Here is a 144,179-nt window from a genome sequence, read left to right as displayed (position 1 = left end):
ACTCGTATTTACACACATAAAAAAAATTTGCATCACTGAACTCCTGAAGATGGACGTTGACTGTGAATATTGTATCACAGACACAGTTCCTCTAACTGTTCAGAGATGTCACTAAACCCCCCCCCCCCCCCCCCAAAGATCTAAACAACCGTGCATGAGCAGCGCCTATTAGACGGAAGGGGTCTAACAGCCAATCACCCAGTCATTCGACAAGGAAGGAGGTACACGGCTCGTGTTGTCCGTCGTTCAACCATGCCCAGACAGTCAATACCGTGGTTCGATCGCGTCCGCATTGTTACTTCGTGCAGGAAGGGCTATCAACAAGGGAAGTGACCAGGCGTCTTGGAGTGAACCAAAGCGAGCGATATGAAGCCATATGAAGAGGGACAAACATGTAATGGCAGTTGTGGGGAAGGCGGATAGTCGTCTTCGGTTCATTGGTAGAATTTTGGGAAGATGTGGTTCATCTGTAAAGGAGACCGCTTATAAAACACTAATAAGACCTATTCTTCAGTACTGCTCGAGCGTTTCGGATCCCTATCAGGTCGTATTCAAGGAGAACATAGAAGCAATTCGAAGGCGGGCTGCTACATTTGTTATTGGTAGGTTTGATCATCACGCGAGTGTTACGGGAATGCTTCAGGAACTCGGGTGGGAGTCTGTAGAGGAAAGGAGGCGTTCTTTTCGTGAATCGCTACTGAGGAAATTTAGAGAACCAGCATTTGAGGCTGACTGCAGTACAGTTTTACTGCCGCCAACTTACATTTCGCGGAAAGATCACAAAGATAAGATAAGAGAGATTAGGGCTCGTGCAAAAGCATATAGGCATTCACTTTTCCCTCGTTCTGTTTGGGAGTGGAACAGGGAGAGAAGATGCTAGTTGTGGTACGAGGTACCCTCCGCCACGCACCGTATGTTGGATTGCAGAGTATGTATGTAGATGTAGATGAAAGCGATGTTGTTCGGACATGGAGGAGATACAGAGAGACAAGGTCGATGACATGCCTCGCTCAGGTGGCCCAAGGGCTACTACTGCAGTGGATGACCGCTACCTACGGATTATGGCTCGGAGAAAACCTGACAGCAACGCCAACATGTCGAATAATCCTTTTCGTGCAGCCACAGGACGTCGTGTTACGACTCAAACTGTGCGCAGTAGGCTGCATGATGCGCAACTTCACTCCCGACGTCCATGGCAAGGTCCATCTTTGCAACCACGACACTATGCAGCGCGGTACAGATGGGCCCAACAACATGCCAAATGGACCGCGCAGGACTGGCATCACGTTCTCTTAACCGATGAGTGTCGCATATGCCTTCAAACAGACAGTCGTCGGAGTCGTGTTTGGAGGCAATCCGGTCAGGTGAACGCCTTAGACACACTGTCCAGCGAGTGCAGCAAGGTAGAGGTTCCCTGCCATTTTTGGGTGGCATTATGAGGGGAAGACGTGCGCCGCTGGTGGTCATGGAAGGCGCCTTAATGGCTGTACGATACGTGAGTGCCATCCTCCGACCGACAGTACAATCATACCGGCAGCATATTGGCGAGGCATACATCTTCGTGGACGACAATTCGCGCCCCCATCGTGCACATCTTGTGAATCACTTCCTTCAGGACAACGACATCGTTTGACTAGAGTCGCCAGCATGTTCTCCAGACATGAACACTACCGAACATTCCTGGGATATATTATGGACGACGTGACCCACCAACCATTCTGGCGGATCTACGCCGAATCGCCGTTGAGGATTGGGACAATCTGGACCAATAGAGCCTTGGTGAACTTGTGGATAGTATGCCAGGATGAACACAGGCATTAATCAATGTAAGAGGACGTGCTACTGGGTATTAGAGTTACCGGCGTGTACAGCAGTCTGGACCACCACCTCTGAACGTCTCGCTGTTGATGGTACAACATGCAATGTGTGGTTTTCATGAGCAATAGGAAGGGCGGGAATGATGTTTATGTTGATATCTACTGCAATTTTCTGTATAAGTTCGGGTACTCTCGGAATCGAGGTGATGCAAAACATTTTTTGATGTGTGTACATCCACTGTCCACTCATATTCATATGGACATCTGTCAAAAGCCTGTATAACCACTTTTTGTAGCGCAGACCGTTGCGAGACATGCAGGAAGAGACAGTGAGGTTCTGGTAGGTGCTGAAGCGAATGTGTAGCCACGCTCACTCCAGTGCCGTAGGCAGCTCCGCTAGATTTCTCGGTTGAGAATTCATGTGGCTCGTACCGCCCGATCGAGGTGGTCGAAAAGATTCTGAACAGGGTTGAAATCTGAGGCGTATGGTGGTCATAGGAGTACGGTAAACTCATCCTGTTGCTCTCCGAACCACGCATATACACTGCGAGCTTTGTGACACATTGCACTGTCCTGCTCGTAGATGCCATTGTGCATGTAGGAGGTACATGGTCTCCAAAGATAGGTGCACACTTGTGCTGATCCTCTATCTCTTCCAGAACGACGACATCACCCAGGAAATGCCACTGAAACATTCTCCAGGTCGCAACGTTCCCTCCTCCGGTCTGGACCTTCCGATGATTGTTGCAGTTTTTAGACATTCGAGCCGTAGACGCCAACGGCCATTTGTCCTATGGAAAATAAAGCGTCGTTCATATGAAAAAGCCTCTCATCAAGATTCAGCGCTGTCGTACAAATTCCTGGCCGGCCGGAGTGGCCGTGCGGTTCTAGGCGCTACATTCTGGAGCCGAGCGACCGCTACGGTCGCAGGTTCGAATCCTGCCTCGGGCATGGATGTATCTGATGTCCTTAGGTTTGTTAGGTTTGATTAGTTCTAAGTTCTAGGCGACTGATGACCTTAGAAGATAAGTCGCATAGTGCTCAGAGGCATACAAATTCCTGCTTTAGTCGCGGATGAACAGCAGTCAGCAAGGATGCATAAACCACACGCCTGCTGCAAAGGCCCATACGCTGCAACGTTCGTTGAGCGGTCGCTGAGGAGACACTGTCGGTAAACTCTTGATTAATATGGACGGTCTGTAGCACAACAGTTATACGTCTGTTTCTCCGTACATATCGGCGCAGTCATCCTTCGCCCGTCATGTATTGCCCGTGGAGCACCAAAGTTTGGGAGTCAGTGTTGGATGGAGCCATTTTGCCTTGCACCGCATACTTTAAGCACAGCAGCACGCGAAGAGCCTACGAACGTAGCCGTTTCGGTAACATTTCCACCCTGGTCTGAAAACTAATCATCACACCCTTCTGGACGTCTGATGAATCGTTCTGTTTCCACATTAAGACAATGAATGTACTGTTATCCGCGTCCTCAAGAAACGCTTTATACACACCCGACTGCTGCTGCTGCTACCAGCTGCGGTCTTTGTGTGGTAATTGCACGTTGGCGTCGAACGTATTGCTTCCCCCTACTTATACCTCCCGAGGAGATCACAAATGTAAAATTGGAGAGATTAGAGCGCGCAAGGAGGCTTTCAGACAGTCGTTCTTCCCGCGAACCATACGCGACTGGAACAGGAAAGGGAGTGACAGTGGCACGTAAAGTGCCCTCTGCCACACACCGTTGGGTGGCTTGCGGAGTATAAATGTAGATGTAGATGTAGGTGGTGGTCTCATTAATGTGACTACACTATGTTTAGAGAGGGGTGCAGAAAAATGTAGACACTCTTTCATTGTTAATATACGAGGGCTATTCCGAAAGTAAGGTCCGATCGGTCACGAAATGGAAACGACTATGAAAATCCGATAAAGCTTTGCACAGATGTGTTGGGTAGTGTCTCTAGTATAACCCCAGTTAGCATCACGTCGCTCTTCTCATTTCTGAGCTCGCAGTGAGTGCGTAAAGATGTCTAGAAAATATTGTCTGCCGCCAAGTACGGGGGCCTGGTGAGAAATTTCCCCTGAAGCTATGCAGCTAACATTACATAACTGTCGTGCTGTTTCGTCTTCAAGACAATTCTCAGCCGCATTCTGCAGGGGCAATGAAGATGCTCTTGCATCGTTTTCAAATGGAAATGTGAGAGTACCCACAATACAGCCCGTAATTGTCTCCCTCTGAGTTTCAGCTCTGGTCACATGAACCGCTGGTTATGAAGACAACATTTCGGCACAAGACAACGAGCCGTAGGCCAGCGTAGAGAATTGGCGGAGAGCACTGGCGGCTGCCTTCTATAGCGAGGGTATGGGAAAGTTGGTACAACGCTACGATACACGTCTAAGTCGGGTCGGCGACTATGGAGATAAGTAGCTGCAAGGTGTATCTAACTGTTGCAAATAAAACATTTTTGATTTTTACCGTGGTTTCCATTTCGCGACCTATCGGACCTTACTTTCGGAATAGCCCTCGTATTTGGAACAAAATTATATATCGTTGCCGTTTTGAGCGGTAGCATGATCCACTGTCTTGCCAACACATCTTGATGTTCGTTTTCCAGCAGATTATAATGCGGCAATGAATGAACTAAGATTGTCGTTTGAGCAGCGCGAACCCTTACTGTAGAGGTACTGGAAGTACGAAAACAGTTGGAGGTGCAACGGCAATGGCTCAATGTGTACCGAACTCAGCCATTAACATGACAATTTATCGTATTCGGCAAATATTTGAAATCGACGGTACTGTTCAGGATGTGGATAATGAATGGTTGAGTCAACCAAAAACATTAAAAAGTCCAGCTGCCAGCGCTGCTGTGTTGAAACATTTTACTAGGTCACCTCAGAGATAATTGAAGCAGGGTGCACGTGAAAGCCGGGTAAGCCGAGCACGCGTACGGCGAATTCTGACGGCTGCGAAGTGGAAAGTGTAGATTCCAAGGTCGTTGCACGTTATGAGCGAATACGACCCTTATCGAAGGATGGAGTACTGCGAGTGGTTTGAAGACACGCTTCGCAAGAATGAAGCCCGCATCTCGTGGTCGTGCGGTAGCGTTCTCGCTTCCCACACCCGGGTTCCCGGGTTCGATTCCCGGCGGGGTCAGGGATTTTCTCTGCCTCGTGATGGCTGGGTGTTGTGTGATGTCCTTAGGTTAGTTAGGTTTAAGTAGTTCTAAGTTCTAGGGGACTGATGACCATAGATGTTAAGTCCCATAGTGCTCAGAGCCATCTGAACCATTTTTTTCGCGAGAATGAAAGCCTTGCAGGAATGGTTTTTTGAGTCCTCAGTCTACCGACTGGTTTGATGCAGCCCGCCACGAATTCTTGTAGTGTGCCATCTGAGAGTAGCACTTCAACCTACGTCGTCAGTTATTTGCTGGATGTATTCCAATCTCTGTCTTCGTCTACACTGTTTACTCTCTGCAACTCCCTCTAGTTCCATGAATGCTACTCCCTGATGCTTTAACAGACGACCTACCAACCTGTCCCTTCTTCTTGTCAGTGTTTTCCATATGTATAGATTCAACAGTAGTAGTTGAAAGAATATGTCCCTGTCTTGCACCCTTTTCAATCCGAGCACTTCGTTCTTGGTCATCCATTCATATTAATCCCTCTTGGCTCTTGTACATATTGTATATTACACGTCTTTCCCTATAGCTTACCTACTGTTTTATCTTACAATTTCGAACATCTTGCTACATTTTACATTTTCGAACGCTCTTCCCAGGTTGACAAATCCTATAAAAGTATTTTGATTTTTTAAGTCCGGCTTCCATTGTCAAACGTAACATCAGAGCAGCCTCTCTGCTGCCTTTCCCTTTCATAAAGGCAAAAAGATTGTCGTTTAACAGATCTTCAGTTTTCTTTTCCGAACTTCTGTACATTATTCTGGACAGTACCTTGGGTGCGTAAGATTTTAAGTTGATTGTGCGCTAATTCTCGCACTTGTCGGCTCTTGCAGTCTACTGAATTGCATATATGGTATTACTCCGAATGTCAGATGGTATATCGCGACTCATACATTCTCCACATCAACGCCTATAGTCATTTTCTTGCCATTTCCCCTAATAATGTTAGAAGTTTTGATGGAATGTCATCTATCTCTGCTACCTTATTTGATTTTAAGCCTTCCAAAGCTTTAATTCTGGATCCGCTATCTTTTCTGCATCGACTCTTGTCTCTTCTTCTAGCTCTTCGTCAGGCAAGTATTCCCCCTCATACAGGCCCTCATTGTACCCTTTCCACCTGTCCGCCCTCTCATTTGCATTTAACAGTGGAATGCTCATTGCACTCTTCATGTTAACACCGTTGCATTTAATTTCACAGATGACTGTTTCGACTTGTCTGTAAGCTGAGTCAGTCATTCCGACAATCATTTAGTTTTCGATTCAGCTATTTCTCCTGAGCTTCCCTAGGCTTCCTATTTATTTAGTACCTAAGTGACTTGTATTTCTGTCTTCCTGAATTTCCGGGAATACTTTTGTACTTCCTTATTTCACCGATCAACTGTTATCTATGGTTGCTTCACATGCTTTTCATCCCAAATTCTGTGATTTCCCTTTTTAGAGATGTCCGTTCCTCTTGAACTGAACTTCCTACTCAGATACTAATTATCACGGTAGCTGTAGCCTTAGACAGCTTCAAGCGTGTCTCTTCGTTTCTCAGTAAATCCGTATCCCACTTCCTTGCGCGTTGATTCTCACTTGAACTTCAGCCTATTCTTAATCACTACTAAACTGTGATCTGACAGAATATCTGCTCCTGGGTAAATCTTACAATCTAATATCAGATTTCGGAATTTCTGCATGACCATGATGTAATCTAAATGAAATCATTCTTTATCTCCCGGCCTTTTCCAAATATGCCTCTTGTGATTCTTGTGCAACATTTTCCCTGTTACTATCCGAAATTTCTTACAGAACTCTGCCTTTCTCCTCACACATTCTTAGTACCAAGCCCATATTCTCCTGTAACGCTTTCCTCTACTCCTTTCCCATAACCACATGACTATTACCCCATGACTATTACATTTTCATCTCCCTGTACGTACCGAACTAGTCATTCAATATCCTCGTATAATTCCTCTTTCTGATCATCTTCGGCTTGCGATTTCCGTATGTGTACCTGAGATATCGTTGTCGGTTTTGGTTTTGCTATTGATTCCGATGAGAGCAAACCCTTTCACTGAAATATTCAAAATCGCTCACTCTCTGCCCTGTCTTCCTGTTCATAAACAATCCTAATCCCATTATACCATTTTATGCTGCTGCTGATACAACTTTATACTCACCGGACCAGAAATCCTTGTCTTCTTTCCATTTCACTTCATTGACAACTATCATACGTAGATTGAACCTTAGTATTACCTTTTTCAGATTTTCTGGCTTCCCTACCACATTAAAATTTCTGACGTTCTACGCCTCAACTCGTAGAACACGATCTTTTCTAGGTTACCTGAATCTTTTTGTCATGACCGCCTCTCCCTGACAGTCCCCTCCCGGAGAAATGGAAGACTAGTCCGGAATCTTTTGCCAATGGAGAGATCATCACGATACTTTTTTCAATTGCAGGCCAAATGTCCTCTGGATACAAATTATGTGTCTTTAATGCAACTGTTTCTATTACCTTCTGCATCCTCATGACGTTGACCATTGTTGATCCTTGCGCCTTTTAGTGGCAGTTTCCCACCCCAGAGGTAAGAGACGGTCCTGAACCTCCATCCGCTTCTTCTTCCTCCTTGAGAGGGCCGTTGGCTGAATGAGATGGCTTGTTTGCCAGAAGTCTTCGGCAGCTATTGCCGATGATTTTTATTCAAAATTTAAGCGGTGACGGGGTTAGTACCTGGGACGGTGGGTGTTTCATTTGTAATCAAAGTGGCTACCCCTAGACCTAATACTACCTCTACCCTTATTAGTTTGCAGTTTGTGTTACTAAAAAAGTCTTTTTAGCCTCGATATCAAAGAACCATCTCATACCTCAAATGTCACTACGTTAACGGAAATTCTAAAGCAGTTTTGAAATAGGTGTCTGTTGACATTTTGTTGTTTAAGATCACTTAAGACGTTTAGAAGGTATCTTCTACCATGCGTGTCGAAAGTACCATCGTCACTACACAGTGAGTGTTTAGAAGTGCTTCCTCAAACCGTTTCTCGCTTACATGTGTTGCCATTGCCTAATCTGTTTATATATTAGCATGGAATTTACTTATGAGGCAGCTGTGAAATAATTTGCGGCCTCTGAGTTTTCCCCGCGGTGGCATCCTCACAGAGCATGTGGAACTGCAACAGCATTCTCCTGGAGGAAACGACTCGCAGTAAACCTTCAGACTACCTGCTGCCCATCTTAGAGCCGGCTTACTTTATGGGCCGTATATTTCGCCTGTACTGGAGGCCGAGGTGTCGCCTGCTGTTCAAATAGACAGCTCCCCAAGCTATCTCCCCGTGAGCTATACTCGCACGTGTAACGAGTCGCTGTGTGCCTCCTGCCAAACCAGCACAAGTCTACCCGCATCTATCTGCAATTTCACAATCGACCATGACCTTATGTAACTAGTTTTTATAAATTCCAAACGTGTGTCATCAGAGATTTTGTATCCTACCTTGCATCAGTATTGTGTAAAATGCCTCACCACTGCATAAAGTCACTCGATCGCAGCCTACAATTTTCCTATCTGATGAAGTTAAACAGTAATAAATGATTCGACAAGAGAACGATCTATTCAGCGAAAAAATTTATGTAATTATTGACATCCCTGATACGATGAACATTTTGTATATTTTCGAAGGAAACTACTTTCAGCTTTGTGGTTCAGTTAAGTCTATGCTATGTTTGCAGTGTGTTTTATAGCATAATGAAACTGACTTACGAGCAGTACAGCTAGAAATCAAGCACAGAGTTTTTCTTCAAAACGTTTTCTCATCACACACTACCAACTATAGCCCAAGATAATGTAACGATTAAACTAAATGCCTCGGCAATACAAACAACAATTTCGTAGCCCAGAGAAGGTAATTCGGTACGATCTAATACGTCGCACCGCTAACCACCAACCCATAGGATAATAGTATTGTTCCCAATCACAGCAGAGATCTTTTCTGTGGAAGCGAAAGACTATGCGAATTTCGAGTCCTTTCATGTTACATCCTTGCAAGGAGTACAGAAGGACGGACAGAGACACAAAGCACCATCTCGGCATCAGAGTTCACGGAATGTACAGCAATAGAAGGTGATTAGGCAGTAACTCTTTTGTCGCGGCGTCATCGAGTTCTTTTAAAGCATAATCGCTGCTTGATGTCAAGTCTGTGACGCGAAAGTCTTACGATTCTGTGCAGTGCGAAGAGAAAAAGTTAAGGCATTATTTTCAAATATTAAATAATAAATCAGAGTGTTCCAAAAAGAACCACCCGATTTCAAAATATTAGATTAATGATGGCAGAAACTTGAGGTGAATTTTAACTTACAAGTTAAAATTAAAAGTTACCAGTTTTAAGCTACTGTTCATGTAATTCCCAATTGGGATCTCTCGTAAAGTCGTTCATCTAACTTATTCCACAACATCGAGATCACGCCGAATATTCCATTTTTCAACAGGACGAAGAGCTATTTCACTGGTACCTGCATGGAAAAGCATTTCTTCACAATGGCCTGGCTGAAGGATGCATTGGTGGTAATGAACGTATGGATCTCGCATTGCACAAGTTACCTAAAAAGTTCCTTCATTTCACGATATGTGACTTTTGTAAGGTTTTTTGAAACACTCTTCGTATGTATGTGGGTATATGAAACACTCTCTGCATAAACTGTGCCGTCGCTTAGCAACCACAGTGTATGCAACTACTCTAGACACGCTAGCTAAAGCATGGGATGACTTTGGATACCTTCTGCGTGGTTGTCGGGCTCCTGGTGGAGGGTGCACTGAACAACTGTGAAGGTTAAATGAGGAATTTCGTCCTGTCAGTGATGTCCTGCCATTTTACACTTCGTATGGGCTCTTAGTTTCTGTCAAGGATCTTGTTACGGGAATAGGACGCCTTCGCGCCCTGTATCCGTTGCTAAACCCGCAGTCATCATTGCCACCGCAACACGGCATCACGCTTTACCTAACGTTGGTTCGCCCACTGTTAGAGTATGCGGTCGTGGTCTGGGGGAAAGCCCCAGATGCTCACATTGTGACTCTGCAGCGGATACAGAACCGCGTCCTGAAGACTACTATGCATCTTCCAAGGCGCTTCCCGACGCGCCAACTCCACGAGGACACCGGGATCCTGCCTCTCCGAGACAGGTTTCGCGTCATCGCCAGGAAGTTCTACGCGAAGACGGGACGCTCCCGCAACCGGCTCATCCGTGGACTGGGTCAACAACCTCATCACAGGCTAACCACGCGTTGGCCTCACCTGCTGAGGGATTAAGTTTTACTAATCCCTCACCAGAGTGTGTCTTTCTCTTTTTCAGATTACACCAGCTAGGACCAATCAACAAGAGTGGTAATATATCTTTCTCTCTTTTACAGGAACCGCAGGAATGACAAATTTTATCTAAACTGCACCACCGAGAGTCAAGGATAGGTCCGTCTTTTCAGCGTCAGAGTCAGCTTCTTACGGGGGATTACACTACAAGAGGCCCCCGTGGTATGGTAATGTGGGAAGTACCTGTCATGAATTTGTGCACCGGAATGACCCTTCACACAGAACCATACTTTAGATACGCTACGGAAATCTATGTGCAACGGACTATCTGAATAGGCAATATATTATGTGGCCCTAACGGTAAACCCCGAGTTGACTGCTAGTGTTGTTGTTGTTGTGGTGCCAGCCGCGGTGGTCTCGCGGTTTTAGGCGCTCAGTCCGGAACCGCGCGACTGCTACGGTCGCAGGTTCGAATCCTGCCTCGGGCATGGATGTGTGTGATGTCCTTAGGTTAGTTAGGTTTAAGTAGTTTTAAGTTCTAGGGGACTGATGACCACAGATGTTAAGTCCCATAGTGCTCAAAGCCATTTGAACCATTTTTGTTGTTGTGGTCTTAGTCCTGAGACTGGTTTGATGCAGCTCTCCATCCTGCTCTCTCCTGTGCAAGCTTCTTCATCTCCCAGTACCTACTGCAACCTACATCCTTCTGAATCTGCTTAGTGCATTCATCTCTTGGTCTCCCTCTACGATTTTTACCCTCCACGCTGCCCTCCAATACTAAATTGGTGATCCCTCGATGTCTCAGAACATGTCCTCCCAACCGATCCCTTCTTCTAGTCAAGTTGTGCCACAAGCTCCTCTTCTCCCCAGTTCTATTCAATACCTCCTCATTAGTTATGTGATCAACCCATCTAATCTTCAGAATTTTTCTGTAGCACGACATTTCGAAAGCTTCTCTTCTCTTCTTGTCTAAGCTATTTATCGTCCACGTTTCACTTCCATACATGGCTGCACTCCGTACAAATACTTTGAGAAACGACTTACTCACACTTAAATGAATACTCGATGTTAACAAATTTCTCTTCTTAAGAAACGCTTTCCTTGCCATAGCCAATCTACATTTTATATCCTCTCTACTTCGACCATCATCAGTTATTTTGCTCCCCAAATAGCAAAACTCCTTTACTACTTTAAGTGTCTCATTTCCTAATCTAATTCCCTCAGCATCACCAGACTTAATTCCACTACATTCCATTATCCTCGTTTTGCTTTTGTTGATGTTCATCTTATACCCTCCTTTCAACACACTGTCCATTCCATTCAACTGCTCTTCCAAGTCCTTTGCTGTCTCTGAGAGAATGACAATGTCATCGGCGAACCTCAACGTTTTTATTTTTTCTCCATGGATTTTAATACCTACTCCGAACTTTTCTTTTGTTTCCTTTATTGCTTGCTCAATATACAGATTGAATAACATCGGGGATAGGCTACAACCCTGTCTCACTCCCTTCCCAACCACTGCTTCCCTTTCATACCCCTCGACTCTTATAACTGCCATCTGGTTTCTGTACAAATTGTAAATAGCCTTTCGCTCCCTGTGTTTTACCCCTGCCACCTTCAGAATTTGAAAGAGAGTATTCCAATCAACATTGACAAAAGCTTTCTCTAAGTCTACAAATGCTAGAAACGTAGGTTTGCCTTTCCTTAATCTTTCTTCTAAGATAAGTCGTAGGGTCAGTATTGCCTCACGTGTTCCAACATTTCTACGGAATCCAAACTGATCTTCCCCGAGGTCCGCTTCTATCAGTTTTTCCATTCGTCTGTAAAGAATTCGCGTTAGTATTTTGCAGCTGTGACTTATTAAACTGATAGTTTGGTAATTTTCACATGTGTCCACACTTGCTTTCTTTGGGATTGGGATTATTATATTCTTCTTGAAGTCTGAGGGTATTTTGTCTGTCTCATACATCTTGCTCACCAGATGGTACAGTTTTGTCAGTACTGGCTCTCCCAAGGTTGTCAGTAGTTCTAATGGAATGTTGTCTGCTCCGGGGGCCTTGTTTCGGCTCAGGTCTTTCAGTGCTTTGTCAAACTCTTCACGCAATATCATATCTCCCATTTCATCTTCATCTACATCCTCTTCCATTTCCATAATATTGGCCTCAAGTACATCGCCCTTGTATAGGCCCTCTATATACTCCTCCCACCTTTCTGCTTTCCCTTCTTTGCTTAGAGCTGGGTATCCATTCGAGCTCCTGATATTCATGCAAGTGGTTCTCCTTTCTCCAAAGGTCTCTTTAATTTTCCTGTAGGCAGTATCAGTCTTACCCCTAGTGATATAAGCCTCTACATCCTTACATTTGTTCTCTAGCCATCCTTGCTTAGCCATTTTGCACTTCCTGTTGATCTCATTTTTGAGACGTTTGTATTCCTTTTTGCCTGCTTCATTTACTGCATTTTTATATTTTCTCCTTTCATCAATTAAATTCAATATTTCTACTGTTACCCAAGGGTTTCTACTAGCCCTCGTCTTTGTACTTATTTGATCCTCTGCTGCCTTCACTATTTCATCCCTCAAAGTTACCCATTCTTTTTCTACTGTATTTCTTTCCCCCATTCCTGTCAATTGTTCCCTTTTGCTCTCCCTGAAACTCTGTACAAAATCTGGTTCTTTCAGTTTATCCAGGTCCCATCTCCTTAAATTCCCACCTTTTTGCAGTTTCTTCAGTTTTCATCTACAGTTCATAACTAATGGATTGTGGTCAGAGTCCACATCTGCCCCTGGAAATGTCTTACAAATTAAAACATGGTTACTAAATCTCTGTCTTACCATTATATAATCTATTTCATACCTTTTAGTATCTCCAGGATTAGTGATAAACCAATAAATAGAAACAGACGCAGAATTATTAAATGAGTAAGGAACCTTCTCTATTGAAATGAAAAAGATTATTTATTGAAACAACGGATACACTGCAATATACACGGATCATGATGTTCCAGTATAACGGAACAAAATAAACTCTGATCAAATAAAATACCTAAGAAGCACACATACAAATAGTAATGATTGGCTGGCAATGCTGGCATGAAGGATTGGAATTCTCTATGTGACGCCTCTCACTGTGAGTGTGAACATAAACGAAATCTAACGTTCATGACAGTGATTGTGAACCACAATACTATAAGGTTAAGCTATACGCATCTAGTGAACAACTGCTGCAACAAGTCGAAAGAACACGCCACTAAGTGCGTTAAGCATCTCCGAAAATCCCGTTCGTATTGAAGCTACAAATATGCTCACCACAGACAGGCGTCATCGTAGTGGACCCCGTGCTCGGCGCTGCAAAATTTTGTAAGTCCGAGGCCATGGTGCCCTCAGACTCTGACGTTGGATTCCACCTAGATATCCACCTAGATATCCACCCCCCCCCCCCCCCCCCCCCCCCAGAGAACCCTGTGAGGCGTACAGCACGCCGTACCCGAATGAACTCCATTAGCTTAGCGCCCACACATGCACTAATCGTGAAATACTTCAAAAAACTGAAATTACTGATTCCACAGTGCAGGATTTTCTCTTCGTCAGTTGCATAATCAAAAATCCGTACAGTGTCCCTCCAAAAGCCGAGTAAAAGTCCTTCCCCAAATGGATGCCTTGCTCCCAAAAGTCGGTAAGTTTCATGACGCAACCCTCCGATTTGCAGTCATGATATTTATTTTCAGCACTCACGGGAAATCACCTGGGGTGGAATCCAAAAATATCTCAAAAAATACACCGGCTTCGATCGCGACAAACTGTCAGGCATCCAGCAGGGTGGAACTATCACTGGCTCTGAGGACAAAAACTTTGCAGTTCCAGCGGATATGGTTCTCTCAAAAACGTTTTCCGCCATCCAAATGCCTGCAGGTTACGAAAAAGTTTATCTCTCAACAGGGAACAATTTCAAGGGCGCCAGCGTGTTGTGCGAGAGGGCCTGAAAGTTTTAAAAAGCACTCCGGCTAGCATTAGGAACAATACGCCATCGTGCGTTATCAGCGGGACACCCTTGGTCACTTGGCGACTCCCCGTCGTCTCAGCTTTTGTGCATGCCTCGACCTGTGCGTGATACTGCCCACCAGCTTCCACACGGCACCTGCCATTCTACCTGCTGTTCTCCTCTTTATCCTTGCCAAAATTCCGGCCCATTAAGGTGATCATCTGGTAACACTCCGAGCAGCATGTGTTTCATTATACAGCCGTAGCACAAACGGATCACACAATCTTAGTCAGAAAAAGAAGACCAGTCACCTGTAATTATCCTGTCCAACTAAATGCTCAAGTACACAGTAAGCAAATATTGTGAACCACTTTGACGAAATGTCATAACAGCAATAAAAATTAAAGGGAGGCTAGTGCTCAGGACTATCCATCTTTCGACGCGTTCTAGAGACCAAGCGTTTGCCACTAATGCCATATGATGACACTATTCTATTATTTACTTTGTTGAAGTGCATTGTATGTACAGTCATGCTCAAAAGTATCCGAACGACCTGAATTGTATTTCGCCTGATTCGCATTCAACCCGCATAACACAGCTGTCTAGCATGTCCTCTAATCGCTCATCGGTACAGTCGTTTGACTATTGAAAATGGCTCCAACAAGTCACCACTAGAAAACACTGCTCTGTATCGCAATAACTCAAGACGTAAAGTAATACCACACTACTACAAATATCAGGGGACACCTTATCACAGATAAGACTGTCCTTAAGGCTTGTAAGCTCACATTTATTACAATAAATGGCATACCAGGAATGTTACCACTCTCATTATTACGTCAGATAGGTAATGCGCGTAATAAGTTCTTCGTATTCATGATTTCCTCTTCAAAGTAACATTATTATTTAACATAAAATGACATTAAAAATTTAAGTTATTGACGAGCCACTTGTTGAGAATATGTATGAAATTCGAATGACACGACGGACCGTCTCGTTCTGCATATGGGTTCAAACCCAGGTCATGCAGACTAAGCAAAGATTCTGTGGCTGACGGAAACTAACAGTCATTCCTGACTAGGCATACAGAGAGTGACATGGCTCGATTTTAGACAGTATCAGTTAGCAAATATCAACTTTGAATTACATTTTGAACGGATGCGAATTCCTACCCAGCATCTATTGTCCCTGTTAACGAACTACGAGAGATGCTAAATATTGCTTCTTCACAAGTAACTTACTTGAAATACCGTGATGTAAAGCTTCGTGTTGGACAAGGATTCGAACCCAAAAACCTAATCGAATTGTTATCGAAGCACAATCAACTGAGACATATCGGATTTTCTCGGCAGTAGCTAGATGTTTTAACTGAAATGACGAGACGGAACATTAATTTTTTCCTTTCCAGGACTCCAAACTCGCACCTATCGCTGTTATATTCCAGAGAAAAGGAAGGTAAAATAAGGGTTTGTTACAGCTGCAGCAACATGTGAGCAAAATTGAACTAGAAATAATGTGACGAAGAGGTCAGTGCTGATTGGGAATCGAACTCCACACCTATCGTTGTTGACTACACACAAAGAGACAGCAGCTACCGACTTTTTTTCTCCACCAGCAGCTCAGAATAACAGCCTTGAACTTACTGTGATCTCGCAGATAGTTCTGTGTCTCACTGCTTAAGTAGTGTGTATGCTTAGGGACTGATGACCTTAGCAGTTAAGTCCCATAAGATTTCACATTCATTTGAAAATTGTTTGTAGTCGAGCTGTATTCTCACGAAGGGATCAAATTCCGCGTTAAGGGCGGTCTGAGTTGCATACCCAGTTCAGAACCAATTTTATCGACATACAGAAGTTCAAATAAACGACGGAGTAAGTGTCCTGTGACCCTACATAGGGTTTGTTTCGTTACTAGAAATAAATAACTAGTATAAGAAAGGTTACTATTGATAGAGTTTCTGTATGTCGCCACTCCTGACTTCATTGTGGTTCAACCTAATGTCTACTTGGTAGAGATGGAATATCATGTTTAATGTGAATTTCAGACCACAATACCATTACACCTTCTTCACTTGGCGTAGCCAGAAGAGAATAGAATCTGTCACTCCCTATCAAAACTCATTGGCAGAAGTTGGAATCGAACCCACACCATAGGTATATTTACCTACCATCAATCCAACAGACCACCAGATCCCTTTCTCTGAGACTCATTTTTCTATCATAACGCCGTTGTGCTACACTGGATGAGAATTCTGACACCTAGGCTCCCTGTAGTGGTTTGCAGTATGTTCAGTACATTCATTTACTTGATTTACCAATTCGCCATGAACTAGCTGCCTCGGCTACCCAGTGCATACATACGACTCTATATGTCAAAATAAAATCACGTAATAGCCACCTACACAGAAGTGCTAACAGTACTGGATGTAGGAATTGAAATAGGAAGTGTTCCTTTCCACTTGAGCTACTTTATTGCGCTCTCTGTTTGTTGAAAACGTCGTGCAGTGCAGAAGAAAAGCTGTAACTGTCTGTCTCTCAAAAGTCTGGACCCGGCCATATGCATTATATCACAGCACTGTGAATGTGGAAGTTCTGGATAAATTATTGTTGATTTCTGGAGATGCAATAGTTATGTGTCAGCTAGATGCGTAAGGGTAAGCGTCGCGCATTGTAGATAAGACGTCGGGATTTCGAGTAAATTCACACCCACATTTTTTTAAATGCAATTCTGCTGTCTGCTGAAGTTATCAATCTAATGGAACTTTGAAAATAATTCCCTTCACTTCTCAATCCCAAATAGTCGCATGTGGAAAAAGGGTTAACTTCTGCGACATTTTGTTCTTTTCAGATTTAATAGACGGCCAGGCAGCAGATGCATCTCGAAACTCTTTTATTACGTATGGGGAGAGCACATCGTGCCAAAATACGGCACAAAAGTATTTTCTTCATTAGCTGTCGTGTAGTAATGGCATTTTATTCTTCTTCAAACCTTGCTTGAAAGCTTTAACTCCAAACAAGTTTTCTACATGCATGTAATCAATAAACTGCATGTGCATTGTCACACTGTTATAGATAACATCAGAGAATTCGCATATATCGTTGATGATTAATTTTTTTTTTTAACAACACTAAAAGGCAACCTTACGAAAATTGTGCACTGTATTATAAGAAATGTTATAAAACTACTCACAATAACCTTATGACGAAAGTGTGTTTTAATAAAACTATGTACAAAATGGTTCAAATGGCTCTGAGCACTATGGGACTTAGCTTCTGAGGTCATCAGTCCCATAGAACGTAGAACTACTTAAACCTAACTAACCTAAGGACATCACACATCCATGCCCGAGGCAGGATTCGAACCTGCGACCGTAGCGGTCGCGCGGTTCCAGACTGTAGCGCCTAGAAACGCTCGGCCATCACGGCCAGTATATCTGTACACAAGCGTGTCTCTATCGGCACGAATTAGTAAAATATTACTCACTTAGATTTCGATTGGGTATGTGTTTAATTGGTATGGTGTGTCATACTCAAATGTGGCATTTCATAAATAAAGTTATGTATTCCTAGAAACCAAAATTTGCTTTCCAGCAGCGGAAAGAGGCGTTACCTGTTGTGCATCATTGTACGTTTTTCACCATTGCACTATGAGCCAATAGTATTTTCTTATGATTTCCTTATCGATGTTTGATCTGACTGCTTGTAGCTCTTTGACAGAACGGATAAAAACATTACAGTCAGCGATACCTTTTTTTAGATCTCAGTTTGTTCTAATTTGTTCCTTGAGTTAGTTCGTGGTGGACAGCCGATGACACCAATTCAGGTTCTTTGTTGATCCGTTCACTCAGTTTTTTATTACAGAGGATAGCTGACCCTCTCACCGAGCACACTGAGCTACCGACCGGCAATGGTTTTTTTTTTTTTTTGTTTGGTGTTGTTCGTTGCATTTCTTCTGGGCAGACGTCACATGACATCCATTCAAGTTGATCGTTGATTCCTTTACTCACTTTCTTTTTATTACAGAGGGCTACCGCCACTTTGACCGAAAACGCTGAGCTACTATACCCGCGAACCATAATAGACGCTTTTTCACAGCTCAGCACGTTACCACAAGGGCTAGCGAAGAGGTATGTGTCCTGGCTTCCTCTTACGAGGCCAGTAGTGGGTAGATTAGTTGCGATTTCCACGTGCCACGACTTTGCTGGGCTTAAAACCATATATTTACACTCTTTTGTTACACCTCAAGCGAGAATAACACAGATTATTCAATGTAAATGACAGGAAAAATCAATTGAACTTTGAGGCTTCATTCTGTGCACAACCAGGAAGTAACTCGTCGATCACAGTGTTCACAAACACACCTTGCCTTGTTGCCAAATCTCAGTTAGAGTACCAGCAAGAAGAAGACGAACCGATGTGTTCCTACAGTGGTCTGGGAAGTGACCATAGCTGGCGTCTCAAAGACACTGCTTCCACGGCCTGGAATACGTACTGCCTCTGATTCGCATTTCTGACTAGGTTTAGGGACTGGAGTGTAGTCACTAATAATATTTAGAACTGACAGCGAACTAAGCATCATAAATCAGTAGCTCTCAACGTTATTTTTATATTTCTTTCATAAGTGTACACAAAACTAAGAAACCCCGTCCCCCACCCAGATCCTCTACGATCTCATTCCTTTCCCCCGTCTGCTACTATTCCTCGAACATATCCGCATCCTCTACACCTCCCGCCGTCTTGAACCCCCTCACCCCCTGGTTGCTCCTCTCCTCTCCGATCCCCGCCCCCTGCCACGTCTTCACCGTTGTGTCCCCCCTACCCTCAATCTCTACACCCTACATCTCCTTTCCCAAGGTGGCTTCCATCAACTCCCACTCCCAGATGATGCCCTCTCTCCCTCCATTTATCCCTCCTATCAACTCTGATCCTCACTCCCCCTCCTTTCCTCTGTCCTTTTCCCGGGCTCCCTCTCCCCCCCTTCTATCCTCTTTCTTCCACACCTCCCCTCTCTTTGCCCCCTTCTCTCCCCTGAGTCCTTTTACATTTCCCTCCTCTGCCACCTCTCATTCCGTCTCGCGTCTGCCCTTCTCCCCCTTTATTAGTCCTCTCCCTCCTTGGTTCCCCCCCTCCTTTTCGTTTTTTCCTCTCCTCCCTCCTTGTTTTTCCCCCTACTCCAGGTCCCCCCCCCCCCATCTGCCTTGGATCGGGAGTGCCATCTTTGTGCCACCTTTTTCGTGCAGTGTTTTACAGTGTGTTTTTCCAGTGCATGCTCCGTGTTGTGTCTTTTTGGAAGTGTAGCGAACAGCCATCATACTGACGCTGGGTGTGCTTTTTTTTATCACTTGCGAACAGAAACCAGACTGTCGCCATGTTTTTTAATTGTGTGTCTACTATTTTCCTTGTCTGATTCCTGTGTATTTTATCATCATTGCCAACCCCTTTTGCTTTCTGTTTTAACTTTCTGCATTTTTACGCCATTTTACACTTTAAACCACCATTTTATCGCCTGTTTCCTGTTTTTCCTTGTTTCTTTCTTCTTCCTTTTTTAAACAAAAGTCTGTAGGCTGTAGAGCAGCGTAGTAAGCTGCTGCCAGCCCGCCCCCTTCAGGGGGAATTGAAAATCGATAAAGAAAAAAAAGTGTGTGTTTGTGTGTGTTTGTGTGGGAAATATAAGAAATAATGAGACAGTAAAATATTGTTGTAAAGAAATTGAAAAACCGATACGTAAAATTTTATTTTACTTAGTTAACAATAAGATTATGTGTTGGGTTCGTATCTCCATCGCAGAACGTCACATCATGCGCATCATCTTTAAATCGATGCACACTTTGTTACTTTTGAATGGAGGTATATCAAACATCTTTGGTGGGTAGTAAACAGGGACGAAAGGGTATTGATAGGAGTCCCAGTTTATTACAAAATTTGTCGTCTTTTATTTTCAAGTTTAGATTCGGTTACTGATATTGGCAAAAATTTCGGTAATTGATAACTCTTTACCGAGTGAGGTGGCGCAGTGGTTAGCACACTGGACTCGCATTCGGGAGGACGACGGTTCAATCCCGTCTCCGGCCATCCTGATTTAGGTTTTCCGTGATTTCCCTAAATCGTTTCAGGCAAATGCCGGGATGGTCCTTTGAAAGGGCACGGCCGATTTCCTTCCCAATCCTTCCCTAACCCGAGCTTGCGCTCCGTCTCTAATGACCTCGTTGTCGACGGGACGTTAAACACTAACCACCACCACCACTGATAACTCTTCATGGCTAGTCAGCAATATGATTAGACTAGATTATATTAGATTTCATTAGATTAATACTTGTTCCGTAGATCATGAATATGACATTTCGTAATGATGTGGAACATGTCATTTAAATTGTTCAAATGGCTCTGAGCACTATGGGACTGTGGTCATCAGTCCCCTAGAACTTAGAACTACTTAAACCTAACTAACCTAAGGACATCACACACATCCATGCTCGAGGCAGGATTCGAACCTGCGACCGTAGCAGTCGCGCGGTTCCGGACTGCAGCGCCTAGAACCACTAGCATGTCATTTAAATGAAAGATATTTTTACATACCATTATTCAATTTCTTTACAACAATCTTTTTCTCTCTCTCTCATTCTTTTTTATATTTATCTCCCTCTCTCTTCTCTCTCTCTCTCTCTCTCTCTCACACACACACACACACACACACACACACACACACACACACACATCTATATTCTTTTTCCATTTTTATTTGTTTGTTGTGCTCGACTATCGGCCCGGTACGAATACGTCCGTGAACGAGTTTTTAGTTTTGAGTACACTTACGAAATAAGTATAAAAACAACTATGAGAGTTACTGATTTATGATGCTTAGTTTGCAGTCAGTTCCGAGTGTTATTAGTAACTACGCTCCAGTCCCTATAGCTAGTTACAAAAAATTCGAATAAGGCGCATTACGTATTCCAGGCCGTGGCAGCCGCATCTTTGAGACGACAGCTATGGTCACTTCCCAGCCCGCTGTAGGAACACATCAGTTCGTTTCCTTCATGCTGGTACTGTCACTGAGATTTGGCAACAAGGCAAGGTATGTTTGGAAACTTTGTGATCGAAGAGTTACTTCCTGCTCTGCACGGAATTAAGCCTCAAAGTTCATTTGATTTTTTCTGTCATTTCCATTGAATAATCTGAGTTATTGTGGCTCGAGGTGTAACAAAAGATTGTAAATTTACTGTTTTCAGCCAAGGAAAGTCGTTGCATGTGGAAATCACAACTAATTTCGTACTTTAAATGGCGGTTTACGAGTTCTAACTACTATTAACCTCGAAACAGAAAGCCAGGACGCATGCCTCTTCCCTAGGTCTGTGGTAACGTGTTGACCTCTGAAAAAGCGTCTGTTATGGTTCGTGGATACAGTGGCGCTGCCTGTAACGTTTTTCTCCCTTCTGTGAAAGAGCTACAAGCAGTCAGATCAAACAACGACAAGGAAATCACAAGAAAATATTTTCGGCTCATAGCGCAATGGTGAAAAACTTACAATGCTGCACTACAGGTAACGTCTCTTTCCGCTGCTGACGAGAAAATTTTGGGTTTTTAGGAATAGATAACTTTATTTATGAAATGCCACATTTGCATACCTCTTGAGTATGACACAGCATACCAATCGAAATCTAAGTGATTAGTAATTTACTTATCGTGCCGATAGAGGCACGCTTGTGTACAGATACTCAGTTTTGTTAAAACACACTATCGTCGTAAGTTTATTGTGGGTAGTTTTATTTCATTTCTTATCTGGCAATGAAAATTGTGAAGTGCTGCTCCTACACGACGAGAATGCGTTATGCAGGTCAAATAACGGTAGCAGTCTCCTTTACAATATGAGGTGTCTGGACTTTCATTGCTAAATTGAATACGTGACACAACAGTAATTTTTTATCATTTGGAGAGAGAAGTTTGATAGCGGGTCGCGCTTAAAGGCCGGCTGAAGCAGGCAGCAGGCGAGAGCGGGGGCTAAGATGGCGGGGGGCGAATGGTCAGTGGCAGAATGCTCCACGCGGACCTGTCAGTTACAAGCGACAGGCGGTTACATTCCAGCTCAAGGTTTTAAGACAATGCTTTATCCACGTTTGTGTTGATTGCACACAGACATTAGTTTGACAAAGTACGATACGGGAAATGAAAGAGCAGTTCAGACAAATCAGCCACGATGCTGGTACGATTTATACGAATTTTACACCAAAATATATTAAATTGACAAATCTGCAACACGTGCAAGTTACTGGAAATTTATAACTTGTGAACCCGCGCAGGTACAGAGCAGAGTGAGTTCTCATTTTAAAGGTCTCTGTCACGAAATCCACTATTAAGGGATCGAATGCGGCATTAAATTCAAAGCTGTAAGCTAGTGGCCTTGTGAAGACGACGGAGGTGTTGCCGCAATCGCGTATTCAAACAGCGACAGACTGGCGACGGTCGGTACACAGGCTAAGTACACATGGAAACAGCGTCTGGTCAGCCAGCGCGTGACAGAGGTCCCGCATAGCAGCTCGTGACAGTGACACGAATACCTCGTGAGTTTCCCATATATGGTAATGCACACTCTCGTTGGCGATGTGCTTCAGAGGGAATGTTCTAGAAACTCGACGAGCGTTGCGATAAGGAGACCCGCTCCAACCCAAAAGAGAGCACAGTTGGTCGTCGTTTGGGACGCTACCCATGTGGCGGGCATCGCCGCGCTGAGGCCTTAGAATAGTGTTAGTGTCACGTCTGGATCGAGATAATACTTTTAAGATAGTCTCAGAACCGCGAGATGGAAGTCAGCTGACAGAGCTACGTGAAGCCGTATATCGTAACATGTTGTTGTTGTGGTCTTCAGTCCTGAGACTGGTTTGATGCAGCTCTCCATGCTACTCTATCCTGTGCAAGCTTCTTCATCTCCCAGTACCTACTGCAACCTACATCCTTCTGAATCTGCTTAGTGTATTGATCTCTTGGTCTCCCTCTACGATTTTTACCCTCCACGCTGCCCTCCAATGCTAAATTTGTGATCCCTTGATGCCTCAAAACATGTCCTACCAACCGATCCCTTCTTCTAGTCAAGTTGTGCCACAAACTTCTCTTCTCCCCAATCCTATTCAATACCTCCTCATTAGTTACGTGATCTACCCACCTTATCTTCAGCATTCTTCTGTAGCACCACATTTCGAAAGCTTCTATTCTCTTCTTGTCCAAACTAGTTATCGTCCATGTTTCACTTCCATACATGGCTACACTCCATACAAATACTTTCAGAAACGACTTCCTGACACCTAAATCTATACTCGATGTTAACAAATTTCTCTTCTTGAGAAACGCTTTCCTTGCCATTGCCAGTCTACATTTTATATCCTCTCTACTTCGACCATCATCGGTTATTTTACTCCCTAAATAGCAAAACTCCTTTACTACTTTAAGTGTCTCATTTCCTAATCTAATTCCCTCAGCATCACCCGACTTAATTTGACTACATTCCATTATCCTCGTTTTGCTTTTGCTGATGTTCATCTTATATCCTCCTTTCAAGACACTGTCCATTCCGTTCAACTGCTCTTCCAAGTCCTTTGCTGTCTCTGACAGAATTACAATGTCATCGGCGAACCTCAAAGTTTTTACTTCTTCTCCATGAATTTTAATACCTACTCCGAATTTTTCTTTTGTTTCCTTTACTGCTTGCTCAATATACAGATTGAATAACATCGGGGAGAGGCTACAACCCTGTCTCACTCCTTTCCCAACCACTGCTTCCATTTCATGCCCCTCGACTCTTACAACTGCCATCTGGTTTCTGTACAAATTGTAAATAGCCTTTCGCTCCCTGTATTTTACCCCTGCCACCTTCAGAATTTGAAAGACAGTATTCCAGTCAACATTGTCAAAAGCTTTCTCTAAGTCTACAAATGCTAGAAACGTAGGTTTGCCTTTTCTTAATCTTTCTTCTAAGATAAGTCGTAAGGTTAGTATTGCCTCACGTGTTCCAACATTTCTACGGAATCCAAACTGATCTTCCCCGAGGTCCGCTTCTACCAGTTTTTCCATTCGTCTGTAAAGAATTCGCGTTAGTATTTTCCAGCTATGACTTATTAAACTGACAGTTCGGTAATTTTCACATCTGTCAACACCTGTTTTCTTTGGGATTGGAATTATTATATTCTTCTTGAAGTCTGAGGGTATTTCGCCTGTCTCATACATCGTGCTCACCAGATGGTAGAGTTTTGTCATGACTGGCTCTCCCGAGGCCATCAGTAGTTCTAGTGGAATGTTGTCTACTCCCGGGGCCTTGTTTCGACTCAGGTCTTTCAGTGCTCTGTCAAACTCTTCACGCAGTATCTTATCTCCCATTTCGTCTTCATCTACATCCTCTTCCATTTCCATAATATTGTCCTCAAGTACATCTCCCTTGTATAAACCCTCTATATACTCCTTCCACCTTTCTGCCTTCCCTTCTTTGCTTAGAACTGGGTTTCCATCTGAGCTCTTGATATTCATACAAGTGGTTCTCTTCTCTCCAAAGGTCTCTTTAATTTTCCTGTAGGCAGTATCTATCTTACCCCTAGTGAGACAAGCCTCTACATCCTTACATTTGTCCTCTAGCCATCCCTGCTTAGCCATTTTGCACTTCCTGACGATTTCATTTTTGAGACGTTTGTATTCCTTTTTGCCTGCTTCATTTACTGCATTTTTATATTTTCTCCTTTCATCAATTAAATTCAATATTTCTTCTGTTACCCGAGGATTTCTATTAGCCCTCGTCTTTTTACCTACTTGATCGTCTGCTGCCTTCACCACTTCATCCCTCAGAGCTACCCATTCTTCTTCTACTGTATTTCTTTCCCCCATTCCTGTCAATTGTTCCCTTATGCTCTCCCTGAAACTCTCTACAACCTCTGGTTCTTTCAGTTTATCCAGGTCCCATCTCCTTAAATTCCCACCTTTTTGCAGTTTCTTCAGTTTCAATCTGCAGTTCATAACCAATAGATTGTGGTCAGAATCCACATCTGCCCCAGGAAATGTCTTACAATTTAAAACCTGGTTCCTAAATCTCTGTCTTACCATTATATAATCTATCTGAAACCTGTCAGTATCTCCTGGCTTCTTCCATGTATACAGCCTCCTTTCATGATTCTTGAACCAAGTGTTAGCTATGATTAAGTTATGCTCTGTGCAAAATTCTACAAGGCGGCTTCCTCTTTCATTCCTTCCCCCCAATCCATATTCACCTACTATGTTTCCTTCTCTCCCTTTTCCTACTGACGAATTCCAGTCACCCATGACTATTAAATTTTCGTCTCCCTTCACTACCTTAATAATTTCTTTTATCTCGTCATACATTTCATCTATTTCTTCATCATCTGCAGAGCTAGTTGGCATATAAACTTGTACTACTGTAGTAGGCATGTGCTTTGTGTCTATCTTGGCCACAATAATGCGTTCACTATGCTGTTTGTAGTAGCTAACCCGCACTCCTATTTTTTTATTCATTATTAAACCTACTCCTGCATTACCCCTATTTGATTTTGTATTTATAACCCTGTAATCACCTGACCAAAAGTCTTGTTCCTCCTGCCACCGAACTTCACTAATTCCCACTATATCTAACTTTAACCTATCCATTTCCCTTTTCAAGTTTTCTAACCTACCTGCCCGATTAAGTGATCTGACATTCCACGCTCCGATCCGTAGAACGCCAGTTTTCTTTCTCCTGATAACGACGTCCTCTTGAGTAGTCCCCGCCCGGAGATCCGAATGGGGGACTATTTTACCTCCGGAATATTTTACCCAAGACGACGCCATCATCATTTAATCATACAGTAGAGCTGCATGTCCTCGGGAAAAATTACGGCTGTAGTTTCCCCTTGCTTTCAGCCGTTCGCAGTACCAGCACAGCAAGGCCGTTTTGGTTAGTGTTACAGGGCCAGATCAGTCAATCATCCAGACTGTTGCCCCTGCAACTACTGAAAAGGCTGCTGCCCCTCTTCAGGAACCACATGTTTGTCTGGCCTCTCAACAGATACCCCTCCGTTGTGGTTGCACCTACGGTACGGCCATCTGTATCGCTGAGGCACGCAAGCCTCCCCACCAACGGCAAGGTCCATGGTTCATGGGGGGGATCGTAACATTGTGCACTGAATAAAGAAACTAAAGCCAGTAGTGCCAGAAGTGAACTTCCAATGAAATTTATTTGTCTGAGTTTGATTAGACCTGAGTTTCCTTGTGCTATACACTAAGTTCTGTGTCCCTCAACACCCTCTTCAGCTTGTACAGTCTTTACAGGGTGAAGTTCTGCAAGCTACCTACGCGAAAATTCACCCATCGATTTCATCGATCGAGGTAAGCTCTTGTAATTACAATGTGTTCTTTTTACTCCCTCTCTGGACACGACATGTCGCTGAAGCACAACGACTGACATACTTGTATAATTTTCAGCATTAATATTTCACTGATAAAACACCAATTTTATTAATTTGTTCCTAATAATTAATTAAAGAAGTAATACCAGAAGCATACATGACCAGCAAGGCAGTGTATAACAGCGGGTGTTCTCACACACATTTCAACATGCTTAGTTTGTGATATTTGCAGCTTTTATGATATGTTGTGTTTGTTCATTAATAATTTTTGCATGATTTTTCCCACATTTGTTTAACTTATGCATATACATAAATTATAATCAGCACATCAGAAAGAGCACTTCAAATCCGTATAGAAAGTGGTGCCTAATAAGAACTGTAATGTTATTTAGTGGCACACATGGACAAAAACTATTTTCGCACTCTACAAAGATAATCGCAAAAGACAAAAACATTAATTCTGGGCACACTATTGCAGCTATAAATCTGTGTGAGGTACGTTTTTTACGAGTATTTGAGCGCGCATATAATGGTGCAAATAGAATTAAGATTTCTCTTTTGTGTAAAAAGTTATACAAATAATGGTGATCAATAGGAAGCCGTTACGTGACGCGGCTTGGGGAATTTCGGATCGAGGGTATTTAAGAACAACTGACATAAAGCCCCACGTCAAACTTCAGCTCGTCTTTGCCGACGCCAGATCTACGTTGTTCGACGCGACACTTTGGTGATAGTTTTGCGGTCCCAGAAGTGTTGAACTTAGCCGAATTATGCGCGCAAACGGAAGATAGAATTTTTCGCGAAGAATCCGGAATTGCGATATTTTCGGTGTGGAACACAGTAGCGACTAGTGTTTTTTCACGCATTGTGTTATTTTCTTCGTGATTGTTTTTGTAGGCAAACGGTACTTTGTGGCAAAATCGCAGCTGTGGGACTCTTTCTTTCCATTCGAGTGCCGTCACACTTCACCGCAGAAGCGCTACTGCGGGACTCTATTTATTTTTGAGCGTTCCTAACTGTATTTTCGGATACCAACGGGGCTTAGTTTCTGATATGGTAAGGTTGGACTCTAATTGTTTTCACCGCATTTAGGTGCGGTTGTGAAACAGTGCCACTGCACTTTAACTGTGTTTAAACCAGTCGGACTTCGTATTTTTGTGGTATCAGACACTTAGGAATTCGCGCTAGTCTCGAGTGAACTTCAGATCATCCTCATTAGACCGTGGTTTAGCGAACTGATCGATTTGCTTAATATTAATCGATGTTCTTCAGTATTCAGCAATTTTCATTAAAATTTATAGCGTGTTCAATATGGATATTGGGGACTCGAGCAATAGTTAAAACCACACGTAACTGGTTGGAAAATACGACCAGTGAACTGTGTTTAATTATGAATAAAACCTTGTGAAATTTGGTGAACTTAACACACGCATTCGATTAGTCATTTAATATTAGCCTTCTAGACTGCACCCTGGTTAACATTTGCACTTGTCGGTCAGCAGTATGGAGAGTATTTTTCTTATGCAGTTTAACGGGTCTTAAGCGCACGTGTCTGGTGGCAGAAAGGGTCAGCTAGAAGGTATGATCCAGTGAGACTGTCGCCTACGCTGCCGCCCAGATATTCGCAGAAAAACGTACTTGATGTTGTGACTCTACTAGACCGTGAGGGTTTTCCTCGTCCTCCTAGTTTCCTTGCAGTAAATAAAGAATGTACATGTAAATAAATAGCACAGTATGTGTAAACTTGTACGCGTGTTAGTTGTAAATAAGCTGGGGAACAGTAATGGTAGACTGTTTTATTTCCATGTCTCGTTAAGATGGCTTCTCCGGCCCCAGGTTCCCTACCTCACATTGTTCAATGGAGCGTTCTCTACTTCCTGTTACATTTTGCACGTTATTACTGAAGCACCGTGTATATATACCCCGCAGGTTGCGGTGTTATATTACCAGCCACTCAGCTTGCCAGCAGCGATAACTCATTGACCAGGCACGTTATTAAATTCTTTCACGACAGTTATTTCTTGTTGAATGTCAGTCAGTCTTTAATAAATATCTGATAAATCTTTTGTTATAGATGATCACTAGTCCTATATAAACTATAGTTATACGAATCTTTTCTCAGACAAAATTAAAGGTAACAAATTTTGCTATTCTCTATTGCAACAAACGGTAAGATTTCAGTACATTCCCTCATAAACCTACCAGAGAAACTTAGTTGTAGCAGAGATCGTAGAAATCCGTTACACTTTCCTTATAGTCACTTAATCTGCCAGTAAAATCCCGTAGTGGATAGAGTTTAAAGACGGTACTGATTTTTCTCGAGTAGTGGCATATTTTGCAGTTACTATCTCTTAATTATTTAGACATGATTTAAGCGTTTTATATTTAAAGAGCCTCTAACATTTGACAGTAGACATATCTACTGAAATAACTACTTTGTTAAGTTTCATAAAGGTAGCTCTGAACGTCAACACCAACAACACTAAAATAATGTTTTATAGACACGTCAACAACAGAATAAAATCCTTTTGGGTAATCAATCGCATCATTATGAAACACTAAAACAACTAAACACTCCAAAGATGATCGAATCGTCGGCATCTTATGTCCTTTGCAGTTTCGTATTAACACGACCAAGAATCCTAAATGATTTTATTCATGATGACACTGGCCGCACTAGCTGTGGAAGTCTACGAAATTACACAACGACAGCAGAATTGTACAAACTGGGAGTGAAATCGTGGGATATATTTATGGTTTTTTTGTGTAAAGAGCACTTCAGGACTACGAAGGGGATCTGGCATGTAAACAGTATTAATTTGTGGAAGTGTTGCAAAGACTTTAGTGATGAAAGTCACACAAAAACAGAGTGCTTCTATGCGAAAAATGTGATTACATTAAGAATTAGTACTAGAGACGGGAGAACTACTTCTTTCATTCCAGTCTCTTTCTTGTTTTAATTATGATCTTAATGGAAATGAAATTTAGGTGGCCTCGCTAATAGGTGCTAGATGGACCTAGAAGTACTTTGCTGGATTCCGTGAGAGAAGAAAAGACAAAAATAACGACCTACAACAAATATTTTATTTTCTAATTTGTGCTCTGTGCTTTTAGTGTTACATTGCTACGAACTTAAGCTATGGAGGGACCTGATTCCCAACATTTTGCAGTAGAAGTTTGAGATAAATAAGAAAATGCAGCACGTCGAGAAACGTGCATCACCAATATGGGTGTGAACAACATAGGACCGAAATATATGAAGACGTTAATGTGGATGAGAGCTTTAGCCTGCAGTCTAACTTAGAAAACAGGCTACAGGTTTTATTAGTTTATTGTGTGCAAATGTTTCCATTTGTTCATAGCTGCTACGTTCTGTATCCATCTAAACTGCCGCTATCTGTATTGAAGCCTTGTTATTACTCTGTAATTTTTACTTCTCACATTTCCAGTCAATATCAATTAATAATTCATTTGTGCCTCAGACAGTGTCCTATCACCCTACCCCTTCTTTCAGTCAAGTTGCACCGTAAAGTTCTTTTCTCGAAAATTCCACTGATGTATAAACAAAAAATGAACGATATTAGAGCATAATAGACTGTTTTCGTCAGGAGTCTCGTTGGTAGCAGTACTGGTAAAATTTTGTCTCTAGTATAATTGGGCAGGAAAGGGGTTGACATGTAAAAATAACCGAAAATAGCCAATGTTGTGCTTTATTCATCTGTATTCCAATATTACGAATGAAACTCGTTGGATTCGTTAGAAAATTTTCAGTATCGAATAATTTCATGGAGGGGATTTAAAAATGTTGCTCACGAAGATTTGTCTCACACTGATTTCGTAAAATATTTTATTTTCTAATTTGTGCTCTGTGCTTTCAGTGTTACATTGCTACGAACTTAAGCTATGGAGGGACCTGATTCCCAACATTTTGCAGTAGAAGTTTGAGATAAATAAGAAAATGCAGCACTTATGAACTGTAAAATGAAATGAAATTTTAATAAACATATGATATTCTGAAATGTGGTTATAGTTTTTTGCAAAACAAAGGTAGTGGCAAATATACATATCTTATATGTATCATATACCTTGTAACTTTGGTAATTGAAAAAAATATGCAGCTTGAAGTGTATCACATGATTTCATACTAGACGACACCTGGTCGTCATTGATATTTGTGTTCTATTTAGTGTTGAACAGAGAATAACTACATAGAGAGAAAAATATGAAACTTTCGATTATGACGCTATTTTGTCATTCGAAAACGGGTAAACCATTTACCTTACATTATAATTGACGAAGAAAACTTGAAATAATCAAATATGTAGATTTGTATGAATTACACAAAACGAAACGACACCGTTAAGTCTTCCACTCTTGCAGTTTGAAACTGCTTAGAGCATCAGTAAATCCTTTGCTGTAAACTTCTGACATTCAGCTCAATCTAACTTCCTGAGGTAGTTACACATCGATTTCATTGGACCCAGGAAGGAATCTCAAACAACGTTGTAAGACGTGTGTATTTCTATTGTCTATTGTCAAACCATAATTTATGAAAGATGTTTATATTTTATTAATAGGATTAAGTAGGAATAATTAATATTTGTCATGTTGGAAATGATTGTGGTAGCAGGGAATGTCTCCACCAAAGTATTGTTGATATAATTTTAAAAAGGACGGGAGAAACCGCGTACGGATACATTTTAAGAAAAGAGCGGGAAAGACCGCGCATTGATACATTTTGTAATGGTAGCAGGGATTGTCTGCACCAGAAAGCATTGTTAGCAGGAGAGACCGCACTTTAGCGTTCGTAGGATGTCAGTAGTAAGCGAGATGTGAAGCGAGTCGGTAGCAGGTCTGAAGCGAGAGGTTGAGAGGAGCGGTGTGCCTGCCAGCCACCAGCTATGATTTACAAGAGATTATAAACGGATGTACAGAGACATCAGCTAACTATTATCATAAGAGGAACTAATATTACTGAATTAATTATTTTGAGAAACTCAAGACTACTGAAGGTATGTTTGCGCATTGCTAGTTGTAAGATTATTGTAAAAAGTAAGTCCCATTTGAACGTTTGTAAAATCATTTCATTCAGAATATAATTAACTTCTGCCAGCAATATTGCATGTCTAATTATAATCCATCCCAAAAACCATCAACGTAAAACTTTGCAAAATTTTATTGTTGTCAAGAAAAAGTTTAACTATGAATTACGTAACTTCAGTCAAATAAATTAAAGAATAACGTCAGCTTTGCTATTGAAGAATAACGTCTACTTTGGTAATAAATACAGCCACTTATTATGAAAGCCCACCAGCAGCTAATACAGTATAGTAAAACAGTGTAAGTATATTCATGTCGCAGTTCGATGTAGCAGTCAGATGGCGATCCAGTAACAGTAAAAAAGGTAAGGAACAGTTTTGGGTTATTGCAGATAACGAATGAGGGCCACGACGACGACGACACATTCTATGTTTCGTCGAAATAATCAGAAAATCACTTTTACTAAGCAACAATTAAATTTGTATGCGAAGAAAGAGAAAGAGAATAAATTTCAAAGGGAAGATTTCATTTGTTATTATTAAGCAAGAGATAGAAATCCTAAGGGAAGGTTACATAGGTTATTGTAAAAGGGAATGATATCATTAACAAAAGAGATATGGAGGCGACGGTTATTGCATAATTACAAAAGAGGTATAGAGGAGACGGGAAGGTTTCAACGTATTCGGTAAGTTAGACGGCAATGAAGTTGTTAAGAGAAAAAGGTTAAACGCTACTCTTTTTCGTTACTCAGAACGTGCGAGAAATCTATTGGAACTTTTTAACTGATACATGACGCCTACAGTAAATTAATCTAGGGGACGCAAACAACAATTCAAATGGACGATGTGTCATGTAGTACATCGAGGTCAACCAGAAACCAATATTTTACTCACTAGCATTTTCCACATAATAGTTTAAATGAATTCCACCATCTGTTACTGCATTAGCAGCAGTGGTTCAGGCAGACATACTTTATGTGCTCTACTATTTTACCGGTTACTAAAGTTGCCTCGAATAAAATGTGCATAGATGTATAAGAGTAAAGTTACAGTTACTACTGAAACCAGACCGTTTTCTCTCATGATGCAGTGGGAACCGTATCCAGCCCACCGTGGACAACTGACTGCTATTCAAGACATTAGAAAAATACCTGCTGCAAATTACCCGCCGTCATCACTTTCAATGCAAAGAAGAAATCAGTATACAAGTGTGTATCATTTTTTTTTTAAATGAGCAGCTATGGTGCAGTCATACGTAATTTTCCGCAGTGACCTGGGTCCATAACATCTTAGCAGGGATAAGTTATTAAAGTAGCCGAAAGTTGGACGGTTCCGTTTCAGGTAAAGTAGTGTCATTCCCTTCACTGACTTGGATTAATTTCTCTGAAGCAGTCATTCTCTATCTCTCGGTACAAGAAAAGCTAAATTTGCCTCAGCAGTTCCTAGAGACAGTGATAACGTTTGTTAGGCGGGCGTCCAAGCGCTTTGATGTTCATCTCGGAGGAGATATCCATCAGCGAGCGACCTTTGGTTTCGGGAATAAAATACCATGTGAAGGAGAACCCAGCCAAGGCGCAAGCAGTGAAGACCCAGAAGGGCGCGAAAGGCGCTCCAGCATCTGAGACGACTTGAGCCAGCTTAGTGAGGGTGAAGGCCAGCGCTGAGCTCACGACGAAGACGCACGAGTTGCACAGGGCCCGCGCTGACGCCGGCATCAGGTCGTTTGGCAGCACCCACACCAGCGGGTAGCCTCCCATGTCGAAGGACACCTGCAGCAAAGTAATACGGCTCTTTTTAATTTAGCAGGTACACACGGGGGCTCCCGCTGGCTAAACCTGCCACCACAGGAATGCAGAAATGAACAGTTACCACATTTGGTCCTTATCGGAACGAACCTTGACGACGGTCACGATAAACAATGAGGGCTTAAGCTTCCCAGACAAATACTGGTCATCGCATTAGGAGCCAATGTAGGGCAAAGTAGCGAAAAAAATTGATTTTTTTTATTTATTAATTTATTGGATTGATGCCTCTACAAAGACAACTCAAAGTTGCATAACCTAAGTTTGCATAGAAATTTGTTTTAAGAAATCTTCTACGGCCGTCTGCGTCTGCCATGCTCCGCATTTTGGCGCTGTGATCCACACTTTCTTTAAGCTAGCCGTTTCTTGTGTTAATGTTTTGGACACACTATTGAAACCAACTGCGTATGCATTTAGAAAATTAAAGAAAGATATGAAGAGCAAAAAGTTAGAACGTCGAAAGCCACTGAGAGATGCTTATTTATTGGCACAGAAAGAATTTCACACATTAAAAAGCCATCAGGAAGAATGTACATATTGTGCAAGCAGTGTGGGAAATACACTTTCACAGAAGTTCTGCAGATGAGTATCCTCAGCACTTCCACTGCGGCACACCATCGTATAAATATCTTTTTTGGCAGAAGTCATTAGAAAGCCATAGATTTATAAGAATGGCCTGCCACTTGCTATTTTAAATTTTATAAGCCCAACTTTCAGATACCTAGCCAGTCCTCAACTGTTGAAAAAATGTGTACATGCGGGATTACAATATACGAATGAGAGCTACAATCGCCTTCTACGGATGCGTTGTCCAGAAACAGTGTGTATCCTCTAATGTGAAGATAGCTGCGTGTGATACCCGTCTAGTGTTTAATAATGGAGATGTAGGTCGGATTATGTGCCTGCAGAGATTAGGCTCCCATCCAGCAAATAAATGAGGATGTAGGTTGCAAGTGCTACTTTGAAATGAAGTGGCTTGCATAGAAGAGGAATTCGTGGTGGACACCATCAAACCAGTCAGAAAACTGAAAAAATAATTAAAAATAGTTCAGTCGTACTTTTGGTGAATTACTATGAAACATATTCAAGTTCGTCTAGTTGCATAAGGGAGTTATTTTCATTTCATTATTTACTTCCCTTGGACTGCCTTCTCGTTCTTTCGTTTAACACGACCTTGGGGTACGTAACATCGATCAATTTTTAATGTTCTTTTATATATATTAGCCCACTGTTGTTAAATTCTTTCTGATCTTGCTTTCCTTTCTTTTTATTGATTTTGATCTTTCGTTTTATTTTGATTTTGAATTGGAACACCTCTTTCTTGCCTTCCCAGTTTCCCTATTTGGGTCATTTCCCAGGACGTGTCCATAAAAATCGGTTATTATTTTTCTCATTGTGGTTTTTCGTTTGTTTGGTAAAAAGATTCGCTTCTGATGTCGATTAGTTAGTTCTTATGGAATTTGGACCTAGGATTTTTCTTAATATCTCCCTTTCTTTTATTTCAAGACTTTCAACTGGGCCATCGTTTGTGATGAACAGTGTTTTGGCTCCGTATAAGGCTTCCGTTATGATTACCGTGTTATAGTGTCTTATTTTTGCTGTCCATGAGCGGGACATGTTTATGGTGACTTGGAATGCCACATGAAATCTGCATATTGCTCGAGGGCATTCCAGCAAATCCATTCTTCAAGATATTTGATTTCAATACAATTTGTATTCCTTGTTCTCCTACTTTAAGACATTTCGGCGGGTTTTTATCTTTGTTATGACTTTGGTCTTTTGGAAGGAGATTTCGAGCCAAATTTTTTTCCTTGTTTTTGTAGTTCGAGAGTCCGTTCTTTGACTTCTTCCAAGTCTCGGCTACTAGGGCCGTATCGTTTACAAACGCTAGGCAACTGATTCTGGTGGCTTTGTTTTTTGTTCCTAGTCGGATTACACTATTGAGCTTCATGTTGCCCTATGTGAGTACTTTCTCTTGGGCACAGTTTAATAGCAGAGGGGAGAGTCCATCTCCTTGCCGAACACTATTTTTTTTTACCTCAAAACAGTCAAAGAGTACTTCCATAAAGGTAACTTGTGTATGTGTTGAAAACAGCTTATATGATTATGTTTGTGGTTATCTTGTCTAGATTTAGTTCTTTCAAACTGTTAGTGAGGCATTTCCACCCTATTTGGCCTTGTATTTTTCGAAAGCCAATGGAAGTGACAACATATGATTTTGTTCTTAATTTCTGGTACGCCATGGTGTTATGAAGTTTGGGATTTTTGTTCCGGGCTGATCTTCCTTTCCTTAATCCCGTCCGGTATTATTGAAATTTATAGCACGTTTGTGGCTCTGATCAGTTAAGTCAAACTTTAGAAAATATCTTGTATGTTGCATGTGCCCGTGAGAGCCCTCTGTAGTTCTTGATCTCTGTTTGGAGCCTTTATTGTGGAGTGGGTGCTTGAGTACCAATTCCCATTCATCTATACTCTTTAATTTACCCAGAGGTCTTCAAAAATATTTTGGAGAGAAACTATGGCATTTTAGTTGACATTTCAAGTTCAAGTTCTAGGATGATTTCTCCCGAGGTCTTACAGTTTTTGTGTTTGTCAGTAGTGGGAGGTTCAGAGTTAGGGTTTGTTGTTGCAGAGGAGCTAAATTCCAATTTTCTGTGAGTTCATCACTATTGAGGCGGCTTCTGAAATATTCCGCCAATATTCTTCAACCAGTCCAATTGCTCAGGGCAATATTTTTATTTTTGTCTTGTCAGTAGACTCTATTTGATTTTTTTTATGAAGTCTTATATAAGTTCCTTGTGATGTTTTTCACGAAGGTTTTGCTTATCTAAGAGATGAGTTGTTTTTCTTGGGCTTTTTTATTCTTTTGGGATTTCTGTTCAGTAATTTTCTTATACTTAAGAATCTGCATCGCTTATGTTAGGTTTTGTGTTATTACCGGTACCTCCCCCCCCCCCCCCCTGAACCTGAACCATGGACCTTGCCGATAGTGGTGGGGAGGCTTGCATCCCTCAACGACACAGATAGCCGTACCGTAGGTGCAACCACAACGGAGGGGTATCTGTTGAGGGGCCAGACAAACCTATGGTTCTTGAAGAGGGACAGCAGACTTTTCAGTAATTGCAGGGGCAACAGTCTGGATGATTGACTGATATGGCCTTGTAACACTAACCAAAACGGCCTCGTTGTGCTGGTACTGCGAACGGCTGAAAGCAAGGGGAAACTACAGGCGTAATTTTTCCCGAGTGCATGCAGCTTTACTGTATGGTTAAATGATGATGGCGTCCTCTTGGGTAAAATATTCCGGACGGAAATTAGTCCCCCATTCGGATCTCCGGGCGGGGACTACTCAAGAGGACGTCGTTATCAGGAGAAAGAAAACTGGCGTTCTACGGATCGGAGCGTGGAATGGCAGATCCCTTAATCGAGCAGGTAGGTTAGAAAATTTAAAAAGGGAAATGGATAGGTTAAAGTTAGATATAGTTGAATTAGTGAAGTTCGGTGGCAGGAGGAACAAGACTTCTGGTCAGGCGAATACAGGGTTGTAAATACAAAATCAGATAGGGGTAATGCAGGAGTAGGTTTAATAACGAATAAAATAATAGGAGTGCGGGTAAGCTACTACAAACAGCATAGTGAACGTATTATAGTGGCCAAGATAGACACGAAGCCCACGCCTACTACAGTAGTACAAGTTTATATGCCAACTAGCTCTGCAGATGAAGAAGAAATTGAAGAAATGTATGATGAAATAAAAGAAATTATTCAGATAGTGAAGGGGGGCGAAAATTTAATAGTAATGGGTGACTGGAATTCTGTAGTAGGAAGAGGGAGAGAAGGAAACGTAGTAGGTAAATATGGATTGGGGGTAAGAAATGAAAGAGGAAGCCGCCAGGTGGAATTTTGCACAGAGCACAACTTAATCATAGCTAAAACTTGATTCAAGATTCATAAAAGAAGGTTGTGCACATGGAAGAAGCCTGGAGATAATGACAGATTTCAGATATATTATATAATGGTAAGACGGAGATTTAGGATCCAGGTTTTCAATTGTAAAAAATTTCCAGGAGCAGATGTGGACTCTGACCACCGTATTGGTTATGAACTGTAGATTAAAACGGAAGAAACTACAAAAAGGTGGGAATTTAAGGAGATGGGACCTGGACAAACTAACTAAACCAGAGGTTGTACAGAGTTTCAGGGAGAGCTTAAGGGAACAATTGATAGGAATGGGGGAAAGAAATACAGTATAAGAAGAATGGGTAGCTGTGAGGAATGAAGTAGTCAAGGCAGCGGAGGATCAAGTAGGTAAAACGAAGAGGGCTAGTAGAAATCCTTGGGTAACAGAATTTATTAATTTAACTTATGAAAGGAGAAAATATAAAAATGCAGTGAAGGAAGCAGGCAAAAACCAATACAAACGTCTGAAAAATGAGATGGACAGGAAGTGCAAAATGGCTAAGCAGAGATGGCTAGAGGACAAATGTAAGGATGTAGAGGCTTATCTCACTAGTGGTCAGGTAAATACTGCTTACAGGAAAATTAAAGACACATTTGGAGAAAAGAGAACGACTTCTATGAATATCAAGACCTCTGATGGAAACTCAGTTCTAAGCAAAGAAGGGAAAGCAGAAAGGTGGAAGGAGTATATAGAGGGTCTATTCAAGGGCGATGTACTTGAGGACAATATTATGGAAATGGAAGCGGATGTATATGAAGATGAAATGGGAGATACGATACTGACAGAGCACTGAAAGACCTGAGTCGAAACAGGGCCCTGGGAGTAGACAATATTCCATTAGAACTACTGACGGCCTTGGGAGAGCCAGTCATGACAAAACTCTACCATCTGGTGAGCAAGATGCATGAATCCGGCGAAATACCCTCAGATTTCAAGAAGAATATAATATTTCCAATCCCAAAGAAATGAGCTGTTGACAGATGTGAAAATTACCGAATTATCAGTTTAATAAGTCACAGCTGCAAAATATTAACGTGAATTCTTTACAGGCGAATGGAAAAACTGGTAGAAGCCGGCCTCAGGGAAGATCAGTTTGGATTCCGTAGAAATGTTGGGACATGTAAGGCAATACTGACGTTACGACGTATCTTAGAAGAAAGACTAAGGAAAGGCAAACCTACGTTTGTAGCATTTGTAGATTTAGAGAAAGCTTTTGACAATGTTGACTGGAATACTCTCTTTCAAATTGTGGAGGTGGCAGGCGTAAAATACAGGGAGCGAAAGGATATTTACAAATTGTACAAAAAGCAGATGCCAGTTATAAGAGTCGAGGGACATGAAAGGGAAGCAGTGGTTGAGAAGGGAGTGAGACAGGGTTATAGCCTCTCCCCGTTGCTATTCAATCTGTATATTGAGCAAGCAGTAAAGGAAACAAAAGAAAAGTTCGGAGTTGGTATTAAAACCCATGGAGAAGAAATAAAAACTTTGATGTTCGCCGATGATATTGTAATTCTGTCTTAGACAGCAAAGGACTTGGAAGAGCAGTTGAACAGAATGGACAGTGTCTTGAAAGGAGGATATAAGATGAACATCAACAAAAGCAAAACGAGGATAATGGATGTAGTCGAATTAAATCGGGTGATGCTGAGGGGATTAGATTAGGAAATGAGACACTTAAAGTAGTAAAGGAGTTTTGCTATTTGGGGAGCAAAATAACTGAGGATGGTCGAAGTAGAGAAGATATAAAATGTAGACTGGCAATGGCAAGGAAAGCGTTTCTCAAGAAGAGAAATTTGTTACATCGAGTATAGATTTAAGTGTCAGGAAGTCGTTTCTGAAAGTATTTGTATGGAGTGTAGCTATGTATGGAAATGAAACATGGACTATAAATAGTTTGGACAAGAAGAGAATAGAAGCTTTCGAAATGTGGTGCTACAGAAGAATGCTGAAGATTAGATGGGTTGATCACATAACTAATGAGGAGGTGTTGAATAGAATTGGGGAGAAGAGTAGTTCATGGCACAACTTGACTAGAAGGAGGGATCGGTTGGTAGGACATGTTCTGAAGCATCAAGGGATCACCAATTTAGTATAGGAGGGCAGTGTGGAGGGTAAAAATCGTAGAGGGAGACCAAGAGATGAATACATCAGGCAGGTTCAGAAGGATGTGTATTGCATTAGGTACTGGGAGATGAAGAAGCTTGCACAGGATAGAGTAGCATGGAAAGCTGCATCAACCCATTCTCAGAACTCAAGACCACAACAACAACAACAACAACAACAACCGGTACCTCTGTGGTAACTTTCTTTTTCTTACTTCAAGGAGCCCTGTATGTTACTGAACACCTTTTTCTTTTCTTTTTTTTTTTCTGGCATATCTTATGATGACGTCCTAAGAAGTCTGAACTGATTGTGGTACCATTTGCTCAACCGTTGTTACTGAGTTAAAGAAATAAATCTCCCTTTCAAGACTCTCACAGTTTTCCTCTCAAGCAATGGGCCTAGTATACCTAACACTGATCTGTCAAATATCAGACGAGCAGAGAACATCGCGGAGAAGAGAAATGCTGTCCTCTTCGTTATTGCATCCGCATGTCTCTTTTCCGCCTCTGCATCCTCAAGTGTTTTATCAATAGCAACTGATTTTAAAACATTGTAAATTACATTAACTGATTCCGTACAAAGGAGTCTTGATGCCTGGCACAAATTTATGTCTACTGAAGTCGGAACTCGTATTTAATGCTACGATAGCTTAAAACGCTGAGGCATACTATTGTAACATTGTAGTTGCATGTGTTATAGTCCTGATTTACTGCTTAAGTTACAACATCCTGTTGTAATTACTGAAAAAAAATTCTGAAATTTTTTTCCAGAATATTTTCACAGCACCGGGAAGTCAAATGGTTCAAATGGCTCTGAGCACTATGGGACTTAACATCTATGGTCATCAGTCCCCTAGAACTTAGAACTACTTAAGCCTAACTAACGTAAGGACATCACACAACACCCAGTCATCACGAGGCAGAGAAAATACCTGACCCCGCCGGGAATCGAACCCGGGAACCCGGGCGCGGGAAGCGAGAACCCGGGAAGTCAAATTAAGTTGCGTTATAAGCTGTTGTAACTCGCAAGCTATAGCCTTTTTCAAATATACCGTTATGTTAACGTGCTACACTTCTCAATATAATAAGATTTTCATTCTATATTTGTGAAAGCAGTTTAAGAGAAATGTCGGTAGCTTCACTGATTTTATATAGAATATCATGTATGTCGATCATGATACATAAATAGCACAAATCGAACATTCTGATGGATGGAATGACATAGAACAGGCTTCTTGTAATTTGCGGCTGCTTTCGGTAGTCACCTAAGTGAACTGTGTTAAGGTAATCTAAAGAGAAATACTGAGACGTAAGAAGTTGCTGGTACGACAGAAGCAGGATGTGTGCGTAACTATAGGGATCTCCCTTTTACCCTTACAGATACAACAACCATCCCCAAGACGCGGCGCGTTATAGGCAATATAGCGGCATTACGTCACGAATAGCTATGTCATTAGTGTAGATCGCTTGTAGTGCAAGAATAAGTAAAATTATAATATCGACACTAAAAAATAGTATTGTGAATACAACAGACATAACTGCTTTGTAGAAAACTATCTTCCGCAAAACGAATGCAGGGCACGTTGATAAAATAAACCAAAGAAGATAATCGAGATACAGTTGCAAATATTTAGAAATCTTCGAAACCTCGCGTAAAGAGCGGTCGTCACGGTAGCCTTGACCACCTCATTGCCGTCGATAGTGTCAAGGAAAGCAGTCTGAAACTCCGGAAACAAAAAGGACTCTTCCGGAACCAAGTCTGGAAAAGACATGAAACATTGTCATCGTTTTTGATTTGTTCGTCTTTGCCTTCTTCTTTGACCGTCTGTCAACACTTAGGGGACCAGCTTCGCGCTCACTTTTTCCATGTTGAGATCTCTTTTAATGATGGTATGCACAGAGGATTTTGAAGGTTCAGTGCCTAAGACTCTTCGACTGTCAGAATCAACAAATCAGCCACATGAGCCACGTTTTCATAGGTGTGGCTGGTTGATGGTCGTTCCCTGCACTCCTTCATCCTTTCACTGCCATTGCGATGTAAGCGTCCGAAGATAGTGTATCAGAAAATCAGTCCATGTTATTGTTATGTACCAATTTTCCACTAGTAACAGATAGGCTGCTAATTCTTTGCAGCATTCTTCAAGGTTCACTGTTAACATTCTGACCTGTACTGTCGCATCGTATTAATTCGCGTTTGAAGATAGGTAACAGACTCATCAGATTTGTGAAGTGAGCTGCTGTCATGGCTTCCCAGACAAATGGTGTCAATGACTGCATGCACATACTCATGTCTGCCCCAGTCCGAGCGGTGCCCACATTGAGCACATGTAATGTGACTTACAAACTTGGAGAACTACTCTGTCTTCTGATACACGTAATTTTTCTGCATATTTTGTAGTTTTGACGCAGTTTCCCTTTGAAATCTTGAAGGTACCTACGAGTAACGATGTATGACCCTTGGCTTCCCGTGTTACAAAAACGACATGACAGGAAATATTTTCTTCATGTTGTTACCTCAGACTACGAAAATAGTTAAACTAACCAAAAATTTATATATTTCACTCCGAAAATATATTGTCATGAAAGTTTGTGCTTAGTTCAAAGGGACCAAACTGCTGAGGTCATCGGTAGCTAGGCTTACACACTACTTAATCTAACTTAAACTAACTTATGCTAAGGACAACACACGCCCATGCTCAAGGGAGGACTCAAACCTCCGACGGGAGGAGCCAGCGCTAACCGTGGCAAGGCGGCTACCCCGCGCGGCTTGCACAGCGCCTTGGTGACAATTTGGGTCCATCACTTAGTGGAGTCTGCGTCAAACTCGAACCCTACCATCAGCTCATACCAACTGAAAGAGGGATTCATCTTACAAGGCCCCAGTTTTCTAGAAATCAAGAAGCGATGCAGGCGATGTAGTCCTGTTAGCAAAGAAACTGGGATCGATCGTCCGCTGGCATAGCCCAGTAACGCCAAATTTCGCCGCTCTGTCCTAAAGGATATGTTTGTCGTACGTCCCACATCGATTTCTGCGATTATTTCACGCAGGGTTGTTTGTCTATTAGCAGTGACAACTCTACGCAAAAGTCGATGCTCTCGGTCGTTAACTGAAGGCCGTCGGTCACTGTGTTGTCCGTAGTGAGAAGTAACGCCTGAAGTTCGATATTCTCGGCACACTCTTGACACTGCGGATTTCCGAGTGTCGGATTCCCCAATGATTTTCGAAATAAAATGTCCCATTCGCCTAGCTCCTACTACCATACAGCGTTGAAATTCTGTTGATTCCCGATTTGTGGTTATAATCACGTCGCAAATCGTTTCACTTGAATCACCGCATGACAAGTGACAGCTCCGCCAATGCGCTGGGGTTTGTTACATTTCGTACGCGAAACTACCACCATTTGTACACTACTGACCATTAAAATTGTTACACCACGAAGATGACGAGCTACAGACGCGAAATTTAACCGACAGGAAGAAGATGCTGTGATATGCAAATGATTAGCTTTTCAGAGCATTCAGACAAGGTTGGCGCCGGTGGCGACACCTACAACGTGTTGATATGAGGAAAGTTTCCAACCGATTTCTCATGCACAAACAGCAGTTGACCGGCGTTGCCAGGTGAAACGTTGTTGTGATGCCTCGTGTAAGGAAGAGAAATGGGTGCCATCACGTTTCCGTCTTTGATAAAAGTCGGATTGTAGCCTATCGCGATTACGGTTTATCGTATCGTGACGTTGCTGCACGCGTTGGTCGAGATCCAATGACTGTTAGCAGAATATGGAATAGGTGGGTTCAGGAGATAATACGGAACGCCGTGCGGGATCCCAACGGCTCGTATCACTAGCAGTCGAGACGACAGGCATCTTATCCGCATGGCTGTAAAGGATCATACAGCCACGTCTCGATCCCTGAGTCAACAGATGGGGACGTTTGCAAGACAACAACCATCTGCACGAACAGTTCGACGACGTTTGCAGCAGCATAGGCTTACAGCTCGGAGACGATGGCTGCGGTTACCCTTGACGCTACATCACAGACAGGAGCGCCTGCGATGGTGTACTCAACGACGAACCTGGGTGCACGAATGGCAAAACGTTATTTTTCCGGATGAATCCAGGTTCTGTTTATAGCATCATGCTGGTCGCATCCGTGTTTGGCGACATCGCGGTGAACGCACATTAGAATGAGTCCCCATCATCGCCATACTGGCGTATCACCCGGCGTGATGGTATGGGGTGCCATTGGTTACACGTCTCGGTCACCTCTTGTTCGCATTGAAGGCGCTTTGAACAGTGGAAGTTACGTTTCAGATGGTTTACGATCCGTGGCCCTACCCCTCATTGGATCCCCGCGAAACCCTACATTTGAGCAGGATAATGCACGACCCCATGTTGCAGGTCCTGTACGGGCCTTTCTGGATACAGAAAATTTTCGACTGCTGCCCTGGTAAGCACATTCTCCAGATCTCTCACCAACTGAAAAATGGTGGCCGAGCAACTGGCTCGTCACAATACGCCAGTCACTACTCTTCATGAACTGTGGTACCGTGTCGAAGCTGCATGGGCAGCTGTACCTGTACACGCCATCCAAGCTCTGTTTGACTCAATGCCCAGGCGTATCAAGGCCGTTATTATGGCCAGAGTTGGTTGTTCTGGGTACTGATTTCTCAGGATCTGTGCACCCAAATTGCGTGAAAATGTAATCACATGTCAGTCATAGTATAATATATTTGTCCAATGAATACCCGTTTATCATCTGCATTTCTTCTTGGTGTAGCAATTTTAATGGCCAGTAGTGTATATTTGCGTATCGTTATCTCAGTGTACCGTAGTGTAAAATAACCACATGTAACTGTCTTTCCCTCCAAAAAATATTGGCAGTGAAATGGTTAAGTACGTTATGTCATGTTGATATGTACGAGAACAATAGAAAAGGGACTATTTGGATCAGTTGAGTCGGCTGGAGTGGCCGAGCGGTTCTAGGCGCTTCAGTCTGAAACCGTATGTTAAGTCCCATAGTGCTCAGAGCCATTTGAACCAGTTTTGGATCAGTTGATGGGTAATAGAATACCTTTGGCCTAGTTTGTTCGATCTTTTGTCCCATCGTGTGTCATAACAAGATCTTTGAGATGCGATTTACAAAATCAAAGATACTGACGCAGTCACAACTTGAAGAAGACCGACCTAGGTTGCATTTCATGCCGAATACCCTCCTTATCTTGCTGCCCGTCCTCGAAGTCTACTACCCAGTGCATATGACTCCCTTTATTTTATGAACCACAATGTATTACCTCGGATATGCGCGAATATGTGTGGTGATATACGTATGTACACAGATTTCTAGAGGCTGATTTCACATGAGGTCATTGGGTAACAGAAGAAATATTGAATTTAATTGATGAAAGGAGAAAATATAAAAATGCAGTAAATGAACCATGCAAAAGGGAATACAAACGTCTCAAAAAAGAGATCGACAGGAAATGTAAAATGACTAAGCAGGGATGGCTAGAGGACAGATGTAAAGATGTAGAATGTAGAGGATTACATCACTATGGGTAAGATAGATACTGCACACAGGAAAATTAAAGAGACCTTTGAAGAAAAGAGAACCACTTGTATGAATATCAAGAGCTCAGATGGAAGCCCAGTTCTAAGCAAAGAAGGGAAAGCAGAAAGGTGGAAGGAGTATATAGAGGGTCTATAGACGGGCGATGTACTTCAGTATAATATTATGGAAATGTAAGAGGATTTATATGAAGATGAAATGGGAGATGCGATAGTGACAGAGCACTGAAAGACCCGAGTCGAAACAAGGCCCTGGAAGTAGACAATATTCCATTAGAACTACTGACGGCCTTGGGAGAGCCAGTCATGACAAAACTGTACCATCTGGTGAGCAAGATGCATGAATCCGGTGAAATACCCTCAGACTTCAAGAAGAATATAATATTTCCAATCCCAAAGAAATGAGCTGTTGACAGATGTGAAAATTACCGAATTATCAGTTTAATAAGTCACAGCTGCAAATTATTAACGTGAATTCTTTACAGACGAATGGAAAAACTGGTAGAAGCCGACCTCGGGGAAGATCAGTTTGGATTCCGTAGAAATGTTGGAACACGTAAGGCAATACTGACGTTACGACGTATCTTAGAAGATAGGCAAACCTACATTTCTAGCATTTGTAGACTTAGAGAAAGCTTTTGACATTGTTGACTGGAATACTCTCTTTCAAATTGTGGAGGTGGCAGGGGTAAAATACAGGGAGCGAAAGGATATTTACAAATTGTACAAAAAGCAGATGCCAGTTATAAGAGTCGAGGGACATGAAAGGGAAGCAGTGGTTGAGAAGGGAGTGAGACAGGGTTATAGCCTCTCCCCGTTGCTATTCAATCTGTATATTGAGCAAGCAGTAAAGGAAACAAAAGAAAAGTTCGGAGTTGGTATTAAAACCCATGGAGAAGAAATAAAAACTTTGATGTTCGCCGATGACATTGTAATTCTGTCTTAGACAGCAAAGGACTTGGAAGAGCAGTTAAACAGAATGGACAGTGTCTTGAAAGGAGGATATAAGATGAACGTCAACAAAAGCAAAACGAGGATAATGGAATGTAGTCGAATTAAGTCGGGTGATGCTGAGGGAATTAGATTACAAAATGAGACACCTGAAGTAGTAAAGGAGTTTTGCTATTTGGGGAGCACAATAACTGATGATGGTCGAAGTAGAGAGGATATAAAATGTAGACTGGCAATGGCAGGGAAAGCGTTTCCGAGGAAGAGAAATTTGTTAACATCGGGTATAGATTTAAGTGTCAGGAAGTCGTTTCTGAAAGTATTTGTTTGGAGTGTAGCCATGTATGGAAGTGAAATACGGACGATAAATAGTTTGGACAAGAAGAGAATAGAAGCTTTCGAAATGTGGTGCTACAGAAGAATGCTGAAGATTAGATGGGTAGATCACATAACTAATGAGGAGGTATTGAATAGAACTGGGGAGAAGGGGAGTTTGTGGCACAACTTGACAAGAAGAAAGGACCGGTTGGTAGGACATGTTCTGAGGCATCAAGGGATCACAAATTTAGCATCGGAGGGCAGCGTGGAGGGTAAAAATCGTATAAAGAGGCCAAGAGATGAATACACTAAGCAGATTTAGAAGGATGTAGTCTGCAGTAAGTACTAGGAGATGAAGCAGTTTGCACAGGATAGAGTAGCATGGAGGGCTGCATCGAACCAGTCTCAGTACTGAAGACCACAACAACAACAACGATTTCACAAGCAGTTATCTCACGCAAAAGAGAAGAAGGCTCGTCAGAGGCAGCCAGTAGTTGCTGGCCACGGCTTGCGGGTTGCCGTATGTTTTGAGGTAGAAGTAGATGCCGATTGCCGCAGAGGAGAGGGCACAGCCGCCGAAGGAGAGCAGCAGCAGCGGCCGCCGGCCCAGCCGCTCCACCAGCAGCAGGCAGGCGCAGGCCGACGCCGCCCGCACGGCGCTCGTCGCCGCCGCGGACTGACCGGGGTCCAGCGGGCTGCCGCTGTCCTCCAGGAAGCTGGTCGAGGACGACAGCAGTGGGTCGCAGCCGCACAGTGCCACCAGCGCAGAGACAGCCAGAGACACCTGCAGCAGTGCATTTCGTGGTTGTCCACCCGTGTTCTTAGCAGGAAAACACAATATCATTCCCCAAAATTACACAACATCTGATCACAAGTACCAGGCCACATTTTCTTTTATTTTTTTAAGTCATCATGGTCCTGACTGGTTTCGTGCTGCCCGTTACGAATTCTACATCTATATCTACTGGGTGATCCAAAAATCAGTATAAATTTGAAAACTGAATAAATCACGGAATAATGTAGATAGAGAGGTACAAATTGACACACATGCTTGGAATGACATGAGGTTTTATTAGAACCAAAAAAATACAAAAGTTCAAAAATGTCCGGCAGATGGCGCTTCATCTGATCAGAATAGCAATAATCAGCATAACAAAGTAAGACAAAGCCAAGATGATGTTCTTTAGAGGAAATGCTCAATATGTCCACCATAATTCCTCAACAATAGCTGTAGTCGAGGAATAATGTTTTGAACAGCACTGTAAAGCATGTCCGGAGTTATGGTGACTCATTGGGGTCGCATGTTGTCTTTCAGCATCCCTAGAGATGTCGGTCGATCACGATACACTTGCGACTTCATGTCACCCCAAGTCAATAATCGCACGGACTGAGATCTGGGGACTTGAGAGGCCAAGCATGACGAAAGCGGCGGCTGAGCACACGATCATCACCAAACGACGCGCGCAAGATATCTTTCACGCGTCTAGCAATATGGGGTGGAGCGCCATCCTGCATAAATATCGTACGTTCCAGCAGGTGTTTATCAGCCAGGCTGGGGATGATGCGATTCTGTAACATATCGGCGTACCTCTCACCCGTCACGGTAGCAGTTACAGACGTATTGCTGTCCAGCGCCATCCGTCGGACATTTTGTGAACTTTTTTTGTTGGTCTAATAAAACGCCATGTCATTCCTAGCATGTGTGTCAATTTTTACCTCTCTATCTACATTATTCCGTGGTTTATTAAGTTTTCCAATTTTTATTGACTTTTTGATCACCCTGTACATCTACATCTACATGGATACTCTGCAAATCACATTCAAGGGGCTGGCAGAGGGTTCATGGAACCACCTTCACAATTCTCTATTACTCCAATCTCGTATAGCGCGCGGAAAGAATGAACACCTATATCTTTCCGTACGAGCTCTGATTTCCCTTATTTTGCCGTGGTGATCGTTACGCCCTATGTAGGTCGGTGTCAACAAAATACTTTCGCAAAAAAATGGTTCAAATGGCTCTGAGCACTATGGGACTCAACTGCTGAGGTCATTAGTCCCCTAGAACTTAGAACTAGTTAAACCTAACTAACCTAAGGACATCACAAACATCCATGCCCGAGGCAGGATTCGAACCTGCGACCGTAGCGGTCTTGCGGTTCCAGACTGCAGCGCCTTTAACCGCACGGCCACTTCGGCCGGCAATACTTTCTCATTCGGAGGAGAAATTTGGTGATAGGATTCCGTCGCAACGAAAAACGCCTTTCTTTTAATTATGTCTATCCCAAATCCTGTATCATTTCTGTGACACTCTCTCCCATATTTCGCGATAATACAAAACGTGCTGCCTTTCTTTGAACTTTTTCGATGTACTCCGTCAGTGCTACCTGGTAAGGATCCCACAGCGCGCGGCAGTATTCTAAAAGAGGACGGACATGCGTAGTGTAGGTAGTCTCCTTAGTAGGTCTGTTACATTTTCTAAATGTCTCGCCAATAAAACACAGCCTTTGGTTAGCCTTCCCCACAACATTTTCTATGCGTTCTTTCCATTTTAAGTTGTTCGTAATTGTAATACCTAGGTATTTAGTTGAATTTACGGCTTTTACATTAGACTCATTTATCGTGTAACCTAAGTTTAACGAGTTCCTTTTAGTACTCATGTGGATCACCCCACATGTTTCGTTGTTTAGTGTCAACTGCCACTTTTCGCACCATTCAGATATTTTTTCTAAATCGTTTTCCAGTTTATTATGATCTTATGATGTCAGCGCTATCTGCAAACAACCTAAGACGGATGCTCAGATGGTTTGCCAAATCGTTTATATATATAAGGAACAGCAAAGAGCCTATAACACTACCTTGGGAAACGCTTGAAATCACTTGTGTTTTACTCGATGTCTCTCCGTCAATTACTACGAACTGTGGCCTCTCTGACAGGAAATCGCAAATCCAGTCACATAACTGAGACGATATTCCATAAGCACGCTATTTTACTACGGCCGGCCGCGGTGGTCTAGCGGTTCTGGCGCTGCAGTCCGGAACCGCGGGACTGCTACGGTCGCAGGTTCGAATCCTGCCTCGGGCATGGGTGTGTGTGATGTCCTTAGGTTAGGTTTAAGTAGTTCTAAGTTCTAGGGGACTTATGACCTAAGATGTTGAGTCCCATAGTGCTCAGAGCCATTTGAACCATATTTTACTACGAGCCGCTTGTGTGGTACAGTATCAAAAGCCTTCCGGAAATCCAGGAATACGGAATCGATCTGAAATCCCTTGTCAATAGCACTCAGCTAGTGGTGTTTCACAGGAACGATGTTTTCTAAACCCATGTTGACTGTGTGTCAATACCGTTTCCTTCGAGGTAATTCATAATGTTCGAACACAATATATGTTCTAAAATCCTGCTGCATATCGACGTTAACGATATGGGCCTGCAATTTAGTGGATTGCTCCTACTACCTTTCTTGAATATTGGTGTGACCTGTGCAACTTTCCAGTCTTTGGGTACGAATCTTTCATCGAGGAAACGGTTGTATATGATTGTTAAGTATGGAGCTAATGCATCAGCATCCTCCGAAAGGAACCTAATTCGTATACAGTCTGGACCAGAAGACTTGCTTTTATTAATTGATTTGAGTTGTTTCACTACTCTGAGGATATTTACTTCTACGTTACTCACGTTGGCAGCTGTTCTCTATTCGAATTCTGGAATATTCCTCTCCTGTGCCAACCTCTTAGCCTCAGAGTAGTACAAGCAACCTACGTCTTCAATTATTTGCTGCATGTATCCCAATTTCTGCCTTGCTCTACAGTTTTTACTCTCTACCGCTCCTTCTAGAGCCACGGAAGCTATTCCCTGATATCTTATCAAATGTCGTCTCACCTCGTCCCTTCCTTTTTTCAGTGTTCTCCACATATCTCTTTCCTCGTCTATTCTGCGGAGAACCTCCTCGTTCCTTATTTTATTAGTACACCTAATTCTCAACATTCCTCTGTAGCAACACATCTCAAATGCTTCGGTTCTCTTCTTTTCCGGTTTCCCCACAGTCCATGTATCTGTACCACACAATGGTGTGCTCCAAATGTACATTCTCATAAATTTCTTTGTCATATGAGGCTATTCGAAAACTAAGGTCTGATCAGTCGCAAAATGGAAACCACTGTAAAAATCAGAATATGTTTTATTTTCTACAGCTTTCGGCTACATTTCTACATAGTCGCCGCTCCGATTTAGACATCTGTCGTAGTGTTGTACCAACTTCCCGATACGTTTGTCATGTAAGGAAGCCGTCTGTGCTTTCCGCCAATTCTCTAAGCTGATCTACAGATCGTTGCCTGTGCCAAAACATTGTCTTCATAGTCAGAGGTACATGTGAGCAGAGATGACACTCAGGGAGAGTCAATTACCGGCTCTATTCAAACACCTCCCATCGAAAACGCTGCAGGAGCAACTTCATTGCCCCTTCAGAGTTCTTCCGAGAATTGTCGTGCAGAAGGAAACGTCTGACAGTTATGTTACGTGGGCTGCATGACGTCAAGCTAAGTCTCACACCAGACACTGTTGTCCTAAGAATCCTTAGGGGCAGCGAAATGCAGGAAGATCTGCAGCGGATAGGCACTTGGTGCAGGGAGTGGCAACTGACCCTTAACATAGACAAATGTAATGTATTGCGAATACATAGTAAGAAGGATCCTTTATTGTATGATTATATGATAGCGGAACAAACACTGGTAGCAGTTACTTCTGTAAAATATCTGGGAGTATGCGTACGGAACGATTTGAAGTGGAATGATCATATAAAATTAATTGTTGGTAAGGCGGGTGCCAGGTTGAGATTCATTGGGAGAGTCCTTAGAAAATGTAGTCCATCAACAAAGGAGTTGGCTTACAATACACTCGTTCGACCTATACTTTTCTCATCAGTGTGGGATCCGTACCAGGTCGGGTTGACAGAGGAGATGGAGAAGATCCAAAGAAGAGCGGCGCGTTTCGTCACAGGGTTATTTGGTAAGCGTTACGGAGATGTTTAGCAAACTCAAGTGGCAGACTCTGTAAGAGAGGCGCTCTGCATCGCGGTGTAGCTTGCTGTCCAGGTTTCGAGAGGGTGCGTTTCTGTATGAGGTATCGAATATATTGCTTCCCCCTACTTATACCTCCCGAGGAGATGGTTCAAATGGCTCTGAGCACTATGGGACTCAACTTCAGAGGTCATCAGTTCCCTAGAACTTAGAACTACTTAAACCTAACTAACCTAAGGACATCACACACATCCATGCCCCAGGTAGGATTCTAACCTGCGAGGAGATCATTAATGTAAAACTAGAGAGATTCGAGCGTCCACGGAGGCTTTCCGGCAGTCGTTCTTCCCGGGAACCATACGCGAGTGGAAAAGGAAATGGAGGTAATGACAGTGGCACGGAAAGTGCCCTCTGCCACACACCGTTGGGTGGCTTGCGGAGTATAAATGTAGATGTGGATGTAGTGTGCGCTCATAACTGGCAAGAGCGACGTGGCGTGATCGACGGCAATAGTGGAGCTTACGCCCAACACATCTGAGCAAAGCTTCATCGGATTTTCACTGTGGTTTCCGTTTCGCACCCCATGGGACCTTACTTCCCGAATAGCCCTCGTATTACGACCGATGTTTCATATCAATAGACTTCTCTTGCTTATGAATTTCCTTCATGCTAGTACTAGTCCGCTTTTTATGTCCTCATCGTTCCGTTCGTACTGGGTTATTTTGCTAACGAAGTAACAGCATTCCTTAACTACATCTACTTCGTGATCAACAACCTTGATGTCAATTTCTCGCAGTTTTTATTTCTGCTGCTTCTCATTATCTTCGACTTTCCTTGGTTTACTCTCAATCCATATTCTGTACTCATTATACTGTTCACTCCATTCAGCAGATCATGTAATTCTTCTTCGTTTACAATAGGGACAGCAATCTCATCTGCGAATCTTATCACTGATATCCCTTCACTTTGAAATTTAATCCCATCATTAAACCTTTCTTTCATTTCTGTCACTGCTTCTTCAACGTACAGGCTGAACAGAAGGGGAGAAAGACTGCATCCCTATCTTATACTCTTTTTAATCCCTCCACTTCCTTCTTGGTATTCCACGCTTATTGTTCCCTCTTGGTTCTTGTACGAGTACATATTGTATATTACCTGTCTTTTCCAATAGTTTATGCTTATTTTTCTAAGAATTTCGAATATCTTGCAGCATTTGTAACTGTGGAACCCTTTTTCCAGGTCAAATAATCCTGTGAATACGTTTCGATTTGTCTTCGGTGTTGCTTCCAATGTGAACAGCAACATCACAACTACCTCTCTGGTGCCTTTACCCTTCCTAGAGCAAAACTGATCATCATCGAACAGTTCCTCAATTTTCTTTTCCATTCTTCTTTATACTATTCTCGTCAGTAACTTGCATGCATGAGCTGTTAAGCTCATTGTGCGATACGTCTCGCACATTTTGGCTCTCGCTATCTTCGGAATTGTGTGGATGGTGTTTTTCCGAAAGTCAGATGTTATATCGCCCGAGTTATACGTTCAACATACCAACGTGATTTGTCTTTCTGTTGCCACTTCCCCGACGATTTTAGAAATTATGATGGAATGATATCTATCCCTGGTAAATGAAATGATTTTAAGTCTTCCAAAGCTTTTTCATATTCCGATTCTAATACTGGGTCCCAGACCTTCTATATACTCTTTCCACCTATCCAATTTCTCCTCTGCATATAAAACCGGAGTTTCAACTGCACTTTTAATGTTACCACCCTCGTTTCTAAATTTACCAGAAGATGTTTTGGCTTTTTCATACGCTGAGTCAGTCCTTTGGCAATCATTTCTTTTTCGATTTCTTCATAGTTTTCATTCAGCCATATCGCCTAAGCTTCCCCGCACTTCTATTTATTTATTTTCTGTTCGACTTGTATTTTTGTATTCCTAAATTTCCCTGGACGTTTTTGCCCTTTCTTCTTTCATGGAAACTGAATTTTTTCTCCTATTACTCATGATTTCTTCGCAGTTACCTATGTTTCTCTCTCTAACTTCTGTGAGTGCCCTTCCCGCCATTTTTAGAGATGTCCATTCCTCTTCAAATGAAGAGCCTTTTGCGCTATTTCTTATCGCAGTATATACAGCCTCAGAGAACTTCAAACGTGTCTCTTCATTCCTTAGCGCTTCCGTATCCCACATCTTTGCATAAGGATTCTTCCTGACTAGTCTCTTAAACTTCAGCCTACTCTTCATCACTACTATCACTACTAAATTGTGATCTGCGTCTGTCTGCTCCCGGGTACGCCTTACAATCGAGTATTGATTTCGGAATCTCTGCTGACCATGATGTAATGTAATTGGAATCTTCCCGTATATCTCGGATTTTGCAAAGTATACCTTCTCGTACTGTGATTCGTTATTATAGCTGAAATTTATTTCAAAACTCAATAGTGTTTTTTTCTCTCTCAATTATAGTACCAAGCCCACATTCTCCCGTAACCCTTTTTTCTACTTCTTCTCCTACAACGTCATTCCAATCCCCAATGGCTATTAGATTATATTGTCCCTTTGTGTACTGAATTACCCGTTCAATATTCCCATATGTTTTCTTTACCTACCCGCGCGGGGTAGCCGCGTGGTCTTAGGGTGTCTTGTCGCCGTTCGCGTGGCTTCCGCCGTCAGAGGTTCAAGTCCTCCCTCGGGCATGGGTGTGTGTGTTGTCCTTTAAGTTAAAGTAAAATTAAGTAGTGTTTAAGCTTAGGGACCGACGACCTCAGCAGTTTCGTCCCATAACACCTTACCACAAATTTCCAAATTTGCATTTTTTTTATCTCTTCATCTTCGGCTTGTGACATCGATATGTGTACCTGAACTATTATTGTCGCTGTCCGTTTCCTGTCGATTCTGGTGAGAGCAATCCATCACTGTACCGTTTACAGTAACTCACTCTCTGCCGTACCTCCCTACTCATAACGAATCGTACTCCCGTCATACTGTTTTATGCAGCTGTTGATATACTTGTTTGACAAGAAATCCTTGTCTTCTTTCTTCTTTCCACTTCACTTCACTGATCCCCCGCCCCCACTTTATCTAGATTGAGTATTGTCATTTGCCTTTTCAGATGTTCTAGCTTCCCTACCATGTTCAAACTTCAGACATTTCAGACCCCAACTCTTAGAACGTTATCCTTTCGCTGGTCATTGGATCTTTTTCTAATGGTCACTTCCCACTTGGCATCCCTTCTCAGAGATCCGAATGATGGACTAGTCCGGAATCTTTTGTCAGTGACGAGATCATATCATGACATTTTTGCAATTAAAGGCCATATGTCGTGTGGATACACATTATCGGTTTTTAGTCAGTGGTATTCACTGCCTTCATTGTTCTCATGCCGTTGATCATTGCTGATTCTTCCGCCTTTGGGGGTAGTTTCCTTCTCCCAGGTGCGAGAGAGCCCTGACTCTCTGTCCACACCTCCGCCCTCTTTGACAAATTTTTAGCTGGATGAGGTTGACTTCTTATGCCGGGATTCTTCATCCGCCATTTCTGATTAATTTTATTCAAAATTAAAACGGTGCTGGTTTCGAACCTGGGACTGAGGACGTTTTGATTACTGTTTAGTGACGCTAATCTTAAACTATAAGTGACACATATATTTGGACATTATTATGAGAGCTTGAGCTCTTCTGGAATCATGTTCAGTGAGGTGTCTGAATGTCTTTATAGGAATGACGACCCATTCTTCTTCAACAGCCGAAACCAGAGGAGACAGTGATACTGAAATCTGAGGTCTGCAGTGAACTCGATGTTCTACCCCGTCCCAAAGTTGTTCTTAAGGTTCAGATCGAGACTCTTGGGAGATCATTTCAGGACGGTTACTGACCACAAACCATTCCCTGACAGATGCTGCCTTATGACAGAGTGCTTTACCACGCTGATACAATCACCAGCTCCAAACTCCTCCCGTATAGTACGTAATACATCATGCTGTACAATGTATTGATATCCTTCCTCGTTCAGCGTTTTCTTATGCGAAATAACAGAGTACAGCCTAACTACGAAAATCAACACCCATAACATAGTATCACAATGCGTGTGCTTCACTTTTGGCGCTACAGATGATGCCAAGTAAAATTCTTCAGGTATTCGCCAAGACCAAACACTTCCATCGGATTGCCACAAGGTACAACGTGATTCATCACTCCAAATCATTCGTTTCCAGTCATTCACTGTCCAGTGGAATCGTTCCTTACATCATCTGAAGCGCCACTTAGCACTGACCACGGAAATGTGTGGCTTTATGAGAAGCTATTCGACTGCTGTACCCCATTCATTTTTACGCCGTACGTACGGTCACTGCGCTAGTTAGACTGCTGGTAACACTTCGGTACTCACGAGTGGTAGATGTAGATTTCAGGCGATTTTTGTACCACCATCCTCCGCAGTTCTCGACAGTCCCTGGTCGTCAGTAGATGATGTCTTCCTGGTCTTTGTTTATCTGTGGTTGTTCCTTCGTGTTTCCAATTCCCAGCCACATCACCGGCAATTCACTTGGTCAGCTTCAGTAGCACTGAAATGTCTCAGATGGATTTGTTGGACAAGTGAAATCCAATGACTACTCTACATTCGCAGTCACTGAGCTTTCCTGACCGACCCATTCTGCTGTTACAGCACAATACTCCCCACCTTCTAGTACACTGGTAGGTCCGCCTCTAGTGATATCTAATGATCAAATCCACATTATGTAGGTGTGCCTGGATAGCTTGGATCAGACATTGTATAGGGTATCCATAAAGTCTGCTAGAATTTTAATACATAACTTGGAAACTATTAGAGAAAGAGAATTGTGGAGCCCTGTCCCAAATGTTTATAACACAGTCAAAATGTCGGAAGAAAACCCATTATTTTACAAAAGGTGGGGTAGTAGTTTTTAATTTTATGACTCCTTCTCTTGGTAGGAAAAGTTGGGAAAATAAGTTTTGATAACAAAATTTACGTTGGCTAAACATTCCGTAGTTCTAAAAACCGTAAAAAAATTTGAGACCTTTTTCAGTTTATTCAAATAATCCGTTTCTTGTCCTCCTGGCAGTTTGGCATCTATTTCTTTTCTATGAGAACACCTCATTCTCTACAAATTTGATAAGTACAACATTTTTCTGCGCCAAATACCAAGGGCGCTAAAATTCATAAAAAATAACGGCTTTCCAAGTTTTGTGCACAATGCGATAAAAATCAAGTTACTGAGCACTTTTATTTCATTTTCTGTTTGTATAACTGAAGTATAATATACGTTATGCTATACACTGGAATTGAACGTCTCACTTTGGCGAATGATTAGCACAAATAACATCACTGACATTCATTCAGCACCTACTAACACAGCCAGGTCAGCTGTTGACCTCCTTGTGCTCATGACGGGTTTAGGACAAGGCATAGAATACTTATTTTTTGTGAAGAGAGGAAGCGGAAGAAGGGAGGACAAGTGGTTTTGTGCTGCAGCCGGCTAGCTCGACAGTGAACATATTCTGTCCGCTCACTCCGTTACTGTATATGAGCCGGCCGGTGTGGGACTGATGACCACAGATGTTAAGTCCCATAGTACTCAGAGCCATTTGAACCATTTTGAACTGTATGTGATACAGCATCCGCTTTTTTCTGTCAAGGAAAAAATTAAGTTTTGGAACATTATTAAGAAACATGAACACCTAAAATCAAAACTTGCCCCATTCAAGAAACCAGATGCTTCTCGTGAATAAATAATAATACCTGGAGAACAATTTACTATCACGTTATATAGTGGAGTTTTCAGCAGTTCCCATTTGTTAGATGACTTCCGCTTCAGGCTATTCGTTAAGTCTGTCACAAAAAGCAAATTGAATCTTGAAAGGCTGCCACTCACGAAAGAAACTGTGCAACTCCTTTCGTTACGGAGTTTGCAGCAAATCCGAAGTTGGGTGGGAAACAGAAACCTCCTGAGAAACTGAGCTAGGTTCACAGTAACCACGTGCTCACGTAAGTTGATTTGTGGTGGAGAGTGCTACTGCTGAAAAGTAGTTTTGAAATGATTTTCAATTTCAAAAATTGCAGAGGAGTCAACTGTGACAATGTGAAAGAATTTTTATATGAATAAAGTGAAGAAGACCGAGCGAGGTGGCGCAGTGCTTAGCACACTGGACTGGCATTCGCTAGGACGACGGTTCAATCACGCGTCCGGCCATCCTGATTTAGGTTTTCCGTGATTTCCCTAAATCACTCCAGACAAATGCCGGGATGGTTCCTTTAAAGGGCACGGCCGACTTCCTTCCTCGTCGTTCCAGAATCCGACGAGACTGATGACCTCGCTGCTTGGTCTCTTCCCCCAAACAACCAAACCAACGAAAGTGAAGAAGTAGATTTTATATACATCGAAATCCACGAACTGAACGAGTCTGACTCATTGTTGGAAGAACAGGTCGATCTGGGACCCAATCGATCTACTTTCTCTGATTCTACTCCTCAAGGCATTTCTGATGAGTGAGGAACTTGCCCTATCAAAATGTAGGAAGTGACTCACTTAGTCACTTCAAGTGAACCGGAAGTTTAAATATACTGTCTGATGTACTGCATGTTCAGAAATAATAATAACGAGTATCAGTAAATGTTAATACATTTTTAATTATAATAACCCTACTTAAGCTTCATTTGTGCTGCATGGTTTTTTTTTCAGATAACAATATTTCAGTTTCCTGTCGCTGGTCGTTTAATATATGTAACACAATGAGTAAATGATGCAGTTCTATAAATGTACATGAATCAGGGGTGCGTGTTGGCTTGAAATTAACTTTAGCTGGTAATGTACGAATCATAATAGTTGGATGCCTAGGAACCACGGAACCGCAGGGCGGCCGGCGGAGAGACCCCTGTGTGAGGTCATGATGGCTGCTCTGAGCTTGTAAAACATTTTCCACGCCTCTAAAACATTAAAGATCAATCATTTTTTCACTATTTACAACTCACTGCTCTTCCGCACCGTCCTCGGCTGATGTTTCAGTCAGCTGCGTGTTGGCTTTTAGTTATAGTGCGTTTAAAATTGGTTGCGACTTTTGACATTTGGCTGACTGGAGGGGGACGAGACGCCGTTGCCCAGGTAACACCAATGGCGAGCCGGCTTTCCCTACCACGCTACCAGCGGTTCGGTTGGTAAATCACCCGTGCTGCCACACCATGAGTAAACAGTACCACGTGTTGATACACATGAGATGCATCAACGTTAGTCAGCTGTCGTAGTAAAGTCGTATTTTCTCGCACTGAAATGTTCCCTAGTCATCAAGTATTGTGAACAAATGTTTTGTGTTGGCATTGCATTAATAACAACAGTGCAGTATATCTGACTACGAGGTTTGCAATAGTGTCGTCCAAGAACACGTTCACCGGCTAAGAAGACAACGTTCTGCTGCAAAACATTCCTAAGAATTCAGCAATAGTAACGGACAAACCGCCGTACCACGCTGTTGTAATGCATAAAGCTTCAACAGTGCAGTGAAGGAAAGCTGATATTACATAAGAATGTTCCATGAGATAAAGTTTAGCCTAACGTGTATAAGGTGAAGTTAATGGAACTTGTACTGTTGTACAAGTGAAAACCCCACGCTAAGAGGTCGATGAACTGGCTAGCAGTAAAGGGCATAGTTAAATCTGGCTTCCTCCGCATCATGCCCATTTAAATCCGACTGAGAATATATGGGTCTAGGTAAAAAGTAATGTGGCGAAAAGCAACAAGTCTTTTATGCTCACTGAGGCTGAAATGCTGACAAAACAAGCCACTGCCAATGTTACACTACACGACTGGTCTTCAGTTGTCAACCATACTAGGGAAGTAGTGACGAGCCATTCATGAAGGACTATGACGAGGTCTGAGGAATACGTGACTTCTCTTGTTGCTATGTTAAAATCTGCTTCTTTTATCAAAACGCTGCAGAGCTTAGAAATATTCATCTCATTAATATTGTAGTGCAGTTCAAATTACGACATAATCCTGAAATATTGTATTATTAACAACCGAGTGCAAGTCAGGTCAATAGTTTACGAAAAAGCCAGTTCTCCGTATAAAAATAAACGTGTACATCTTCATCTATCTTCATCTACATGATTACTCTGCTATTCACAATAAAGTGCCTGGCAGAGGTTCAATGAACCACCTTCAAGCTGTCTCTCTACCGTTCCACTCTCGAACGGCAAGCGGGAAAAACGAGCACTTAAATTTCTCTGTGCGAGTCTTGTTTTTTCTTATTTTATCGTGATGATCATTTCTCCCTACGTAGGTGGGTGCCAACAGAATGTTTTCGCAAACGGAGGAGAAAACTGGTGATTGAAATTTCATGAGAAGATCCCGTCGCAACGAAAAGCGTCTTTGTTTTAATGGTTGCCACTCCAATTCACGTATCATGTGTGTGACACTATCTCCCCTATTTCGCGATAATACAAAACGAGCTGCCCTTCTTTGTACATTTCGATGTCATCCGTCAGTCCCACCTGATGCGGATCCCACACCACACAGCAATTCTCCAGAATAGAGCGGACAAGCATGGTGCAAGCTGTCTCTTTAATAGACTTGTTGCACCTTCTAAGTGCTCTGCCAATGAATCGCAGTTTTACGTTTGCTCTACGCACAATATTATCTATGTGATCGTTCCAATTTAGGTTATTTGTAATTGCAATCAATAAGTATTTAGTTGAATTTACAGCCTTCAGATTTGTTCGACTTATCCCGTAATTGAAATTTAGCTGATTTCCTTTAGTACTCACGTGAATAACTTCACACTTTTACTTATTCATGGTCAAATGCCACTTATCGCACCATACAGATATTTTATGTAATTGATTTTGCAAGTCCTTTTGATCATCTGATGACTTAACAAGACGGTAAATGACAGCATCGTCTGCAAACAATCTAAGACGGCTACTCATATTGTCTCCTATGTCGTTAATATAGATCAGGAACAATAGAGGGCCTATAACACTTCCTTGGGGGACGCCGGATATTACTTCTGTTTTACTCGATGAGTTTCCATCTATTACTACGAACTGTAACCTTCCTGGCAGGAAATCACGAATCCAGTCGCACAGCTGAGGCGTTACTCCGTAGGCACGCAGTTTGGTTAGAATTCGCTTGTGAAGAACGGTGTCGAAAGCCTTCTGGAAATCTAAAAATATGGAATCAATTTGACATCCCCTGTCGATAGCACTTATTACTTCATGAGTATAGAGAGCTAATTGTGTTTCACAAGAACGATATTTTCTGAAACCGTGCTGACTATGTGTCAATAAATCGTTTCCTTCGAGGTACTTCATAACGTTCGAATACACTATATGTTTCTAACCCCTACTGGAAATCGACGTAAATGATATAGGCCTGTAATTCAGCCGATTACTCCTACTTCCCTTTCTGGGTATTGGTGTGACTAGAGCAATTTTCCAGTCCTTAGGTGTCGATCTTCCTGTGAGCGAGTGGTTGTATATAATTGCTAAATACGGAGCCAGTTTATCAGCGTAGTCTGAGAGGAACCTGACTGGTATAGAATCTGGACCGGAGGCCTTGCCTTTATTAAGTGATTTAAGCTGCTTTGTTACACCGAGGATATCTACTTCTATGTTTCTCATCTTGGCAGTTGTTCTTGATTGGAATTCAGGAATATTTACTTCGTTTTTTTGGTGAAGGAATTTCGGAAAACCGTGTTTAATAACTCTGCTTTAGTGGCACTGTCATCAGTGACTTCACCGTTGTTATCACGCAGTGAAGGTATTGATTGCGTCTTGCCACTGTTGTGCTTTACGTATGACCAGAATCTCTTTGGGTTTTCTGCCGATTTTGAGACAGCATGTCGTTGTCGAAATTATTAAAAGCATCTCGGATTGAAGTACGCGCCATATTTCGAACTTCTGTAAAACTTTGCCTATCTTGGGGATTTTGCGTTCTTTTAAATTTGGCATGCTTTTTTCGTTGCTTCTGCAACAACGATCTGGCCCGTTTTGTGTACCATGGGGGATCAGTGCCATAACTTATTAATTTATGTGGTATGTATCTCTCAATTGCTATCGATACTATCTCTTTGAAAACACTCCACGACTCTTCTGCACTTCCATGATCATATCGGAAGGAGTGAAGACTGTCTCTTAAAAAGGCGTTAAGAGCATTTTATCAGCTTTTTTTAAATAGATATACTTTGCGTTTCTTTTTGATGGTTGTGGGTGTTACGGTATTTAGCCTAGCAGCAACTGCCTTGTGGTCGCTAATCCCCCCTGTATTCATCCCAATACTCATTATTTCTCTAGGATTATTTGTTGCTAGAAGGCCAAGTATGCTTTCGCAACCATTTACACTTCGAGTGGGCTCATGAACTAATTGTTCAAAATAATTTTCTGCGAAAGCATTCAGTACAATTTCGGATAACGTTTTATGCCTGCCGCCAGCTTTAAACGTATAATTTTTCCAGCATATCGAGGGTAGATTGAAGTCACCACCGACTGTAGTTGTGTGAGTGGGGTACGTATTTGAAATGAGACTTGAGTTTTCTTTGAACTGTTCTGCAACTACATCTTGTGAGTCGGAGGGTTGGTAAAACGATCCAATTAATAGTTTAGTCCGATTGTCAGGTATAACCTCTACCCATACTATTTCACACGGACTATCTACTTCAATTTCGCTACAAGGAAACTACCTCTGACAGAAATAAATACTCCCCCACCTACTGTATTTAATCTATCCTTTCTGAACACCATTAGATCGTTTGAAAAAATTTCGGCTGAAATTATTTCAGGCTTTAGCCAGCTCTCTGTACCTACAACTATTTGAGCTTCAGTGCTTTCTATTAGGGCTTGGAGCTCTGGTTCTTACCCAACACAGCTACGACAATTTACAACTACAATTACTCATCACTTATATTGTTACAAAAACATAGCAGTTGTCATTTCACCAACTATCGATGGCCCTCTGTAATTACTTTATTTGATTTAAAATATCTGCAGTCTCTTGAATATCGCGGTAGATATGGAGGTTTCGCATATTAATCATATGCTCTCGTCTTGCGCGCTATCATTTGCGCGCCATCATTCGTCAAAGTCCGTCTCCATAGCGCAGCGGTGGCGTTACCGCCTACCATTCAAGGCGGCCCGGGTTCGATTCCCGGCAGTGGACTGGGTGTTGTGTGTCCTTCATCATCACTGACACGCATGTCGCCAGAGTAGCGCCAACTAAAAAGACTTGCAATACGGCGGCCGAACTCCGAAGTGGATATGCCGGCCAATAAATACCATACGATCATTTCATTTCATTTGCCAAAATCTTGTTTCGGTATCTCAAAATATTTATAAGATACGAAGAATTTATGAATACTTCATTCTCGCTTTTTCACTGACGGACGAGTTCATGACGGAGCGCATTACATACATTCCATTTTGTAGAGATTGGAAATAGACAGAAGTTTAAAGAATAATTCAATGTATTACCTACACAACATTGAACCTAACATGCACCAAACAAAAATTCGTAGCGACACCTGTTTTTTACTGCAGACAAAGAATTTCTAGCATTAAAAAATGGTTCAAATGGCTCTGAGCACTATGGGACTTAACATCTGAGGTCATCAGTCCCCTAGACCTTAGAACTACTTAAACCTAACTAACCTAAGGACATCACACACATCCATGCCCAAGGCAGGATTCGAACCTGCAACCGTAGCAGTCGCGCGGTTCCGGACTGAAGCGCCTAGAACCGCATGGCCACCGCGGCCGGCTTCTAGCATTAGTTTACGTATTATCGAAACATCGCAATGACTATGACCATCGAGGGAATGATAGGCAGTTCATTAAGAAGCTGACGAATTTAACGGTAGAATGAGCGAGAATGAGTGTCTACCACCGAATAGTTTCTTTAAAATCGTTTCAGCATTATCGCAGATCTGCCGGCTTGCTGTTCACCCAGTCACGCGATCCTCTCAGATTCCACACCGAATTGGACTGGCTCTGTATTGAGGTCACCTATTGACGTGCGCAGCACACGTTGGCAACTACGCTTCCCTCCACTTGCTCCGTACTGAACTGTCGAAAGTCGCAACTTATTTTAAACGCACTGTATTGTCTGTTCAGTCAGCACAGCTTCTGCTCGCCCAGCTGGTGGTGAGAGAGACGTCGGCGCCACTGCGGGATACCGGCTGTCATGCGGCGACCGCACTTAGCGCTTGCGTTTGATCTTGCGCCGGTTATTGGAGTGTCCTCGGTCCCGCTCCAAATTCTAGGATGCCGCTTGATGACAATGTACCTTGTGTCGGTAGTCGTGTGGTGGGTTGATGGCTTCTCTGCTGGCTTGGTAGATTTCAGTACCAGGAAGCGACTGGTTGTTGAATAGAAAAAATGGTTCAAATGGCTCTGAGCACTATGGGACTCAACAGCTGAGGTCATTAGTCCCCTAGAACTTAGAACTAGTTAAACCTAACTAACCTAAGGACATCACAAACATCCATGCCCGAGGCAGGATTCGAACCTGCGACCGTAGCGGTCTTGCGGTTCCAGACTGCAGCGCCTTTAACCGCACGGCCACTTCGGCCGGCAGTTGAATAGAAACGTGGACCCCCAAGAAGCCCCACTGCTGGCTTAAACGTTGTGTTCAGTGCTGGCAGCGCTCTGCGATGTGTCGGAAGTCAGGCAGTTTCTCCTTCAGTAGGGAGCTGGCGGCGAGGAACCTGATGTTCACCACGAAAGGACATGACCTCGATTACATCTCCAGCTAGTCCATAGAATATACTGGAACGTCTAGGAGATAGATTCACTGCAATATCGAGTGCATTTCCTGAGGATGCCAACTGACGATAGCTAGAAAACTAGAGTATTCAAAGGGAGCTAAACACGTATGAAACGAGGCTCATTTCCCGGCGTCTTATATGTTTATCCTCTTCACGGGTATGCTGCCGGATATGATCGTCCTCACTACACGATATTTCGGCGATCCATCTAGCCCTTATCTTCAGGTGCGATCGCAGAGTACACTATCACCCCGGAAGTGAATTAACATCAGAAACGGCGGCTCCTCTATTCCCCTCGTCCAGGCCACTGCGAATACGCGAGAAACGGAAGAGCTGCCCCCTGCGAAGCGAAGAATTACAGCGCCGCTGGCGCTAGAAACAGGCGCAAGTGATAAATCGTAAATTAAGAAGCAGCGGGTCGAAACCCAGAGCGTTGTTGTTTTATATCAGATAAAATAGAGTTCCATATCTTGCTTAAAGGGTAAGCTTTGCGGCGGGGCGTGGTTTCAGTTCTCCGTGTGCAGGTAGCAAATTAAAATTCATCTACCTCAGAACGGCGTCTGCTCGATGTCCCTCCACTCGGCAAGTAGATACTTAAAAGATGATGTAAAAGCAACTTTGATAAAAAAAAACACCATCTCATATCTGCAATAACTGAGGCCCCCAACTCAAGGAATGAAATAAAGTTCTGTATAAAAAATGTAATTAAAAAATTTATCGGGCGGTAAGAAAATGGATTGGCTTCAGGAAAACAATGTCCGAAATTTCCACACAAAAAGGTTTATTTTATCCATATAGCCAAAGAAACGGTACTATTCACTCCACATTTAAACTATGGGCTGTTTTCGTCACGTTCACAATTCGCACACTCATTTCACACAGACAGCAGCCAGAAATCTGTCCAAACCCGACCCGAATCAACGATCTTACAGTCATTAATTTCACTACTAACATGAGTTATTACATTCGGTCCTTGTGGATTTCACAAAAATGGAACTGCTCGCAAAGAAATGCTCAGTGGTTGAATACTGCAACATTGCCGCACGGATACTATGAAGCCCAAATTTTTACACGCAGGTATCATTCCCACAATACAATACTAAAACGTACATACTTCACAATATTGTCTGTAACTACATCAGCGTTAGTCACAGCACGTATAAAATGCAAAGATCTCAGTATTCCTTCATTTTACACATTATTTTGACTTGCACTATTAACATGACCGTCCGCATTCAACGCTGGTGAGACAATCCCTTCTTCTGGCCTCACTCCCTGTATAACTATTAGGTAACGAGTGGGAACCGTCTCAGTTGTGATTGGTTAACCATACTCGCTGCCAATCAGATTGCTCGCTCATGGTCATACTCATGCGAAAACTGGCCTGCACCAATCCTTACATACAGACGCATCTACGCCATTCTGATATACAAATACTAAAGTAATGTTTAATAAACGACAACAAAAAGGCAATAAATCTGGAAATATACTTTAGATATAGATTTTACTCCAGTTGACTTTCTGGCTGTTCTGTTACAATAGCGATCACACCTAGACATACGTCATCAGCAAAGTGGGTAATTTCCCTCGGATCGTTTTCCCACAACAGGCTTCTGTAAGTCTTGCAGGTTACTTAAGGCGGTATATAATGCTGTATTTAAATCTGACGAATGTCCCACGTACACACACTCATTCACTCACATTTATTCCCTCAACAATATTAGACACAGATAACAATTTTGTCTAATTTTTATATTACGAAAACGAAAAATAATTAAATTTTGAATATGACAATCTCAGTTAATTAATTCTGCACACTCAGAGTTCTGTTTGTTTTCCCATTATACCGAAAAATAAACTATTATATATCCTAACTGCATTTAGTTCCCTAAGTGTCGGTTTTGACTATGATAAGTATAAGGTTTCAATTATTACATAATGTTCTTCTGAATAACATAAGGTATTGTACCGATTTTGAAAATGATTGAATAATTTTTAATACAGTTTATTTAGGTTCATAGGTGGCATGAGTATACAGTTGTTCAATGTGACACGCTGGCGCATTTACACCTTGCATTAGCAGCAGGTGTACATGAATCATTGAGAGGACTGCAGGCTGTATAGCAACGAAGGTTATCACGCATTAACTCGCGACGATACACCTTTATCTCTATCTAATAATGTCATCAGATAATCGTGTTTTTATGGGTCCTTGAGCACACAATCACAGTAACGAGAAGCTGGAGCAATGATCTGCATCTTTTTAAACGACATGTTATGTCCTTCATTGAGACATTGTTCGAGATGTCAGATTCTTCAGGCTGTAACGTACGTATATGACGGTGATGTTTTACACATAGGTCATGATCAGTGTGAATAGTCTGTCCAATATAGGACTTTCCACAACAACAGGCTTTCTGAATCCCAAATAATCTTTAACAGATCCAGACAGGGCTCTAGTCTTGGCCAAAGGCAAAAGAACGCTCTTAATATAGTATTTCCTGAGAATTCTAGAAATTATAAAGAAATACTTCCAGCAAATGGTAGAAAAGCAACTGATTTACAAGTATATGGCGCTAGTTCTCTTGACGGTCGGAACAGGAAAGCACGACTAATTGGATGATCGGTATATCCGTTGAGCTTGAAGACAGCCATAAGATGATCCAGTTCCTGTGTCAAATTTTCGGAATCAGAACCGGCATACGCTTTCTTGACCAATGTACGTAGAACTCCCATGCCGTGATGTGGTAGAATGAAGATAGCGGTCTGTTTGTGTCGGTTTATAGTATACGCCATGTCGCAAAGTATCATTTTCTATTTTGTGTACTGGAACATCCAAAAAAGGTAATTTGCCATCATCGAAAATTTGATGCGTGTATGAACACAGATAAAATGATCTAAAAACCTATTAAGAGTTTCCGTTCAATATGGCCAAACAATGAAAATATCCACGTATCTCCAAAAACATATAGGTTGATGCGAAGAAGTCCTGAGTGCGATATCTTCAAAATCTTACATAAAAATATTGACAATAGGGGAAAGAGGACTCCCCATAGCCACCGTCGGTTTGTTCAAAAAATACGTCATTAAATAAAAAATATATCGATGTCAACACATGGTGACAAATCTCAGTAGTTTTATTACCCGTTGCGGATACGTGGATGACATCTTCATTGTTTGGCCATATGGAACGAAAGCTCTTAATCGGTTTTTAGATCATTTTAACTGTGTTCGTACACGCATCAAATTTTCGATGGAAATTGAAAATAATGGCAAATTACCTTTTTTGGATGCTCTAATACACAAACAAGCAAATGGTACCTTGCGACATGGCGTATACTGCAAACCCACACGTATTGACCACTATCTTCATCCCACCATATCACTGCATGGGAGTTCTACATACACTGGTCAAGAGAGAATATGCCATTTCTGATTCTGAAAATTTGACACAGGAACTGGATCATCTTAAGAGTGTCTTCAAGCTCAACGGATATACCGATCATCAAATTAATCGTGCTTTTCTGTTTGGACCATCAAGAGAACCAGCGCCGCATACTAGTAAATGAGTTACTCTTCTACCATTTGCTGAAAGTAATTCTTCATAAACTTTTAGAATTCTCAGGAAATGCTATATTAAAAGCGTTCTTTTGCCTTTGGCCAATACTAGAGCCCTGTCTGGATCTGTTAAGGATGATTTGGGATTGATAAAGCCTGGAGTTTATAAAATCCCCTGTTACTGTGGAAATGCCTATAATGGACAGACTATTCGCACTGATCATGACCGATATGTGGAACATCACCGTCATATACGTTTGTTCCAACCAGAAAAATCTGCTGTCCCGAACGTAGTCGCAATGAAGTGCATAACATGTCATTTAAGGATACACAAATCATTGCTCCAGCTTCTCGTTACTGCGATTGTGCGCTCAAAGACCCATCGAAATACGATTATCTGATGATTAGATAAAGATAAAGGTGTAACGTCTCGAGTTAATGCGTGATAACCTTCGTTGCTGACGTATGTCTAGGTGTTGTAACAGAGCACCCAGAAACTCAGCTGGAGTAAAATCTGAATCTAAAGTATGTTTCCAGATTTATTGTCTTTTCATTTTCGTTTATGAAACATTACTTTAATATTTGTGTATCAGAATGACGTAGATGCGTCTGTATGTAAGGATTGGTGCAGGCCAGTTTTCGCATGAGTATGATCATGAGCGAGCATTCTGATTGGCAGCGAGTGTGGTTATCCAATCACAATTGAGACCGAATGTAATAACTAATGTTAGTGGTGAAATTAATAACTGTGAGAACGTTGTTTAATTAGGGTCAGGTTTTGACAATTTTGTGACTGCTGTGCGTGTGAAATGAGTGTACGAATTGTGAACGTGGAGAATATAGTGCATAGTTTGTTTGGACTGAATAGTACCGTTTCTTTGGCTATATGGACAAAATAAAGCTTTTTCTGTGGTAATTTCTGACATTATTTTCCAGAAGCCAGTCTATTTTCTTACTGCCTGATAAATTTTTTAATTACAGTTTTTGTACAAAACTTCGTTTCATTACTAGAGTTGCGCGGCCTCAGTAATTCGAGATATTAGATGGTGGTTTTTTATCAACGTTGCCTTTACATCATCTTGTAGGTATCTACGTTGCTGAGTGGAGGGACATCGTGCAGACGCCGTTCTTAGGTAGGTGAATTCTAATTCGCTGCCTGCACACTGAGAACTCAAACCCCACCCTCTTGCACGTGGTGCATCGCTTTTCCGGGAAAGACAGTAATGAAGTTCACAACTGTAGGAACTTTGAAAAAAAGCAGCAATGTTTAAATGGATTTGAAAAGTATTTACCCATGAGTGATAAAGGAAATATTGTGGGATAATGGACAAGTTTGCTAATGAATGGTAGTTGGAGCGCAGCAGCAAAGAACTCGAGTGCAAACTTACTAGTTAAGTGTAAAAGGCAGTGAGAACACCGACGGTTAGCAGTAGCATACTATGTGCCGACAGCTGAAGATCAACAGGTGCCACACTACAGCAACAAACCGGTGGACGGAGCAATTGGCAGCCGCGTAGTGAGTGCTGGCCTGTAAACTGGATCGCTGGAAGCATGGCCTGGAAAACGGACCTGCGGTATCATCTCGCCCTGCAGTCCTCCAGACGAGGCAAAAGATAAGTAGTGTTCTACTTAGACTTTTGTGTGTATGTGCTGAAAAACAGTCTGAAATGGCAGAAAACAATCAGGAAATTGTAGAGGAGAAACTGGAGGTCGATTCGGGGAATGTAAAAGATGAAAAAGATTCCATGATTGGTAATTTCTGTTTTGAGGTGTCAGAAGCAAATGTTAGTAATGGCTTGCCAGATTCTCTGTATGTTAATTGTGAGACTGATAGCGATAATACATGATGGGAGACGAAATCGAAAATATACCTGTTACTGGTAAAGACGTAAAGCAAGAACCAGTATCAGCTGCTTGTGAACCAAGAGATAGCGTTTCAGATATATTAGTAAATATTTTAAAGAATATGAATCAGATGAATGTTAATAAGAAGGAAATGGGTAGTGAAAGAAAATCGTCATTAAGTTGTGATATCGAGTATAAAATTAAATTTTATCCTATTAAAAATGCCAGTGCTAAAGTAATTGTGAACACACTAGAGAAAGACAATTTTGTAAACATTGGGGTGCCGAAAGTAATATTATTTGATAATGGGTCACAATTTATTTCTAAGCAATTTGAAGAATGCTTAAGCAAAACGAAACATAGATCATATAAAAATTTCAGCCTATTTTCCACAGGGGACTATGTCTGAAAGGATCATGAAAGAACTAAACCGTCTCTGTAGAACATACTGTCGCAAGAAGCATTCTGCTGCGGCCAATTACTTAGAATATTTCGAAGACGTGATTAACCATCTAAAACATGAAGCCACTGGTTTTGCTCCAGGAGAATTAATGTGTGGAATTAGACCAAATAAACCTCTTATTTGACCTGATAGAGTTCCGTAAACTTACTGAATTGGCAATGGAACATAAGAAAAAATTGGCTCGAGCAGATATCAGAAAAAAGGATCTGGAGATGAAAAGGAGACATGATGTGAGGGCAAGTCCAACTAGTTTTCAAATCAATTATCGTCTTTCCTTCTTCCCTATCATTCATTGTAAATAGTGTCAGGAATAGTAGTACAAACTATACCGAGAACTAGTCCCAGTAGAAACAAAAAGGATCAATGAGAAAGAGAGAGGAATGAAGAAGTATGCTTTAATGTGATGATACTGTAATATGAAGAGTAATACAAAAGTTTTTGTAACCTGTAAACACGTTGCAGTGTAAGAAACGTGTTTAAGGCAAGAGAGGGCCTATTCAAGAAAGTAATGTCTAATATGTGATGTGTTTTGAAAGTCACGGAGGTGAGCTTAAGATGTCTAATTTTCCCAAAGTTTTATGTAACTGGTAGAGATGTTGTTGTAATAGTAATGTGTGCAGAGGCAAGAGAGGATTGCCTGCAAAACGAGTGAAAGGAAGTTCTGTAATCGATGTCTTTTGAAAACCACAGAGGTGGACTTAAGTGTGTTTGATAATTTTAGTGAGGTATATTTTCAATATTGTGTACGAGAGGTGAAGAGCCACAGAAGTTGGCTGGAGTTAGTTTCAGTATTTTCCATAAGGACTCTTGGCAGTATTTGCCAATAAATTATATACTTCATAAAAGTTGTGTCTAAGGTGTGTTGCTGGAGCTACAGAAGCTGGCATAAAGGATTTTTAGTGTGTCACCACAATATGGTAAATTTTGTATACAGGATAAATGTGAGGACTTTGCTAAAGCCACATATATGGCAAGAATATTTTTCAGAGATTTTTTGAGAACTTTTCTGTAGAATAGATGTCATTTGTAAATAGTATTACGTAAGATATGAGTAATATTTCAGTGATTTTATAACACTTTTTTCCTCTTTTTGTAAGATGCATATCGATGCATATCGAAGGAGCTGCAGGAGGTGGACTGAATTATTTACAGTGCTTAATGATTTTGTATTTCTGTAAGTAATTTGTAATGATGTTTTTCAGATCCGCAGATGGTGGCGGACATAAATTTGTAGGATATTTTATGATGTTGTATTTTGTTCTTTGTGTAAAATAGCTTATCTGTGTGAACTCAAGCAGTAAATTTTGTTTTCTGAAAGAGAGTTAAGAAAGAGTGTTTTTTGGGAAGCAGCAGATTTTGTAAACAGTAACTTGCTTAGTGATTAAAACATATTTTGAAAAAAGAATTAAGTAGTGGTGCCGATTCTGGGCAATGTTGATGTTTCGAGTGACAGCTAATTAACTTTTTACTGAGATGATTAATAAGAAGTTGAGTTTTGATCAACTATGAATCTGGAAAAAAAAGCTTTGTGTAAATCAGACGTGAATTTAAAAAGAACAGTAAAGTTAAAAAAATTTTTTTTTTCATGGAGTTCTTTGCTTTTCAATTGAGAGCAGCAATTGCTGACTTAAGTAATTATGTGTGTTAGGTTAGGATATAGAGATTAAGAATGGACTCTTAGATGTACTGTATATTGCAGGTACGAAAATATGACAGAACCTGATGCGAGATTGAGACAGAACCCGATTTGAGACAGAGCTAGACTCTGTATCTCAATGACGAGCCCATGAGGTAACCCATATGTAAGTGTTAAATAGAAGTGAGCCGCACCTATTTTATTCATCGGAGACAGTTATCAGAACACCAACGCGTTGTCACAGAAATGTTAGGTAAAAGGACGACCCCCATATCGAAGTGATTATATTCTGCTATTGGAAAGGACACCCTCCACAGTATCGAATATATATTTGCAGTCAATCTTTAGGACACAGATAAAGTGGAGTGTTAATTAATTGTTTATGCTTAAATTCATTATGGAAGATTAAGAACTTATTGTTTGGAGAAAAAAGTTTGTAATTTTAAGAAGAAATGAAACTCTGGTGTAAATATTTTGTTAATTCAATTTTGAAAAAAGAAAAAAGTTCCAGAATAGTTTTGTGAGAAAAATGTGATTTTGAAGAAAGATTGTACTTTTTTTTGTAAATTAATTTGATTGTATGCTATTCAGTCTTAGCCATTGATACTTGATGTAGTGCTGTAACGTAATTTTAAATATTTTGCTTATTTGAGAGAGACTTCAGTTAAACATAGATTTCATTAGAACAACACGTATTCAAAAGTGTCGGTGTAGTTAATGAAAACTTTGCTAAAAATATTTATCCGCAATAAGAACCATAAAATATGCTTGGGAGAAATTTTAGGTTCTTAGGGGGTGTGTAACGTGACGAATTAATGCGCGATAACATTTGTTGCTATACAGCCCGGAGTCCTATCAATGAGTCATTTACACCTGCTGCTACTGCAGCGTGTGAATGCGTCAGGGTATCACTTCAAACAACTGTATATTCATGCCATCTATGAACCTAAATAAACTATATTATATATTATTCAGTCATTTCCAAATCGGTACACTACCCTTTGTTATTCAGGAGAAAATTGTATAAAAATTCCATACGCACTTTCCTTGATAACTTGCGGGTATCTTATGGGACCTCGATGGGTCCGCATACCTCAAACCCACAAAAAATCTACAACTCTTTAGAACAGTGGGTGAAACGTAGCAATCAACAGGCCCAAGATTTGGTATCTCTACAGCATCTAATCGTCACTCAGTAGCCTCATCCGAATACGACATACCTGAAGAAACTTGTGGACCACTTCCTAGCCGAATTAAGGCCATTAACACGGTTAGGTATAGGTAGCACGATACTAGCGAGATGTCTTCTTCCTTTTGCAATGTGCTAATAACGCCTGTTGTGAGGGAAAGGAGACTGGATTCTCCCTGTTGCAGCTTTGCTAAAATTTAGGTCTGTTCTGGTACCATCCATCAGTGATCAGAGATACGTGGATGCCGCTCATATAAAATCTCTGCTCATTCCCCAAACAATTATTCACGACTAGGAGATCTGTTTCGTTTTCGCTATATGTAGTCGGTAGCATTTGACAACTGGACTTGCAAATTGACAGTATACGAAATCCTTCAAGAGGATCCAACAGCAATGGAAACATATACATCTAGATCTACATCTACATGGATACTCTGAAAATCACATTTAAGCGCCTGGCAGAGGAATCATCGAACCATCTTCACAATTCTCCATTATTGCAATCTCGTATAGCATGCGGAAAGAACGAACACCTATGTCTTTCCGTACGAGCTCTGGTTTCCCTTATTTTATCATGGTTATAGTTTCTCCCTATGTAGGTCGGTTTCAACTAAATACTTTTGCATTCGGAGGAGAGAGTTCGTGATTGGAATTTCGTGAGAAGATTCCGTCGCAACGAAAAACGCTTTTGTTTTAACTATGTCCACCCAAAATTATGCATCATTTCAGTGACACTCTGTCCCCTATTTCGCAATAATACAAAACGTGCTCCCCTTCTTTGAGCTTTTTCTATGTACTTCATCAATCCTATCTGGTATGGGTCCCACACCGCACAGCGGTATTCGAAAGGGGGACGAGCAAGTGCTGTATATATCTTTCAATTTCTAAGTGTATTGCCAATAAAACACAGTCTTTGGTTAACCTTCCCCATAAAGTTTTCTATGTGTTCCTTCCAATTTAAGTTGCTTGTAATTGTAATTCCTAGGTATTTAATTGAATTTACGGCCTTTAGATTTGACTGATTTATCGTGTAACCGAAGTTTAACGCATTCCTTTTAGCACATATGGATGACCTCACACTTTTCGTTTTTTAGGCTCAACTGCCAATTTTCGCACCATTCAGATATCTTCTCTAAACACTTTTTAAATTTGTTTTGATCTTCTGATGACTTTATTAGTCGGTAAACGATAACGTCATCTGCAAACAACCTAAGACCGCTGTTCAGATTGTTTACCAAATCGTTTATATAGATAAGGAACAGCTAAGTGCCTATAACACTACCTTGGGAACGTTAGAAATCACTTTTGTTTTACTCGATGACGTTCGGAGAGTTACTACGAACTGTGACCTATCTGACAGGAAATCACGAATTTAGTCACATCAGTGAGACGATGCTCCATAAACAGGCAATTTCACTACAAGTCGCTTGTGTGGTACAATGTCAAAAGCCTCCTGGAAATCCAGAAATAAGGAATAAATCTGAAATTCCTTGTCAATAGCACTCATTACTTTATTCGAATAAAGAGCTATTTCTGTTTCATAAGAGCGATAATTTCTATATCCATGCTGACTGTGTGTCAATAGACTGTTTTCTTCGAGGAAATTCACAATGTTCGAACACAATACATGTTACAGAATCCTGATGTATATCTTTGTTAATGATATGTGCCTCTAATTTAGTAGATTACTCCTACTAGGTTTCCGGAATATTGGTGTGATCTGTGAAACTTTCGACTCTTTGGGTACGGATCTTTCGTCGAGCGAACGGTTATATGATTGTTAAGTAAGGAGCTATTGCATCAGCATACTCTTGAAAGAAGCCTAATAGGTATACATTATGGACCAGATGACTTGCTTTTATTAACTGATTTAATTTACTCATGAAACTCATCAATGATTAGTTGACAGGGCAAAGAAATAACAATACCTCCTACTCATACACGGGGGTTTCTCTTACAAAATAAGACAATTATTCCGTACTTTCTTCCTAACACTCGCAGATGGGTCTCCATAGAAAGGTTCTGAAACGTTTAACTTACTTGTATTTACCACAGAGATGGTACAAAGCATTATTCAAGTACGGAATATGTAAGATGCGTTAGCGTTTTACAACTCACTCGGATATTATAGTGAACTTGCGTATTAACACTACGCAAGATTACCAAGAGAATACGAAATTACACTAGGAGCGGAAACAATAAGAGCCGGCCGTGGTGGCCGTGCGGTTCTAGGCGCTGCAGTCGGGAACCGCGGGACAGCTACGGTCGCAGGTTTGAATCCAGCATCGGGCATGGATGTGTGTGATGTCCTTAGGTTAGTTAGGTTTAAGTAGTTCTAAGTTCTAGGGGACTGATGACAGATGTTAAGTCCCATTGTGCCTAGAGCCATTTTTGAAACATTAAGAGGTAAAAACAGTAGTAGGTAACAGCGTATATTACTCACAAAACATTATTTCAATTGAAAAAAATGATCATATTTCCTATTCACATGTATGGGATTCTGTTTCAGAGAGAAAGTTAATTACCCTGTACTTACTGCTCAATACTTGAAAACAGGTCTCGACAGACAGCTACTAACACGTTTAACGGACTTGCTTCTGGATGAGCCAAGCCTTGTTCACATACGGATTGTGTAAGACTGCATGTAGCAGCATTTTTCGGTCCAGTCTGACATACAGAGGGACTCAAAAATTAACAGTATATAAAATCCATCAAGAGCAAGCCAAAGTCCACTGGCAATGGAATCATTAAAAGATAACAGTATACGGTACTCACAATACAGTAGGTCAGAGGGCAAAAGAATGATTATACCCACTATTCATACACTAGGTTTCTGTTCCATAATTAAAGACCATTATACTGCAGTTACCTCTCAGCCCTCGGATATAGGATTCGACAATAAATTAATAATACTGTTCACTTGCTTACTTCTAGCTGAGAGAGTGTACATAAGCATTATAAAAGTACGGAATGTGTGCGATTGGACTGATCTCCTTGTCCATATGGTTATGAAGCTCAAACCCATTCGCTAAATACCTAGTTCCGGTTCACGTTAGTTGTAAATAAAGAGCTTGAATTTACAATGTAAATAAAATCACTGGATATAGAATCAAGTTAAAGCAGTGATTTATAACAGAAATAAGTTCCCTATGTGGAAGAGCATCGTGCGATCCCGAGAAGTGAAGGATTGTGTGGCTCAGTCTAGATCTGCGTCCGCCAAACACCGATGATTCATCGTGAGTGATAAAGCAAAATCCAGACGTTTCAATGTTTTTCCGGCCAAGAAGTGATTGGCCACTGCTTTGAGAAACTCCTTAAGACATTATTGTTGCCCTGCCGTTTGTCACACCACAGAAATAGTAGTTGCACGAGGCGTACTATCGATCACCAAATGTCAGTGTCTTTGCAGCTCACTGTGTATTATAGGGTTATGCTTGAACACGACTCGAACTGTTCGAACAGTTTACGTCATGGTTAAGGAAACCTTGGGTTCTGTTCGATATTTTGATCGGCCTTTGATGTAAAGACCATTGTTGGCGCTATGGAAACGATTTCTGTTACCGTTTTTAATCTACTACGGATTTTAATAATAAAGATAATTGTGTAACTCGAATATCCTATACGGTGGATATCATTCGCAACAGCGAAAACTGATAAATAAATTAAAGATTACAATTATGATTCTGTCCAATTCTTAAGATTTCGTTCGTCCCGCGACGGTACTATCTCCAAGACGAATCTTTGCGCTGGAATTCACTGTCGCGCTTAAAAATACGATGGTAGTTTCTAAAGTTCTCAGAATCCACAGAGGTCGGTGCTAGCGGAACGAGTCGCTCACGTAATATTCATTGTATTGCTGCCTGTAAGCACGTGCCACGTCAGTGCTCTTGGAAGAGAACTGTGGCGGTGACGTGGCTCTGTTGTCGTTCCAGCGTAGTAATTTGCAAAGATGAAAAAAATCGAGATTCGAGCAGTTATTAAGTACTTCGTAAAGAAAGGCATGAAAGCAACGGACATTCATGCAGATTTCCAGAATACGCTGTGGGCCTCTGCTCCTTCATATTCGTTGTAAAGTGGACATACGAATTTAAATTTGGTCGGGAGAGCTCAGAAGATGATGCGCGCAGTTCTGATCTGTTCATTTATTCATCATTTAATTCTTAATTACGAGGTGCATTCAAGTTCTAAGACCTCCGATTTTTTTTCTCCGGACTGGAAAGAGATAGAAACATGCGCATTGTTTTAAAATGAGGCTGCGTTCATTGTCAATACATCCCAGAGATGGCAGCACCGTACGGCAGATGGAATTTTACCGCCAGCGGCGAGAATGATAACTGTTTTAAATACTTAAAATGGCGACGTTTTCCTTACTTGAACAGCGTGCAATCATTCGTTTTCTGAATTTGCGTGGTGTGAAACCAATTGTAATTCATCGACAGTTGAAGGAGACATATGGTGATGGAGTTATGGATGTGTCGAAAGTGCGTTAGTGGGTGTGACAGTTTAATGAAGGCAGAACATCGTGTGACAACAAACCGAAACAACCTCGGGCTGGCACAAGCCGGTCTGACGACATGATCGAGAAAGTGGAGAGAATTGTTTTGGGGCATCGCCGAATGACTGTTGGACAGATCGCCTCCAGAGTTGGCATTTCTGTGGGTTCTGTGCACACAATCCTGCATGACGACCTGAAAATGCGAAAAGTGGGTGCTACGAATGCTGATGGACGACCACATGGCTGCCCGTGTGGCATGTTGCCAAGCAATTTTGACGCACAACGACAGCATGAATGGGACTTTCTTTTCGTCGGTTGTGACAATGGATGAGACGTGGATGCCATTTTTCAATCCAGAAACAAAGCGCCAGTCAGCTCAATGGAAGCATACAGATTCACCGCCACCAAAAAAATTTCGGGTAACCGTCAGTGCTGAAAAAATGATGGTGTCCATGTTCTGGGACAGCGAGGGCGTAATCCTTACCCATTGCGTTCCAAAGGGCACTATGGTAACAGGTGCATCCTACGAAAATGTTTTGAAGAACAAATTCCTTCCTGCACTGCAACAAAAACGTCCGGGAAGGGCTGCGCGTGTGCTGTTTCACCAAGACAACGCACCCGCACATCGAGCTAATGTTACGCAACAGTTTCTTCGTGATAACAACTTTGAAGTGATTCCTCTTGCTCCCTACTCACCTGACCTGGCTCCTAGTGACTTTTGGCTTTTTCCAACAATGAAAGACACTCTCCGTGGCCGCACATTCACCAGCCATGCTGCTATTGCCTCAGCGATTTTCCAGTGGTCAAAACAGTCTCCTAAAGAAGCCTTCGCCGCTGCCATGGAATCATGGCGTCAGCGTTGTGAAAAATGTGTACGTCTGCAGGGCGATTACGTCGAGAAGTAACGCCAGTTTCATCGATTTCGGGTGAGTAGTTAATTATAAAAAAAAATCGAAGGCCTTAGAACTTGAATGCACCTCGTACATGGCTTGTTTCTTTCGTTTGAAGGTTGTCCTGTTTTCAAACTTATTTACATATGTAACGTTTATATATGTTATTCTACTATATGAACAGATACTGAATTGCTCATTTGCAGTGTACTTCATAAATAATTACTGTCTATAATTTTTAACATTTTTATGCAGCGACAGCAACTGATATTGTTTATGTAAGAATATACAGCCGACAGTTGCAGGTTAACTTTATCGTTTACCTAGGTTTCAACATTAGTAATAACGTCTTCTTCAGAACATAAAATATTATTTCAATGTTTGCATAAAACAAGCTATGTCCTAAAACAACGTTATTACTAACGTTGAAACCTAGGTTAACGATAAAGTTAACCTGCAATTGTAGGCTGTATTTTCTTGTATATCAATACTGTCTCTCATAAACAAGTAAAATGTGGTACTGGATTGAGTCAAGTATTACTTTTTGAGGACAATAATTTCGTCTTTGATAGCTACCTTTTCTTAATAATCAGCATAAATTTTTATATATCCGTACATACCGGCATTATATGAGAACACGAATTGTAAATGCGTTCAAACACAATAGGAATTTGGGCAGTGGTATGATTTTATGCTTTTTGCATCAGTGTTTCACGAAATAATTTTGAAAGAGATCCATAATTTATTTTTGTGGCTAGTTCACAGTTTCTAGCATATCCCTTGCAAAAGCACCGCTGGAGTTATGTGACAACCCGATTTTTGGATAAAAGTCGATTCTCTTATTGGATATCTCGTGCCTGTTCGAAAGCGAGTATCGTTTGCCCAGCCATAGCGTATAACAACTTAAATCACGCGGTTCAGTGAGACGAAGTAGCAGCCACATTTAAAATGTTTTGGCTCTGCAGCGTACCCACTTATCATTTACATCAAATTTCCTTACCCACGTAAGTTATTGTTTTGTTTGTTACATTGTTGGGAAAGAGCCTGAAACTGATTGTCTTGAACAGAGTTATGACTGTCGTATTTCTTCTACGATATTTAAGTATGTATAAGACTTTAATTTAAGGAAAGTCAGACTTCAGTAATATTCAAGAATGTAATAGACAGCAATAGATCTTACATTTCTAGTCTTTGAATAGTAATTGGCAAAGTGTCATGTCATAAAGCCACATGAGAATGCGAATTTTTTGTGAATTTACCATGAGACGTGAATCATTTATTTAATTTGTGGCAACAACATATCGTTTACTTAATATGTGGCATTCTTGAAAACCGTCGTTAGTCGTATTAAGACATTTATTTACTTTTATCTTTCCTTTCTTGAATATTACATGATTAATGGAATTATCTGGAATTATCTGACCTTTTTACATGTTCATTATCAAAAGTACAGTGAAGCACTGAGTCTATTTTTCTAAATAATGATTAATAAACTATACAGAAATCCTACAAGATTTCATACTGAAGTTTACTTCCTTTATTAACACATACTTATTAATTTTTCGGTAATACACTGATGGGATTTACACAACGCAGTTGTCAGATACGGAACAAAACAACGCTGGAAGGAACGCCACTAACACTACTGTTAAGTGTACAGTGGACAGAATAATGACAAATATATTTTATTTACATCTCTTACGGAATTTAAACACGATTTTCGAATTTGTATCATAGGGTTTTTAAACCAATGACTTATTCTCAAAGAGCAAGAGAAAACAAATGACTTATTTTTATGCTAATCAAGTCCCTCATATCACTTACTTTACAACACTGTTCTTTGAACGAAAATTTACTTGTATAGTAATCACAAAATTTTAATACGACGCTCTAATGAAATTTCTTATACTGTATACATTTATTGCAGTTATAGTGATGCTGAGATCGGAGGATGTGGGAGAAGAACATATACTTGGTGACGTAACGTGGGTTAGTCAGCTTTTGAACGATAATTTGAAATAACAATCACCATGTACTGAGCATCAAAATCTGATCCATGCTTATTCAAGTCTAGCTGTTACTTAGCCAGAAGGTGGTGAGATGCCGCATAGAGTACAACGTAAACTGAATACTAGTTCCATTAAGCCTCTACACATTGACTTTTATTGCACGAAATATTAATTCTTTTTTCTACTGCAATACCTTGCAACGTACCATGGAACTTGGTGTGCCCTGATCTTGCAACACAGGCACATATAAATGTCCATTAGTAACATCCATCTGATACTTTGTTTTAGCTTCGCTTTTCCAAAGACATATCTTCTTACAATTAAAACTTAACATCTGAAGAAAACATATCACGTTTCTACTTTATTGACATAAAGCCCTCTATCTTTTACTAGCTGATAAATCGCACTGCTCGGAGCACAACTCAAGTGACTATTCTGGCACCGTGCCGACTCGCTTCCGACTGCTCATCTTTTCTCTTGACACCTCTGCTCCTACTAAAACGAAAGTCACATCCCCTATTTCTCCTTTCGTAACGTCATGTTGCTTCGTCTATGAAAATGCGATGAAAATGGGCTGTGTATTTTCGAAGAATTTATAATGTTAGATAAAACTCTAACTCTTGCGTGCGAATACTCCGTTGGTAGAATTTTTCTTTTGCAGTTTCCCTTACACTTACCTGCTTCCTTCTCAACGTACGAATTATATGCATTCTGTGTTACACGTATCACAGCATATTTTCCTCTTTTGTCACTTGCTGCCTTTGTTATTACTGCCATTGTTTCAGTAGATCTGACACAATGTATAACTCTCTCCTGATTCAATGTGCGCCATCATATACTAACAGGTGCTGGCAGCCACAAAAATTTCTGAGTATCCCCGCGTGATAAAATCCAATACTTTGAATCGTTATCCATAAAATAGACTAGCTATGTCGATGTTTGAAGTATGAGTTACTTGGAACTCTAATTATCACTTCGGCAGTAATCAAACGCTTACTGCAGCTATATTTACTACTGCAGAGGGATTACACTTACCCACTGTTACTTGTGAAATAAGATTTTCTGATTACGTCATAACATAGCGACTGCACATTCGTGACCTTCATATGTTTCTTGTTAAATATTCACGCTGCTATTCTCGTGTTATTGTTTCTGACCTTTTCCTTGTTACTACAGTAACTGTCAGCTCCGATGAGATGTCATCAAATAATTTCTAATCTGACAGCAATGTTACATTATTGCAGTTATCACTTCATGTGATTTTATATCAAAGATATATTTTTCTTTGTTATCGACTCCTTTTTATTAATGGAATATCTTATACACATTCATAAGCACTAGTGGTGTCTCAGAAGACGACTACGCGGAATGTTCTTAGCTCACACTAGAAGTACGACAGTCAAAATCTTTCTATACTTGCACAATACAGCACCCCATTAATTATTATTTCTTTAACTCTTACAAATTAAGTGGTATTAGAAGTATAAACACACGATTGGAAGTCGAAAATGGTTCCGAAAATAGCGATCATGTGAAAGCGAGCCTAGTTTCTTCGTATAAGAGACCCAAAAAACAGTAGATACAGGCGCCCAGCGAGATTCCTTGGTCAGTGATTTCCGGAAAGAATTCGATTCAGTTCCGCACTGCCGTCTAATGAACTAAATACGAGGGTATGGAATATCAGACCAACTGTGTGATTGAAGAATTTCCAGCAAACAGAATATAGCACGTTATTCTGAAGGGAGAGAAGAGTTCAGACTTAACAGTAACTTTGGGCGTGCGCCAGGTGATTGTTATAGGACCATTACTTTTCGCAATGTATGTTAATGAGCTAGTGGATAAGGTCGAAAGTTCCATGAGGACTTTCGCGGATGATGCTGTAGTATACAGATAAGTCTCGACAGTAGAAAACTTTAGCAAAATGCAGGATGTCCTGCAGACGATGGACGCTTGGTGCAGGGAGTGGGAACTGGCTCTCAACACAAAGAACTGCCACACATCGCGAGTACATACACTGCAAGACTCCGTATTGTATGATTAAACAATTGCAGAACAATCACTATCAGTAGTTGCTTCTATAAAATACCTAGTAGTATGATACGGAGCGATCTGAAATATAACGACCCCTTAAAATTAGAATAACGCAGATGTCAGACTGACATTCATTGGAAAAATCACAGGGAATCCAGTCCACCTACAAAGAAAGTAGCTCAGAAAACACTCCCTCGACCAATACTTCAAAATTCCTCGTCGGTATGGGATCCATACCAGATAAAAATGACAGAAGAAATAGAGGAGATCTAAATACGAACAGGATGTTTCGCTACAGATTCTTTTACTTAGTATAAAAGCGTCAAGGAGATGATCAGCCAACTCCAACGGAAGACACCGCATGGGAGGCGTTCTGCATCGTGATGTGGTTGATTAATAAAGTTCCGAGAGCGTACGTTCCTAGAACGACATATACTGAAGAGTCAAAGAAGCTGGTACACCTTAGTAATATTGTATAGGACTCCGCGAGCACGTAGAAGTGCCGCAACACGACGTGGCATGGACTCAACTAATGTCTGAAACAATGCTGGAGGGAAATAACACTATGAATTCTGCAGGGCTGTCCATAAACCAGTAAAATAAGAGGGGGTGGAGATATCTTCTGAACAGCACGTTGCAAGGCATCCCAAATATGCTGAATAATGTTCGTGACTGGGGAGTTTGGTGACCAGAGGAAGTGTTTAAACTCTGAAGAGTATTTCTGGAGCCACTCTGTAGCAATTCTGGACGGGTGGGGTGTTGCATAATCTTGCTGAAATTGCCTAAGTCCGTCGGAAAGCGCAATGGACATAAATGGATGCAGGTGATAAGACAGGATGCTTTCGTAGTGTCACCTTAGAGAGTAGTATCTAGAGGTATCAGGACTATTTGAGATACAGCACATTGGTTTCTTGTAAAACTTTAACGATTCTCAAAAAATTTTCTGCTATGCCAGAATTTTAATATGTGCACCATTCGTTCCTCGTAGAACACAAGGCGATGTGCGAGTTCTGACCATTAAGGATCAGCATTGCATCAACAACAGTTCCGATTGTCTCACTGATTCGTGCACGGTGACAATATCATTGATTGGTGTTGTGTGCACGCGTTCCTTGAAGTAACCCCACAAAAGAGAGTTTAGTGACAAAAGAAGAGTGCGTGGGCTATGCGATGGGACTATAACAACCCATCCACATCTCAAGAAAGAACGCAGTACTGCCAAGATCCTAAGTAGAAAGACTGGAGGCGAAGCTACGAGGCCCAGAGACGGCAGTGGCGTCGTAGATATTTTGTTGTCTTCACGCAGCGTCCGACGCAGGGTGAGAGTCAAAACATAGCCCAGGTGGCAACGCTGACTGTGAATACTGGTGTCAGGAGGCTGATTATGCGGTAGATGTACCACTGCCACGTCCTCCAGTCAAACAGAACGTTCTCGAAGGGTGGCCAGTGTCCGGGGACTTGATTATTGCCTCAAGGAAGTAGATCGGAAGAGGGAAGCACCATGCTGCTGAGGGTCCTGTCTCAGCATGTGTCGTCGGCTGCTGAGGTCAGTGCTCAGAACAGAGCGGTGTCTGCAGGTACCGTTTGATTCATTACATGTCATTCAGCATGTTACAAGTCCATCATAGGGGAGCCCCATCATGTTGCATGCTGGAATGTGATGAACGGCTGCAGCTCTTTGAGCTGTGGTAGCAGTTTGAGAACATCGAGGTAAGCATTCATTGTTGTGGTCTTCTCCACGAAGTAAAATGGACCTACCACTCAGTCGTGCCTTAGGCCACACAAAAAATTAATCTCTGGGATGGCACAGGTGGGTTCGCATTGCTTTGTGTGGGTTTTCGGAATACCCCAATTCCTAATGTTGTGGCAATTCACATGTCCAAAAATGTACAACGTTGGTTCACTGAAAACAGACACTTTGTCATGTAGTCGTCGTTGGCATCTACGGATGTCATTAGGGACTACAACACAAATCCCTGCATTCCTTGCACCATTTGCACTCAGTATGCAAAACACCTATTAGCTTATATAACACATCATCTTATTTACTGCAATCGCAAAAGGCACAACGAATTAAGTTCTTAGGCCTGCGATGAAATGCAATTTGCAGTCTGTCAGCACGTGCATTAGACTTCGAGGAAGGTCTTTGACATTGCTCGTAGAAGAAATAGATACAGTCATGAAATTGTACAAGATAATCAGTATCAGGCTCTTTCCCAACAATGCAACAAACAAAACAATAATTTACACTGGTGAGGAAATTTGATGTAAACGAAATGTGAGTACGCTGATGAGCCAAAACATTTTAAATGTGGCTGCTGTTTCTTCTAACTAAACCGCGTAATTTAAGTTTTTATACGCTATGGCTGGGCAAACAATACTCGCATTTCAACAGGCACGAGATTTCCCATAAAAGTCTCGACCCTTCTTCAAAAATCGGGTGATATGACTCGCGCAGTGCTTGTGCAAGGGATACGCAAGAAACTGCGAACTAGCCGCAACAATAAACTATGGATCTCTTTCAAATCTATTTCGTGAAACACTGGTGGAAACAGCATAAAATCGTACCACTGCCCAAACTCCTATTTTGTTTCAACGCATTTACAATATGTGTTCTCATATAGTGCCGGAATGTAGGGATATATAAACATTTTTCTGGTTATTAAGTAAAGGTAGCAAACTAAGACGAAAATATTGTAATCAAAAAGTAATACTTGACTCAATCCAGTACCATATTTTACTTGTTTATGAGAGACAGTAAAGATTCATGAAGTACATTGCAAATGAGCAATTCAGCATCCGTTCACGTGGTAGAATAACGTACATTAACGTTACATATGTTAATAAGTTAGAAAACAGGGAACCCTTCAAACGAAACAAACATGTCATGTAATTAAGAATTTAATTATGAATAAATGAACAGATCAGAACTGAGCGCATCATCTTCTAAGCTCTCCCGACCAAATTTAAATTCATCTGTCCACTTGAAAACAGTTGAATATGAAGGAGCAGAGGCCCCCAGAGTATTCTGGAGATCGGCATGAATGTTCTTTTCTTTCATGCCTTTCTTTACGAAGTACTTAATCACTGCTCGAATCTCGATTTTTTTCATCTTCGCAAAACACTGCGCTGCAATAACAACAGAGACACGTCACCGCCAAAGATCTCTTCCAAGAGCACTGACGTGGCAGGTGCTTACAGGCAACAATACAATGAGCATCACGTGAGTGACTCGTTGCGCTAGCACTGACCTCTGTGGTGATTCCGAGAACTTTTCAAACCACCCTCGTATTTTTTATCGCGACAATGAATTGCAGCGGTAAGATTCGCCTTGGAGATAGTACCGTCGCGGGACGAACGAAATCTCGAGAATTGGACAGAATGATAATTGTTATCTTTAATTAATTTATCAGTTTTAGTTGTTGTGAATGACCTGCATGATAGAGGATATTCGAGTTTCACAATTATTTTCATTATTAAAATCCATCATAGATTAAAAACGTTCAGTGAAGTCGTTACAATAGTACCAATAGATCACAGGGCCGATCGATGACGTAAACTGTTCGAACAGTTCGAGGCGTGTTCAAATACAACCCTATTAATCACGACGAGTTCCGAAGGCAAGAACATTTGTTGACCGATTGTACACCCTGTGCGACTACTATGTCAGTGGTGTGACAAATGGCAGCGCGACAATAATGTCTTGCCGAGTTCCTCAAAGCAGTGGCCAATCACTTCATGGCCGGAAAAAGACTGAAACGACTGGATTTTACTTTAACACTCACGATGAATCTTCGGTGTTTGGCGAATTCAGATGTAGACAGAACCGCACGCTCCTTTGTTTCTCGGGCTCGCACGATGCGCTTCCGCATAGGGAACTTATTGCTGTAACAAATCTCTGCTTTAACTTCATTCTATATCTAGTATTTTTTATTTATATGGTAAATTCAAGCACTTTATTTACAACTAATGTAAACTGGAACAAGGTTTTTAGCGAATGGGTTTGAGCTTCATACAGACGAGGAGATCAGTCCAATCGCACACATCCCGTACTTTTATAATGCTTATGTAGACTCTCTCAGCTACAAGTAAGCCAGTGAACAGTATTGGTAGTTTGTTGTCGAATCCTAGTTCCGTGTGCTGAGAAGTAACTACAGTATAATGGATTTTAGATGTGGAACAGAAACCTAGTGTATGAATAGTGGGTATAATCATTCTTTTGCCATCTGATTTACTGTATTAGGAGTAACGTATACTGTTATCTCTTAATGATTCGATTGCCAGTGGACTTTGGCATGCTCTTGATGGATTTTGTAACTGTTAATTTCTGAGTCTATCTTTATGTCAGACTGGGCCGCAAATGCTACTGCATGCAGTCTTACATAATCCGTACTTGAACAAGATTTACATAGCCTCGCTCAGCTAGAAGCAAGTTGGTTAAACGTGTTAGTACCTGTCTGTCGAGTCCTGTTTTCCAGTATTGAGCAATAAGTACAGAGTAATTGACTTTCTTTGTGAAACAGAAACCAATGTATGTGAATAGCAAATATAATTTTTTTTCAAGTGAAATAATGCTTTTGTGAGTAATATACGCTGTTACCTATTAATGTTTTTACCTCTTAATGTTTCCCCTCCTAGTGTAATTTCGTATTCTCTTGGTAAATCTTTCATAATGTTAATATGCGAGTTCTCTATTATATCCGAGTGAGTTGTAAAAAGCCAGCGCTTCTTACATATTCCGTACTTGTATAATGCTTTGTATCATCTCTCTGTTAAATGCAAAACTTAAACGTTTCAGAACCTTTCAGCCGAGACGTATCTGCGAGTGTTGGAAAGTAAGTATGGAATAATTGTCTTATTTTGTAAGAGAAACCCATGTGTATGGCTAGGAGGTATAATCATTTCTTTGCCCTGTCAACTAATGATTCATGAGTTTCATGAGAAACTTAAACCAGTTAATGAAACCAAGTCTTCTGGTCCGGAAATAGCCGGCCGCGGTGGTCTCGCGGTTCTAGGCGCGCAGTCCGGAACCGTGCGACTGCTACGGTCGCAGGTTCGAATCCTGCCTCGGGCATGGATGTGTGTGATGTCCTTAGGTTAGTTAGGTTTAAGTAGTTCTAAGTTCTAGGGGACTGATGACCACAGCAGTTGAGTCCCATAGTGCTCAGAGCCATTTGAACCATTTGGTCCGGAATGTATACCTATTAGGCTTCTTTCAAGAGTATTCTGATCCAATAGCTCCATACTTAGCAACCATATACAACCGTTCGCTCGACAAAAGATCCGTACCCAAAGAGTGGAGAGTTGCAAAGGTCACACCAATATTCAGGAAAGGTAGTAGGAGTAATCCACTAAATTACAGGCCCATATCATTGACCTCGATATACAGCAGGGTTTTGGAACATGTATGTGTTGTTGTTGTGGTCTTCAGTCCTGAGACTGGTTTGATGCAGCTCTCCATGCTACTCTATCCTGTGCAAGCTTCTTCATCTCCCAGTACCTACTGCAACCTACATCCTTCTGAATCTGCTTAGTGTATTCATATCTTGGTCTCCCTCTACGATTTTTACCCTCCACGCTGCCCTCCAATGCTAAATTTGTGATCCCTTGATGCCTCAAAACATGTCCTACCAACCGATCCCTTCTTCTAGTCAAGTTGTGCCACAAACTTCATAATGATCGTGAACTAATAAAGGAAATTTATTTCCTTTATTAATGATTTGTATTAGAATTCAAACCGGCTTCGTAGGTCTTCCGCTGAAAGTTGAAATATACTTTGCTACATCTTTAGTGATTATTACATATAATATTTCTGATAAGAGAGCGTTTTGTTGAAAGGACTAGAAAATCTTCCTCTGGAATTCGTCTAGGAGCAGTCAACTATACCTTCCATCAAGAACATCAAATCCCACTTGGAAATGAGCTCCGATAATGTTTGAGAATGATGTTATGGAGACTGTACACCTTGAGATGTTATACGGGTCCGTTGCTGAAAGTGCGTAGAATCTTGTAACATTGAACATGAAACAAGTTTGCACAACGTCTTAGTAAGCACCTATTGTAGGTGGAAAGAAAGTAGGTGATTACCTGTTAACAGGAATACGAGGACACCACGACACACCCACGACAATAATAAGGGCTGCCGGCCTGTTTCCAAACTATCACGTATTCGCTTTGCACCAAGAATAAGTGAATTATGAGTTAACCATGAGGTTAGGGTTTACTACTTGCGTAAAGTTCACAGTAACAAACTTCTAAGGCATTTCAAGTTGAATATCCTCGCTTAAGTCATGAAGCAGTGCACTCTCTGTTACGCTGTGTTCTGTGGTAGCATGTCTTCTGAAGATTTGCCTGACATCTTTCGTTACTTATCGCACTGTTTTGTCATTTATCGTTGAATAACACATTTGAAGTCAACTCCTTTCGGGGCGGCAACCTCCCTCAAAATTCACTTTAGAGCTTATACGTTTACTTTTTTATTTGTTCCGTGGAATTTGCTCACGGCATGCTAATATGAATGAAATATACTATAGATGTAGAATGAACTGTTTTCCGAATACTTGGGATGCGATAGTCATTTAGAAATTAAAAGCTTGGGACGCTATCAAACTAGTAAAATTATTGTTGTTTGAAGGACTACACAGTAAAACATAACGCACATTCGTCGAAGTCCTTTCCCCTGAACCCACCACTACAATGCAGGTAAACTCGGGCTGAGTAGAATAATATAGGAAAGAATTAGAAAGATTATTGAGGATCTGTTGTATGATGATCAGTTGGTTTTATGAAAGGTAAATCACCACATAGGCAGTGTTCTATCGTCTCGCACAATTATCGCAGAAAAATTAAAGAAGTTAAGTCTCCCTTGAAGAGATGCTTGACAGTATAAAGTGGTGAAAAATATTTTAATGCTCAGAAAGACAGGCATACGCAATAGGGAAAGGAGGGAAACTACAATACGTAAAAGAACATAGTGGGCTTGGTAAGAGAGAGAAGTGTTCGGATAATAAAGGGTACAAGACAGGGATGCAGTGTTTCTCTTCTACTGTTCAGGTAGTGTATCAAACAAGAAATGCAGGAAGTGAAAGAAAGCTTCAACAGTGAGATCACCTTAACGCTGAAAGTATATCATGGATAGTTTTCGCTAATAACATTGTTATTCTCAATGCAAAAGTGGATGAATTATAGGACCCATTCAATGGAATGAACAATCTAATAAACAGTGAGTATGGATTAAGTATAAAACGAAGAAATATGAAAGTAAATATGAGCAGCAGGAATGAAATTGGCCATAAGGTTATCATTAAAATTCGGGCTCCTTAGAAGACGAAGTGGAAGTATTCTCCTATTAATGAAAAGACGCTCCAGTTGCTAGTAAGAACTTTATTATGGCCACGAGACGGGTTTAGGTCTTTATATTAGATCATTATCAGGTGTCTCTGAAATTTATGATGCAGAGAAGCAACACCAAATCATTTGCACTTGCTTCTCTACCATAACATTCAGATACACTTGATAATAAAGGCCGAAACTGGTCGTGTCTACCTAATAGAGTTTTTACTACTAACTGGAGCGGATTTTCATTAATTGAACACACAGCTACGGAATCAGCGCCCTCTAAACATGCAGAAGCTAAGAATTCTGTTAATCTGCAAGCAAAATAATGCGTGTGGCAGACGGAGCAAGTAGATCATAAGAATCAGACTAACACAGGCAAGAAGAGGCTTTCTTGACAAAAGCCACCGATTGGTATCGGATCTAGGCAATAATTTGAGAGGGAATTATTTGAGAACTTACGTGAACTGTGAAGAAGTGACTTGTGAAGGGTGGGAAAACCGGAAAAGATGGGAATCGAAGGGTTTGAGATGTGTTCAGGTTGAGGCTGAAAATTAAGAGATCAGAAATGAAAAAATTTCACCGATGAATCGGCGAGGAAAGGCTCGTGGAAAACATTAACTAGAGGAATGGGAAAGATGGTGGGACGTCGGGGAGTGATTTACATGCTATTAGGTAGAGCCGCCTTGAGCGGGGTAGCTAGTCCACCACCGGACGCCTCCCCAGATTGCGGATCGGAGAAATTCTCCCAGATATGGGTGGCACCCAGGATCGACCAAAACTAGCAACATGAGCGGCGACTACTCCGGAGGGCGCCAAAACTAAGTTGTCTGTACTCCACGCTAGGGACGAACTATAAAAGCAGATAGCCAGTCTTTCCAGAGGCAATCGTGGCCATTATACTCCTCATCTTTGGGTCATGATCTGTAAAATGTTCCGGAGTTAAATTAGTGCCACATTCGGATTTCCAGATAGGAAATGCTTTAGTGTCACAAAATCCTAAGTCTACGAAACGAAAGAAGCAGTTCTTTCAAATATGCACATGTAACTGTGGTTTACTAGTGGGAGAGAAAAAACTGACGGCAACAGAAGAGGAATTAGAAAAACGTCAACTGCAGCATTGTTGGCTTATTTGAAGTAGTCATAAAGATGGAAACTGTCTTCGACTTAATTCTGAAAATCTCATGTATTACAGAGGCAAACCAAACGGTAAACTAAGTGGAGTCGGGTTTTTAGTACACTAAACCATAGTAGACAAGATGGAAATATTAGAGGGAAATCCAGGCAATTTGCACGGTTGGTCCCGAAAATATTAGAAAGACATAAAAGGCAAATAGTACAAACATATGCACCTATTTCTGGTCATTCGGATGAGGAGATAAAATTCTTCTATAAGTGCCTCATAAAAACATGTGAGAAAAGAAGAGACTGCTTTTGTAAATTTATGATTAATGACTTAAATGTCAATGTTGTAACGTATAAGGAAGGTGATTCAATTAATGGAATAGATGAAAGAAATTATTGATTTGAGAGACTGGTTGAATTTGCAAAATTAATGAAAACATCTATTCTGAATACGATTTTCAAGAAGCATCCTAGTCGTAATTGGACTTGGAGGGGTCTTACCTTTAAAGTGAAAAATAAAATATTCATTCTTAGCAACAGGGTTGAAAACAGTACAGATGTTTTTGTGTTGAACAGGTTCAATAGAAACAGTAATCATCAGTTAATAAGAGCAAGATTTGAATTGAATACAGAAGATTAAAGACTGAAACTAATTGAAGGAGAGAGAAAAAATTCAAGTTTAAAAAATCTCGAAGTACAGAAAGACGAATAAAAAGTATTTAGAGAAAATTAAAAGAATGTGAAGCAGAAGCAATAACAAAGATACTAATCACAACAGCTGAAAAAGTGGGTGGCTTGTGTAAATCTCAAAACCTACTAAAGCAGCTGACAATAAAACTATTTGATGGACAAGAGAAGAAAAATGAAAGTAGAAACAAAGTAAGATAAGATATAATATACAGAACTGTGCAAGCTCTGAGAAAGAGCATGAAAGCTGACATCAATAAGTATGAAGAAGACAGCTAATAGCCAGTCTTGAAAATCAATGTAGTTTAAAGATTGACAAGAAGAACCTCATGACTGAAAAGCGTTAGACTCAAACCACGGCCGAATTATAGGTACGAAAGAAATATTGAAATAACATGAGTATCTGTACAGTAACCTTTACAGTAAAGTCAATGATGATATCTTAATCCTAGACGAACTGCATGTCTGAACTTCCATACCCCCAGTAATATACGCCTCAGTAGTCAAACAGGCTAACGAAAAGATGAAAAGTCGAGATTTTAAAGATATTTGATGAAGAATTTATGAGGCATTTAGCTAAAATATTTTCAAATTGTTTGCACAGTGGAAAATTACCATACTGTACACAGCTTTTACTAGAATTTTAGCTAGCAGATTGAGCACTGCACTTGACCTGGCCAAACGCATTTAGCAGTTGAGCTTTAGTACAACTGATCATGTACTCACTCTATGTGAAAAAATTCATAAAACATATGAGTTATTATGTACCTCTTTGCCTTGTCTTCATAGATTCTGAAAAGGCATTTGATTCGATGAGTCACCCAGCTGTTTTTGAGGCTCTAACAGCGCAAGGAATAGAACAGGTTACAAAAAAAAATGGCTCTGAGCACTATGGGACTCAACTGCTGTGGTCATAAGACCCCTAGAACTTAGAACTACTTAAACCTAACTAACCTAAGGACAGCACACAACACCCAGCCATCACGAGGCAGAGAAAATCCCTGACCCCGCCGGGAATCGAACCCGGGAACCCGGGCGTGGGAAGCGAGAACGCTACCGCACGACCACGAGATGCGGGCTGAACAGGTTACACCTGTAGTAAAGTCTTAGTAGCATATGCGAAACCTCCACAGCGCTTGTGAATTTAGTTGATGAAACTAAAGAATTCCCCATCAAACAGGGCGAAAAAAGTGACTATATCTCTGAAACTACTTTCAAGAAGTACTGGAAAAAGCAATGCTTGAATTAGATTGGAAAGCAAAGGAAATTCTAATTCAGGTAAATATTTTAGATAACCCGAGTTTCACTGATGACATGATATTATCTGCAGGTAGTGTAGAAGAACTTCATTTTCTGATTAGTGAGCTTGCGTCAGTCTGCTCTGAAGTTGGCCTAAAAATGACGACAAAAGCAAGATCTTGATCAATGAACGGACACCGGAGGGAAATTATATCTGTTTGAAGTACGCAATTTCGAAAGATCACAGAATGTGTCTGTCAAGGTCAAATGCTCAAAATGAAAGGAGACCTAAAACCAGAAATATTTCGACGTACTAAATTAGGCTGGCCAGCTTATGGAAGACAAAGCTTTGTGTTAAAGCCCAAGGCGTCGGCCGAGCTGAAGAAAACTGTTTTTGAGCAACATATTCTGCCGCTAGTAATTTATGGCTATGAGACATTAACATGAAATGAGTTCATTAGTCAGAGAAAAATAGTAGTAGCCCAAAGACAAATGAAAAGATCAATGTTAGGTTACACAAAGAAAGACACAAAGAAAGTAGTTGATATCAGAGAGACCACGAAGGTCAGTGACATAATCGAAAGAGTGAATACCTTCAAATGGCAGTGGACTGGTCATTTCGCTTTAAGAAAATACAGTACATGGTTAAAACTACTAGATTGATGACCACTTTACCAAGAAAGATCAAGGGGATTATGCACGCCGACTGAAAGAGGCCAGATCACGAAGTGATCGAATTGGTTGATGATGATGATAATGAGGCAGAAATGTAGTTTTCAAAAGTCGCACAAAAAAGAAGATTGAGGATGTTGGTTGTAAAACGTAAAAAAGTTGGATGTGACATTTAAAACTGTGGATAGTGTAGTTACGTAGTCGTACGTGGGACGGCAGCTACTCACCAGAAAAGCCCTTCTAGCGCCGGCGTCCTTCCGCAGCTCCCTCAGGGAGTCCGCCGCGCTGATCTCGCGCTGTGTGCGCTCGTCTACAGCCCTCTGGATTTGCTGTACCTCGTCCAGAGCATCGTCCGCAGAATACGTTCCCCGCAACTTCATCAGTGCTTTCAGGGCCTCTTCTTTGCGGTGCTTGGCCACCAGGAAGTAGGGACTTTCTGGCATCCACCAGAAAATCGCCACAAACAAAGTACTACACGCCATCATGAATTCAGTCACTGAGAAGAAGGAGACGTTGAGTGAAACGATCGTCATCAGAAGAGCTCCAACGCTCATCATGAGTGGACCGAATGCCACCAGCCGTCCTCTCGTGTGATCCTGCGCAATTTCAACTGCGTACACCGGCATTGTCTGTGAACAAAACGATAAGCGACTGATTTCAAAATTTTCTGAAGACGTGTTCCTGGGCATACATTTATTACAATACCCTTAACTAAGAAGGGATCCATATAGCTTATAGAACTAAGTCTATTGTCTTAAGCATAATTTTCTATCGAACTCTTTATCTCCTGTAGCGAAAGACATCACCAGACCTGCTTAACCTACATGTATTTGACTGTATTTTAATCAATGTGTAACTGCGTCTAAGTTCCATACAGATCATTGAAACGAGGACTGTCATAATTTTAGCTGGTATTCTAGTGAAGAAAACCGCATTAGAGCCCAAAATGGAAACGGTGCATGCAAGTACTAACAAACCAGTCTTCATTATCTTATATGAGAATTAAGGCCCAGCACCTCATTGGTCGAATTGGCGATCTAAAGAATAGTTTGACGTCTTGAATCTTTCTCTGGAGCTCCCAAGCAACTGGATACAATCTGAAGGAAAAGGTACTCCATACTTACTCTGCCTTTACATCCTGGAAAAGACGCAGCTATTGTGTCTTCAGTAACATTGCTAACTGTTACCTTTATTTCAGCTCTTCATCTTGCTAATCGAAGCATAGCTTCAGCTGTGCACCATCCGGTCAAAAGTATCCTGACACCTACACTACTGGCCATTAAAATTTCTTCAACACGAAGATGACGTGCTAGAGACGCGAAATTTAGCCGACAGGAAGAAGATGCTCTGATATGCAAATGACTAGCTTTTCAGAGCATTTACACAAGGTTGGCGCCGGTGGCGACACCTACAACGTGCTGACATGAGGAAAGTTTCCAACCGATTTCTCATACACAAACAGCAGTTGACCGGCGTTGCCTAGTGAAACGTTGTTGTGATGCCTCGTGTAAGGAGGAGAAATGCGTACCATCACGTTTCCGACTTTGATAAAGGTCGGATTGTAGTCTACAGCGATTGCGGTTTATCGTTTATCGCGACATTGCTGCTCGCGTTGGTCAAGATCCAATGACTGATAGCAGAATATGGAATCGGTGGGTTCAGGAGGGTAATACGGAACGCCATGCTGGATCCAAACGGCCTCGTATCACTGGCAGTGGAGCTGGCAGGCATCTTATCGGCATGGTTGTAACGGATCGTGCAGCCATGTCTCGATCCCTGAGTCAACAGATGCAAGACAACAACCATCTGTACGAACAGTTCGACGACGTTTGCAGCAGTATGGACTATCATCTCGGTGACCATGACTGCGGTTACCATTGACGCTGCACCACAGACAGGAGCGCCTGCGATAGTGTACTCAACGACCATCCTGGGACCACGAATGGCAAAACGTCATTTTCTCGGATGAACCCAGGTACTGTTTACAGCATCATGATGGTCGCATCCGTGTTTGACGACATCGGGGTGAACGCACATTGGAAGCGTGTATTCGTCATCTCCATACTGGCGTATCACCCGGCGTGATGGTATGGGGTGCCGTTGGTTACACGTCTCGGTCACCTCTTGTTCGCATTGATGGCACTTTGAACAGTGGACGTTACATTTCAAATGTGTTACGACCCGTGGCTCTACCCTTCAATGGTTCCCTGCGAAACCCTGCATTTCAGTAGGATAATGCACGACCGCGTGTTGCAGGTCCTGTACGGGCCTTTCTGGATACAGAAAATGTTCGACTGTTGCCCTGGCCAGCACATTCACCATATCTCTCACAATTGAAAACGTCTGGTCAATTGTGGCCGAGCAAATGGCTCGTCACAATACGCCAGTCACTACTCTTGATGAACTGTGGTATCGTGTTGAAGCTGTATGGGCAGCTGTAACTGTACACGCCATCCAAGCTCTGTTTGACTCAATGCCCAGGCGTATCAAGGCCGTTATTACAGCCAGAGGTGGGTGTTCTGGGTACTGATTTCTCAGGATCTATGCACCCAAACTGCGTGAAAATATAATCACATGTCAGTTCTAGTATAATATATTTTTCCAATGAATACCCATTTGTCATCTGCATTTGTTCTTGGTGTAGCAATTTTAATGGCCAGTAGTGTATTAGTGAACATTAATATGGGGTGTGTCCAGCCTTCGCCTTGATGGCCTCTTCAACTGTGCTGGTGATAGTTTCAATATAAAGCCTGAATGTCTGTGGAGAAATGGTGGCCCAGTCTTCCTCAAACGCCGAAACCAAAGCAGGTAAAGATGTGGAACGCTGGGGTCTAGAGCCAAGAAGACGTTTTAACTCATTAGGTTCAGATCCGGACTCTGGGCAAGCCAGTCCATTTTAGAGATATTACTATCGACAAAAAACTGCCAAATGGAAGCTGCTTTATGATTGTTATGCTGATACAATCGTCGTCCCATGAACTGTTCTTTCACAGCAAACAGTGCACAATGTGTTAAAATGAGTTCAAATCCTTCTGAATCTACTGTTTTCTTAAGCGCAATAAGGGAACCACATCCCAGTGACCAAAAACACCTCCTAAACCTTAACACCACATCCTACTTACTTCACTATTGATGGCAGCTAACGTTCTCCAGGTCTTCGCCTCTCTCAAACCTTTCAAGTCGCTTACCACGGGGTATAGCGTGATTCATCTCTCGAAGTTCCTCTTTTTCAGTCATCCACTGCCCAGTGGCGTCGCTCTTACGTACCGATTAGCACTGACTATGGAAATTTCTGGCTTATGAACAGCTGATCGACCACTGTAGCCCTTTTTTCTTTAATCCTACGCACAGTCATTGTGGTAGCTGGACTGGTGGTAGCACTTTGGAACTAACAGAGTGATTCCTGCAGCTGACCACGTGATTTATTACAACCGTCCTCCACAATGCTTGACGCTCCCTGTCTGTCAGTACCTAAGGTCTGCCTGGTCTTCTTTTAGCTGTTTCCACTTCAAAATCGACTTCGGCAGCTGTAGATGGATTAAAATGTCCTTGATTTGTTACTCAGGTGACAGCTAATGACTCGCTCATGTTCAAAGTCACTGACCTCTACTGACCGATCCACTGCGCTGTTACTTTTTCTCTGCTGGCAAAGTAATACTCCCCGCCCCCTTTTGTATTGGCGGGTCCGCCTCTCGTGACATCCGGCTGTCAGTTCCACATTACATAGTGGTGTACGGATACTTTTGAACAGATAGTGTATAAGATTTTTCATAGGGTAATGTAGTAAAATGCGGCGTAGAGAGCAACATAAACTCAACAAAGGATACATAAACCCGCACCCACACTTTAGGAGACGGAAACAAAGCTGACAGTAGACACACGGAGTCGACCCTGTCATGACGCACTTTTCCGCAGCCGTCGTTTCAGTTCCAGCAAGAGCACACAAGGGGAAGCCTTTCGCTGTTTCTGACTTCACTGCTAGCGCTTGAGAAAGCGCAAGTGGTCTCGTTTTCCTTGCGGATTACACTCCTTATACAAGTCTGACACCTAGCTGCTAGTATACAGAAATTTTTAGTTGGTCCCTTTCGTACTTGAGAACGACGGTGGTCTGAGCGGTCTTTTCAGTAATCTTTGTACTGGTAACTGACAGTTCACAGCATTCTGTGATACCCTCCGATCGAGTCGCCATACTTAAAGGGCTAAAGAACATTTAAGACCTTTAGTCTTGAGGAAGTTTAATCATGCAAAGTAAATGAGTATTGCGTAGTTATTATCATCTATGACATTCCCTGATCTTGTAGATAACAGAAGATTTAATGAGACAATTATATTTAAGACAATGGGTATTCTTAATGTTAGAGATGGTTTTATGTATAGTATGCAGCGCACTTTACGGGGTGGATGACAGCCAGAGGGTGAAAATATGCAGGATCATCACCTTGAAGGAAAGAAACGACCCTCATTACCACCATAGAACTTCTTCCAACAAGGAAATCAGTTTGTTTCACACGAATAGCATGAATTGCAAGCAACAACATGCGAGGTTAACGGAGAAATACGTTCTACGAAGTTTACTGCTGCTGTCACGGGGACTGGTTCGTTTACTGACATATACTTTTGTATCTACAGTCTGAAAACCACTGTAAAGTGCATCGTAAAGCGTACTTCATCCTGTACCACGTATTAGGGTCTCTTTCTGTTCCGTTCGTGTATAGAGCGCAGAAACATTGAGTACTTAAACGACTCTATGCGCGCTATCATTAGTATAATCTTGTCAGTGTGGTCTCTGCAAGAACAATACGGAGAGGGTTGTAGTGAATACCTAAATATCTCTTTTAATGATCGTTCTTGAATATTTTTAAGTAGGCTTTCTCGGAATATGTGCCATCTATCTCCAAGCGTGGGTCAGTTCAGTTTCAGTAGCATCTCCGTGCGCTATGCCATGAGTCAAATAAACCTGTGAAACTTAGAGCTGGCCAAATTTGTATATCTTCAGTACACCTTTACACCTTCCGTCCGAAAAGCCCCGGGACTGATTTTATTCCTGACGTACGGGCTACTTCGGCATAATAACTGCAGTAGCAGCTTGAATTAACAACTGCAAACAACTGATGTGAATTCGACCAGTCAATTAGGTAGCTAGTTAGTTAGTCACATGATCCACAGATCATTTTCAAAGTGACGTGGAACGAGTCAGTTTGTAGGATCTGCATACATGTACAGTGTTGATATTAATGAACACTATATTTTTATTCCTGATTATCCAACTACACTTAAAAACCAGTTCTTTCAGGCTATCAATTTTCAAATAGAAATTCGAGCTTAGAACGAAAAGGATTCTGCAGGAGAAAGAATTTCAGATTAGATTTAAAACTTGGTTTGCTACATGCCAGGCATTACTATTATTGTGCAAATGATCAAAACATTTTCTTGGTGCATATTTCTCTTTTTTCTAGGGGAGATAACTGCTTCAATAATGGTTAATAAAGGTCATTTTTCCTCTAGTGTTTTAGGTGTGGACTTCACTATTTTGCTCAAATTGTTATGCAGAATTTCGTTGCTGAATATACTTATTGTGATGGGACAGCTAAAATCCCCATTTCCTTGAAGAGACAGCTACATGTCGACGGGGGTACACCACTTATTATTTTCCCTGATCCATTTATGCGTAATTAATACTTTATTTCTAAGTTGTATGTATCAAAGACAGTTATTACCTAAGACATTATCGAGTAGAAATATGCATAATACGTCAGGACGTTGATTTCCTTACTTCGAAGACTACCAGTTACACGAAGAAGAAAATTAACTTAATTAAACTGATTGGAAAGCACAGTAGTATGCTCCCTCGCGTTCAAGTTGTCATCAATAACAGCACTCAAAAATTTGGAGCTTTGATCCCTATGTATAGACTCTTGTTCATGTGATACATCAGTTGTTGGTATGACTCTATTCGTTAACACAGTTAAATATAGCGTGTTTTCTCAACATTAAGGGAGAATCCCTTTTCATAGTACCATTTAATAATTCCTTGAAGAACATAATTAACAATCCGTCTGTTGTGAGCAATTGGTGTTAAGTAAAGGGCGTGCAGCCGCAATGAGTCAACATTTTTGTGTAAAAAATTGCAATGCAGTAATTTCTCTAAATCAGGTACTCTAGACATTCTCCAGAATGTTTAGAAGAACAGAAAAGTGTATGCAAAGTATGTCCCGCACACACTGAGTCCCGAACAAAAGCAACGACGCGTGGAGGCCTGCCGTATGTTGATTGAAATGTAAAACACGGACCATTCCTTTCTGAAAAATCTCGTCTCGGATGAACCTACCACAATACGACGAAGTGCAAAAATTCACATGACGACATAATCGACACTCAACACAGTGTGAGGCATGAGTTGAACATCATGCCCAAGAAGGACTTTTCATCTTGTTTTACATGGTTGTATGAACATGCTGTGCGTTGCAATCAAGTGGTAGGAGACTATGCAGAATACCTGAATAATTAAAAGCACCATTTTAACATTTATCTACTTGTTTATTAGTGTACTACAGAAATGATTTTCAACTGACGGTGTACGCTCTCTTAGCATCAATTGGTACTCGTTCCACACAGCTTGTGCAATATTATAAGACGAAGCTCACCAGTGTACTGCAAACATGTTCTTTGTTGACTGACATGGGATGCCATATTTTTATCAATACATGGTATTATATGGTGTGTTGTGAACAGAATGACTTGTTATGTGGGGACTTTGAATTTCTTGACACATTTGCAGTAACACTTAGATGTTTCTGTTGTCCATCAGATTATCCACAATGTTTAAAATCAGTTTGCATGTGACATGTGAGTCCTATATAGTGCCTATATTGCTTGTGAAAAGGGATTTGTCAAGTACACGAAACATATGATATTCTGACATTGACTGTCTAGTACATTGTCAGCAGCTGCACAGTCAGCTATTCAGACTGCCCTCGTTCAATTTCAATTAGTGTTAACGAGATATACGATATAGAACGAGGTGCACTCGGCCTCGTGAGGTCAACTGAGGAGCTATTTGAGTAAGAACTAGCGTCTCCAAAGTCTGGAAACGTGACAACGGCGGTGAATGCGTGAACTGACCGCACTCCGTGTTCAAGCAACATTACTTGGCAAAGGATGGCAATATGACATGTCAGGAAGGCTTTTGCTCTGGGTCTGGTAGCGGAATTACGTTTAGTTTTTAATTGTGAACGTTGACGGTTATACAATGACCCTATATCTTGTGGAAAATACTTTATCAACATATGACTGGCATGATTTACATAGGAGAGTTCAATTGAACTACGAGGGACGTTCAATAATTAGTGTAATATATTTTTCTTAAAGGAAAGTGGTTTTATTCGGGACTCCTGTATCTCAAATTATTCCCGACTCTTCAGGCTACAAAATTCTATTTTTCAACATAATCTCTGTTCATGGCGATGGTATTATGCCATGTTACTGGAAGGACCGGCAGCCCGCATGTCTATGGGTCGACGTCGGAGTGAACGCCATGCTGCATCAATAACCTCCCCATCAAACTTTCCAAAAATGGTTCAAATGGCTCTGAGCACTATGAGACTCAACTGCTGAGGTCATTGAACTTAGAACTTAGAACTAGTTAAACCTAACTAACCTAAGGACATCACAAACATCCATGCCCGAGGCAGGATTCGAACCTGCGACCGTAGCGGTCTTGCGGTTCCAGACTGCAGCGCCTTTAACCGCACGGCCACTTCGGCCGGCCTCAAACTTTCCACTTGCTTCCCGCGGAGTGCATACTTCATTGGGCCGAAGAGATGCAAGGCAGAAGTTGCGAGATCCGGGCTTTAGGTGGACGAGGAAGAACAGCCCAACGAAGTTTTGTGAGCTCCTCTCGGGTGCGCATACTTGTGTGAGGCCTTGCATTGTCATGGAGAAGAATAAATTCGTTTACATTTTTGTGACGACGTACACGCTGAAGTTGTTTCTTCAATTTCTTTAGGGTAGCACAGTACACTTCAGAGTTGACCGTTGCACATTGACGGAGACCATCAAACAGAATAAGCCCTACAGAGTCCCAGAAGACCGTCACCATCACTTCAACGGCTGAGAGTGTAGCTTTGAACCTTCGCTTCGGAGAAGAGGTGATGTGGCGCCACTCCTTAGATTGCTCTTTTGTTTCGGCGCCTGTGACTACGTTCGACAAAAAATTGTCACAATACGCCTTGCAACAAGCAAGCGTTTACTCTTTGCTCTTTATGGTCTTTTGTTAGTCGGCGAGGAACCCAGCGAGCACATATTTATGAGTGCCCCGATTGGTAGGCGGGTGTGTCACCACTACCAACAGATGTCCAGCTGAGCGGCGAGATGCTTGGTTGTGATCTGTCGATCACCTCGAATTAGTGTGTAAGACGTGTATATTTCTATTGTCTATTGTAAACCCACAATTTATGAAAGATGTTTATATTTTATTAATAGGATTAAGTAGGAATAATTAATATTTGTCATGTTGGAAATAATTGTGGTAGCAGGGAATGTCTGCACCAAAGTATTGTTGGCAAGAGAGACCGCAAATTGATATAATTTTAAAAAGGGCGGGAGACACCGCATATCGATACATTTTAAGAAAAGAGCGGGAAAGACCGCGCATTGATACATTTTGTAATGGTAGCAGGGATTGTCTGCACCAGAAAGCATTGTTGGCAGGAGATACCGCACTTTAGCGTTCGTAGGAAGTCAGTAGTAAGCGAGATGTGAAGCGAGTCGGTAGCAGGTTTGAAGCGAGAGGTTGAGAGGAGCGGTGTGCCTGCCAGCCACCAGCTATGATTTACAAGAGATTATAAACGGATGTACAGAGACATCAGCTAACTATTATCATAAGACGAACTAATATTATTGAATTATTTTCTTTGCGATGCTCAAGATTACTAAAGGTATGTTTGCGCAATGGTAGTTGTAAGATTATTGTAAAAAGTAAGTCCCATTTGAACGTTTGTAAAATCACTTCATTACCAACAGTAAATATTTGAAGTGTTTTCAGAATATAATTAATTTTTGCCAGCAATGTTGCATTAGTGATTATAAGCCATCCCAAAAACCATTAACGTAAAACTTTGCAAAAATTTTATTGTTGTCAAGAAAAAGTGTAACTATGAATTACGTAACTTCAGTCAAATTAATTAAAGAATAACGTCGGCTTTGCTATTAAAGAATAACGTCAGCTTCGGTAATAAATACAGCCACTTATTATGACAGCCCACCAGCAGTTAATAGAGTATAGTAAACCAGAGTAAGTATATTCACGTCGCAGTTCGATGTAGCAGTCAGATGGCGATCCAGTAACAGTAAGAAAGGCAAGGAACAGTTTTGTGTTATTGCAGATAACGACTGAGGTCCACGAAGACGACACATTCTATGTTTCGTCGAAATAATCAGAAAATCACTTTTAATCAGCAGCAATTAAATTTGTATGCGAAGATTGAGAAAGAGGATAAATTTCAAAGGAAGATTTCATGTGTTATTATTAAGCAAGGGATAGAAATCGTAAGGAAAGGTTTCATATGTTATTGTAGAAGGGAAGATTGCGTAAAAAAAAGAGAGATATAGAGGAGACGGGAAGGTTTCAAGTGATCGCACGTTACAACTTTGGAAGAGTCACAGAGGTTTTCGTTGGTGAAAGACGCCTCGCACAACAACTCACTGTACCTTTGTTTACTACTAGGTCTCCGTATACATTCTGCAAGTGCCTATGAATATCTGCAATGCTCTGATCTTCCGCCAAACGAAACTGAGTGACAGCTCACTGCTTGGAAAGCACACTTACACACTCCATTTTGGTGGCTATGTATAGCGTATGATAGTGAAGGGGTGAAACAAGAATGTTCGATGATGTCTCACAACAAATATTGCTTTTTTTCAGCCGTAACCAGCCTAGAATAAGAATGCGTCGTATTACTTATTGAACTCTCTACGTACTGTATTCTGCAATGCCGTCTTCAGGCTGCTGCCTCGGAGTGTGGTGGCAATGGGGAGTTTGGTGTGTCGCATGGTACACCCCAGGTGTTACGTGCTTCACCCACGGTCCCTGCTGTCGAGACATCTTAGAGGGTACCGGGTGCGGTTGGGCCACACTCGCCCCAAGGGGAGTGGCGGGTTCAGCGGCGTTCGCTTCGCAAGAGGAGAAGGGTCAATGTGGAGGCTGGCCGTGTGGCATCGCCCGCCTTGCCTGTAAGTGGACATATGGCCGCTCCTTCAGCAAGGTCCGAGCAGGCACACAGGGGGAAGGGTTTATTAGTGATTGGGAGCTCCAATGTTAGGCGGGTGATGGAGCCCCTTAGAGAAATAGCGGAAAGGTCGGAGAGGAAGGCCAGTGCTCACTCTGTCTGCTTGCAGGGGGGTCTCATCCGAGATGTGGATGCCCTGCCGGTGGCGATAGATAGCACTGGGTGCACCCGACTGTAAATTGTTGCTCATGTCGGCATCAAGACTCCTGTCGTCTGGGTTCAGACGTCATCCCCAGTTCGTACAGGCTGTTGGCGGAGTTGGTGAAGGCGGAAAGTCTCGCTCGTGGGGTGGAATCTGAGCTAACTATTTGTAGTATCGTTCCCACAACCGACCGCGGTCCTCTGGTATGGAGCCGAGTGGAAGGCATAAACCAGAGGCTCAGACGATTCTGCGGAGATCTGGGGGTGCAAATTTCTCGACCTCCGCTATCGGCTAGAGAATCGCGAAAGCGTTACGGAGATGATAGATAAACAGTGGAAGACTCTGCAAGTAGCTCGGTACGGGCTTTTGCTGAAGTTTCGAGAACATACCTTCACCGAGGACTCAAGCAGTATATTGCTCCCTACTATGTGTATCACGCGAAGAGACCATGAGGATAAAATCAGAGAGATTAGAGCCCACACAGAGGCATACCGACAATCTTTCTTTCCACGAACAGTACGAGACTGGAATAGAAGGGAGAACCGGTAGAGGTACTCAAGGTACCCTCCGCCACACACCGTCAGGTGGCTTGCGGAGTATGGATGTAGATGTAGATGTATTCTAAATGAGATGCATACGCATGGCTGGGCAGCACTCACAGTGATGCTGATGCCGGTGCCGATGCTGCCTATGCAGAGGGCGGTGAGCAGCTCCCAGTAGGTGGAGGCGAACCGCTGCCAGACGGCGCTCACCAGGAAGGGCGGTGCGGCGGCCAGCAGCAGCCTTCGGCGGCCCACGATGTCCACTAGGACGGCGGCCAGCAGCGAGGGCGCCACCATACTAAGAAGTCCCACCGACCCCAGCCACGAGCTCTCATCCGCCGAGACGGCGATGTGCGACGCATTGCTCATCAGATGTGGCAGCACGGGCGAGCTCCAGCCCACCAGCAGCCCCGCGTTCAAGCAAGCCAGTGATGCTGTATAGACAAATCAAATGAAATGTGAGTGTGGTGAGGGCATCCCGTCAGGTAGACCGGCCGTCCGGTGCAACTCTTTTTAGTTGACGCTACTTCATAGATTTGGGTCCGACCCGGCTGGGATTCGAACCTGGGCTCCTTACATTGCGTTCTGCCACTCCGACCTCTCAGTTTTGGAGGAGGACATGGTGTGGAACATACGTATTGCGAATACATAGAAAGAAGGGTCCTTTATTGTATGATTATATGATAGCGGATCAAACACTGGTAGCAGTTACTCCTGTAAAATATCTGTGAGTGTGCATGCGGAACGATTTGAAGTGGATGATCATATAAAATTAACTGTCGGTAAGGCGGGTGCCAGGTTGAGATTCATTGGGAGAGTCCTTAGAAAATGTAGTCCATCAGCAAAGGAGGTGGCTTACAAAACACTCGTTCGACCTATACTTGAGTATTGCTCATCAGTGTGGGATCCGTACCAGGTCGGGTTGACAGAGGAGATATCCAAAGAAGAGCGGCGCGTTTCGCCACAGAGTTATTTGGTAACCGTGATAGCGTTACGCAGATGTTTAGCAAACAAATGGCAGACTCTGCAAGAGACGCGCTCTGCATCGCGGTGTAGCTTGCTGTCCAGTTTTCGAGATGGTCTGATTTTGGATGAGTTATACCTCCCGAGGAGATCACGAATGTAAAATTAGAGAGATTCGAGCGCGCGCGGAGGCTTTCCGGCAGTTGTTCTTCCCGCGAACCATACGCGTCTGGAACAGGAAAGGGAGGCAATGACAGTGGCACGTAAAGTGCCCTCCACCATACACCGTTGGGTGGCTTGCGGAGTATAAAAGTAGATGTAGATGTAGATTGTGGGGTGCAGCTGACAAACCGACATAAAAAATCGGTCAATTAGACGCGTATACAAATTTGGCGATAATGATAATGATGGCCGTTTGTCTGCATAGTGATGCACATGGCCAGTAGAGATCAATATCTTGCAGAATTAAATCTCTCTCACACCATTGCAAATGTCGGGCTGCAGTCAAGATTGTGCCAATGAATACAGATAAAAGGGCATGTTCGAGTAGGTCTCGAGCACTGTGAGTCCCTCAGTACCTAAACTGTTTATACACATGATGTTACAGAACGATACTGACGAATTTCAAAGGATAGTGGGGTGTCATGAGGAACAAATTGAGAAGGAGATCCCACGTCCAGAAGCATCATCCAACGACGCTACAGAGCTTCAAAGTTATAGATACCAGTGCCTTCATCTAGGCCATCCCTTGGGCAGTAAACGTGAAGTGGTGCGCTGAAGGATCACAAGAGGAACGTCTCGCAATGTTGTTTCGTTATTCAGCGATTGTGACTAATTGCTGAGATCACCACTATAGAAGATGGAGATAGCTGCTATATACACTCCTGGAAATTGAAATAAGAACACCGTGAATTCATTGTCCCAGGAAGGGGAAACTTTATTGACACATTCCTGGGGTCAGATACATCACATGATCACACTGACAGAACCACAGGCACATAGACACAGGCAACAGAGCATGCACAATGTCGGCACTAGTACAGTGTATATCCACCTTTCGCAGCAATGCAGGCTGCTATTCTCCCATGGAGACGATCGTAGAGATGCTGGATGTAGTCCTGTGGAACGGCTTGCCATGCCATTTCCACCTGGCGCCTCAGTTGGACCAGCGTTCGTGCTGGACGTGCAGACCGCGTGAGACGACGCTTCATCCAGTCCCAAACATGCTCAATGGGGGACAGATCCGGAGATCTTGCTGGCCAGGGTAGTTGACTTACACCTTGTAGAGCACGTTGGGTGGCACGGGATACATGCGGACGTGCATTGTCCTGTTGGAACAGCAAGTTCCCTTGCCGGTCTAGGAATGGTAGAACGATGGGTTCGATGACGGTTTGGATGTACCGTGCACTATTCAATGTCCCCTCGACGATCACCAGTGGTGTACGGCCAGTGTAGGAGATCGCTCCCCACACCATGATGCCGGGTGTTGGCCCTGTGTGCCTCGGTCGTATGCAGTCCTGATTGTGGCGCTCACCTGCACGGCGCCAAACACGCATACGACCATCATTGGCACCAAGGCAGAAGCGACTCTCATCGCTGAAGACGACACGTCTCCATTCGTCCCTCCATTCACGCCTGTCGCGACACCACTGGAGGCGGGCTGCACGATGTTGGGGCGTGAGCGGAAGACGGCCTAACGGTGTGCGGGACCGTAGCCCAGCTTCATGGAGACGGTTGCGAATGGTCTTCGCCGATACCCCAGGAGCAACAGTGTCCCTAATTTGCTGGGAAGTGGCGGTGCGGTCCCCTACGGCACTGCGTAGGATCCTACGGTCTTGGCGTGCATCCGTGCGTCGCTGCGGTCCGGTCCCAGGTCGACGGGCACGTGCACCTTCCGCCGACCACTGGCGACAACATCGATGTACTGTGGAGACCTCACGCCCCACGTGTTGAGCAATTCGGCGGTACGTCCACCCGGCCTCCCGCATGCCCACTATACGCCCTCGCTCAAAGTCCGTCAACTGCACATACGGTTCACGTCCACGCTGTCGCGGCATGCTACCAGTGTTAAAGACTGCGATGGAGCTCCGTATGCCACGGCAAACTGGCTGACACTGACGGCGGCGGTGCACAAATGCTGCGCAGCTAGCGCCATTCGACGGCCAACACCACGGTTCCCGGTGTGTCCGCTGTGCCGTGCGTGTGATCATTGCTTGTACAGCCCTCTCGCAGTGTCCGGAGCAAGTATGGCGGGTCTGACACACCGGTGTCAATGTGTTCTTTTTTCCATTTCCAGGACTGTAGACAGGTCTCATCTTCCAAGAATCAGATGCTCTGTTGCCTCAGTGGATGACAGTTCTGGACAAGGATTTCGTCCTGCGGTTTATTTTTCTCCTGTACACCGAAAAACGATGGAGAGTTTAGAGGGTTCCAGGATAAAAATAAACTGAGGGTGGAAACCCATGTCCAAAACCGTCATCGACCGCGTCAACAGAGTATCGCATTCTTAGGGCACAAGAACTTTCTCTGCAGCAGTTAGCTCCTTCTTATCCACCGGATTATGACAGTCAGTCGCAATCATTGAAAACAATCAACTTTGCATTACGTTCCTCCTATGGTCCGTCAGCGTACAAGGTCACGTTTGCTGCTGAAGGGGTATACTAGTGGCAGGCGCTGGCTCCTGTAACTTCGACGCTCTGTGGCGTCTTTTCTGGACAGGGGTTCCTATAGTCAGTTTGTTCCTCATGACACTCTCTACAACCCCTCGAAGTTTGTCGATTTTGTTCTGCAACATCCTGTAGTCAATCGTCTGCAGGTTTTGAAGAGCTAGTTTGCCTATGGCCCCTATGTGGCAGTTTGCATACAGATGAATTTATTTATGAAAATACAGAGTACAGTCACCAACAAACTTTACATACTCACATACCCCTTTACCTTTAACCCAAATAAATACAGACTCATTAACAGATATTTTTCTCTTATTACGAGTATACAAAGACAATGCAGAGGGAGACATATAAGCAGATTTACCAAAGTCCTTATTAGCAAGTTCTGCCATATGGTAGGTACGATAGGCAATAATGTCTCTATCAACAAAACTTTCAAGTCCAGGAACACTAGGTACTCCTGTACCTCCACGTACAATGGCTACAGTGAGCCAACCATTACCATGATCGAAAGTATCGTTAATGTCAATACTAAAATTAAGTCTGCAACCACAGAAAACACAAGGTCCGACGACAAGTGCAGTAGCAGCAACACTCTTAACTGGTATACGGTTCTTCTTGTCTCCAGCTGTTGTGGCGAACTCGATGTTCTCGATGGTTTTATACACTGTCTGTTTAGAACGGCGACGAATTCTCCTGCAAGGCATCGTGGCGGCGTTCAATGCAGTTGCCTGTGCAGCAGCAGCAGCGCGAATGAGCCTCTGCGCGGCTTTAAGTCCCATAGGGGGAAATGTAGGGTTTTCCTGAATAGGTCTGGCGTGCACTACACGCAGGAAGCGGCTACAATGGTAGTGGAGTACGTGTGGAGTGCACATGTGGGTTTCTTAGGTTAGAGAATTCCCTCCCTAGGCCCAACAAGACGCCTCCTGAGACGCGGCAAGGCAGTAGTAGGCAAAATGCAACAGGGAATAACAATATTAATGTGCTAATAGTAAACTGAAGGAGCGTCTATAGAAAGGTCCCAGAACTGCTCTCATTAATAAACGGTCACAATGCCCATATAGTACCAGGGACAGAAAGTTGGCTGAAACCAGACGTAAACTGTAATGAAAACCTTAACTCAGATTGGAATGCATACCGCAGAGACAGTCTGGACAGTGAAGGGGGAGGCGTGTTTATAGCGATAAGAAGTGCAATAGTATCGAAGGAAATTGACGGAGATCCGAAATGTGAAATAATTTGGGTGAAGGCCACGGTTAAAGCCGGCTCAGACATGGTAATTGGATGTCTCTATAGGCCCCCTGGCTCAGCAGCTGTTGTGGCTGAGCACCTGAAGGATAACTTGGGAAATATTTCGAGTAGATTTTTCCACCATGTTATAGTTCTGGGTGGAGATTTTAATTTTCCGGATATAGACTGGGAGACTCAAACGTTCATAACGGGTGGCAGGGACAAAGAATCCAGTGAAATTTTTTTAAGTGCTTTATCTGAAAACTACCTTGAGCAGTTAAACAGAGAACCAACTCGTGGCGATAACATATTAGGACGTCTGGTGACAAACAGACCCGAACTATTTGAAACAGTTAACACAGAACAGGGATTCAGAGATCATAAAGCGGTTACTGCATCGATGATTTCTGCCATAAATAGAAATATTAAAAAATTGACAAAAAGCAGATTACAGAATAAATGACGGATCAACACAAAAGTTTTGTCTCAAGTACAGATAATGTTGAGGATCAGTGGACAAAGTTCAAAACCATCGTACAATATGCGTTAGATGAGTATGTGCCAAGCAAGATCGTAAGAGATGGAAAAGAGCCATCGTGGTACAACAACCGAGTTAGAAAACTGCTACGGAAGGAAAGAGAACTTCACAATAAACATAAACATAGCCAAGGCCTTGCAGACAAACAAAAATTACGCGAAGCGAAATGTAGTGTGAGGAGGGCTATGCGAGAGGCGTTCAGTGAATTCGAAAGTAAAGTTTTATGTACTGACTTGGCAGAAAATCCTAAGAAATTTTGGTCTTATGTCAAAGCGGTAGGTGGATCAAAACAAAATGTCCAGACACTCCGTAACCAAAATGGAACTGAAACAGAGGATGACAGAGTAAAGGCCGAAATACTAAATGTCTTTTTCCAAAGTTTTTTTCACAGAGGAAGCCTGCACTGTAGTTCCTTCTCTAGATTGTCGCACAGATGACAAAATGGTAGATATCGAAATAGACAACAGAGGGATAGAGAAACAAGTAAAATCGCTCAAAAGAGGAAACGCCGCTGGACCTGATGGGATACCAGTTCGATTTTACACAGAGTACGCGAAGGAACCTGCCCCCCTTCTTGCAGCGGTGTACCGTAGGTCTCTAGAAGAGCGTAGCGTTCCAAAGGATTGGAAAAGAGCACAGGTCATCCCCGTTTTCAAGAAGGGACGCCGAACAGATGTGCAGAACTACAGACCTATATCTCTGACGTCGATCAGTTGTAGAATTTTGGAACACGTATTATGTTCGAGTATAATGACTTTTCTGGAGACTAAAAATCTACTCTGTAGGAATCAGCATGGGTTTCGAAAAAGACGGTCGTGTGAAACCCAGCTCGCGCTATTCGTCCACGAGACTCAGAGAGCCATAGACACGGGTTCCCAGGTAGATGCCGTGTTTCTTGACTTCCGCAAGGCGTTCGATACAGTTCCCCACAGTCGTTTAATGAACAAAGTAAGAGCATATGCACTATCAGGCCAATTGTGTGACTGGATTGAAGAGTTCCTAGATAACAGAACGCAGCATGTCATTCTCAATGGAGAGAAGTCTTCCGAAGTAAGAGTGATTTCAGGTGTGCCGCAGGGGAGTGTCGTAGGACCGTTGCTATTCACAATATACATAAATTGCCTTGTGGATGACATCGGAAGTTCACTGAGGCTTTTTGCGGATGATGCTGTGGCATATCGAGAGGTTGTAACATTGGAAAATTGTACTGAAATGCAGGAGGATCTGCAGCGAATTGACGCATGGTGCAGGGAATGGCAATTGAATCTCAATGTAGACAAGTGTAATGTGCTGCGAATACATAGAAAGATAGATCCCTTATCATTTAGCTACAATATAGCAGGTCAGCAACTGGAAGCAGTTAATTCCATAAATTATCTGGGAGTACACATTACGAGTGATTAAAAATGGAATGATCATATAAAGTTGACCGTTCTTAAAGCAGATGCCAGACATTCATTGGAAGAATCCTAAGGAAATGCAATCCGAAAACAATGGAAGTAGGCTACAGTACGCTTGTTCGCCCACTGCTTGAATACTGCTCAGCAGTGTGGGATCCGTACCAGATAGGGTAGATAGAAGAGATAGTGAAGATCCAACGGAGAGCAGCGCGCTTCGTTACAGGATCATTTAGTAATCGCGAAAGCGTTACGGAGATGATAGATAAACTCCAGTGAAAGACTCTGCAGGAGAGACGCTCAGTAGCTCGCTACGGGCTTTTGTTGAAGTTTCGAGAACATACCTTCACCGAAGAGTCAAGCAGTATATTGCTCCCTCCTACGTATATCTCGCGAAGAGACCACGAGGATAAAATCAGAGAGATTAGAGCCCACACAGAGGCATATCGGCCGGCCGCGGTGGTCTAGCGGTTCTGGCGCTGCAGTCCGGAACCGCGGGACTGCTACGGTCGCAGGTTCGAATCCTGCCTCGGGCATGGGTGTGTGTGATGTCCTTAGGTTAGTTAGGTTTAAGTAGTTCTAAGTTCTAGGGGACTTATGACCTAAGATGTTGAGTCCCATAGTGCTCAGAGCCATTTTTTAGAGGCATATCGACAATCCTTCTTTCCAAGAACAATACGAGACTGGAATAGAAGGGAGAACCGATAGAGGTACTCAAGGTACCCTCCGCCACACACCGTCAGGTGGCTTGCGGAGTATGGATGTAGATGTAGATATAGAACGTCAGTCTGAGAAGAAGACAGTCAGACGTATGACTAAATCGAATTCGAAGACTCCACTGGGGTAAACACAATATCCGATTGGGCACCACAGGAAAAAAATAAGTTAATCCTATTACAAATGGTCGAGTGAGTGAGATGATCATGTCGCAGGAGTACCACGACATAGGCAACTGTGGCACCATCATCTGTCATGAGACCTTATGAAAGGGTAAAGTGGGCATTTTGCACATTGTACATGAATCAAATTACATCATATCTCCCATACAGTGTTTCGTGTATCGTTTCATAGTTGTCAGGAGACTACGATGCATATTACCACTGATTATTTATTAACTTCTACATACAGCCTTTGACTGGCGCGCTCATCAGAATAAAACTATAAATATTTATGAGACTATATGTTTGAGAAATGGAATGTCCTCCTGTCGCATATATTCATAGTGCTGTTATTCTGCAAGAAAGGTTTTATGCCACATTTTTATGTACAATTTTTATATCCTTCGAAAGCTTTTACCGTCGGATGACCCCCCGTACAGGAAGAGTAACGGATTTGATCTCGGCGAGCTCGAGTTCCAGATGTTATAGCAGAACAAGCGACAGGTTTACGGGTCAAATACACCGACGGAAGAAAATCCCAAAGTCAGAAGAGTAAATAACATAAGGTAATGAATCTTCGGAAATACATTTCTGCAGGTAACATAGTCAACTGATTAACATTGCAAGATCACAGTTTAATATAAGAACGAGATAAGCCATAGCAACTGTGAAATGATGGTACATCAGTAACCGGTGTAACCGACAGAATGTTGAATGCAATCATGCAAACGTGCATGCATTGGGCCGTACACGTGCCGTATGTCAGTTTGTGATATATGGTGATCTTGCAGACGAAGGAAACATGACGACACACTGTAGAGCATGTTACGTTACAACAGCTGTATAGGGTGGGCGTTATCCTGCTGGAAATAAACTCCTGGGAAGCTGTTCATGAATGGGTGCACAACGAGTCGAATCACCAGATTGACGTACAAATTTGTTGTCAGCTCCCATGAAATGAGCACGATAGTGCTTATGCGGTCATACTAAATCGCTCCCCAAGCCATAAGTCAAGGTTTATGTCCAATGTGCCTAGCAGGCAGATAGGATGGGTGCAGGTCCTCAATTGGCCTCCTTCAAGCCAACACACGGCCTTCATTCGCACCGAGGCGCAACGAGCTTTCATCAGAAAACACAACCTCCACATTGCTCTCTAAAGAGCTCTCGCTTGACACTACTGATGTAAATGGGCATTGCTTCGGGTCAGTGGAACGCTCGCGTCTGTCTCGGAGCTGTGCTTGAAATAACCGATTTGTAAGACTCCGTTATGTCACTGTGGTGGCCTAGCACGATGGTCTTCACTCTTGGTAGTGCCACGTGGCCGTCAGGAGCCTGGTCTTCTCGCCACCGTACGTTCTCCTAACCACCCCCGCCAGCAATAATGTGCAGTGGCTACATTCCTACCAAGTCTGTCTACAATACCGCAGAAGGAACATCCAGCTTCTCGTAGCGCTATTGCACGACCTTGTTGAAACTGATTTAGGTGCTGATAAAGGAATAGAAACGTCTCAAAAATGAGATCGACAGGAAGAGCAAATTGGCTAAGCAGGGATGGCTAGAGGACAAATGTAAGGATGTGGAGGCTTATCTCACTAGGGGTAAGATAGATATTGCCTAGAGAAAAATTGAAGAGACCTTTGGAGAAAAGAAAACCACTTGTATGAATATCAAGAGCTCAGATGGAAACCCAATTCTAAGCAAAGAAGGGAAAGCAGAAATGTGGAAGGAGTAGATGGCCTATACAAGGGCGATGTACTTGAGGATAAATATTATGAAAATGGAAGAGGATATAGATGAAGATGAAATGGGAGATACGATACTGCGTGAAGAGTTTGACAGAGCACTGAAAGATCTGAGTCGAAACAAGGCCCCGGGAGTAGATAACATTCCATTAGAACTACTGACAGCCTTGGGAAAGCCAGTCCTGACAAAACTCTACCATCTGGTGAGCAAAATGTATGAGAGGCGAAATACCCTCAGACTTCAAGAAGAATATAATAATTCCAATCCCGAAGAAAGCAGGTGTTGACAGATGTGAAAATTACCGAACTATCAGTTTTAATAAGTCACAGCTGCAAAATACTAACGCGAATTCTTTACAGACGAATGGAAAAACTGGTAGAAGCCGACCTCGGGGAAGATCAGTTTGGATTCCGTAGAAATGTTGGAACACGTGAGGCAATACTAACCTTACGACTTATCTTAGAAGATAGATTAAGAAAAGGCAAATCTACGTTTCTAGCATTTGTAGACTTAGAGAAAGCTTTTGACAATGTTAACTGGAATACTCTCTTTCAAATTCTGAAGGTGGCAGGGGTAAAATACAGGGAGCGAAAGGCTATTTACAATTTGTACAGAAACCAGATGGCAGTTATAAGAGTCGAGGGACATCAAAGGAAGCAGTGGTTGGGAAGGGAGTGAGACAGGGTTGAAGCATCTCCCCGATGTTATTCAATCTGTATATTGAGCAAGCAGTGAAGGAAACAAAAGAAAAATTCGGAGTAGGTATTAAAATCCATGGAGAAGAAATAAAAAGTTTGAGGTTCGCCGATGACATTGTAATTCTGTCAGAGACGGCAAAGGACTTGGAATCGCAGTTGAACGGAATGGATAGTGTCTTGAAAGGAGAATATAAGATGAACATCAACAAAAGCAAAACGAAGATAATGGAATGTAGTCGAAATAAGGTCGGGCGATGCTGAGGAAATTAGATTAGGAAGTGAGACACTTAAAGTAGTAAAGGAGTTTTGCTATTTGGGGAGCACAATAACTGATGATGGTCGAAGTAGAGAGGATATAAAAATGTAGACTGTTAATGGCAAGGAAAGCGTTTCTGAAGAAGAGAAATTTGTTAACATCGAGTATAGATTTAAGTGTCAGGAAATCGTTTCTGAAAGTATTTGTTTGGAGTGTAGCTATGTATGGAAGTGAAACATGGACGAATAATAGTTTGGACAAGAAGAGAATAGAAGCTTTCAAAATGTGGTGCTACAGGAGAATGCTGATGGGTATATCACATAACTAATGAGGAGTTATTGAATATGATTGGGGAGAAGAGGAGTTTGTGGCACAACATGACTAGAAGGGATCGGTTGGTAGGACACGTTGTGAGGCAACAAGGGATCACCAATTTAGTATTGGAGGGCAGCGTGGGGGGTAAAAATCGTAGAGGGAGACCAAGAGAGGAATACAATAAAAAATTCAGAATGATGTAGGTTGCAGTAGGTACTGGGAGATGAAGAAGCTTGCACAGGATAGAGTAGCATAGAGAGCTGCATCAAATCAGTCTCAGGACTGAAGACCACAACAACAACAATGGCGTCGTCGTTGGCTTAAATGCCTTTCTGACTAAAATGAACTCACCAAGTCCAATCTCAAAGGTCATTAACAATCGCGATCCGTTACCGTGTGTATTTAAAGCAAACCTCAAAACCTCATTTGTATCCCCATAGTGGTGCTTCTAGAGCCCTCTTATGCGACTGGCGTGAAATCCGGCTATACATCATGTTTCAGATGTAGAATGACGCCGACAAACTTTCGTTTATGTAGCACAATCCGTTTTCGTTTTTTTCTTTTTGGTCAGTGAATAACAGTACGGCATAAATGCGTGAAGAAGGCCAACAAAACACAATTCAACAATTCTGAAATAATTTTAAATATATTTTTTCCATTATGAGAGATTAATTTTAAGATATGTCAAGCTTTCATCAATATCTTACCTCGTTCCAGATTTCAAAACGATGTTTCCCTGGCAAGTCTTTGCGTCAACCATTTTTTTTCTTTTACTACGACAGGCTAGTACCATTATCAGCCTTATTACTGATGTCTGACGTACCGTTTTGGCAAAGGTTCTACAGCAAGTAACAACGAACTTTGTTGTACGAATCCTACGCTTTGGTCGGATGACTCGAAAATTCGTAATGAAAGAAGCGGTATCGTGCAATATTTTAGTCTAAAATTACACAATTGCCGTGGTGAATTGCTATTTGAAGAGCGCGCCGCAGCGGGTAGTGTAAAGTAGTAGCCCTCCGTTTTTCGCGGTGGCGCTGCTGTGGCTATCGCAGCTTTGGTGTCTTCCTCTGGTGGGAAAGGGGAATGTTGCCTGTTCAGGTGCGTTTAAGGGGCGCTATGAGCTCGCCAGTCCTCTACACCCTTCATCTCCTTTCCCAAGGTGGCTTCCATCAACTACCCTTCCCGGATGATGCCCTCTCTCCCTCAATTTATCCCTTTTGTGGACTGGCAAGACAGCCAATCCACAAGGACGGGAGGCCGAAGGGCACGCGTTTAAACTCACGCAGGCTGGCGTGAGGTCTGGAACAGGTAAAGTAATTGAGACTAGCAAGTAAAGTACGTAGCTTCTTGAATACTCAACTTTAATCCATAATTGGTGAACATCGGTCTGACGGTACATGCATCACAAGATAAATAGCAAATGATAATGGCGCCTTGCTAGGTCGTAGCAAATGACGTAGCTGAACGCTCTGCTAACAATCGTCTCGGCAAATGAGAGCGTAATTTGTCAGTGAACCGTCGCTAGCAAAGTCGGCTGTACAACTGGGCGAGTGCTAGGACGTCTCTCTAGACCTGCCGTGTGGCGGCGCTCGGTCTGTAATCACTGACAGTGGCGACACGCGGGCCCGACATATACTAACGGACCGCGGCCGATTTAAAGGCTACCACCTAGCAAGTGTGGTGTCTGGCGGTGACACCACATTCCTCCCCCGCAAATCGGCGGAAGGTTGTGTTATAAGGCTTCCGCCCGCCGTGGGGAGGACCCCATGTTGACGTATGCGACGAGGTGGGGAGCCTAACAACAGGCGAGGCTGTGCCACCCGCACCCTGCCATTCGGACCGCGGGGAGCTAGGAAACGCCTGAAAACCTAGTCCAGGGTGCACGCCAACATGCGGTGTATGCGCCCTTAGAGAGACGGGAGGGGCCGAAGGGTCGACCTCCATCGGGCCGGGGCACCCGACGGGCGAAGACGACATATGGTCCGGAGCGGGCAAGAGTTCCATGGCGGAGGACAACTGGTCACGGGAAGCGATCAGCGACGCGTGACCCAGGGAGGCGCCCGGCGGTTGCAGCGACGCGTCCACTGCGGGCGTCGCCGGCGGGAGAACAGGCGGCGGCGGCGGCGCGTCGCCATGGGGCAAAATGGAAGGCAGCGTCGGTAACACCTGGGGCTGAGGCGAGCCAGTAGATGGGTCCCCAGGGCGCTGACCGGACGGCACCATCGCTGAAAGCAGACGGGGAGCGGCAGAACCCAGGCGACGACAGAGGCGCAGCTGATTGAGATGCCGGCGCACCTCACCAGAGGCCCCCAAAACCAGACACATAGCGCGGCCGAGGCAGCGAAGAATGCGCCCTGCGAGCCAACGCCGTGAAGCTCGATAGTTGCGATAGGATACAATGTCGCCTGGAGCAAAAGCAGGTGTCTGCCGCTGCACAGGAACCTGATGCGGCGGATGCAGCAAAGACATCAAGGTTCGATGAGGACGACCGTGGAGCAACTCAGCCGGCGAGCGACCATCTAGCGGCTGAGAGCGATACGAGGACAATAAGAGCAATAACGCGTCCTCCCGAGAATGCGACTCTTTCAGCTTCAACATCTGTGACTTGAAAGTCCGGACCAATCGTTCAGCGGCACCGCTTGACTGAGGCGAAAACGGCACGGATGTCAGATGTTGAATACCATTGGCCTTGCAGAATGACTAAAATTTTGCGGAAAGAAATTGTGGGCCATTGTCGGAAACTATAGCCTGTGGAAGACCTTCAATGCAAAAGATAGCGGACAATGCTTGGATGGTGGCAGAAGACGTCGTGGAAGACATCCGGACAACAAAAGGAAAAGTACTGAATGAATCGACAACAACTAACCATCGAGCATTCCAGAATGGACCAGCAAAATCGATGTGTAAGCGTTGCCTGGGGGAAGTGGCTTTCGGCCATGCAAAAAATTTCCGCGGTGGTGCTGATTGTTGTTCGGCACACACCATGCAAGGAGAGCACATATTCGTAATCGCAGCATCGATTCCGAACCAAGTACAGTGCTGACGAGCAAGTTGTTTCGTTCTCACTATACCCCACTGTCCTTGGTGGAGAAGCCGTAACACAGAGGACTGTAACGAACGGGGGACCACGACCCTGGACTGATCATTATCAGAACGCAACAGCAAAACACCACGTCGAACAAAAAGTCTCTCCTTGTGAGCAAAAAATCGGCGAACCAACGGATCCTCGTTCCGTGACTTTGACAAGGGCCATTGAGTAGCAACAAAACGCAGAATGGGAGCAAGGACAGGGTCTGCAGCTGTGGCTGTAGCTACACGACGAAAATCAATCGGAAACGATTCAACCACGTCATCGGTTTCCGCATCAATGAACATGCAAGCAAGTTCGGAAGAATCGAATGCTCTATCCTCAGCAACAGGCAAACGGGACAACGCATCAGCGTTTCCGTGGTTAGCAGTGGACCGATACAACATATCGTAGCGGTACTGTGAGAGGAAAATAGACCAGCGAATGAATTTCTGCGCTGTACGTGGAGGTACAGGCTTGGTCGGATGAAAAAGCGATGTCAAAGGTTTGTGGTCTGTGATGATGGTAAAGTGACGACCATACAAGAAATCATGAAACTTTGTAACACCAAATACGAGAGCCAAAGCTTCTTTCTCGATCTGTGAATAATTTCTTTGTGCAGACGAGAGCAATTTGGATGCAAAGGCAATAGGGCGATCTGCGATCCATATTTGTGCGCAAGCACAGCACCGATCCCGAAATCGGATGCATTCACCATCAACAAAAGGGGTTTCTGGGGATCGAATGGCGTAAGGCAAGTATTGGAAAGCAAGGCCGATTTCAACTGGCGAAAGGCGCGTTCGCATTCCGCCGTCCAGACGAACGGAACACCTTTACGGCGTAAGCGATGAAGCGGAGCTGAAATGGAAGAGGCGTGGCGCACATACACTCCTGGAAATGGAAAAAAGAACACATTGACACCGGTGTGTCAGACCCACCATACTTGCTCCGGACACTGCGAGAGGGCTGTACAAGCAATGATCACACGCACAGCACAGCGGACACACCAGGAACCGCGGTGTTGGCCGTCGAATGGCGCTAGCTGCGCAGCATTTGTGCACCGCCGCCGTCAGTGTCAGCCAGTTTGCCGTGGCATACGGAGCTCCATCGCAGTCTTTAACATGGGTAGCATGCCGCGACAACGTGGACGTGAACCGTATGTGCAGTTGACGGACTTTGAGCGAGGGCGTATAGTGGGCATGCAGGAGGCCGGGTGGACGTACCGCCGAATTGCTCAACACGTGGGGCGTGAGGTCTCCACAGTACATCGATGTTGTCGCCAGTGGTCAGCGGAAGGTGCACATGCCCGTCGACCTGGGACCAGACCGCAGCGACGCACGGATGCACGCCAAGACCGTAGGATCCTACGCAGTGCCGTAGGGGACCGCACCGCCACTTCCCAGCAAATTAGGGACACTGTTGCTCCTGGGGTATCGGCGAGGACCATTCGCAACCGTCTCCATGAAGCTGGGCTACGGTCCAGCACACCGTTAGGCCGTCTTCCGCTTACGCCCCAACATCGTGCAGCCCGCCTCCAGTGGTGTCGCGACAGGCGTGAATGGAGGGACGAATGGAGACGTGTCGTCTTCAGCGATGAGAGTCGCTTCTGCCTTGGTGCCAATGATGGTCGTATGCGTGTTTGGCGCCGTGCAGGTGAGCGCCACAATCAGGACTGCATACGACCGAGGCACACAGGGCCAGCACCCGGCTTCATGGTGTGGGGAGCGATCTCCTACACTGGCTGTACACCACTGGTGATCGTCGAGGGGACACTGAATAGTGCATGGTACATCCAAACCGTCATCGAACCCATCGTTCTACCATTCCTAGACCGGCAAGGGAACTTGCTGTTCCAACAGGACAATGCACGTCCGCATGTATCCCGTGCCACCCAACGTGCTCTAGAAGGTGTAAGTCAACTACCCTGGCCAGCAAGATCTCCGGATCTGTCCCCCATTGTGCATGTTTGGGACTGGATGAAGCGTCGTCTCACGCGGTCTGCACGTCCAGCACGAACGCTGGTCCAACTGAGGCGCCAGGTGGAAATGGCATGGCAAGCCGTTCCACAGGGCTACATCCAGCATCTCTACGATCGTCTCCATGGGAGAATAGCAGCCTGCATTGCTGCGAAAGGTGGATATACACTGTACTAGTGCCGACATTGTGCATGCTCTGTTGCCTGTGTCTATGTGCCTGTGGTTCTGTTAGTGTGATCATGTGATGTATCTGACCCCAGGAATGTGTCAATTAAGTTTCCCCTTCCTGGGACAATGAATTACGGTGTTCTTATTTCAATTTCCAGGAGTGTATTTATGATAGTAATTGATTTTTCCCAGCACACTCTGTAGCTGCTTCAAATTCTGTGGCGAAGCATGTCTTGTATGGCACGGAGGTGCTCTGGACTGGGATGTATTCCTTGGGCATTGAGTACATCTCTCAGATAGGGTAAGTCACGAGCAAAAAACACACACCTGTCCTTCCGCAGGCGAAGACCATTTTGTCGCAAGACCTGAAATTATGTTCTGAGATTGGCTAAATGTTCTTCTTCCGTCTTTCCGGAGATCACAATATCGTCCAGATAGTTTGCTGCAGTAGGGACCGACGCACCAACTGTTTGCAGATATTGCTGAAACAATGCAGGGGCGGATGCACACCCGAATGGCAATCGTTTGAATCGGTACAAACCAAGTTGCGTGTTAACCACTAAAACGCGCTGGGATTCTTCGTCCACCGGTATTTGCAAGTACGCATCTGCTAGGTCCAACTTCGAAAAATATTTCCCCGGGCACAGTTTGTAAAGGAAAAGTTGCAGTCACTAGTTGGGGATTCACTGTTGCCTTGAAGTCCACACAAAGTCTCAATTTTCCGGAAGGTGTTTGCAAAATTACTAAGGGTGATGCCCAGAGAGAAGCCTGCACACGTTCAAGTACACCTTGTGATTCCAAATCGTTTAATGTTCGTGCGACCTCATCAAGCAATGCGTGGGGGACATTGCGCGCTCTGAAAAAATTCGGTTGCGCGTTTACTTTCAGTTCCAAATGTGCTTTATAGTTCTTAGCGCAATCAAGGCCAGGTGCAAAAACGTCTGCAATCTCTTCACATAGACGAGAAACACTGTCTGAAGGCACAGTCTGGTTCACTGATAGGACCCGATTGACTATAGACAAGTTAAACAACTGAAACAAATCTAAATGAAACAAGTTCACTGCAGAAGAAGAACGAAGGACGTAAAATGACACAAGTTTTGTTTGTCCTTTGTATGTTGCAAGAAGGCTGCACTGTCCTAACACAGGGAGCCCGTGACCTGAATATGTAGTTAGCTTAACATTTGCAGCACGCAACGGAGTTGTGCCCAGCTGTTTGTACGTGACGTGATTGATCAATGAAACTGCAGCTCTGGTATCGAGCTGGAATGGTATCACGTTGCCATTAATGTCCAAGTCTACAAAAAGTTTATTGTCCTGCTGACGACAAGAGCGACTGTCTCGTGCAACATGAACTGCCACTGGTACAGAAGCACTTGCGACTTGACGGGATTTCCGGCGATTTCGACGCACACTATGTGTGGGACGAACACAGTCACTGTTAGAGAGAGTGGCACTGGGCGGAGTGGAATGAACTACATGAATTTCCATGGGCAAAGGTGCACGAGCCCGAGTATTCTTGGTTCGATGCCGGCGCGAAGCAAAGGGCCTGGAATGGTTGTGAGTGTCCGATCTGAGCTTTTTCTGGCAAACACTTTGAACATGTCCTTTTTTGTTACAGAAAAAGCAAATAGCCTGGCATGACGGGCAATTCTCACGCGAATGTCTAGTAGCACACCGCGGGCATGATTTTAGCACTGCATTTGCTTGCTTGCGCGGCACACGTGGCGGAGAGCTTTGCGGCAGCTGCGCGGACGGGCGCGAGGGCTGTTTACTGTTCTGTGCAGCTCGCCTGGCGGGCCGGTTAACCTGACACACGAGCGGCGAAATTTCAAATGCTTCCTGAGCAAAGTCAAGTGTGTCTTGCTGATCCAATATGTCCATCACTTGTTCAAGGGAGGGATTGACTAGTTTCAAAATCTGTTCCCGTATACGAACATCAGAAACGTTCTGTGCAACTGCATCACGTACCATAGTATCTGAATAAGGGAGTCCACATTCACACTCAAAAGCACAATCCCTAGTAAGGCCTTGCAAGGTTGCAACCCACTCCCTATTAGTCTGACCGGCCATACGTTTTGTACGAAAGAATGTATACCGTTTGGCAACTACATTGGCTGATTCTTTGAAATATGCATCTAATGGAGACAAAATTTCTTCGTAGGACAGAGTTGCTATGTCGCGTCAGGGAAACAATTTGACTATCACACGGTACGTGGACACTCCGACACACGATAATAATAAAGGCTGCCGCTCATTACCTTGAATTCTGTAGGCGGCGAGATGGAATCCAAATTGGCGTGACCACTCCGTCCAACTTTCCAGTGCCGCATCAAAAGGACGAAAAGGTGGTGTGCTGTGGCTGCGTGAGCGGTGAAGCGGCAGCTGCTGCATCGTTTTGCATTGCACGTTGACCCTGGACGAGCTGTCCAAGTGCATCCAATAAGGCCTGCGTCTGCTGGTTCTGCAAGCGATAAAATTCGGACAGTACATCTGGAGATCGTGGCGAAGCCATGACACAAGTAAATTAGGGAAACAGCAAGACGAACGCAAAATCCTTGTCGTCAACTTTTGTGGACTGGAAAGACAGCGAATCCACTAGGACGGGAGGCCGAAGGGCACGCATTTAAACTGGCGTGAGGTCTGGAACAGGTAAAGTAATTGAGACTAGCAAGTAAAGTACATAGCTTCTTGAATACTTAACTTTAATCCATAATTGGTGAACATCGGTCTGACGGTACATGCATCACAAGATAAACAGCAAATGATAATGGCGCCTTGCTAGGTCGTAGCAAATGACGTAGCTGAACGCTCTGCTAACTATCGTCTCGGCAAATGAGAGCGTAATTTGTCAGTGAACCATCGCTAGCAAAGTCGGCTGTACAACTGGGGCGAGTGCTAGGACGCCTCTCTAGACCTGCCATGTGGCGGCGCTCGGTCTGCAATCACTGACAGTGGCGACACGCGGGTCCGACGTATACTAACGGACCGCGGCCGATTTAAAGGCTACCACCTAGCAAGTGTGGTGTCTGGTGGTGACACCACAATCCCTCCTCTCAACTCTGATCCTCACTCCCCCTCCTTTCCTCTGTCCTTTTCCTGGGCTCCCTCTCCCCCCCTTCCACCCTCTTTTTTCCCCACCTCCCCTCTCTCTGCCCCCTTCTCACCCCTGAGTCCTTTTGCATTTCCCTCCTCTGCCTCTTCTCATTCCCTCTCACGTCTGCCCTGCCCCTCTCCCCCCTTACGAGTCCTCTCCCTCCTTGGTTCCCCCCTTTTCGTTTTTTCCTCTCCTCCCTCCTTGTTTTTCCCCCTCCTCCAGATCCCCCCCCCCATCTGCCTTTGGCTCGGGAGTGTCATCTTTGTGCCGCCATTTCCGTGCAGTGTTTTATAGTGAGTGTTTTTACAGTGAGTGTTGTGTGTGTGTCTTTTGGGAAGTGTTGCAAACGGCCATCATACTGTCGCTGGGTGTGATTTTTTATCTCTTGCGAAAAGAAACCAGACTGTCGCTGTGGTTTTTAATTGTGTGTCTACTATGTTACTTGTCTGATCCCTGTGTATTTTATTAACATTGCCAACCCCTTTTGCTTTCTGTTTTAACTTTCCGCATTTTTCCGCCATTTTACACTTTAAGTCACCGTTTTATCGCCTGTTTTTCTTGTTTCTTTTCTTCTCCCGTTTTTTAAAAAAGTCTGTAGCCTGTAGAGCAGCGTACTAAGTTGCTGCCAGCCCGCCCCCTTCGGGGGGAATTCAAAATCAATAAAGGAAAAAAAACTCGCCAGTCAGTTGGTCAGTCAGGTCAGTGCGGGGCAGTCAGTGTCTGTCTGTCGTCAGGAATGCTAGTATGTGTTAGGCCGCCAGTCTGCTCTAGTTTGTTCCGGAAATCGTCATTGGCGGTTGGATCGATCGGTTGGTCGGTCACACACTGGGACACAAGATGACTTGTCCGTCTTGAACGTCGACGCATGTGAGGTCGCCACGTCAGTCCAGTGGGCCGCCCCGTATAGCGAGGGGTAGTGGCTTCGCGGCCGACGCGAGAGCAATAGGAGCCAACCCACGACATCGGTCTGGCCGGTCCTATCTGCGACGCCGTGAGACGGGAGATCGGTGCGACTTCCTGCGTCCGTTGAAGCGGCTGGCAGCGGACGGTTCGGGAGAGCGTTTTGGGGGTGTTGCGCCAGGTCTTCGCCAGACATCGCAGTTTATTAGAACTTAAGTGATTCGTGATGTGTTGTTTCATTTACTTTCTTGGTCAGACTCTCGTCCCCAGCTTGCTCGTCTGTCTCCCGTCCGCATTTGTTAGGCAGTTAGTGTCTGTCTCTCTGTCTGTCTGTCTGTCAGTCTGCCATACGTTAATAGCTGCCTCTTTCATGTTTGTCGGATTTGGTGTTAACGACTTTATTGCTTAAGGTGTAAAGGCCGAATTCCTGAAATATGTTTTTATCTTGCCTATCATCTTGAGAGGCGGTATGTGTGTAATGTAGAGCATGTTTGTACATTTTATCTAAGACTGTATTTCATGGGTTTTTATTAAATGGTCATTTTAGTATATAAAGTACCACCCTTCCACCCTAAGAGTTTTCTTTTTAAAAACAAGTTGCACTTTCGGTGGCAAGTAATTTCTTTTAATGTGAGTGTTTTGTACCATTTCCATCCCTCCTAAGGGGTGCACAGTTTATGTGTTTGCGTGAGTTGTTAACATTTTTAGTTTAAAGTAATCTGGTGTGTTGGGGATTTGCACCAGTATAGTCTTTCAGAGGTTGTTGTAAGCGGTCGTGACTACGGCCGTGTTAACAGGGAGCGGCAATGTTCTCAGCCCGAAAGATCATACAGTAAAAAAAAAAAAAATTCGGCATCTGAATTAATTGTAACTTGATATTTAGAGGGTGCTTTCTGATTATAATTTTTAAATCTATTTTTTTAAGGAAGGGTTCTTAGGAATAAAATTTCCATTTGTTGAAAGAAATTTGTTTTCATCAGTTACCCACTGGCAACTACTTCCACGCTCACATAGTGTAATTAAATGTGTTACTTTTCTTGATGAATCGTTAGTAAATAAATTGTTTAAGAAAAGATTTTGAAAGTAAATTCAAGGTTCAATTTTCTTTATTAATAAGCAATTTTCTTAGTGTCGAGTGCAAGATTAATCCATTGTATCGTTAGGGGGATACAAAATAAAGTGGTCCCCTCACACACCCGGAACTTCCCTGCTGGTAAAAGCCATATGCACTGACGTGGATGCAGCAGTGGGAGATTAATGGACGGTCCAGCTGGCAGGGCTTGCGTGCTCTGTTTGTCTGCGGCTGCCAGGTGCGACATCTAATCTAGACATGGGACCTCACTAGTGCCCGCTGTTATCAGCCTACTTGCCGTCTAGCTGCGAAAGTTATTGCGCAGGCGCCATTGAAAGCTGAGTGAAACACCCATATCCCCGTAGTAAGATGTAATGAGCCTCCTGAGTTGTGGGTGAGGCGGAAGTGTAGAATGGGAAAACGGGCTGGAGGCGCCACTGGAGGTTGTCGTTTACCAGGCATTGGAAGAGTACAGTTCACGGAGCGACAGACGGACTTGAGAGGGAACCCGTAGACATGGCGCTAAAGGATTCCTACAGTAACGGTGAACAATAGGTGTGTCGTGTAGTGACGATAGCACTGAGGGACAAAGATTATGTAACACACTGACTAGAGAGAAACGTTTCCACAACAGTGTAATATACAGTAAGGATGTAAATATTTTCACATTTATTAATAATTCAACAGCTACAATTTCATAATATCATTAATAAACAAGAAAGAAGTTTACGTATTAACTTCCACTTTCATTCAGTATTATTTCGAATAATAAATTCATACATTTCGTGCTTCGAAGCTAATATAGACGTTGTATTTGCGTTAAAGTACTCTAAAAATCTTAGTAACCGGTTATTGTATCAAATTTTGTCGTACCTGTATGGAATCTCCGTACATTAATTTATGAAATTACATACGTTTTGTAAGAACTTCCATCATAAATCAGAAAGGTAGAACAGGATAAACGATGAAGGCTAATTATAGTACTGTAACAGTTCCACAAACGAACTCTACATAGCAGGGGCTATATTTTCCATTTTTTACTAAACTTTTGTGTTTATAACCTTTTAAACTGTAATTCGAGAAAGAAAATATGGTTACAAGACTTAAATTACATTTTATTTTATATTGTTTCTTTTCTAATGTTAGGAAGAGTAATGTTATTCACCTTACGTTACTTCATATTCATAGTCTTAAGCACTCTGTCGCTGTTCGGAGCGTCGCGAAAGCTGACGGTATTTCTGACAGAGGCAGGTCATCTGATGTCTCATGTTCTAAAGCACCGTTCCCGTGTCTATTGTTATTATAAGAGACGGTGGACAAGTACTGTACAGGTTAGTCACAACATTTATGCAAAGAAGCCCACAGAGAAAGTATTTTACACGGTAAGCTTACTGAAATTTTTGTAGTACCTTTGATGCTGTCTTTATAACTCAGATAATTAAGTTACCTGGAGCAAGGACTTCGCCATTCGTTATATATTTTACGTTTGCGCGTACTTCATCTGGAGTTCTCTTCTCTCTCGTCTTTATACAGTGTCGACTGTAAGTAATGGGCTTAGTCTTATGTAAACAACCTGTGATAATACGTCGTTTATTCTTCTGTGCTTATCTCACTAATTTATTTATTGTCTGTATCTTTATGTTCACAGTGTCGTTTGCACAGCCAGTCTCCACCGTCCTTTCTTTGTCTTCTCCAGATTTCTGCCATGCCTCATTGGTGGCCTTTCTCAGATCCTTTGTGGGCCTCATTTTGGCTTGTACACGCTCCTCGCTGGAATGACACTACTACAAAAAGCGAGTCTTTTATACACACACCATATGGTACTCTTACAGACTGCGCAAGAACATGGGAGCTAGATAAAGGAGAGTGGCTAACGGTTTTGGAACTGGATTTGTGGAGAAGTAGTTGTGGCATTTCTAAGATGAATCGTGTGCAAATAATCAAACACAAGAGATTATGAAAGCCAGCAAAACCGTGTTTGATGTAATGTAAGCAAAACAGGTACTTTGAACGGCTGTCTAGAGAGACTCGTATTCTGCTGCGAGTCTACTGGAAAACGCTGACCAGTGTTCTGGCTCAGCAGTGACACGAGTGAGCAGTGCGCTACGTTGTTTGCGATTATTGTCGTAGTGGTGTAGAAACATGTCACCTGTATTCATGTGCATTTTACGCGATCTGTGAACTGTGCTGTGCCCATCAGGTCTGCAAACAGCCAATCGTAGCAGACAGAGCACGGCATCCGATTGGCGAAACCATGTGAGCAGCGTTCGTCTACATCAAACGCTATGAACGCGCACTTGGAAGCACACAGCTGACAGTTCACTCACTCGGTATCACGCGGTGCTCACTCACTGAGCGATGGGCAACAGCTGCACCCCCTCGCCACGTGGGTAAGAAAACGTAGACTCTATCTACACTGATCAGCCAGGTCACTGTGACTTCCTACCTAATAGCTAGTATGACTGCCTTTGGCATGGAGAACAGTGGCGACGCATCGTCGCCGTGGTAGGTCGCTGAGGGGGACTTGGCATCACATCTGCATACACAAGTCATCTGATTCACGTAAATTCCGGGTCGGGGGAAGGGGGGTTGACCTCTGTCGCCACGTTCAATTAATCCCAGATTTCTGCGATTGGGTTCAGATCTGGTGAGTCTAGGGGCCAGCACATCATCTGAAACTGCCAAATGTTTTCCTCAAACCACTCAGTCACTCTCCTGATTTTGTGACACGGTGAATTATCTTGCTGAAAAAAGCTGTCATCTGGAATTATGATAGCCATGAATGCGTGTAAGTGGCCTGCAACCAGTGTCTGATACTCCTTGTTAGCCGTCATGGTACCTTGCACGACCTCATCTGGACTCATGAATGCCCACGTGGATGTTCCTCAGAGAATAATGAAGCCGCCACCAACATCTCTCTGTTCCGCAGTACAGGTGTCAAGGAGCTGTTCCAGGGAGACGACGGATTCGCGCTCGCCCCCCCCCCCCCCCCCAATTGGCGTGATGAAAAGGTATCGGGATTCGTCAGACCATTCAACGCTCTGAAACTGAGCCAGCGTCCAGTGCCGATCGTGCGCCCCAAAAAAAAAAAAAAAAAAAAAAAAAAAAGAAAAAAAAGGTTCAAATGGCTCTGAGCACTATGGGACTTAACATCTGTGGTCATCAGTCCCCTAGAACTTAGAACTACTTAAATCTAACCAACCTAAGGACATCACACACATCCCTGCCCGAGGCAGGATTCGAACCTGCGACCGTAGCGGTCACGCGGTTCCAGACTGAAGCGCCTAGAACCGCACGGCCACACCAGCCGGCTCGCGAGCCCATATCAGTCCTAGATGCCCATGTCGTGGAGTATTATAGGCTGCGGTGGCCCATCGTTATGAGCGTTCGGTGCACTGTGTGTTCAGACACACCTGTAGTCTTCCCAGCGTTGAAGTCTGATGTCAGTGCTGCCACAGTTCACCGCTTGTCTCTTTTTACCAGTCTGCCCCGCCTACGACGTTCGACATATGTAATGACGCCTGGGCACATGTTCACCTTGTATTCAGGACACTCAACACAGCACTCCTCGATCACCTGACAAATCATGCAGTTTCCGTAATGCTCGTGCTGAGCCTCTGGGCCATCAGTAAGATAGATCACATGCCTTCCGCGTTCTGCACACGGACAACACGCTCACTAATACTTCATGCCTCATGCTTGTGTCTCAGCAGCAGTCATTCTTCGGCAGATGACGCTGCCATTGAGTTTATGTTGGTAGTAGGTCGGCGGTCATAATATTCTCTCTTATCAGTCTATACAGCTTCGACACAGCGTACCTGCACTAATGTTCCTGGCAAGCGTTCAAATGCATTTTGAATTCGAATTTTTGTTTAGCTGTATGGAGAAGGTGTGTGCCATGCTTATACTTGAGATTCACAAAGTAAAGCAGTCATTTTAGAAAGAGCGTAACTCCATAAGTGCATATTTTCAGGAAATGTAATAAACTATTTTTATAAATAAGTTCAACGCATATCAAAAGTTGCTTATTGTATTTTAAAGAGTATAATTTATATTAACATATAATATTTATGTTAACATATAACATAACATATTTATATTAACATATAATGTGACTGACGGAACAGCCATGGGTTCGCCACTGTCACCAGCCATAGCTAACTTCCTCATGGAGGATTTCGAAGAACGAGCGTTGAACAATGCTCCCTTACGTCCGTCCTGCTTTTTCAGGTATGTTGACGATACATTTTTAATCAAGCCACATGGCAAGGAGTCACTGCAGCAGTTTGTTGATCATTTGAATGGTATACATCAGAACATAAGATTTACAGTAGAGGTGGAGAAGGATGGAAAGTTACCCTTCTTAGATGTGCTGGTGGAGCGAAAATCAGATGGACGTCTCGGACATTCTGTGAACAGAAAACCGACGCATACAGATTTATATCTAAACGCACGTAGTTTTCACCACCCAGCTCAGAAGAGAGCCATGCTGAATACCTTGGTACACAGAGCAAGGAGTATTTCGGACAAGGATCATCTCTGCTCCGAGATTAACCATCTAACGACGGTATTCATAAAAAATAGATATTCCGATCGTGATATCAGATCTACACTGACGAAGAAACCAAGGAAGGACGCTGTTCGAATAGATCAAGAGGACCAACACATCGCGCGGCTACCATTCTGCGGTGTAAGGACCAGCAAGATCGGCAGAGTCCTGAACCAGCAGGGAATCAGACCAGTCTTCCGGCCACCCAGGAAGATTAAGGAAATGCTGCGACCCGTGAAAGATAATCTTGGCCTGAGAGTACCGGGAATTTACAGCATTCCTTGTGAGTGTGGGAAAAATTATGTGGGCCAGTCTATAACAACTGTTGCCGATCGCTGTGTGGAACATCAGCGTCACCTGAAATACAGGTACCTAGAAAAATCAGCGGTGGCTGAGCACAGTTTGTTAAATAAACATAAGATTTTATTCGATGAAACAAGACTACTTGCTCACGCTTCAAACTATTGGGACTCTGTCATCAGGGAAGCAGTTGAAATTAGACTCTATGAAAATAATTTCGACAGTGACTCCGGTTATGCACTCAGCAATGCATAGAAGCGCGGAATTGATAAAGAAAGAGCGCAGAGGGAGACTTCTTACATTCCTCGCAGTTCTCCCTCGGTTGCGATGGATGGCGCTGCAAGCAACGCTGGATAAAGCGCGCAATAGAAACTATGGATATAGAGGCCGCCACCTCAGTACGCGCCGGTTTCACCGTGACATCATCCAGCCAATGAGAAGCCGTCCACTGCTTATATAAGCGGAAGCCTCACCGGTCCACGACAGTCAGTTTTACCCCTGACGAAGATGACGGAGGTAGTCATCGAAAGCTTGGGATTTTATCCAAATTTGACGCGGCAAGTAAACCGAGAACTTTTTATGCAAGGACTCCATCGCGAAAGACTTCGTAGTCACAACATATAATATTATCACCAACCCATAGTAGATCCAGCCGCAACAGTGATAAAAGTGATAGGGCCTACGTTTCTTCTAAAATTAACTAGAATGTTTGTGAAAACTTACCACTGCAACGTGCTATTGTACACAGCTTTATAATAATTTTACTTTCAACAGCTATGAAAGATATAAAAACTGATTTATACTACAAACTTATACAAACGTATGACTTTAGTAATATATTGACGTTAACATTAACATTAATTAGAGGCATCTAACTTTCTTTTAAATTACGCAACAAAAATAATCTTATGATGCAATCTTATGATGCAAACGCAAGACTGAAAACAATAAAATCAAATTATCAATGATTGTGCAAAATTTCCAAGCAAAATTTCTGATATTTTACTGCAAGATGTTCTTGTTAGCATGTGTTAGCTCCAGCGTTTGACAGCCGCTCTTGTTTGCGTTGAACACACATTTTACTTCCCAGTACCCCGCAGGATGAATTATGTTCCACTGCTGTGTTGATGAACGGTGATGCAACTACAGCCCCTGACAGTCAATATGGGTACTTGAAATGCCTTAATGTTGATATTTATAATGCAGTATGGTTGTCTCTTGGAAGATGTTCGTTCTCTAGTGAATTTACTGTCTTCTTATGTAGAGGAGGCCACAAATTGAATTTAGTTAGATCTTCAACGTCTACCATAGTACCTATATGCTTCCCAGCTACTTTTGACTTTCACATCCACGTTTTGGAAGATAAATTCCATCGCGCTTTGACAAAAGCCTCAGTGCTGGATTTTGTAATGTCTACGACAGGATGCTTTTTCTTAAACATCTGTAACACGATTTTCACATTTAACTTTGCATCAAGGTAATTTTTAACCTAAGAGGAAAAATGAGTCTGTTTTCTTGGAAAAGACCGAATATGTTGATGAAAGAGCATCTTCATTTCGAGCGGTTTCGAATTTAGTGAAGGGGTGGGAGGGGGGGGGGGGTTCTTTCCTCTTAAAGCAAATGGAGGCTTACCAGTGATCAACAATTTTCTTAGACGACGGAGTCTACTGTCACCCTTGAGATCACGGACTTTCTTTCATCGTTGAGTATGATGAAGTACTAAACTGTGACTATGGTCTTTTAACGTTGTAACATACGGTGAGATCTTGTATATAACCTATTTGACACACACAGTGGTTACGGTTAGTACTAGCCACCCCACAAGTTGGGAAACGGGGCCAAATTTCTAGTAGTTTACTGTCGAGTTGAGATTTTCACAGATGTTTTATTCGTATCTTACGGAAACTAGCAGTACGGCAATAAACAGCCTTTTAAACACGCCGCTAACGGGAATCAAGGAATTTATAGCAATACAACAATTTAAAAATTAAAAAAAAACACAGAAGCTAGCAGTACGGCAATAAACAACCTTTTAAAACACGCGGCTAACGGCAATCAAGTAATTTATAGCAATATAACAGTTAAGAAAATGTTTTTTAACATAGATGCTAGCAGTACGGCAATAAACTACCTTTCAAAACACGCTGCTAACGCCAAACAAAGTAATTTATAGCAATACAACAATTTACAAAAAATTTTAAGAACATTAGTAAACAGGCTTCTAAAGTAAATACAGAACTTTGTTAATAAAGTACGGTGAGGTAGTGAAGCTACCAACACAGTCGTTAAAAAAATTAAACAAGTCTCAGCAAACACACGATTAATGGCAATAAAAGGAATTTACAAACTTGGAGGAATTTAAAAAAATTCAAACAAAAGTGTCCTGGAATATCATTAGAACATAACAGATATGACGGGCCCGTGTAAGGCGGCCACAAATCACCCACTCAGGGATGCTCAGGCTAGACAGGATACTGACCAATTTAAATACGCCCGTAAACACAATTGCTACTCTCAGGCTGGTCACTGCACCGACTTTTAGCCAGCGAAAAGTTGTTATAAGAGGGCTTAACTTGCTGACAGAATTGGAGCTAACCTCGTGCAAGGAAACATTACACCACACAGTCCTGAATGAGCGACCACATGATCAACCAACAACAAGCATGAATTTACTCATAACACACGGCAGAATAGCGAAACAGTTAAACTTGCAAAACTACACCTCCCATCGGACAGTAACGAGAGGAGGAGGAAAGGTCACTGTTTTCAATTACACCGGTGCCAGGGACAGGAAACCCGGTCGCCGGATGTCACAAGGCAGAAGAGACACTGGTTACACAAAATTATTACTTAATGATGAGACCTTCCACGAACTTAACTTGTAATTATGCTCGAACAGGCAGTACACGACCTCCGATGGTAAGGATCCACACATCTGACCGCGCACGCGTCGCCAGCGTACCCAACACGCCACGGTCACGCGACAACACGGTCTGTCACCGGAGTTCACGTCTTCTCTGCAACGTTGAAGGGTAGTGACCGTTTCTTCATGTTAGTTGTCTCCTTTTAAACTCCAGTGTTGAAACAGAGGATTTAAAGAAGCTTGTTAACGTTCCACCAAGGCGAAATGAACAGCAACTACCCGTGGGGCGATTCTGTATACAACCAACACGCGGGGAGCTCTTCCGTCAACTCGACCCGCTCGTTACACACAACCGACATAACATTACGTGGCGACTCGGTGCAACCGACCACGCCTGCTTCGCGCTGGAGAGGCACACTCCCTCCCATGTCCACCACACTCTCTGCGCGCAACGCCACTACTTCCGCGCCACAACCCGAGGTTACAACCGGTCAAAGATCTCCCTTCCTTCATAGCAGTTTCCCGGAAGCAAAAACGCAGATATCGACAGCAGAGGGAAAGGACAACGAAGCAGCCACTTAATGACAGACAACACATCAAACAAACATGTCAGGGGAAGAAAAGGAAAACGAATGCAATCTAAACACCAGGTGTAGCACGAGTCGATACACGGCTCACTATTCTTCTTTGCTCTTGAAATTATTAAATGTAGCAACAAAGATGCCTGACGAAACATATCAACATTATCAAAACATGCTTTCTCGGAACTGTATTTCCCAACTGTTTTTCTTTGCGAAATTGTTTACGCTGCATATTCTATGTATTCACTTCCTTCAACACATGCTATTATTTTAATCACCTCGCCCTTGTACTCAGCTTCATTCTTCACACACCTGTTTAGTTTTGTGTAGTTTTTCTCTATCGTACAATTTTAAGATAAAACTGCTACCAACCTGCACGGTGTAATCAAATAAGATAACCAAGACCAAGAACGTTCTGCTATCTGAAAGACAAATCTGTAGAGTACTTCGACAATGACAATTACTAGAATAAACAGATAACACAGCACTGCCAACAGAATCACTTTAATATTAGAAACACCAGAACTACAGAAGCTACGCTGTTTCTAAAACTAACACAAACTTACCGCACACAAAAAAACATAAACAGGTAGATGAAAATTACTTCGTTCTATACAGAATGATGCGGCTACCCTTAAAGAAGCGCTGTACATAAATGACTCATTTTGCATAAAATGTGATGTTACGCTGTTCCTAAAATGACCGATTTTAGTATTAGCAGGTTGTAAAGAAAATTGAAGTGATAACCGAATGCTGAACGTTATTGAGGGTCATTGTTTCACAAGCGGAACTGTGTATTTCCGTGAAATAATAACTGAAAAATTAATGCTTGGTTTCAGTCAGTTACTAAAATCGCCGGCCGCGGTGGTCTCGCGGTTCTAGGCGCGCAGTCCGGAACCGTGGGACTGCTACGGTCGCAGGTTCGAATCCTGCCTCGGGCATGGATGTGTGTGATGTCCTTAGGTTAGTTAGGTTTAAGTAGTTCTAAGTTCTAGGGGACTGATAACCACAGCAGTTGAGTCCCATAGTGCTCAGAGCTATTTGAACCATTTGAACTAAAATTGCGCCGACATTTATACGTATTGTGAACAGACCAAAATAAAAAGATTTACGTTGAGAAATGCGACAACTGTAATTGTCGTCTTCGATTATAATTGACAAAAAAAGTTCAATCCAGCTACAACGTAGGCTTTCGTGAGAAAATCGAGTGAAAGAAGTAGCAGGACTCGTTACATTTAACTATATTAAGAGAAAGAGAGAGGAAACATGAGGTGTAGTCGCGAAAAGAGATCGGTATTATTCGAATAGATTTCTATCTAGATAGTTATTGGAATAAGTCGAGCATTCAAAAAAAAATTATTCGCCAATAAATAATACGTAAATTAAATAACGAGTAACATATAGAGCCATCGAATTTTCTTTGTTTACTTCTAGTGCAGAATTATTATTTGTTCGCTTGGCTCAGTGCACTTTCTGTTTGATAAATAACATTCTGATGGTTTATCCAGAAATGTGCCTTCCTGGCTCAGAGGTTTAAGTTCCAGATTAGAAAACGTAGGCTTACGGTTCGATCCTGGTTGGTACTACGACTTTCATTGTTCTTATAGCTTCTTTCGCCAACAACAATGACAATAATGTCCTGTTGAAATGTAGATCCCCCTCTAACTGACATCATAACTCTGTCCAGAACTGGGAGGAAGTCAAGGGCACACCACCAGGGCTATTACGGCACTGTAGTGCCGAAACCAACCTTCAAGTTGAGCACAGCTTTACTTGATGTACAGTGTAACAAGTGGAACATAAAAATGCCTATAGGCGGACGGCCTCAGCAGTTTGGGATGTAACGCCCAAGGCGTCCGCAATGTGATACAACCAATTTAGTCAGAAAGCTGACGATTAGTCATTGCGGATCAGCTGAGCGTGATGGACGTGAAATATGCTATGCATTTTTCTCATAACAAATGTACTTTAATATAATAATAAAAAATATTTTCATATCGTTTTACTTGATTTATGTGTTGTGGACTATAAGTTCAGATGTTGGAGCATACAGAAAGTATAGTGACTCATCTATTTTTAAGGAAACCATTTTTGTACACGAATCTCGTTAGCAAAAATTTACGAATATCAGAGCAAAGCCGCACGTCAAACGAGAGAGTACCAATTCTGTGTGTCATTGTCGGAGAAGAGGCATTTGGTGTACTATCTGAAAATTTTATGCGTCCTTTTGGAGGGAGGAAATTAACAAACAATAAAGGAACCTTTAAAGCGATTGTCAGTTGACTGCCCCAGACAGCCAGTCTAGTCCGTTACAGCCCTTACACTAGAAACTCGGCCCACTTCAGTTGTCTCTGCGCCTGCCAATATGTCTCCCGCTACTAGTGCTAACATGGCTCAATAGCTCCACGTATGCAGCCAGCGACGGGAACACAGCCATCACAAACTCTCAATCTTCATTATCTTTCTTAGTTTAGTAACACTATTGAATGTGCGGGTTTCCTTGATGTAATTTTACTATTCGTGGTTGTAGAGCTACAAAATGAGTGAACCAAGCAAGAACTCAGTGGTTTCTAATGACCAACATCAGCAGCATTTTAATCTAACGTCTCCTAAAACGTTTATAGAATGTGCCTGGATATCAAATGTCATCCAAACTGGGGGTAAACTTGCCGTTAAATATGGAATGGTTTTCTGATTCAACATCTGTCTCTACAATTACGCATATCTTAGACACTGAAAATTTTAGAAGAGGCACGGGTTTGAGCACATAGAAGAATATGTAATATTGCAGTACATTTGCAACTTGTGAAAGCGTCAGGAGATGATAGTAACATACCAGCTGCAATTGTTACAGCAAAGTCTTACCCACAAGTTAAAAGCAAGTACTTCACCTCTGTTTCTGTCCTTGATCGAGAGAGACATCAACGAACGTCAGACATATAATAGCCAAAGACATGTCAATGTTAATTACTTTCGAATGACAGTACGGTGTGAAAAGAGGATTTTGTTTGGAATGTGATTTAAAAAGTGCAGTGAAAGTGGAATTACTATAAATCATTTGCAAAACACTACAGAAGAATGGATGATTGCTTAATTTTTACTTAAGAAGTTTAAAGTCATCCATTGAAGCTATAATATACACGAATTCAGTAGTGCGCTGCTTGTATGGATCGTGTTTTCTTTAATGTCACAATAGTAATTCTCCGTAAATCAAAAAAATGTTTCAAATGGCTCTGAGCACTATGGGACTCAATTTCTGAGGTCATCAGTCCCCTAGAACTTATAACTACTTAAACCTACCTAACCTAAGGATATCACACACATCCATGCCCGAGGCAGGATACGAACCTGCGATCATAGCGGTCGCGCGGTTTCAGACTGTAGCGCCTAGAACCGCTCGGCCACCCTGGCTGGCAAAGACGTAAATCAAATAAAGTTTCTGATGAGTCACTTCAAAAACGTGATGTACTGAAAACTAGTTTAAAAGAAACTAAAAGTAGATTCGTTGAATAAATGACAAGGAACTGTAGCCATATTTTCAATTAGTTTTGAAATTTACCTATTATTCTTAACACTTTTTATTCAGAGATGACGAATAAGTGTTTTTATTCGTGTAAGTTAATAATGTTTCGAATAATATTTGTTATTTATGCATAACAAGTAATAATTTATATCTGTATTCGTTATTTATCATTCGCATAAATTTCGCCCAAGTCTAGCGCTACGTGAAGCGTATCGCACAGGTGCACACTGGAAATTTGCAACCCATATGCAAGTGAGTACGGGCGCGTGAAATCCACGTGGCTGTGGACAAGCCATCATGCGGCTTTGTCAGCCGCGTGGCTAGTATACATGCGCTGTCATTAGCGTCGCCAGTCTTTGGCAGCTTCCGCCGATGTTCCTGAAGCGTATTCGCGCACTCACTCACACAGCCCAGGCACGTGCTGGCCACGCGGATAAGCCACGTGACTCCAGGACTACAGCACAAGTTGATGTACGAAAGGAAACAACTGTGTTAGGTCAACGGTTACTGCATAATGTGAAAAGGACTAAATGTGAAGTAAAACAGAGACTGTTTCATTCGTCTGTTTTAATGTAAAAGTATTAGCCTTTTTTAAAAAAACTTTTTGTGTATTTTACCTCAAGATGACAGCGTGCTCTCGAAACACGTTGTGTGATTGTGATCATGGTTGAGTAAATTTTTAAAATTATGCTAACTGCTTCAGGCAACACTGACCCAGTGACTAACCTTGATAGATAATCTGAAGAAGGACAAATAGATGTTTATAGCATTTATACATTTAAAGGAAGCTTTTGACAGTGTGGCTGGACTACATTCTTTGATATTTTGAAGATTGCAGGGATACAATGCAGGGACTGAAATGTTATTTACAACTTGTATATAAGTGTCGAAGGATGTGACAGGGAAGACATAATTGAGAATGAAGTGAAATACGATGTTATTCAATCTGTACGTTGAGCAAGCTTTGAAAGAAACAAATAAGAAAGTTGGAAATGAAATTAGAGTTCGGGGAGAAGAAATAAAAACTTTGTGGCAAAAGAATTCAAAGAGTAGTTGAACGAAATAGGCAGTGTCTAAAAAGAGATTATAAGATGCATAGCAACAATAACAAAACAACGGTAACGACATGGGTCGAATTACATCATGTAGTGCTGAGGGAATGAGCTTAAGAAATGAGACGCTGTAAACAACAGATGAGTTTCACTACTTGGGCAGCAAAATACACTCCTGGAAATTGAAATAAGAACACCGTGAATTCATTGTCCCAGGAAGGGGAAACTTTATTAACACATTCCTGGGGTCAGATACATCACATGATCACACTGACAGAACCACAGGCACATAGACACAGGCAACAGAGCATGCACAATGTCGGCACTAGTACAGTGTATATCCACCTTTCGCAGCAATGCAGGCTGCTATTCTCCCATGGAGCCGATCGTAGAGATGCTGGATGTAGTCCTGTGGAACGGCTTGCCATGCCATTTCCACCTGGCGCCTCAGTTGGACCAGCGTTCGTGCTGGACGTGCAGACCGCGTGAGACGACGCTTCATCCAGTCCCAAACATGCTCAATGGGGGACAGATCCGGAGATCTTGCTGGCCAGGGTAGTTGACTTACACCTTCTAGAGCACGTTGGGTGGCACGGGATACATGCGGACGTGCATTGTCCTGTTGGAACAGCAAGTTCCCTTGCCGGTCTAGGAATGGTAGAACGATGGGTTCGATGACGGTTTGGATGTACCGTGCACTATTCAGTGTCCCCTCGACGATCACCAGTGGTGTACGGCCAGTGTAGGAGATCGCTCCCCACACCATGATGCCGGGTGTCGGCCCTGTGTGCCTCGGTCGTATGCATTCCTGATTGTGGCGCTCACCGGCACGGCGCCAAACACGCATACGACCATCATTGGCACCAAGGCAGAAGCGACTCTCATAGCTGAAGACGACACGTCTCCATTCGTCCCTCCATTCACGCCTGTCGCGACACCACTGGAGGCGGGCTGCACGATGTTGGGGCGTGAGCGGAAGACGGCCTAAGGGTGTGCGGGACCGTAGCCCAGCTTCATGGAGACGGTTGCGAATGGTCCTCGCCGATACCCCAGGAGCAACAGTGTCCCTAATTTGCTGGGAAGTGGCGGTGCGGTCCCCTACGGCACTGCGTAGGATCCTACGGTCTTGGCGTGCATCCGTGCGTCGCTGCGGTCCGGTCCCAGGTCGACGGGCACGTGCACCTTCCGCCGACCACTGGCGACAACATCGATGTACTGTGGAGACCTCACGCCCCACGTGTTGAGCAATTCGGCGGTACGTCCACCCGGCCTCCCGCATGCCCCTATACGCCCTCGCTCAAAGTCCGTCAACTGCACATACGGTTCACGTCCACGCTGTCGCGGCATGCTACCAGTGTTAAAGACTGCGATGGAGCTCCGTATGCCACGGCAAACTGGCTGACACTGACGGCGGCGGTGCACAAATGCTGCGCAGCTAGCGCCATTCGACGGCCAACACCGCGGTTCCTGGTGTGTCCGCTGTGCCGTGCGTGTGGTCATTGCTTGTACAGCCCTCTCGCAGTGTCCGGAGCAAGTATGGCGGGTCTGACACACCGGTGTCAATGTGTTCTTTTTTCCATTTCCAGGAGTGTAACTTATGATGGCTGAAGTAACAACGGCAACAACAAGAAAAGAAATTCTGAAAAAGGAATTATCTAACTTATCATATAAATTAAGTGTTAGTATGTATTTTCTGAAGGAATATACACTGTGGAGAAAAATTGTGTCACGAAACTTTAAGCCCAGATAGCTGACGCCAGGATCAATTAAAATTATTAATGTTCTGTAGCTCGACATATACCATTTTTAAACTACGGAAACTTGGGGCCACGAGCTCCGATTGGCCGTGGGATTGCCCTGCTGCCGTTCGTCGGTTGACGTCCCTTTCTTTATGTGTGAACCGACAACCATAGCGCTGCCCGTCAACCGACGAACGGCAACAGGGCAATAACGCGGCGAATCGGAGCGTGGTGCGAAGTTTTCGTAGTTCAAAAATTGTGCGTGTCGACCTACACAACACTAGTAATTTTGGTTGCCGTTGGCATTGGCTATCCTGGTTCAAAATTTCGTGACACAATTTTTCTCCAGCCTGTGTAAGTAGGTCGAGCTTCTACAGAATTTAAAAGTGCACGATCGAAGAGAACAGAAACTGTCGAAACGTGGTGCTATCGAAGGAAGCTGAACACTAGGTGGATAGATCGGAAAGGAAGAGGCATGCACAAGGGAGAGTAGCGTGGAGAGCTGCATCAAACCAATCTTCTGACTGAAGAGCATAAAAACAGCAGAACAACAACAACGGATCGAATAACAAGTGAGGAGTTGCTGAATCGGATTGGAAAAAGAAGAAACACGTAGCGCAACTTGCCTAAAGGAAGGGATCAGTTTGTAGGACACACTGTGAGTCATCAAGGAATTGTTAATATTGTAATGGCAGAAAGTGGTGGGGGGCGGGGGGGAGAGGAGGGGAGGGGGAATTGAAGAGCGAGACCAAGGCTTCAATATAGTGAGCAGGTTTAGTTGGATATATTGGCAAGGAGAGTGCATCAAACCAATCTTTGGACAGAAGACCACAACCAAAACAATATCTGTGTGCACCAGTAGTTCTTGTGTCTGAGAACCCCAATGGTATTGTCCATTCTGCGGCTAGATGACGATTAAATGAATGGAAACAAACAGCGAAACATGTATTAGACTCAGGTGCTTGTGCTTTCCAGTCGTGAGAAAGAAAAACCACATACACTACGGTCGCAGGTTCGAATCCTGCCTCGGGCATGGATGTGTGTGATGTCCTTAGGTTAGTTCGGTTTAATTAGTTCTAAGTTCAAGGCGACTGATGACCTCAGAAGTTAAGCCGCATAGTGCTCAGAGCCATTTGAGAAACCACGTGACTGGCGGAGCAAAACATGCATAGGGCTCATGTCATCGATATCCCATCCACTGACCTGTGAAGATCTCCATTACGTGTCATTCTGCCAGACTACGAAAAGCTGCTCTTTTCATTGTTGCTCTCTGCCTGTTAATCCAGACAGATTGGTAACACTTTATGACGTAGTACGTTTCACGCTTGGTCTTTGTTTGGGTAATGGCTCCTTTTGTGAGTCTGGCCGCAAACGACGACCTGACACAAACTGATCCCTTTGGTGCCTACAAATCAATTCCCTTCGAGCAATCGCAGTTCTTATTTATGTCCAAACCAACTGAAAACCTGTGGTGTATGGATTCCTCTCTGAAGGAGACGTCCTGTTTTATTTCATATTTTACGTACATTGTGGTGCAATTGAGGCAACGGGCTTGCCATAGTGGTAACACCGGTTCCCATCAGAAGTTAAGCGGTGTCGGGCTTGGCTAGCAACTGGAGGGGTGACCGTCCGGTCTGCTGAGCGCTTTTGGCAAGTGGGGCTCACTCAGTCCTTGTGAGGCAAATTGAGGAACTACTTGACTAAAAAGTAGAGACTCCGGTCACAAAGACTGAAAGACTGACAATGGCATACCAGCATCCAGTGACGCCTATAGGCTGAGGATGCCACGGAGGTAGACCAGTACCGTTGGGTCTTCTCAGACCTGTTCGGTCGTAGTTTTTGCTATGGTGTAATTAAAACTGAATTTCTCTGCAATTTCAGTTGTCTACCAGTATGCGTAAGAATCCAAGCTAAGAAAAGGGAAAAGGAAATTCCTTGTGCGCCTTGAATTTAAAATCGGCGGCATAGGCCATCGCAGTGACGCATGTCTCTGGTCAGGGGGCAGCCTCGGCGGCGTTTGTGCTGCAGCTGTCGATGTGCCGAGGTGAGCTGGCTCGCCGCGAAATATTGGAGGTCAGCGACCTGCTCCGCTGCCAGTGAGGAAACGTCTCTCGGAAGCCATTGCTGTGACCGCAGGGAGCGATCGGGAAGCCTGCGGCGCGTCGCCAGCTGTCACCCCAGTGCATGACTGCTGAGTGTCGGAGGCCGAGGCTGAGGTAATGAGCTGCGCTTCAAGGCGGCGATAGAGAAGCAGGAGGTGCCGTGACGTCAAGGAAAGCCTCCCTCGCTAGCCGTGGGGCAATTGACTGACAAGTCGAGGGGTGGCGCCGGGACTGAATTGGGCCATTGGCCCGACTCGTCTGAAACGGCAAAGCGGGCCGGAGGCGTCGCGGTGGCCGCAGTGGGAGCTACAGGGATGGAACGAGAGTCAGGTGGTGGTCAACCGAGGAGAAAGGTACAAACTCCACTGTACAGTTAATGTGCTGAACTGGGCATTGAATTCACCAATTGTCGCCGAGGGGAACGGCCGCAGAGTGTAGGCACATCAGGCCAAGGGGGGAGATTGGGGTCTTTCTCAGACATTAAAAGGCCGAATCGAGAAGATACATGGAGAGGGGCTTCTGTATTACAAGAAGAACTTTAACAGTGTGCGTTGGTGACCGACATTAGAATTTGGTCGAGTTATTTGATTCAGAGCTGTGTACAGTACACAATGAAGGGTGCAAGCATGTGTACTGAGTGTAACGGTTTTGCCAGTCGTGTTCCACACAGAACGACCATGTGGACAATGTTGTGTGTTGTCGTTTAATTTGTTTGTCTGTCCGCTGGCCGTACATTTGTTTTCTCGAAACAGGAGCTCTGTAAATCCCGTGTGGAATCACTAAGCTATGAATGTAGCTGAGATTTATATACATGTGTACAGAGAACCGTAATTGCTGATTTTCCATCGCTAGTATTCTAGTCATCGGCAGTAGTGTTTTGTTGTAAATTTTATTGTTCGTATTAAATGGCTTCAGACTGATGGCTACTTTTCATTTTGTGCTTATTGTTTCTTCAGGTCAGTAGACAGAAATTTGCCAAAAGTTCGTATTCTTGTTGTTTCCCGCAATTTTAGTGTTACTGGGGTGATGTTAATTTCAGATTATTTTATTATTTTTCTGAAGAAATTATAATTCATTTCTTGTTTTTATTCTAATGTCCATTGCTTCAGGAACTATAAATAGGCCAGTTCGTTAAGCAGCTGTTGTTTACTGTAGTTACAGATATTTAATATTATTTGTCAAAGTAAGCCAAAGCCTCACAGGCCATCCCTTTACCCCACCGCAAATCCTACACTACACCCTGTCTATTCAGTTTGTTGTACTGTGACATCTGCCATACCGAAGTATTAAACTACGCTCTGAGACTTGTAAGGATTCCAGATTGCCAGAAAATCTCTAGGCTAATGTCACGTGGATGTTAAGGTATGTGAATCAATTTGGCTAATCTATACGCTGACTGAATCGCATGAACATCTGATCAACCACCTTCAGTTGCGCTGACGGCTTTATGGGCTTATCTGTCACAGTTTTACTTCACTCGAGGCAAATAAAATGATAACACTGGCGACCAAGCGATGCATGAAGTAGATAAAATTCCGCCGATAATGTTTGTAGCGGTATTGATAGATATCACAGGTGCTGGCGCCAGTTCATGATGCCCTGCGATAATCGTGTGAACAGAGAGATTTCGGGACATGATAGACTCTACAACAGCCTCCGTGGCTACTGCAGCAGTTGAACAACAATGCCTCGCAGATAATCATCATGTGACAGAGGAAATTACTAATAGTTGCCATCTCGGATCAGTCTGTAGTTGGTATTCTGGAATGTAGCAATGTAACTTCTCCTCAGCTTAGTGGATACCGACGAGCGCACCAGTGGCATAACGTAGACGGGAGAACCAGAGACGTAAGACCGTTACATCGCTAGTTACTACATGTTTTAAAAGAAATGTCAACAAAGACAGGAAAATATACTTCCTTAGGAAAACTGACAGGCAGTAAATTATAGAGTATCAGAGCAGTCAACTAAAATAAACAGTTAAGGGGGCGACAATATGAAACACAAATAAGTAAGCCAGCCGCGGTGGCCGTGCGGTTCTAGGCGCTTCAGTCCGGAACCACGCTGCTACTATGGTAGCTGGTTCGAATCCTGCCTCGGGCATGGATGTGTGTGATGTCCTTAGGTTAGTTAGGTTTAAGTAGTCCTAAGTTCTAGGGGACTGATGACCTCAGATGTTAAGTCCCATAGTGCTTAGAGCCATTTGAACCATTTTTGAAATAAACAAAATT

The 144,179-nt window shown here is 42.9% G+C and overlaps 1 protein-coding gene across 1 annotated transcript; it reads right to left on the bottom strand.

Annotated features, from left to right (window-relative positions):
• Window positions 1–33,095: 33,095 nt before the first annotated feature.
• LOC126260563 (solute carrier family 2, facilitated glucose transporter member 6-like) lies at window positions 33,096–141,065 on the bottom strand. Its single transcript, XM_049957897.1, has 5 exons — window positions 141,050–141,065; window positions 104,393–104,709; window positions 93,533–93,934; window positions 46,971–47,171; window positions 33,096–33,422 (listed from the first exon to the last, which is right to left on the bottom strand). The coding sequence occupies exons 1-5, from the start codon at window positions 141,063–141,065 to the stop codon at window positions 33,096–33,098; spliced, it is 1,263 nt and encodes a 420-aa protein (XP_049813854.1).
• Window positions 141,066–144,179: the final 3,114 nt, after the last annotated feature.

The sequence above is a fragment of the Schistocerca nitens genome, chromosome 5 (genome assembly GCF_023898315.1).
Source record: "Schistocerca nitens isolate TAMUIC-IGC-003100 chromosome 5, iqSchNite1.1, whole genome shotgun sequence".
Lineage (NCBI taxonomy): Eukaryota > Metazoa > Arthropoda > Insecta > Orthoptera > Acrididae > Schistocerca > Schistocerca nitens.
Note: the sequence above shows the minus strand (reverse complement) of the source record. Positions and strands in the feature narration are given on the sequence as shown.

Excerpts from the sequence above, each read along its gene's own strand:
- LOC126260563 (XM_049957897.1), bottom strand. Across the intron at positions 47,172-93,532 it reads GCGCTAGAAGGGCTTTTCTG|AACACGGGTGGACAACCACG; the intron begins GTGAGTAGCTGC and ends TTTCCTGCTAAG. Across the intron at positions 33,423-46,970 it reads CCTGCGCCTGCCTGCTGCTG|GTGTCCTTCGACATGGGAGG; the intron begins GTGGAGCGGCTG and ends ACTTTGCTGCAG.